The sequence below is a fragment of the Nerophis ophidion genome, linkage group LG05, assembly GCF_033978795.1.
Source record: "Nerophis ophidion isolate RoL-2023_Sa linkage group LG05, RoL_Noph_v1.0, whole genome shotgun sequence".
In the NCBI taxonomy this organism is placed as follows: domain Eukaryota; kingdom Metazoa; phylum Chordata; class Actinopteri; order Syngnathiformes; family Syngnathidae; genus Nerophis; species Nerophis ophidion.
The window spans coordinates 34,072,437-34,216,615 of record NC_084615.1 but is presented as its reverse complement, the minus strand read 5'-3'; the positions used below and the strand labels follow the sequence as shown (position 1 = coordinate 34,216,615).

General features: G+C 40.1%; 4 protein-coding genes across 5 annotated transcripts in view; all 4 read left to right on the top strand.

Moving 5' to 3' along the window:
* The window catches only part of mtmr9 (myotubularin related protein 9), a 28,677-nt gene extending 25,695 nt beyond the window's left edge, over positions 1–2,982 (top strand). The window contains exon 11 of the mRNA XM_061900635.1: positions 123–2,982. Within this exon, the coding sequence (XP_061756619.1) occupies positions 123–286 (164 nt within the window). The 3' untranslated portion in view covers positions 287–2,982. The remainder of the gene's footprint in view (positions 1–122) is intronic.
* A 4,427-nt stretch (positions 2,983–7,409) lies between these two features.
* tdh (L-threonine dehydrogenase) lies at positions 7,410–24,805 on the top strand. Of its 2 annotated transcripts, none has more exons than XM_061900636.1 (9): positions 7,410–7,568; positions 14,978–15,173; positions 15,405–15,447; positions 15,530–15,600; positions 20,104–20,253; positions 20,328–20,500; positions 20,575–20,665; positions 20,813–21,082; positions 24,009–24,805. In XM_061900636.1, the coding sequence occupies exons 1-9, from the start codon at positions 7,461–7,463 to the stop codon at positions 24,146–24,148; spliced, it is 1,242 nt and encodes a 413-aa protein (XP_061756620.1). In that variant the 5' UTR covers positions 7,410–7,460; the 3' UTR covers positions 24,149–24,805. The 2 variants fall into 2 exon arrangements, with proteins under 2 accessions (XP_061756620.1, XP_061756621.1); XM_061900637.1 differs by having other exon boundaries at positions 7,417–7,560.
* A 33,797-nt stretch (positions 24,806–58,602) lies between these two features.
* Positions 58,603–121,155, top strand: pinx1 (PIN2 (TERF1) interacting telomerase inhibitor 1). Its single transcript, XM_061900633.1, has 7 exons — positions 58,603–58,719; positions 59,313–59,422; positions 63,933–64,025; positions 64,263–64,341; positions 64,581–64,670; positions 82,359–82,441; positions 120,138–121,155. The coding sequence occupies exons 1-7, from the start codon at positions 58,701–58,703 to the stop codon at positions 120,657–120,659; spliced, it is 996 nt and encodes a 331-aa protein (XP_061756617.1). The 5' UTR covers positions 58,603–58,700; the 3' UTR covers positions 120,660–121,155.
* An 18,342-nt stretch (positions 121,156–139,497) lies between these two features.
* sox7 (SRY-box transcription factor 7) lies at positions 139,498–143,762 on the top strand. The gene is made up of 2 exons (XM_061900632.1): positions 139,498–140,211; positions 142,233–143,762. Exons 1-2 carry the CDS (start codon positions 139,782–139,784, stop codon positions 143,156–143,158), a joined length of 1,356 nt encoding a protein of 451 aa, XP_061756616.1. The 5' UTR covers positions 139,498–139,781; the 3' UTR covers positions 143,159–143,762.
* The last annotated feature ends 417 nt before the right edge of the window (positions 143,763–144,179 follow it).

Sequence of the window (144,179 nt, the reverse complement as noted above, 5' to 3'; positions counted from 1 at the left end):
CATCTTTTTATGCATTTTCTTCTATTTTTCGGTCGACCGCTCAGGACTTAGCCACAGACGCTGCTTGTGTATGACAAATGCCTCTTCTACCCTGACTTAACGAGTGTTTTCTTTAATGACAGGAGTCTTTCTCCGATGGAACCGCTCGTCCAAGTGTTTAGACGAGGCCTACGAGGAGATGGTGCACATCATCGAGTACAACAAGGAGCTGCAGAACCGAGTCAACCTCCTACGCAGGCAGCTGGCCCAGCTGGAAACCGAAGATCCTCTGCTGCAAACACCCTAGAACCAGCACAAAAGAGGTGAAAAAGGTAGAAAACCGATCTGCAGACTGGTTTGATTGATTTCAAATATGAGGGATTGAATTGTTTTTTTTATGTTTACATCACATAGTTGCACATGCCTAAATCTTTTGTCGCCAAAATACACTGTGGACACACATATTAATAGATACTTCTTAATCAACTTTTCTCCACTGTAGGTAGGTGTACAAATACTTTTGCCCATATGACATACATATCTTCTGTCCCACCGAATGTATACGCAGCTAAAGCACCGCACAGGTAACTATGGCAACAAATAAGAGCGCCGTAAGGCACGTGGCTTTCCTGCACGTTGCTGTGGCACCATGAGCGTAGGTGGAACTGACCAGTCGTACTGGTTATTAGAATATTTATCACAAGCACTACTTTGCTTTGCAGTAAATTGAAACCGGGCAGCGTTATGCACCTTGCGAGTAATATCCAGTACATGAGCTGTCATCATCTGCTCAGTTTTTGTATTACTTTTGACAAGGTGTTTATAATTGGATACAAGATATGTAGCTTTTGTATTGGATCACATTGTTTACTTTATAGTGTATAGTGAGCGTACAATACTAATGCATTAATTAATTAATTTTTGCATTAGTGCATACATTTTCAGAAAACACAAAAAACTTCACCAAAAGTGTAACATGTCACATTCATTGATTATTTCATTCAAAAAGGATGTAACAAAGTATGGCTATTGGCATAGTATTAACACTGTGTTTAAATTATGTAACTTAAGAGAAATAAATGATTTCAGCAGTTTTTTTAACATGCCTTTGTGACTTAAAGGGGAGCTGTGTTTTTTTATTTATTTTGTATAACATTAACAATCATTACGAAAGACATGAAGACGCATGTATTTTTTTTATGCACTCAAAATAGTAAATAAGTCTGCTTTTATTTACTCCATTTACATTTCGTGACTTGATATTTACCAAGTATTAGTGATATTGTTATTATAAGCCCGAACGCAGACCAACTATTTATAAAGACGCCATGATCACAAGCTTGTGTGCCAATGTTGATCGACTGATAAGCTGCTTCCCCTTTTCTCTGCTCGTCAAACTTTATTTTAGATCATTAAAACCTGGATAGTAGTAGGACAAGGACGTATTCAGACAAGTTGGTACACTTTGACAGCCAATTTAGACCTGGTAAAAGACGCTTGGTTTCACCCCCCTTTTCTCACTAGGTTTATGAGTCATTCTTTTATATCTAAATGGGAATATATGAACATCCTAGCAGTCGGCATTGTAATGACAGCAGACCTTGTAAAGGAACTGATTATTTAATATGTTTGTTCACTCCCATACAGTCTGTAGTGAGCTGTATTCAGTGATGTAGTTAAAAAAAAAAAAGTGATGGGTTTGTTAAATTAATGTGCCGCCTATGCTAAAAATAAGAATGGAGGTGCTTGAATGTTTTTAAAGGCTTTATAGGCAGAATAGCGCAGCGCCCATAGACTCCATTGTAAGCGGACTTTTGATCGCATTTATTTGCTATTTTGAATGCATTAAAAAAGAACATCCGTCGTCATGTCTTTCATAATGATTGTGAACGATGGACAAAATTCCCCCAAAAAGTGCAGATCCCCTTTTAGCAAGCTTGGGCAACACTTTATTTTGAAGGTGTCTACATAAGTCACAAAACCGGGTCATACACTATAATCATGAGCAATAATGTTCCTTCCAAAGTGGCATTATGTTAATGACACATCCCATGTCATGGCTATGACAGGCTTGTGTGACTCCTATGCAGACACCTTTAAAATTAAGTGTTACCCTACCTTAAGTTAAAAAAAATTGCTTTATTTCATATGCCATAATGTTAAAGGGGTCAAATCATGACCATGTTGGCGATTTTACTATAGGTGGCCAGCGTAATGAGGAGATATGATTTAGGCCAAAAAAAACAATACAACTGCCATGGTTACATCGCCCACCAAAAAGTCTTAATAGCATTTTAATATATTAAAACAATGCACTTTGTTTTTGTTGCAACATACTATACTGTTTCTCAATCAAAAGTAATCCGTGTGGTAAGAAACTGAAGTTATTTCACGTTATCGTGAATACAGTGCAGCTCATCTCTCGTTTTTTTGCAGAATGCGTCCAGTAACTGATCATTTGATTTAGCCTTAAATAGATTTTGGTTTCTTATGGCTGTCTGTAGCTATGCCAACAACAAAAAACACTTTTAATATTGTTGTCTCACTTATTCCAACCACTACTTAAAACTGCTTTATATTGTATATTTGAAGAGTTCCTGCTTGCACCAAATGTTTACATTATGCCAAATGTCTAGTTGAATTATATTATTATACAGTGTAATTATGCATCATGTCTTCTAATAAAACTCTGTGATGTGATCGCGACAGTGGAGAAATATTACTGTACTTTAGTGTCGAAATATATTTCCACATGTTAGTAACGGGGGTCAAAATCCACCAAGGACCACGGCCCGAAATATTGTGCTATGTGTGTTGATGATGTGTCAGTGTAATAAATAGGCGAGCATCAGCTGCCTCTAAGCACCATGTGACTGCTGCGTTTTACATTAGATCATACTTTCCTACACATGAATGAACTTGTTGCTGATACAACGAAGGACGGCTGTTTTTATTTTGTTTTGTTTTTGTTAAATAAAATGAGTGTGTCGGTTTACTGATTAACTTTGTGCTTTGACAAGGTTGTTTCCTTTCCCTGCTATGATCTAAATGGGTGTGTCGGCTCGTCCACTCATATGCTTGAGCCACAGCTTAATCCTGCCCCTTGTACTCCCTTCTGGTGACTTCTAGCAATCGCAAACAAAGCATCAATGTCAAAACTTTTTGGAATTGAAATGACTGATTATTGTTCTTTAAATCAGATCAATTACACTATTTGAAACAATGTCCGGGCTTCACGGTGGAAGAGGGGTTAGTGCGTCTGCCTCACAATACGAAGGTCCTGCAGTCCTGGGTTCAAATCCAGGCTCGGGATCTTTCTATGTGGAGTTTGCATGTTCTCCCCGTGAATGCGTGGGTTCCCTCCGGGTACTCCGGCTTCCTCCCACCTCCAAAGACATGCACCTGGGGATAGGTTGATTGGCAACACTAAATTGGCCCTAGTGTGTGAATGTGAGTGTGAATGTTGTCTGTCTATCTGTGTTGGCCCTGCGATGAGGTGGCGACTTCTCCAGGGTGTACCTCGCCTTTCGCCCGATTGTAGCTGAAATAGGCGCCAGCGCCCCCCGCGACCCCGAAAGGGAATAAGCGGTAGAAAATGGATGGATGGATGGATGGAAACAATGTCCTTCTGTTGTTCGAGATGGCATTGCCTCCCAAAAATCTAGCTATCATAATACTGTGTTGCAAAAACCAAATAAACAAAATACATATGATACAGATATAACTCTGTTCAACCATTAGATAAATGATCAACAACTTATGGATAATTAATGGGTTGCAAAGTCATTTTGCTTAAAAGTGGCCATGTTTTTCAACCGATCTCGCTCAAATTTTACACACGTGCTTGTCGAACCCTTAAAGATGTGTACCAGATTTTGTGGTGGTTTGCCTAAACTCCATAAAGTTTCAGTGGGTCCAATCAGGTGGTGTATTTGTCAGAAAAGTAATAACAAAGGTAAAACATTAAAATGTAATGGTGTTTTGACAAATGTTTAAACTTTCGCTTTCACAAACTTTTTTGAAGGCTAAAACTATTAATTTAGAAATAATTTTTACATTCGGAATCTTTTTTTTAATTGATACATTTCTTTGAATAATTTTAAAAGTTATATGGTATAGAAAGATATTTGAGGTGCTTGTAGTTTCCTTTTTTTGTAATAGAGTAATAAATATGAAAAATACATTGACATTGTAAACAAAATTATTCCATTGATTGCATTAGTATAAAACAACTGAGTACATAATTTTAATCCGTAACTAACTACAACTGTTTGGTAAATACTTGAAAGTGGATATTGGGAAATATAAGGTATATGTGTAAGGTACATTAAATAAAAATATATTTTACCAATCAGTAAAATATATTTTTTATATTATATATATATATATATATATATATATATATATATGTATATATATATATATATATATATATGTGTGTGTGTACAGTCAAGAAAATAATTATTTGAACACCCTGCTATTTTGCAAGTTCTCCCACTTAGAAATCATAAAGGGGTCCGAAATGTTCACAGTAGGTGCCTGTCCTCTGTATGACAGATGACCTTAAAAGAAAAATCCAGAAATCACAATGTATGATTTTTTTAACAATTTATTCTTGTGATACAGCTGAAAATAAGTATTTGAACACCTGTCTATCAGCTAGAATTCTGACCCTCAAAGACCTGTTAGTCCGCTTTTAAAAGTCCTCCTCCACTCTACGGTATTATCCTGAATCAGATACACCTGTGTGAGGTTGTTAGCTGCATAAAGAAACCTGTCCACCCTATACAATCAGTAAGACCCAAACATTCAGCTTGGCTAAGAGCAAAGAGCTGTCCAAAGACACCAGAGACAAATTTGTACAATTCCACAAGGATGGAAAGGGCTACAGAGAAATTGCCAAGCAGCTTGGTGAAAAAAGGTCCACTGTTGGAGCAATCATTAGAAAATGGAGGAAGCTAAACATGACGGTCAATCTCAGATATCACCTGGTGGGGTCTCAATGATGCTAAGAAAGGTGAGGAATCAGCCCAGGACTACACGGCAGGACTTGGTCAATGACCTGACAAGAGCTGGGACCACTGTTTCCATGGTCACTGTTGGTAATACACTAAGACGTCATGGTTTGAAATCATGCACGGCACGGAAGGTTCCCCTGCTTAAACCAGCACATGTTAAGGCCCGTCTTAAGTTTGCAAATGACCCTTTGGATGAATCAGAGGAGTCATGGGAGAAAGTTTTGTGGACAGATGACACCAACATTGACCTTTTAGGTCATAATTCCACTATGTGTTTGGAGGAAGAAGAATGATGCGTACCATCCCAAGAACATCATCCCTACTGTGAAGCATGGGGGTGGTAGCATCATGCTTTGGGGGTGTTTTTCTGCTCATGGGACAGGACGACTGTACTGTATTACGGAGAGGATGACTGCAGCCATGTATTGTGAGATTTTGGCCAAAAACCTTCCCTCAGTCAGATCATTGAAGATGTGTCGTAGCTGGATCTTCCAACATGACAGTGACCCAAAGCACACAGCCAGGGAAACCAAGAAGTGGCTTCGTAAGAACCATATCAAGGTTCTGGAGTGGCCTAGCCAGTCTCTAGGCCTAAATCCAATTGAAAATCTCTGGAGGGAGCTGAAAGTCTGTGTTACTCAGCGACAGCCCAGAAACCTGACTGATCTAGAGAAGATCTGTGTGGAGGAGTGGGCCAAAATCCCTCCTGCAGTCTGTGCAAATCTTGTGAAGAACTACAGGAAACGTTTGACATCTGTAATTGCGAACAAAGGCTACTCTACCAAATATTAATGTTGGTGTTCAAATACTTATTTTCAGCTTAATCACACAAATAAATTGTTAAAAATCCTGGATTGTGATTTCTGGATTTTTCTTTTTAGGTTATCTCATACAGCGGACATGCACCTACCGTGAAAATTTCAGACCCCTCCATGATTTCTAAGTGGGAAAATTTGCAAAATAGCAGGGTGTTCAAGTACTTACTTTCTTTACTGTATGTATATATATATATATATACACACATATGTATGTATGTATATATATATATATATACACATATGTATAAATACATATATGTAGATATATATATATACACTTATGTATATGCATGTGTATATATAAATATATGTGTGTGTGTGTGTGTGTGTGTGTGTGTGTGTGTGTATATATATATATATATATATATATATATATATATATATATATATATATATATATATATGCTTGTGTGTGTTTGTGTCTGTGTGTGCATATATCCATCCATCCATCCATTTCCTACCTCTTGTCCCTTTTTGGGGTCACGGGGGGTGCTGGAGCCTATCTCAGCTGCATCCGGGCAGAAGGCACCGTACACCCTGGACAAGTCGCCACCTCATCGCATGGCCAACACAGATAGACAGACAACATTCACACTCACATTCACAGGGCCAATTTAGCATACATATATATACAGCGGGCTGCGATGAGCTGGCGATTTGTCCAGGGTGTACCCCGCCTTCCGCCCGATTGTAGCTGAGATATGCGCCAGCGCCCCCCGCGACCCCGAAAGGGAATAAGCGGTAGAAAATGGAGGGATGGATATATACAGTGGGGCAAAAAAGTATTTAGTCAGCCACCAATTGTGCAAGTTCTCCCACTTAAAATGATGACAGAGGTCTGTAATTTTCATCATAGGTAGACTTCAACTGTGAGAGACAGAATGTGAAGGAAAAAAATCCAGGAATTCACATTGTAGGAATTTTAAATAATTTATTTGTAAATTATGGCGGAAAATAAGTATTTGGTCAACCATTCAAAGCTCTCACTGATGGAAGGAGGTTTTGGCTCAAAATCTCACGATACATGGCCCCATTCATTCTTTCCTTAACACAGATCAATCGTCCTGTCCTCTTAGCAGAAAAGCAGCCCCAAAGCATGATGTTTCCACCCCCATTCTTTACAGTAGGTATGGTGTTCTTGGGATGCAACTCAGTATTCTTCTTCCTCCAAACACGACGAGTTGTATTTATACCGAAAAGTTATACATATATATATATATATATATATATATATATATATATATATATATATATATATATATATATATATATATACATACATACATACATACATACATACATATGTATGTATGTATATATATATGTGTATATATATGTATATATGTTTATTTATTTTATATCATTGTTTTCTTAATTCATTCCTTATTTGGTTTCCTTGTGTCTCGTGTTGACCTACTTTAACATCCCCGTGGCCATGTGGTGTAGATTGTAAATGGTAAACAAGTGAAACCCTACTCTTGGCCTCTTCTGCGACACGGAACGCCAGTGGAACGGACATTCATGACGTCAAGCGGGCGTGGCCTGGCCAGACAGCGCCGCACCTCCGCACATCCACCAATCACAGGCCAGACCGGCTCCTCCAGCCTGCAGATGGTAGCTGATATATAGCAGCGCGAAGCAGCTGATGCAACACTGGCTGGAGAAAACGCCGCAACAAGCATCACGTCACAGAGAACCAAACAGGGAAAGTAGTAACGACTGCGCCTCGTTGAGTGGACTCGCCGGTAAGAAGGTCGCTAAATCCTCTCATTTTACTCCAACCTCAACAAATCGCTGTTTAAATTCTTCTACAGGAAGTGTGCATGCTAGCTAGCTTGCGACGCGCGGGCTTTCCCCGCTTTGTTTTTTTTAAGTTTAAATTATTTTGTCTATTCATTTCCCGTCTGTTGACATTTGACTAGTCAAACTAGAGTTGTCCTTCATGGCGGAGAGTGGTTAGAACATTAGGACAATTAGGAGTGGTGACTTTGCTATTCGCATATAGCAGCGCGTACCCTATTATCTCTATATTTATCAGCGACTACACCCACTCCCAAGCGTGATGTGAGGTCTGTGGCGCCGCCTGACTCCGTTGTTACACAACCCTTGCTGTTGGCACAACAAAGCGGACCACATGGCCCGTGAGGAGAGGCTCGGATATCCAAAGGGGTGATGGTGGCGTGTGCCTCGCGAGACCCCGCCCCCCGCCGCCTCCTAACGGTCGTGTGTGCAAACGTCACCCCTTTCATTTGTCAATGTGACTTACTTAAAGAAACGTTTGAGTTGACACGCCCCTCCTAAAAAAGAAAAAAAAAACATTTTCTCTCTGCGGAATAAATGAAATACGCCCTCCCTCGCCGATTGACTGCTCGTCAAGGCACGGTATTAATACACTCGTCCTTTTTGTGGGTAAGGTGGCTGCTAACACTGTGTTTTTCAACCTTTTTTGAGCCAAGGCACGTTTTTTTGCTTTTAAAAGATCCGGAGGCACACCACCAGCAGAAATCCTTAAAAAACAAAACTCAGTTGACAGTAAAAAGTCGTCGCAATTGTTGGATATGACTTTAAAGGCCTACTGAAATTAGATGTTCTTATTTAAACGGGGATAGCAGGTCCATTCTATGTGTCATACTTGATCATTTTGCGATATTGCCATATTTTTGCTGAAAGGATTTAGTAGAGAACATCCACGATAAAGTTTGCAACTTTCGGTGCTAAGAGAAATTCCCTGCCTCTACCGGAAGTCGCAGACGATGACGTCACATGTTTGATGGCTCCTCACATATTCACATTGTTTTTAATGGGAGCCTCCAACAAAAAGAGCTATTCGGACCGAGAAAACAACAATTTTCCCCATTAATTTGAGCGAGGATGAAAGATTCGTGTTTGAGGATATTGATAGCGACGGACTAGAAAAAAAAACGTGATTGCATTGGGACGGATTCCGATGTTTTTAGACACATTTACTAGGTTAATTCTGGGAAATCCCTTATCTTTCTATTGTGTTGCTAGTGTTTTAGTGAGTTTAATATTACCTGATAGTCGGAAGGGTGTTTCCACGGGTGTGTTGACGCGCAGTGTCTCGGGAGTCGACGGCAGCTATGGACGGCACAAGTTCAGCTTTTCTCCGGTAAAAACTGACTTTTTAACCACAATTTTCTCACCGAAATCTGCCGGTTGACATGTGGTCGGGATCCATGTTCTCTTGACCGCGCTGTGATCCATAGGAAAGTTTTACCTCCAGGAATTTTAAACAAGGAATCACCGTGTGTTTGTGTGGCTAAAGGCTAAAGCTTTCCAACTCCATCTTTCTACTGTGACTTCTCCAATATTAATTAAACAAATTACAAAAGATTCAGCAACACAGATGTCCAAAAAACTGTATAATTATGCCGTTAAAGCAGACGACATTTAGCTGTGTGTGTGCGCAGCGCTCATATTTCCTAAAAATCTGTGACGTCTTGCGTACACGTCATCATTACACGACGTTTCCAAGACAAAACTCCCGGGAAATTTAAAATTGTAATTTAGTAAACTAAAAAGGCCGTATTGGCATGTGTTGCAATGTTAATATTTCATCATTGTTGTATAAACTATCAGACTGCGTGGTGGGTAGTAGTGGGTTTCAGTAGGCCTTTAAACCAGGGTTGTCAAACTTGTTTTAGATGGGGAGCCACGTGTAGAAAAATCTACTCCCAAGTGGGCCGGACTGGTAAAATCACGGCACGATAACTTAAAAATAAAGACAACTTTCTTTGTTTTAAAATAGAATAAGCACATTCTGAAAATGTACAAATCAGAATTTTGTCGGGGTTATTTACACTTACATGTTGCGGTTAATTCTACGCTATCTTTTTTTTTTGTCGTTATTTATAGTTTCTGAATAATTTATATGATAATATTGTCTTTATGTTGCAATTGCCGTTTTGGCGTCATATGCTCTGTTATTTGTTTGGACCAGGGGTGTAAAACTCATTTTAGATGGGGGGCCACATGGAGAAAAATCTACTCGCAAGTGGGCCGGACTGGTAAAATCACAGTACGATAACTTAAAAATAAAGACAACTTCAGATTGTTTTTCCTTGTTTAAAAATAGAATAAGCACATTCTGAAAATGTAAAAATCCTAATGTTGTTGGGTTTTTTTTTTTTACACTTACATGTTTGTATTGTATTTTTATTTGTTGTTATTTATACTTTATGAATAAATAATGTGATAATGTTCATCAGTCAACTCTTTGGTGTTAATTTTCAATCCATCAAAATAAAAAAAATATTATCAAAATCTAATTACAGCAACTTATTTATGTACTTTGCTCATTTTCCACGACTTGTGCACTAACATCATGTGGTTTATTTTGTACATATGTAGCATCATCTACAAAGGTACAAATAATTGCTATTGCGACATCCAGTGGACACATTTAGAACAGCAGTTTCTATCATTCAAAAATGTCGACCAATTGTTATACTCATCCTGCGGGCCGGGTAAAACTGTTCGCGGGCCTTATCCGGCCCACGGGCCGTACGTTTGATACCCCTGCTTTAAACCATAACCAAGCATGCATCAATATAGCTCTTGACTCAAAGTAGGTGTACTGTCACCACCTGTCACATCACACCCTGACTTATTTGGACTTTTTTGCTGTTTTCCTGTGTGTAGTGTTTTAGTTCTTGTCTTGCGCTCCTATTTTGGTGGCTTTTAAAAATATAATGTGCTTATAAATACGCTTACAGGGCAGCACGGTGTGACAGGGGTTAGTACATGTGCCTCACAATACGAAGGTCCTGAGTTGTCCTGGGATCTTTCTGTATGGAGTTTGCATGTTCTCCCGTGACTGCGTGGGTTCCCTCCGGGTACTCTGGCTTCCTCCCATTTCCAAAGACATGCACCTGGGGATAGGTTGATTGGCAACACTCAATTGGCCCTAGTGTGTGAATGTTGTCTGTCTATCTGTGTTGGCCCTGCGATGAGGTGGCGACTTGTACAGGGGGTACGCCGCCTTCCGCCCAATTGTAGCTGAGATAGGCACCAGCGCCCCCCGCGACCCCAAAGGGAATAAGCGGTAGGAAATGGATGGATGAATAGGTTTTACTTATGCCAACAAAACACGGGCTCAAAACAGCCAGGTATGCCAATGAAGTTTATGTAGTGCGGCTGGAAGTGTGGCAGTGCCGGCAACGGGAGGGTTCCTGGTTCAGTTTCCCCAGCTTCTACCAACCTTTTACCATGAATTGATTAACGTGGACCCCGACTTAAACAAGTCGAAAAATGTATTCGGGTGTTAGCATTTAGTGGTTAATTGTATGGAAAATGTATTGTACTGCACAATCTATTAATAAAAGTTTCAATCAATCAAAAACCTAGTCACAACCGTTGTGTCCTTGAGCAACCTCCAATTACAAACCTTGATGCCGAGTACAAAGCAGGGAAGTAATGGGTCCCATTTTTTTATAGTCTTTGGTATGACTCGGCCTGGGTTTGAACTTCCGACCTACCCCTCTCAGGGCGGACACTCGAACCACAAGGCCACTGAGCATCACCCGGAGACATTTGTTTTGGTCTCTTTTGTCAGAGTTACACATTTTCAGAAAACGCCTTACCATGTTAAAGAAAAAATGACCACTTCAGAGGACGCTGGCTATTTAGGAGGACATGTAAACTTGAAGCCTGCTACCTTGTGTTATAATTACTTATTAGTATGGCTGGGCAATATATCGATATACGCGATATATCGCGGGTTTGTCTATGTGCGATATAGAAAATGACTATATCGTAATATTCGAGTATACGTTCTCTTGCAGTTGTTTTTAGCTGCGAGCATTACACTACAGGCTCTTCCCACTCCTTGTGTCTCCTCACAGAGTGTAAGCACAGGTTCTTACACACGTCACATACGTAAACGCCCTCAATCAGCTGAGAGGAAGCAGCATGGCTAACGTTAGCCGTGAGGCTAGTTGAGTGTTGCGAAGGTGCGAATCTAGGAACAAATAAAGGAAGAATTAATTCCCAAGAAAAACAGCACGGGCTCCATTGTATGGCGGTGGTTCGGCTTCAAGCGGGCATATGTCGAATAGACAACTTTAATTTGTCAAGTGTGGGGCACAAGCGTTGCTACCAAAAATAGCATTACTGCTCATTTGTAGCATCATTTGAAAAGTCACCTGCTAATAACTTTAATAAATACAGTTTTGGTAAATTGACTTAGTTGTGATTTCCTTCTCTGCATGAAAGTTTCAAATGATCATATATCAATGCAGTATGAACAAACATGTTTTAATGTAGACACATAGATTCATCATACTGCCGTGATTATATGTATCAAGTGTTCATTCAAGGCTAAGGCAAAATACCGAGATATATATCGTATATCGCAATATTAAAAAAAGGCCATATTGCCTAGCCGTACTTAATAGTAACTATCAACATCCACGTATTTTCTCTTTACATTGTGCTTTATTGGAGGGTCCCCACATCTGCGGTCCCTTCCAAGGTTTCTCATTGTCCCATTGAGTTGAGTTTTTCCTTGCCCTGATGTGGGATCTGAGCCGACGGTGTCGTTGTGGCTTGCGCAGCCCTTTGACACACTCGTTATTTAGGGTAATATATAAGTAAACCTTGATTGACTTATTCGGGTGTTAGCATTCAGTGTTTAATTGTACGGAATATGTACTGTATTGTGCAATCTACCAATAAAAGTTTCAATCAATGAAAAACCTAGTCACGTCCGTTGTGTCCTTGAGCAAGACACTTCACGTCTTGCTTGGCAGCTCCCGCCATCAGTGGGTGAATGTGGAAATCGTGTCAAAACGCTTTGAGGCACCTTTTGTAGGTAGAAAAGCGCTATATAAGTATAACCCATTTACCATTTCAAGCCTTCAGGCGTGGTCAAAGTCTGGCATGTGGGACTATTTTTGCTGGCAGTGAGTAAGTTTTTTTAAACAAAGAAAAAGTGAATCTCCTATTCTATTAAGACATCCATCCATCCATCCATCCATTTTCTACCGCATATTCCCTATGGGTTCGCGGGGGGGCTGCTAGAGCCTATCTCAGCTACAATTGGGCGGAAGGCGGGATACACACTAGACAAGTCGCCACCTCATCACATTCACACGCCGGGGCCAATTTAGTATTGCTAATCAACCTGAGGGGAATCAAGGTTTACTTCTATAGCCCTAAATCAAGAGTGTCTCAAAGGGCTGCACAAGCCACAACGACACCCTCGGCTCAGATCCCACATTAAGGCAAGGAAAAACTCAACCCAATGGGACAATGAGAAACCTTGGAGGGAACCGTAGATGTGGGGACCCCCCCAATAAAGCACAATGAAAAGAGAAAATATGTGAATGTTGATAGTTACTAACAAGGGGCGGTATAGCTCGGTTGGTAGAGCGGCCGTGCCAGCAACTTGAGGGTTGCAGGTTCGATTCCCGCTTCTGCCATCCTAGTCACTGCCGTTGTGTCCTTGGGCAAGACACTTTACCCACCTGCTCCCAGTGCCACCCACACTGGTTTAAATGTAAAAATTAGATATTGGGTTTCACAATGTAAAGTGCTTTGGGTCACTAGAGAAAAAGCGCTATATAAATATTATTCACTCACTCACTTCACTTAAGTAATTATAACACAAGGTAGCAGGCTTCAAATTTAAATGTCCTCCTTAATAGCCAGCGTCCTCTGAAGTGGCCATTTTTTCTTTAACAAAGGAAGGCGTTTTCTGAAAATGTGTAACCCTGACAAAACAGACCAAAACAAATATCCCCGAGTGATGCTAAGTGGCCTTGTGGTTAGAGTGTCCGCCCTGAGATCGGTAGGTCGTGAGTTCAAACCCCGGCAGAGTTATACCAAAGACTATGAAAAATGGACCCATTACTTCCCTGCTTTGTACTCGGCATCAAGGTTTGGAATTGAGGGTTAAATCACCAAAATGATTACCTAGCGTGGCCACCGCTGCTGCTCACTGCTCCCCTCACCTCCCAAAAGGTGGAACAAGGAGATGAGTAAAATGCAGAGGCTAATTTCAGCACACCGTGTGTGTGTGTGCGTGTGACAATCATTGGTACTTTAACTTTAATACTCGGTAAATACGAGGAAACGGTTTATAAGGTGCTTATGATGTGTTTAAAAAATGTGTATATTATGTGTAATGTTATGTTTACGTTTAATAGTGCGTACGTGTCTACACTGCTTCTTTGTCATTCTGTGCCTGTGTCATATTTACATGGACAAGGATTGCACTCTTGAGGCCAGGAAATATGCAGAAATAGGGAAATCAAGACGGGGGTTTTACTTATGTCAACAAAACACTGACTAAAACCAGCCCAGTGTGTCAATAAAGTTTATTTCATGCCTTCAGGTGTGTTCAAAGTGTGGCCGGTGGGGCTTTTTTTTGCTGGCAGCACAATGCAGTGTTTAAGTTTTAAACAAATAATGAACAAATCCCCCTATTCTATTAAAACATTAGAGGAATAAAGCACATCGAAAAGAGAAAATACTTGAATGTTGATAGTTACGTTAAGTAATTATAAGCCCTGTGATGAGGTGGTGACTTGTCCTGGGTGTACCCCGCCCGAATGAAGCTGAGATAGGCCCCAGCACCCCCTGTGCTGGTTACTTGACAAGCGGTTGAAAATGGATGGAATGGAACACAAAGTAGCAGGCTTCCAATTTACATGTCCTCCTAAATAGGCAGTGTCCTCTGAAGTGAGCATTTATTTGACTATAATGTGCAATAATGTTGGACTGTGCAATATATCCTAAATGGCCTCTTGATAAGTGCAATAATACTGGACTGTGAAACAGAATAATGTGCAATAACCTGTACCTCTGACAGATACATATGTATATATAAATATTTTCTTTTTTATCTTTTTTTCTATTTATATTACTGTACTATATATTCTGTATGCACCATAGGTGCTCCAATTTCGTTGAACCTGTTCACTGTAATAATGACAATAAAAACTCTATTCTATTCCATTCTACTTTAACATAACAAGGCGTTTTCTGAAAATGTGTAACTCTGACAAAACAGACCAAAACAAATGTCCCAGGATGATATTACCTTTTTAAATGCAAAATGACTTGAATAGCTTTAAAGAAAAGTGCCCCCCACCACAGTTGGAACTACTCATCTCACAAGTAATTTTGGCTTTTTTCTAGGTACCAATCATGCCCGTCATCAGAACCCTCGGCAAGGTAGCCAAGCAGGCCGTGCTCAGTAGCACAACGTGCAGCTGCCAGCCCTTGGCGGTGGCAGTGCGCAACATCAGCTTCTCGCCTCGCCAGGTGACGTCCGACGCCAGCTTCCATTCTGTGTCCTTCTCTGAGACAGACCATCCCAAGGTGCTCATCACAGGTGAGTCTTGCCGATTTTCTTTCCGTCATTTTAAAAAGGAGGTCAATGGGACTCTTTTTTTTTTTTTTACAAAATGTGCTGGGACCGCTAACAAGGTTGACAACACAGCCTAAGTAAGATGCCAGTAGGGGGGGGAAATACCTTGACCTTTCCCTTCCCAAAGTGTCCTCCTTGGTTACTTGAAGTTCCATGGAAACGTGCAGCATTATCATTGTGTTCTGTCAATTGCAGGTGGCCTTGGACAGCTTGGCGTGGGGCTGGCCAAATTGTTACGGTAAGAACCCACTTTCTTGTCCTTATTTGGCATAGTTAAATGCCAGTAAAAAATTGTGTCAAAACCACATGTTGCTTCACAGGAAACGATTTGGAAAGAACAGCGTCATTCTGTCTGATATCAGGAAGCCGTCGAGCAACGTATTCCACAGTGGTGCGTATAAGTGCATCTCACTCCCCTATCTGCTTAAACGCTATTGATGCGTCACCATGACCGTAACATACAGCATCAGCTTTGTTAATAGATTACTAGGTTAATGGGTCACTGATATATAATGTAATGACCAATAAGAACAACAAAATGGAACGGAAATAATCCAGGTGCACTTTTTTGTGTTCAGGTCCAAATGTGCAACCAGTGATAATATACCTAAAGGGGAACTGCACTTATTTTTGAAATTTTCCAGTCTTTCACAATTATGTGTGGTAACCACGTATACGGTTTTCTTTTTTATGCGTTCTATACTTGTTAAGAAACGTAAATAAAAATCAGCTAACAACAACAACACTACCAATCATGACAACAAAATAATAAAACAATCATTTACTTTGCAAAATCTGCTGTCACTACAATGCCGCCTAATGGATGTTCAAATCTTTCCGTTTAGATGAAAAATGTATCATAATCCTTAACGGCTTTATTTTTTATGCGTTCTATACTTGTTAAGAAAGATGAATGAAAGTCAGCTAACAACAACACTACCAATCATGACAACAAACATAATAAAACAATCATTTACTGTATAATGTCTGCTGTCACTAGAATGCCGACTGGTGGGATGTATAAATCTTGCCGTTTAGATGAAGAATTAATCATAATCCTTGCGAAGGGTTAACATTTTTATTTTGTATGCGTTCTATACTTAAGAAACAAATGGAAGTCAGCTAACAACAACACTACCAATCATGACAACAAACATAATAAAACAATAATTTACTGTATGTCTGCTGTCTCGTATTCCGACTGATGGTATGTTCAAATCTTGCCGTTTAGATGAAGAATTAATCATAATCCTTCCGAAGAGTTAGAATGCCGGTGCCATAAGCTTGCGTCTTTTGTGTTTTTCTCGCCATCTTTGGGTCTAAGTTGAATTTCACAGCAGACCAACTTTTCTGTTTATGTGCACAACATTTATCTATCCAGGTAGGAGGCATGATTTATGATCTACAATTAACTTTCACCAGCTAATAGACGATCATGAGCGGCAGTTCATAATCGTGTCAACACTGCAGCTGCACAACCTAGTTAGATCACAGGGTGGCTAGAAATAGTTTGTCTGCGTAAACGCTTATAATAAAAATTTTGCTAATACTTTGTTGATATTCAGGTCCCCAGATGTGAATAAAGAAGTGATGGCACTTTTTGGGTGCATTTTTAAAATGATTTGGAGGTCAAAAGGTTTACTCCCATTAGCACAACTGTTATCCACCTAAAACTAACCGATTATTACATATTAGAATTCAGAAAAAAAAACATGTTTTTGTCTTTCATAAACAGTGTTGGTCATCTTACCTTAAAAAAGTAATCTGTTATAGTTACAAATTACTTCTTTCAAAAAAAAAATTGTTAATTACTGATATTTCATTGTAAGAGTAACTCGTTACTCAGCAAAGTAACTGAAGTTATTTTTCATAATTTTTTCCAACGCTTTTACGTTTGACAAAAAATTTACTGTCGAAGATATTTATATTGACTGATTGAAGAATAAAAACACTATATACAATATTTCGGAACATTTGGCATTCTTAATAACTCAGTAGATTGCAGTGTTCCATATGTTATGTATAGCAATAAAAATGTATTTTAAAAAATCCAGAAAGTAACGTTATTAATTATTGAATTTAGGTAAGAAGACACTAAAGAGCACTTAGCCTTTGTGTAATTCAATAAAAAAACTACAAGTAAAATAAATAATATAAAGTATCATTTATCCACATTTGATCATTCATCACAACATTTATCCTAACTTGATGGTCAATCAATCAATCAATCAATGTTTACTTATATAGCCCTAAATCACTAGTGTCTCAAAGGGCTGCACAAACCACCACGACATCCTCGGTAGGCCCACATAAGGGCAAGGAAAACTCACACCCAGTGGGACATCGGTGACAATAATGACCCAGTTCTTAAAATTAAATTTCAACCTTAAGTAGGACTTTACACACTATAGTCATTTATCCACATTTGATCATTCATCACAACATTTATCCTAACTTGATGGTCTAATTCTTAAAATTAAATTTCAACCTTAAGTAGGACTTTACACACACAGTCAATATTTACAAAATTGAAAACTATTAGTCCTATGAATAATACAAAAGCATTCTTCTCAGACTAGTTTACCAAAGGTGATCATCAAGTCAGCTGCATCATGTCTCAGTTTATGTATTGTCCACTTAATTACATAATTATATGGTTTCTTTATGCTATGCCTCTGGCTAAGCAGGCATGTATGTGTGTTGTGAAAGGGAGTTACGATGCATGCCTTCATTATAATTTGTTTGAGTGTGGTAGAAGCAGCAAATGCACATAGCTCGCTTACAGTCTGTAGATTTCACAATATCTTGACCGCTGATGGAGTCAAAAATAAAAGGTGCCCTCTTTTCTGTACTGTTCACATCCACACATTTTTGTTTTGGCCCTGCTGGGGAATTTCAACTTCCTAAACAAGGATGGAAAAGTATCTGATTGGCTCTACATTGTTGCTAACCCCAGTCCCCACCCTCTTTCATTAAAAAAAACTGTGGTTTCGATATACTCCCAAGTTGTCCCACCCATCGACAAAGTAAAATTAAATATGATTGGACTTAGTGTATGTCAACATTTTCGTTGACGCTGGTTTACTGAGGGCAGGGGGGTTTGTGTGCCTCCGGGCTCACAGAACCTGACAGCGATGAAGGAAGCTGATACTAGTGTATCGTGTCCTTTTTTCAGCGTATGTATCCGCTACGGCCAATAATTTTATAATCCCCACCCTTGCTATATGCATGCAGAAAATGTGCGCTGAAACCAGACACTTTGTGCTTCATTCAATCAAACAGTAGTAACGGGCCACTTCACATTCTAAGTAACGGCAACAGTGTTGCAAAGAGGGCAAAAGCAATTCATTACATTTCTCCTTATTGAAAAAAATAACACTGGTAGTATTAGTTTGAATTCCCCCAAAAAGTGCAGTTTCCCTTTAATTGGAGTGCTCACAAAAAATAGATTTGCATCCGAATTGTGATTCTTACAAAGTCGATTCCAAATGTATGAATAATTTTCTAAAATCTGTTTCAAGAGACGTTTATTGGCCACTTTCCTGCTTTGTCGCTGTGTGTACATGTCATACTTTAGCAATCAAACGGTGGTTTTGTAATATGCAGGCATGTGAAATGGCCACAAAAAACATACATTTTTGCGTCAAAGCATCACTTCTACATTTTTTAAATTAAACAACAATAAAAATACGATGCAAACACTTTTTGTTGAATTCTCTCCTCAACCGCAGTTACTTGCAGGTCACTTTGCTGGTAATCATATTTACATGATTACAGTTCAAACACTGTCAGTTCCAAAGCAGTTGTTGTTCTAGATTATTTATTAGTAGCCAGCAAGAAGGTATATTTTTATAGCGACTGATTGTAGACAGAAGTCACAACACCAGAAGTCAATCACCTGACTGCAGAATAGAGTTGCCAAATGGGAAATGTTTTCTGAGTTCTTTGCATTCATGTTAAATCCTTTTACATTACATTTTTAATAATTATAACGTTAGTAAATTATCTACTAAATTACATGGGACTTGCAAGGCCAGCCAAAAGAGGTTGGTATAGATCGGAAAAGATCTAAAAGTAAAATATAGTGTAGAAAGGCACCCGATTGGAGGAAATGTAGTCTTGACTTTCAAAATTTTATTTTGGGGTTTGCGTCCGCACTCACTGCTGATAGAAATATAAAAATTTTTCTCAAAGGGTGCTCGCATCCCTTAATCCTGTAACCTGTTTTGAAAATGTTTTTATCATAATTGCTAAAACAATACACATCGAGAATCCTGTCGAATTGATTCCAAAATCGTATTGTCACTGCAAGAATCAGTTTGAATCGTGAGGTGCCCAAAGATTACCACCTCTAATATTTAATGTTTTAAATGATAATAATTTCAAAATAAGCATATTTACAATCAAAATATTTGTAATCTTTTTGTATACTAATTATAACATATTATTATACAAAAAATGTATACACATTTTGGAAAATGCTGTATTATTTTTATATAAAACATAAATTCAATATTTCATTGTAGCAGTCATTATACTTTATAATTTATTTTGTCAAATATTACATACTACTTTTCTACTTATTTTATTAACATTTGTGTTTATGTGTTTTGCGGCTTCCTTCCATAGACATACACCTGGGGATAGGTTGATTGGCTACACTAAATTGTCCCTAGTGTGTGAATGTGAGTGTGAAAGTTGTCTATCTGTGATGAGGTGGCGACTTGTCGAGGGTGTACGCCGCCTTCCACCCGAGTACAGCGTGGATAGGCTCCAGTGACCCCGAGAGGGACAAGCAGTAGAAAATGGATGAATAGTTACTTCGCGATTTAAGACAAAATGCTGACAAAACAGCATTAACGAATAAAAATGTGTTCTGTCCTGTCTCCATCAGGCCCGTTTATCTACTCTGACATTCTGGACTACAAGAACCTGCGTGAAATCGTGGTGAACAACCGCATCACCTGGCTGGTCCACTACAGCGCGCTCCTCAGTGCCGTCGGCGAGGCCAATGTGGCCCTAGCGAGATCCGTCAACATCACCGGTGAGTGGAATCCCGCCTAATCACGTACTGCGAAATGTTTCCCCTGACGTCTCTAGACCTCTTCTGGTCGCTAGGGCTTCACAACATCCTGGACATCGCCGCCGAGCACGGCCTTCGGCTCTTTGTCCCTAGCACCATCGGCGCCTTTGGGCCCACTTCTCCTCGTGACCCCGCGCCTGACCTTTGCGTCCAGAGGCCACGCACCATCTATGGCGTCTCCAAAGTCCATGCTGAGCTCATGGGGGAGGTAGGTCTCCATTTTGCTGCATTTGTCTCAATGCTGTCTTTGTCTTGAAATGAAAACTAATAGTTTTTACACAGTACTACCACCACCGCTACGGCCTCGACTTCCGCTGTCTTCGCTACCCAGGAATCATCTCAGCTGACTCCATGCCTGGTGGCGGTACAACAGGTCAGCGATTAACAGAGATATCAGTTTTAATAGATGTCTATTCTCGGACCCTTCCTGTCTTACGCTTCTTATGTAACCACTTTTATTTTTAGGCTTGCACACTCCATTTCTTTAAAACATTTGCCCTTTCGAACCGTTTTTCCCCAGACTACGCTGTCCAGATTTTCCACGATGCCATCAAGACGGGGAAGTTTGAATGCTTCCTAAGGCCCGACACGCGTCTGCCCATGATGTACATAGACGACTGCTTGCGTGCTACGCTGGAAGTGATGGAGGCACCAGTCGACACCCTGAGCATGAGGACGTACAACATCAATGCCATGAGCTTCTCACCCGAGGAGTTGGTGCAGGAGCTACGCAAGCACGTACCCGAGCTGGAGGTCACGTACAACGTGGACCCCGTCCGTCAAGCCATTGGTAAATTACCGCTGCGTATCTTAACATTTTGTCCATTAATGGTAATTGGTAAATGGGTTGTACTTGTATAGCGCTTTTCTACCCTTTTTAAGGAACTCAAAGCACTTTGACGCTATTTCCACATTCACCCATTCCCACACACATTCACACACTGATTGGGGAAGCTGCCATGCAAGGCGCTAACCAGGCCCCATCAGGAGCAAGGGTGAAGTGTCTTGTTGAAGGACACAACGGACGTGACTAGGATGGTAGAAGGTGGGGATTGAACCAGGAACCCTCAGGTTGCTAAGTTAATAGAATGACTATCTGGTTGAAAACTCACTTGTAGTACACTCCAGTCCTCTAGATGGCAGTAATGCTATTTTGAACTAGTTGCTATCACCTAGCCAATTAATCAAATTTTATAATGATTTTTTTTAAATGACCGTATCCACGCACAAATTCGGTGTTATTTATCACATGGCTTGTACTCCACTCTTAAGTTTTAGGTTTTGTGAAAATACGTAGAGTGGTATTTTCCTTCTTCCGCTCACAAATATCGATTGGCTAGGCAAATGAAACTTGTGAATACCTATTTCGCTAAAATTTACATTTTCGCAGCTCATTAAATTCTAGTAGAAAATACTAAAAATTAAGGAAATTATAAAAAGGACCTCTCACAATGTTAAAAATAGTTCCCGTAAAGTATTATGGACCAACTACTCGTTAGCTAAATTATCTATTTATTTATTCACACAATATAAACAATACAAAAGGTAACATTGTAAAAAAAAAAAACAGAGATGAGTAATAAGAAATAAGTGCAGGTGAGAAAAGAAACCCAAAAAGGCTTATGCAAGGTTCTCACCTAAAGCAGTAAATTAACAAACAAAATTAAACGATATTATACAAAACAAAAAATAGGATAACAAGTAGTCTACCTTGTGTGGATTGAGTCTAGGTGTGGGTGAATTACATAAAAACATTAAAACAGCTTTCTAAAAAAAATCCTAATTTGGAGTAAAACCAAAACATCATCATAGATTTAAAATTTTGGAAAAAAATCAGTAAATCATAAAAATAGTAGCAATACATATTCTTAAACTGCAGCTTTGTGTTAATACAAACTTGTTGTGTTTGTTGTAGCTCATGATGTAGCTCATGATGCAAAAAGTGTCGTGGAAATCGTTTTTATGTAGAAAATCCTGAAGTTTTCCTAAAAACGATAAATGCTGTTTGTTAGTTGGCAAGAACTACATTAAAAAAAAAATTTTTTTAATTCTGTAATCAGTATCAACTTCGCAAATTTTTGTCTCGACTCGACAAGAGTCAGACTAATTTAAAAATGCGTTTTTATTTGAATCCAAACTATTGACATGTTGTCCTCTGCACATGCCGCATCCCTTTTTATAAAGTACCGTATAAGTTGTTTTAATCATTCATTTTTAATGTAATCTTGCGAATTTAAAAATGGCAATGAAAACAGAGCAGTCGGTGGAAGAAGCTAACTTGTGCTCAGGAAAGAGTGCAGTCTAGTCTGTGTGAGCATGCGGTCTGGCAGGGCCATGAGCTAGCTACGTCTTCTACCGAAGTGACGATGCTGAAAAAATGCCAGCAAAGTGCAGTTTGAATAACATATGGCTTTTTAAGGACATATACAAATTGTGTCTTAGAAAAAACAAAGGTAAACACTAACTGCAATAAAACATTTGACATATTGAATATGCTCCCTTCTGTCTTTAATCTTTATTTGGTTAATGGCACAATGCACATTATTAGACATAAACATTTAAATGTTCACTTACACAGAGAAAATAAGCAGAACACTTAAGCCACGATTGCTAGCATCACAATACCCACAACGCTATGAAGAACGCCTGCAACAAAGCCAATTTTAGACATTTTATACATAAGTCCTCAAAACCGAGATTCAGTAGGCCCTAAAATGTGTGAATTCATACTAATCATTCAAGTCATGAGGAAACAAGCCATTTTTCACTGCCATTTTTCACAGATTAAACTGGGATAGACTCTTATTTTTCCCACAATGGGACTTGTCCAGTGTGTACCATGCCTTCCGCCCGATTGTAGCTGAGATAGGCGCCAGCGCCCCCCGCGACCCCGAAAGGGAATAAGCGGTAGAAAATGGATGGATGGATGGGAAAATTATGTGGTTGCAGTGCAGTTGAAAAAAAATCCACAAAAAATAAGGTTGAAAACAAAAGGGAAACATTAAAGAACACAAAGGGCATAAAGTAAATGAGCACAGAACTGATGCAACCAGCTGCCACTTCATACAACGAAAAACCACTAATACGCATTAAATAATAAATGTAACTGTGGCGATAGCAAGTGTGCTTAGGTCTGTGCTTTTGGGTTTGCTATGCACTCTTAAATAATCATATAAAGAACAAGAATGTGTCCCTATTAATTAGCATTAGTGTTACGATAATTAGTTTTTGGTAGTCTCAATGAGATAAAATTATTCTAAATACAGTAAAAGGTTTTGGAGAAGTCATTGATGAAATAAAATGTAGGAATGCTGTAAAAAAAAAAAAATTGACACTTACACCTTTTATCCAAAACCCACCTACTATGTGTTCTTCCTCGACCCTCCCTGGACCTCTATACTTTATTGTTGAAATAGTTTTTAACAGGGTTTTTAATATAATTTTATGTATATTTACATTAAAAGAATGTTTCTGTAAAAATCATAATTTGTAACCGCACCAAAAACCTTTCTAGAATGCAAAATTGTGTTAAATATCTCGATCAATCCTGTATACAGTATGTTGGAATTGTGTAAAATTTACAGAAAATGTTCGCTTAGTTATGTCTTTATCCGAGCTAACATAGAAAATGCAAAGAAGCAGAATATATCCGGTAGTGGGAAATATCACTAACCCACAGACAAACTTAAACTAATGTTAATGTTTCTCCTCTTTAGCCGACTCTTGGCCGATGAACTTCGATGACTTCAACGCCAGGAGGGACTGGACCTGGAAGCACGACTACGACCTGCCTGAGCTCGTCCAGACGATCCTCAACTACTTGAGCGCCGAAACGCGCATGGCACGCGCTAACTAGGGTGGCGACAATGGTGGCTCCTTGTTGTACATAATGTAAAGACTGACCAAAGAGGATGGAGAAACATGGCATGTACATAGTCGTTTTTTCTCTCTGTAAATGCAAAGGGCTCGCCTGGCCGCCCAGCCTGCTGAATGTTGAGGGGCGAGACATCCTCCCCCTCCACGCACCCCAGTTTACAGTCCTGAAGACAATGCGTTTTTTAGGTGGAGGGCTGGTTTTGAAACCAGTTTGGCGCCTTTCATGCAAGTCAGTTTTTGCTGTATCACCAAGTATTGCCTCACTTCAAGTGTTCAAAGGCTAGAAAACAAAGTTTGTACTTCTATTTACACGCATAAAGCGCGTACCCTTTGATGTACTTTAGTTAGGTTTCTATCCTAATTACTGACAAGTAAACACGTGTTGTGTGGGGGGGATTTCTGACACAGGACATTCGTAACAAGATTCTTCTGTTTATTCCATGTAACGTTATTTATTCTTTCTATTGGTGTCTAGTAATTGCTTTTTCTCAGCGCCTATTTTTCTAGTTATTTTTGGTTCATCAACACTGTGATTACAAGGATAATATTATTAAAGTGTTGGGTTAGAAAGGTAAATATATCCTGTTCTTTCGATAAGACCATTTGTGTTGACAATAAACCACTTTGTTTCCACATATTTGGAGACTTCTGTTTTTGTTGCACCCATTCATGGCCATATTTTCATTGTCTCCTAGGCCTGGGCTATGCTTTGATATATCCGAGTTTTCTATTTTAGACTATATAAAATACAAAGTGTATTATATGCTTCACTCGCTCCGGCTTTTTTTTACCCAGGAGCTTCCGTAGCTTGCGCCGTCCTTCTTACTTCCTTAGCGGGACACCTAGCAAAACATGGCTCCCGCTAACAAGAGCAAGACGTCTGTTCCAAAGAAAGGAACAGTATTATCAAGTACTTTGGTTAGGCCTGGGATATGTATCGATTCAGAGTTTTCTATTTTAGACTATTTAAAAAAAAATTCTGTGAACGACTCTCACTGTTGTGAGGGTTCCAGGGACCACCAAGGAAGGACATGGCTTTGAGCAGTTTTGACTTTCTTTTTTATCCAATAAGAAAAGTCTTTTTCGGGTTGCTTTTCAGTCGCCCGCGTCGTCTGCCTCTCACTCTCTTCCGGGTTGCATGCGCTTCGTCTCGTTCCGTCGTTGTCTCTCCGCCTCACAATGAGCTTCACGGCTGCCGCCCTTTTAAACAGTGTGAGAGGATTCATTAATCGTATACAGGTGCGCGATCCACGCAACTGATCTCGATTGTGGCCTCGCTCCCGCACGCCCCGCCGCTCGCTCGCCATCCCTGCCTCCTCGCCGCCATCTTGGGCCGGGCTCCGGCATTCCCTGCCTCTATGTCAGACTGTCTGCTACGCGTCTCCACAAATATAAAATGTATTATTTTTCGCTTGGGCATTTTTTTTTACCCCAGGAACTTCCGTAGCTTGTGCCGTCCACCTTACTTCCTTAGCGGGACACCTAGCAAAACATGACTCCCGCTAACAAGAGCAAGATGTCTGTTCCAAAGAAAGGAAAAGTGTTTTCAAGTACTTTGGTTAGGCGTGGGATATGTATCGATTAATTCGAGTTTTCTATTTCAGACTATTTAAAAAAAAATACTGTGAACGACTCTCACTGTCGTGAGGGTTCCAGGGACCACCAAGGAAGGACATGGCTTTGAGCAGTTTTGACTTTCTTTATTTTCCAATAAGAAAAGTCTTTTTCGGGTTGCTTTTCAGTCGCACGCGTCGTCTGCCTCTGGCTCTTTTTTGGGTTGCATGCACTTCGTCTCGTAGGCGTGAGATATGTATCGATTCATCCAAGTTTTCTATTTCAGACTATTTAAAAAAAAATTAAAAAAAATTTATTACTTACTTAGCTTGCGCCGTCCACCTTGGACACCTAGCAAAACATGGCTACCGCTAACAAGAGCGAGACGTTTGTTCCATATAAAGGAAAAGTGTTTTCAAGTACTTGAGTTTTGGGGTAACAGGCGTTGAACTAATGACTGCAAATGACAAAAGTGTTTAAAAAGGCAACGTCACAACAAACACATTCCTACATCTGAAACTGAAGCCTCCAGCCAAGTGCGGGAAATGCCACTACTTTACAAGGCGAACAAGACTGCGACAACAAACTCCCTCTAAAAAGCAGCTTATTGCGGTGGTATTATTTACATAAGGTATGTCAGAATCAGAAATACTTTATTAATCCCTGAGGGGAAATTAAGATTTTCAGCACAATCCCATTCAAGAGCAGACAAACATTACAGGGAGACAGAACAGGATCGTTGACGGGTCTGCCAAATTCTGGCGCCCCTTACAAAAAAGGTGAGAAACAGGGCGAGGGGGTGTGAGGAAAAAAAATTCAGTCTAAGCCTGGGCCCGTGTAGAGGGGTTCCAGACTGAGGCCAAGGGGAAAACAAACTCATAGCCATAGCACACATAAATGTGTGTAAGAGGGAAACATCAAAGAACACAAAGGCCATTAAAGAGTAGAGCTGATGCAACCAGCCACTACTACACACAATCACAAAAGTGAAACCAAAAACATATACACTGTGGCGGCCTTTGCGCTGTTCCACGCCGTCGTCTGCTGAGGTGGCGAGCGCAAGGCCAGAAACAGGAGCAGACCCAACAAAGCAACCAAGAGAGCCGACTTCACTATCGGCCAGTGTCCAGTCCACATGGATGAGCAAGGATGCGTCCAAGGAGGCCGAGGTGTCCGATACCTGCTCATTCAGCCAAGACACTGTGAAGGTGGTCCACTTCAGTGCCAGCTCCGCAGTCTTGTATGATGAACAGTGTTCTGATGGACCGTAATACTCTACTTTTGATGTGATTTTATGTTAACAGGACAGCGTCAGAAGCACAGCAAGCTCAATGCAGAAACTATCCTTTTACTCATTAAAGCAACAACCAGAACTACATAGATAGTGAAGTTGATATCATATAGAAATACACACTTGAGGGAACAAGCCAATGAATGAAGCGACAAGCTTTAGCTTGCAATTGCTTGGATTCAAAATGACGTCACGTCCAGCTCATATTAAAAATACGTGATGGTCAAGCCAGCGTCTGTTCCCAATGGGTACTAGGCGCCATTTAGCCTTTCTCGAAGAAAAATGCCCTATGTTTGCGTTGTTTTTGGCTGTACGAACCGTTCAAATCGCCAAAAGGATGAACGTTTCTACAGAGTTCCTTGAGAGGTAATCAAGACTTGAGGAAGAGTGCAAGATTTTGTGGGAAAAAAAAGACAACAAAAGTAGCATGCACTGTAGTCCAGGGGTCGGCAACCTTTACCACTCAAAGAGCCATTTTTACCCGTTTCACAAAATAAAGAAAACTATGGGAGCCACAAGACTTTTGAAATTTAAAATGAAATAACATAGCATACAAAGTTTTTTTTTGCTTCGTGCTATGTATTAACCAGGGGTCTCAGACACACAACCCACACCTTAATATGAACATCTAATGTTAGTATGAGTTTTATTTGAAAGTCGCTTGACAATATCACATTTGCCAACCTTCTCAATTTTTCCGGGAGACCACCAAGTTTCAGAGCAACCTTTCTCTCGGTTGTCTGCTGGTACTTTTCACCCCTAACAACAATAATTAGGGCGTGCTATGATGACAATGCTTTTAGTGCCATCCACAACCGTAACAAACAGCTCACTAGACCATTCGCATGTTGAATGGGGGTTCTGCAGACACGCACAAGCGACTGCAAGGCATACTTGGTCAACAGTCATACAGGTTACACTGAGGGTTGTGATATAAAGAACTTTAACACTCTCACTAATATGCGCCACACTATCAACCCACACCAAACAATAATGACAAACACATTTTGGGAGAAAATCTGCACTGTAACACAACATAAACACAACATAACAAATACTCAGAATCCTAAGGAAATCCCTACTCTTCCAGGGGCCAATATACATCTACGCTAGCACCAAACCATGCCCACCTCAACCGACGCACGGAGGGGCAGGGGGGGTAGTGGGGGGTGTATAATGGAGCCCAGAATAGTTATGGATGCATAGGATTCTGCGTATTTGTTATGTTGCGTTTATAATGTGTTACAGTGCTTATGTTCTCCCGAAATGTGTTTGTCATTCTTGTTTGGTGTGGGTTTACAGTGTGGCGGATATTAGTAAGAGTGCTAAAGTTGTTTATATCACAACCCTCAGTGTAACCTGTATGGCTGTTGAACAACTATGCCTTGCAGTCGCTTGTGCGTTGAGTCAGCGGCCACATATTAGATGTGGCCGGCCGGCACTCAGATAGCATAGTATTAAAGCGGACGCTACGACATGGTCAAGAGGACGTTTAAGGCATAGCTTTCACGGCACGACCTTAATACTATTGTCTGGGTATAAACATGAGAATGTTATTCTGGGTAGATTCCTGAGAGAGGCAATGAAATATGGAAAACCTCTCGGTAAAATGGGAGAGTCGGCAAATATGCAGCTGAGCCACATCAGAGTGATCCAAGAGCCGCATGCGGCTCCGGAGCCGCGGGTTGCCGACCCCTACTCTAGTCCAAGGAAGCAGAGCTGAATGGGTCGGTATGGCTTGGTCGGTAGAGTGGCCGTGCCAGCAACTTGAGGGTTCCAGGTCCGATCCCCGCTTGCGCCCTCCTAGTTATTGCCGTTGTGTCCTTGGGCGAGACACTTTACCCACCTGCTCCCAGTGCCACCCACATTGGTTTAAATGTAACTTAGATATTGGGTTTCACAATGTAAAAGTGCTTTGAGTCACTATAGAAAAGCGCTATATAAATATTGCCATGTTCTGTAGTCTGGATTATGTTTTGTTCTTTTTCTGCTAGTTTTGGACTCCATTAATTGCTGTTTTTTTGCACCCTTGTTTGTTTTAGTTTCCATGACGACTCCATTAGTTCCTGTTTTTGCACTCCCTTGTTTGGTCACCATGGCAACTCATTAGTTTCACCTGCCTCATTTGTTTGGACTCACGCACCTGTTTTAATCAGGAGAGACTATTTAAGCCCGTCATTTTCAGTTAGGCCGCCTGGCGACATTGATGTTCATAGTTCATGCTGCTTTGCTCATGCTACAGTAAGTCTTGTTTGTTTTATGTTCATAGTTTATGTTCAAGTATTAGCTTTGTTCCCAGCGTTAAGATTTGTGCCTCCACTGTGAGCGCCTTTTTTGTTTGTAGCTTTTGAGTTAAAATTTAAATCATGTTTTTACCTTCAAGCCATGTCTGGTTTTAGTCCGTTTGCATCACAGAAGAATAAATCTCGCGGCAAGCTGCGACCCCCCCCCCCCCCCCGTCTTGACAGATATAATTCACTTCAGGAATGCAAGACTTTGCAGTGATCACTTCGTTAAAAGGTTGTTTGATATACTTTTAATGTTTATTATTGCCCATTTAAGTGTTATCTTAATATTTGTTTTTCTTAAACACATTTTTTGCTCCGAGTGTTCCATAAAGCCCCAACTCGGTGAGTCTAGATAAAAGAAATCAAATGTGAGCGGAACCTAAAAGAGTTTACCATGAATTGATTAACGTGGACCCCGACTTAAACAAGTTGAAAAACTTATTCGGGTGTTACCATTTAGTGGTCAATTGTACAGAATATGTACTGAACTGTGCATTTTACTAATAAAAGTTTCAATCCATAAATCAATCAAGCTTTTACCAAAGACAAGAATCATCAATGACGCTTTCAGCACATAGACAATGTTGACAGCTGTAGTTATGTTTTGATAAAGACCGGGAAAACACACATGCTTAAACAGAAAAAAACTGAAAAAATAGGCAACAAACATGTCTATGGACACTGAACGGAATTAATTAACTCATATTATGTTTTGCATATAGTGAATGTTTATATTCACCTTGGAGAAAAGCAAACCACCAAGTTTAATTAAATAGTGGTATTTCAGTTTGAGCACATATTAAGATAAGGCCCCTTAGTTTGATATTCGCAGGTGGATTGGATCACTTCTCGTCGGAAAAGAGGCTCTAATTGGGACTTCGGAATGCAAACTAAAACAGAATAAAATAGAATGGAAGTGCTTTATTGATCCCTGGGGGAAATTCAGTACCACAGTTCGCTCACAATAAACAATGATAATAATAACAAATATAACGTATATAATACATGTATAATATATAACATAAATATATTCTACATATACAGTATTCTACATTTAAGTGCAGTCAAGGAACATATGCATTATACAGTCTGATGGCTGTCGGTATGAAGGACCTCCTGTGTCGTTCCGTGTTGCATTTGGGAGTCTGAGCCTTCCACTGAACGTGCTCATTCTCTCCGCAAGGTCCGAGTGTAGTGGGTGGGAGGTGTTGTGATAGTGATATACCCTATCCTTGAGAAGAGACTACATGTCCAGCCCAATGTCAAAATTTATGTTATGACTTAGAGCAGTTGCTTTTCAGACACTTACACACAAACTTCTCCTTTTACGGTCAGGATGAGCTCTCCTGACTTAGCACACACACAGAGCCAGGAAGGAGGAATACAAAAACGTAAAGGTAAGTTAAAGTTAAATTAGGTGTGATGAAATTGGTCCTCTGCATTAGACCCATCCCCTTGTTCACCAACCCTTGATGCTGAGTGCCTAACATGGAGGCAATGGGTCCCATTTTTATAGTCTTTGGTATGACTCGGCCAGGGTTCGAACTCCCGACCTATCGATCTCAGGGCGGACACTGAACAGATATAACTGATTGTTTGGTTTCTCCAAGTTGGGAGCGCCTCATTTTCTTGACCTAACCTCCTCTAGGAACTGCAGTCCTGTATAATGACACTCGCTTGTCGAAAAGCAACTTTTGGTTCAGTAAAGCGTCTCCGGCGTCTCTTTTGATCCAGCCGCACTGCCGTGTCGCCCTTCTGTCCAGACGAGGACGACAAGACCAGAAATACACATCAACCCAATGTTAAATCATGAAATGCAACCTTACCCAAAGCATATTTATCCCAGAGAGTCTTGATACCAATTTCCTTGACCCACTCACACACCAAGAAGTTGTAGACCTCCATGCTTTTCCAAGTTTTAATCTGTTTTGTCGTGTAGTTTACAATGGCGTCTGGAGCACATAATAGTTTGATATGTTTGGGATCTGCTCCGACATACTGTATAATCTTTTCTCACTCGACAAATATATATATTTTCTATAAAGTATAAGGATTTATTTCATTGCACAGTTTGATATTTTTTGCTCATATCTGCTTTTTGCAAGAAGATTTATTAAGCCTCTTGCGTACTCCGATAGTTTGTGCGCCGCTAGCTGTACAACCATACTTGCCAACCCTTCCAATTTTCAAGGGAGACTCCCGAATTTCAGTGTCCCTCCCGAAAATCAACCGGTTCAACCATTCTCCCGAATTTCTCCCGATTTCCACCCAGACAACAATATTGGGGGCGTGCCTTAAATGCACTGCCTTTAGCGTCCTCTCTCACCTGAAAAGGAGACCATTATGTATGTCTCCGTTATCCATAAGTTTATCTATAACCCATAAAGTAGGCAGACACAGAGCTATTTCTCAGCGTGTGTTTATTCCAGCCGGTACGTTAATACACTGACACACAACATCTGGATTACCATCATGCATTGCTTCAAAACTACGGCAAGTAGTAATGTCCAAAAATAAAACAGAGATGAAGCAGAAGAACGAAGAAGAGACATGGCGACGACGAGGCAGAACAAGAAGTACGCTTGTAAGTACTAAAATGATTGGAAACAAACATTTCAGTTCATCCAGGACAGCTCGAAGGGGAAGGAGTATGGTGCCTGCAAATTTTATAGATCAGACTCCTCCATTGAACACGGTGGCTGAACAGATATATTCATTCATGAACTGATTATATATATATATATATATATATATATATATATATATATATATATATATATATTAGGGCTGGGCAACGATTAAAAATTTTAATCGAAGTTAATCGCACTATTTCTCTGATTAATCGAGATTAACTGCATTGTATACGCAAAGCCCAAAAATGAATTCAAAAGTAGTGTGTAGTGCACCTTTATTGGAATATTCCCCCTCATGAACAAAAGCGCCAAAACATTTGTTGTGCAAACACAATTTAAATCAGTCCTTGTTAAACAGTAGCAGTTAAATAGCATATTTGATGAATCCATCCATCCTTTTTTCTACCGCTTATTCCCTTTCGGGGTCGCGGGGGGTGCAGGCGCCTATCTCAGCTACAATCGGGCGGAAGGCGGGGTACACCCTGGACAAGTCGCCACCTCCTCGCAGGACCAACACAGATAGACAGACAACATTCGCACTCACATTCACACACTAGGGCCAATTTAGTGTTGCCAATCAACCTATCCCCAGGTGCATGTCTTTGGAAGTGGGAGGAAGCCGGAGTACACGGAGGGAACCCACGCATTCACGGGGAGAACATGCAAACTCCACACAGAAAGATCCCGAGCCTGGATTTGAACCCAGGACTGCAGGACCTTCGTATTGTGAGGCAGACGCACTAACCCCTCTGTCACCGTGAAGCCCATATATTTATGAAAATCAACTAAAAAAATGTAAATACAAACATTTAAGCTTATTACTACCACTGCCAGGGTATTTAAGTCATCCTGTTTGTTATGGAAAATAAATATAATCTACATACAAATCTCTGAGCCACAATCATAACATCTGAACAGGCAATTTCTGAGGTAACAGCAGAAACATTTTTTTTATCAGGGATCTTATGTTTAAAAAAACTATATTATAGGTAGTGGGCTGTTTTAGGGAATTTTTGATCAAATTATCCATAGTAGCAATATTAATAATGTTGTGTTTATTCTGCGTAGTGCACTTAAAATAATTATGACCATATCTTGGAATTGATATGAGGGGAATTTTCCGATTGTTTGCTTGGTGATTTGATAAACTGAACACATATACATGGTACTATATTGTGATGTTATGAGCCAGGGAATAAAAGAACTACCCTACACAGCATGCAGCAGGAGTGACGAGCATGCGCGGTAGCCCGGTATAGGTTGTGTCACCATGACGGCATCTTGTATGTTGTGATATACAAGCTCTGAAAGCAAACGTTAAGAACTCAGCCAACACGCCTCGTCTGCATTATTCATAAATAGACGGACAACACATATACTCCGCTGCTTCACAGGCCGCTGGATGTAGACGGCAAAGTATTCCCATGCTAGCTAGCCGGTCTAGCAAGCACGCGTCATTCAGTCCAAAACGGCACTATCCATCCACATCCAGAATTGTCTGGCGGTCGTAAGTGATCCCGGAGTGACCACGCTGTAAGCCAGCCATGAAATTTGCAGAATTGTCCAGTATTTTTGCCAAATGTTCCATCTTTACCAAGAGCCCCTCGACGTCGAAGCCCGTCCGGGCGACACCATCTTGTTAAGAAAAGGCGTTTACAAAATAAAAGCATGTAAACAACATAAGCAAATGTGCGATAAAATAATTGTCGGCGTTAATAGATTGATGAGTTAACTCGTAATTAACGCATTAATTTGCCCACCCCTAATATATATATATATATATACATATATATATATATATATGTGTATATATATATATATATATATACATATATATATATACATATATATATATGTATATATGTATGTATATATGTATATGTATATACTGTACATGAATATATATATATATATATATATATATTCGAAATACTTGAAAATATATACACCCCCCTGTTCCCCCCCCACCACACCCCATCTCTCCCTAATTCGGAGGTCTCAAAGGTTTGCAAGTATGTGTACAACAGCTGTCTTAGCTTGGTTAACCATCACTGGTTTTCACATGACTTGTCGGAATACTGTACAAGTAACACCCCCTTGGTGGACCAGACAGCCATGAAAACACATTCAATCGCTTTATTAACCATACGGAACACAATCCAGGGAAAACATTCAACAGAGCTGCTGTAACTGCCAACAAGTAAGCTAACAAACACAACTGAGGTAATCCTGCTCTGTCTGGACGCTGACGCCACACGTCACTTGGCAACAAACACTGCCTTTTAAAGACACATACTAACACACCCTGCTCCCATTACTTGGATTCCGTGATGAGATTTCTTCCCGTAAGTGAACCAGTGGTGGTCAACCAAGCAGCGCGAGAACTATCGGAGTACGCAAGAGGCCTAGATCTTCTTGCAAAAAAGCAGATGCGAATAAAAAGTCAAACTACACAATGGAATAAATCCCTATACTTAATCAAAAAAAAGATTTGTCGAGTGATATCAAGGGTCGTGTTCTCGGACATGTGGAACTATCAGGTGCTCCAGACGCCATTCTACACGACAAAACAGAAGACAAGTTGGAAAAGCATGGATGTCTAGAACTTATCTGTGTGTGACTGGGTCAAGGAAATTGGTATCAAGACTCTCCCAGAGGGCTTCACCGTGGCAGAGGGGTTAGTGCGTCTGCCTCGCAATACGAAGGTCCTGAGTAGTCAGGGTTCAATCCCGGGCTCGGGATCTTTCTGTGTGGAGTTTGCATGTCCTCCCCGTGACTGCATGGGTTCCCTCCGGGTACTCCGGCTTCCTCCCACTTCCGAAGACATGCACCTGGGGATAGGTTGATTGGCAACACTAAATTGGCCCTAGTGTTTGAATGTGAGTGTGAATGTTGTCTGTCCATCTGTGTTGGCCTTGCGATGAGGGGGAGACTTGTCCGGGGTGTACCCCACCTTCCGCCCGATTGTAGCTGAGATAGGCACCAGCGCCGCCCGCGACCGCAAAAGGGAATAAGCGGTAGAAAATGGATGGATGGACTCTCCCGGGTATAAATATGCATTGTTTTTCTTACGTAAGGTAAATTTCATGATTTACCTTTGTGTCTACCGCCCTGTTTGTTGCTGTTGCAAGCGGCGTTTAGGAGTAGCTTGTTTTCCCCGTCTTTATCACAGTATAACTCCAGATGTCAACATTGTGTATGTGCTGAAAACTTCATTAATGATTTTTGTCTTTGGTAAAAGCTTAATTAACTCTTTTAGATTTTGCTCTCATTTCAGTTCTTTTATTTAGACTTGTCGAGTTGGTGCATTTTTGAAACACCTATAGCAAACGTGTTTAAAAAAAATACAAAACCCAAAACCAGTGAAGTTGGCAAATTGTGTAAATGGTAAATAAAAACCAAAAAATGATTTGCAAATGCTTTTTTCAACCTATATTCAATTCAATAGACTGCAAAGACAAGATACTTAATGTTCAAACTGGAAAACATTATTTTGTTAAACATGCCTGCAACATGTTTCAAAAAAGCTGGCACAAATGACAAAAAAGACTTAGAAAGTTGAGGAATTCTCATCAAACACTTATTTGGAACATCCCACAGATGAACAGGCTAATTAGGAACAGGTGGGTGCCATGATTGGGTATGAAAGCAGCTTCCATGAAATGCTCAGTCATTCACAAACAAGGACTAAGCGAGGGTCACCACTTTGTGAACAAATACGTGATCAAATTGTCAAACAGATTAACAACAACATTTTTCAACCAGCTATCGCAAAGAATTGAGAGATTTTACCATCTACGGTCCGTGACATCATCAAAAGGTTCAGGAATCTGGAGAAATCACTGCACGCAACATTGAATGCCCGTGACCTTCGATCCCTCAGGCCGTACTGCATCAAAAAGCGACATTGGTGTGTAAAGGATATCACCACATTGGCACAGGAACACTTCAGAAAACCACTGTCAGTAACTACAGTTTGTTGCTACATCCTGTGAAATCACTATATTCCTTGCAATAGCTCTTTGACAAATATTGTTCTTAAACTCTACTAAGCAAAGCGAAAGCTATTTATCAACAACACCCATAAACGCCACCGGCTTCGCTGGGCCCGAGCTCATCTAAAATGGACTGATGTAGAGCGGAAAAGTGTTCTGTGGTCTGAGGAATCCACATTTAAAAAACATTTTTGGAAACTGTGGACGTTGTGTCCTCCGTAACAAAGAGGTAAAGAACCATCCGGATTTATCCAGGCGCAAAGTTAAAAACCTTGCTGAAAAGTTTTGAGCAACATATGTTGCCATCCAAGCAACGTTATCATGGGTGCCCCTGCTTATTTCAGCAAGACAATGCCAAGCCATGTGTTACAACAGTGTGGCTTCATAGTAAAAGAGTGCAGGTACTAGACTGGCCTGCCTGTAGTCCAGACCTGTCTCCCATTGAAAATGGGAGACAGACACATACCTTGGACTGTTGAACAACTTAAGCTGTACATCAAGCAAGAAAGGGAAAAAATTCCACCTGAAAAGCTTCAAAAATTGGACTTCTCAGTTCCCAAACATTTATTGAGTGTTGTTAAAAGGAAAGGCCATTTAACACAGCGGTAAAAATGCCCCTGTGCCAACTTTTTTTGCAAAATGTTGCTGCCATTAAATTCGAAGTTATGATTATTTACATAAAAAATTACGTTTCTCAGTTTGAACATTAAATATGTCTTTGCAGTCTATTCATTTGAATTTAAGTTGAAAAAGATTGCAAATCATTGTATTCTGTTTTTATTTACCATTTACACAATGTGCCAACTTCCCTGGTTTTGGGTTTTGTACAAATAATATCAAGATAATATTTAAATAGGAAATAATAAACATTAAAAGTATATGAAACAAACCTATGACAAAGATATCACTGCAAACTTATGCATTCTTCGACCCTGCTCCCTTGGACTGGAATGTGAGCTTCTTTTTTTGTTGTCATTTTGTAAAATCTTGCACTCCTCTTCCCGTCTTGATTACCTCTCAAGGAACTCTGAAGGAATGTTTATCCTTTTCGGGATTTCAACGGTCCGTGCAGCCGTAAACAATGCAAGCGTAGGGCATTTTTATCCAAGAAAGGCAAAATTGCGCATAGTAGCCTTTGAGAACGGATGCTGACCATGCAATGAGCCAGACCAAGGGACGGCGTGGCGCAGTGAGAGAGTGGCCGTGCGCAACCTGAGGGTCCCTGGTTCAATCCCCACCTAGTACCAACCTCGTCACGTCCGTTGTGTCCTGAGCAAGACACTTCACCCTTGCTCCTGATGGGTGCTGGTTGGTGCCTTGCATGGCAGCTCCCTCCATCAGTGTGTGAATGTGTGTGTGAATGGGTAAATGTGGAAGTAGTGTCAAAGCGCTTTGAGTACCTTGAGGGTAGAAAAGCGCTATACAAGTACAACCCATTTATTTATTTATATGAAACGTCTCTCAACTGCATAAGCCAGATACAGTCGTGGTCAAAAGTTTAAATGCACTTGAAATAACGTCATGGCTCTCTTGAGTTTTAGAATGGCCTTCCCAAAGTCCTGACTTAAACAGGTGGACAATGCTGAAGAAACAAGTCCATGTCAGAAAACCAACACATTTAGCTGAACTGCACCAATTTTGTCAAGAGGAGTGGTCAAAAATTCAACCAGAGGCTTGTGGATGGCAACCAAAAGCGCCTTATTGCAGTGAAACTTGCCAAGGGACATGTAAGCAAATATTAACATTGCTGTATGTATACTTTTGACCCAGCACATTTGGTCACATTTTCAGTAGACCCATAATACATTCATAAAAAAAAAAAACTTTATGAATTTTTTTGTGACCAACAAATATCTGCTCCAATCACTCTATCACAAAAAAATAATAGTAGTAGTGTTACGGCAGACGCGCAGTCTACGTCTCCCTCCTCTGCGGGACCACCCGGAGGATCCGCTGACAGCGCGCTCGGACACGCTCACGCTGAGCACAGCACGCTCACTCAGCGACAAGCCTGCACTCAATTGTCAATCTGCACACTTGGTATTGATGAGGGCGAGCTGGATAAAAGATCAATGGACCCAAGGATCGGCGCGGGAACAGTAGTTTTCATGGTGTACCGTAAGCGACTGCTTTATGCTGTATTCTTGTTTTTCTCTCCTTCGCTTGACTTGTTCCCTTGTCCCTGCAGTACCCTCCGTCACCTGGTAAGTGAGCTGTGCATCTCACTTTTCCCCGTATCTCCTTCTGTCCTCTGACTGCCTCCCACGTTCCTCGACTCCTCGCTTGCCGCTGGACTCTGACGCCTCTCTCTTGCCCCGGATCCTCTCTGCCTGCCCCATGGGGTCACGATTCGATAATATATCGATTTTTTTCGATTCGATTCGATCCTCGATTCAACAACGATATTTTTCCAATTCAAAACGATTCTGTATTCATTCAATACATAGGATTTCAGCCGGATCTACCCTAGTCTGCTGAAATGCTAGCAGAGTAGTAGATTTTTTTTTTTTTTAAATGTTTTTATAATTGTAAAGGACAATGTTTTATCAACTGATTGCAATAATGTAAATTTGATTTAACTATTAAACGAACAAAAAATATTACTTATTTGTGGAAACATTGGACACAGTGTGTTGTCAAGCTTATGAGATGCGATGCAAGTGTAAGCCACCGTGACACTATTGTTCTTTTTTATTATTTTTATAATTGTATAATGATAATGTCAATGAATGATTTTTAATCACTGCTATGCTGAAATTATGACTAATATTGATACTGTTGTTGATAATATTCATTTTTGTTTCATTACTTTTGGTGTGTTCTGTGTCGTGTTTGTCTCCTCTCAATTGCTCTGTTTGTTGCAGTTCTGAGTGTTGCTGGGTCAGGTTTGGTTTTGGAATTGGATTGCATTGTTATGCTATTGCTGTGTAGTGATTTGTTGGATTGATTAAAAAAAATGATATTAGATTCTGAATCGCACAACGTAAACGATTTGATTCGTAATCGAATCGATTTTTCCCCACACCCCTAATATATATAAATATATAAGAAATTATTGAACATTACCCGTCTCTGGTGTCTGTTTGCCGTCATCTCCCCTTAGTTAAAACATCCATCCATCCATTTTATACCGCTTATTCCCTTTTGGGGTTGCAAGGGGCGCTGGTGTGTATCTTAGCTACAATAGGGCGGAAGGTGGGGTACACCCTGGACAAGTCGCCACCTCAAAAAATAACATGTAGAAACTCAAGACAGCCATGACATTATGTTCTTTACAAAAGCATGTAAACTTTTGACCACGACTGTATATGAAGTGTTGTTTTTTTTCAAGTAACGCATTAATTACTTTCCTTAGTAGTTGATAAAATTTATGAAAAAGTAATGCACTTTTTTTAAAAGTAATTTTTCGAACACTGATAATGAGACAACGTATGATGAGAAAGAAGCACAGTGGAGAAAGATCACTAAAGCAGTCGCTCCGCACACCAGCAACATTTGTGAATGAAAAAGCCTGCATTTATCCACTTGACTTGCTGAAAATATAGTATTTTACTTGATTATTTATTGACATACTACATTGTATTTACAGATATATTCTATTCAAGACAGAAGTTTTGAGTGTAATCTCAATGTTGGAGATGTACACTATATTGCCAAAAGTATTTGGACACCATTCAAATGATCAGAATCAGGTGTCCTAATCATTACCGTATTTTTCGGAGTATAAGTCGCACCTGCCGAAAATGCATAATAAAGAAGGAAAAAACATATATAAGTCGCATTTTTGGGGGAAATTTATTTGGTAAAACCCAACACCAAGAATAGGTTGAATAAGTGTATGTTATATGACGCATAAATAACCAACTGAGAAGGTGCCTGGTATGTTAACGTAACATATTATGTAAGAGTCATTCAAATAACTATAACATATAGAACATGCTATACGTTTACCAAACAATCTGTCACCCCTAATCGCTAAATCCCATGAAATCTTATACGTCTAGTCTCTTACTTGAATGAGCTAAATAATATTATTTTATATTTTACGGTAATCTGTTAATAATATCACACATAAGTCGCTCCTGAGTTTAAGTCCCACCACCGGCCAAACTATGAAAAAAACTGCAACTTTTAGTCCGAAAAATACGGTAAATAGCATAAACCAAAAACCTACCTACCTACTCCAGCCAAAGAGGGGGTCCAAAACATTCAAGGGTGGCAGCCACCACTAAGCCTGGTGTCTTTATACACAAACAAATCCTACGTGTGTAGTGTATAGAGGCCTCTGTCTAACCTTTCCCAAGAATAGACTGCAGATACTTACAAAAATTGAAAGGTAAAAAAAAATGAAGACAAAAAAAAAAAAACAGGTGGAACAAGTTTAGCAAAGAGCTTAACAAAAATGATTACAAAAAAAAGTAGCGCCATCAGTGATTTCCAGCGTAGAATTGTCATAAGATGCCACCTGTGCAACGAATCCAGTCCTTAAATTTCCTCGCTCCTAAATCTTCCAAAGTCAACTGTCGGCTTTCTTATAAGAAAATGGAAGAGTTTGGGAACAACAGCAACTCAGCCACAAAGTGGTAGCTCACGTAGAGTGACAGAGAGGGGTCAGCGGATGCTGAAGCACATAATACTAAGAGGTCGCCGACGTTCTGCACAGTCAGCTGCTACGACCACATTGTGCCGAGTGTGAAATTTGATGGAGGAGGAATTATGGTGTGGGGTTATTTTTCAGGATTTGGGCCTGGCCCCTTAGTTCCAGTGAAAGTAACTTTGAATGACAATTCCATGCTCCCAACCTTGTGGGAACAATTTGGAGCTTAGACTGAGAGCCAGGCCTTCTCGACCAACATCAGTGTGTGACCTTGTCTCGATTGGTAGAGTGGCCGTGCCAGCAGCTTGAGGATTCCTGGTTCGATCCCCGCTTCTGCCATCCTAGTCACGGCTGTTGTGTCCTTTGGGTAAGACACTTTACCCACCTTCTCCAAGTGCCACCCGCACTGATTTAAATGTAACTTAGATATTGGGTTTCACTTTGTAAAAGCGTTTTGAGTCATTATAGAAAAGCGCTATATAAATATAATTCACTTCATCTCACCAATGTGCTTTTGAAAGAATGGTCGAAAATTAATGTAAACACACTCCGCAACTTTATGGAGAGCCTTCCCAGAAGAGTTGAAGCTGTAATAGCTCTAAAAGGTGGACGGACATCATATTGAACCCTATGGGTTAGGAATGGGATAGCACTTCAAGTTCATGTGTGAGTCAACGCAGGTGGCCAAATATTTTTGGCAATATAGGGTATTTTATTCAAGACAGAAATATTGCTTCCTCAATGGAAGCTCTTAATTTAGTTCTTTAAAAATTAATTCCATAAAAAGTACATTTTATATCTGGTCTAAAAAAAACCCAACATTATTCAAATTAGAATTGTCCTATTGTGCAGTGTGTATGCAGTATCATTTCAAACTAGTAGGTTTTGATCAATTTTTTTTTTAAACTATCTCGTTCAATTGTATTCATTGGGTTCTTTTAATAGTAGGGAAAAAAATCGAATATCACATCTTTAGTGACAAATCTGAGATGCTATTTTTAGTCCTAGTTTCTCCATATCGCTTTGAAATGTTAGTACTGTGTACGTTTTAACCTTGTAGCCATTGCACACACCTTTTTTGAGGTATGACACCACAAATATGTCTTGTGTCGTAAGAATGTTCAGCCTGTTTGAACTCGCACTCCATCTTGCTTATGTGATCCCACGTCTGCAGCAATGACACCGCATGTGAAGCTGAACCCGGAAAAAGTTACATCATCCTTTTTTTTTTTGGTAGGCATGCTTTGAAAAAAAATGGAAACCGAAAAGGCTGACAACGTGGCACGACAGCAATTATCATTTCCATGTGCAATTATTGCAGGCGGAGCAGTAATGTTCCAGACTCCTTCACTTGGAGAAGCAGCCACACACAACAACATGAAGAACACTCTTCATACACATGTGGCAAAACTAGTTTAAATCATGGCAGTTTAAAAGGAAAAGAGTGACTTTTACTCTGTATCAGAATCAGAAACACTTTATTAATCCCCGAGGGGAAATTAAAATTTTCAGCACAATCCCATTCAAGAGCAGACAAGCATTACAGGGAGACAGAACAGGATCGCTGACAGGTCTGACAACCTCTGGCACCCCTTGGAAAAACGGTGAGAAACATGTAAATGCTGGGGTTTGGGGGGGGGGGGGGGGGGGGGGGGAGCGGGGCATCTAGAAAAAACAAAAAAATCAGTCTAAGTCTGGGCCCCTGGAGAGGCGGTCCAGACTGAGGCCAAGGGGGGAAAAAACTCATAGCCATTGCACACATAAACAAAGAGAGAAGAGGGAAACATCAAACATCAAAGAACTCAAAGGACATTAAAGACCTTAAAAGAGTAACCAGCCATTTCTACATACAGCTACAAAATTTTTTTATTAAAAATTAAAAAAACATATACATTGTGGTGGCCTCTGCGGTGTTCCACGCCATCGTCTGCTGGGATGGAGGAGAATGGCCAGAGACGGGAGCAGACCCAGCAAAGCAACCAAGAAAGCTGACTCCACTCTCGGCCGCCCACTAACTCTCGGCCAGTGTCCAGTCCTACAGCTAAGGCAGGGGTCAGCAGCCCGCGGCTCTCGAGCCGCAGGCAGCTCTTTAGTGCCGCCCGAGTGGCTCCCTGGAGCATTTTTTAAAAAGGATTGAAAATATAAACAGATGGGGGGAATATATTTTTTTTTTTGAGAGCAAACCCAACAAAACAACCAAGAGAGCTGACTCCACTCTCGGCCGCCCACTAACTGTCGGCCAGTGTCCAGTCCTACAGCTAAGGCGGTGGTCATCAGCCCGCGGCTCTCGAGCCGCAGGCAGCTCTTTAGTGCTGCCCGAGTGGCTCCCTGGATCATTTTTTAAAAAGGATTGAAAATATAAACAGATGGGGGGAAAATATTTATTTTTTTGTTCCATCCATCCATTTTCTACCGCTGATTCCCTTTGGGGTCGCGGGGGGGTGCTGGTGCCTATCTCAGCTACAATTGGGCGGAAGGCGGTGTACACCCTAGACAAGTCGCCACCTCATCGCAGATATTTTTTTGTTTTAGTATGTTTTTGTTTGAGGACAAAGATGACACAAACCTTCCCTATTGTTAGAAAGCCCACTGTTTAGAAATGTTTGTGTGTATGCCTCACTGATGAGACCATTTGGTGAACATCGTTTTATCCTACTAATATCGGTGGTTCTTGAACTGGCCATAATGCGGACTGTGACGCAACAGTTTCTTTACATGTTAAATCTTCCACTCTTTCTTTGTCTCATTTTGTGCACCAAAGGTTTTATACTGTGTGTGAATGCACAAAGGTGAGCTTTGTTGATGTTGTTGACTTGTTGGAGTGCTAATCCGGCTAATTAGGCTAGCTGTATGTACATATTGCATCATTTCGCCTCATTTGTAGGTATATTTGCGCTCATTTAATTTCCTTTACTTTTGTCCTCTTTGTATGTAATCTAATTTTGCATGTCTCATGATACATTATCTGTATGTAATATTGGCTGCATTTCAGATAGTTATTTGTGTGCTATGTTGTTCCAGACCACGTCGACACCTTTGGTCATTAAAAGCCGGTCATTTCCAGGAGTTATCTCACCTTCTAAACAGCATTTGATTTACTAATGGTTTCTAAATGTGTAGAATAAATATTAAATTTCAACATTTCTGTTAAAGAAGATTTGCGTCAGCCTGCGACACATAGTCATTTTGATAGTAGGCTAATATAGACACTTACATAATGTGTTGCCTTCATTATAAGACGTATGTAAGACATTTATTTTTTTTGCGGCTCCAAACAGACTTGTTTTTTGTATTTTTGGTCCAAAATGGCTCTTTCAACGCTTTGGGTTGCTGACCCCTGATCTAAGGCGACCGAGGTGTCCGATACCTGCTCATTCAGCCAAGACACTGTAAAACCCGTCCGTCCTGGCGTTCTGTGCTAGCTCCGCAGCCCTGTCTCTTCATCAGTAGAAGCATTTAAGTCTCACCTTAAAACTCATTTGTATACTCTAGCCTTTACATACACCTCCTCTTTAGACCAGTTGATCTGCCGCTTCTTTTCTTTTTCTCCTCTGTCCCCCCTTCCCTTGCGGAGGGGGTCCGATCCGATGACCATGGATGAAGTACTGGCTGTCCAGAGTCGGGACCCAGGATGGACCGCTCGTCGGGACCCAGGATGGACCCCTAGCCTGTGTATCGGTTGGGGACATCTCTACGATGCTGATTTGACTCCGCTTGGGATGGTTTCTTGTGGACGAGACTCTCGCTGCTGTCTTGGATCCGCTTTGAACTGAACTCTCGCAGCTGTGTTGGATCCACTATGGATTGAACTTTCACAGTATCATGTTAGACCCGCTCGACATCCATTGCTTTCGGTCCCCTAGGGGGGGGGGGGATGTGAATTCTCCCTGCCCACTGGGTGTGAGTTTTCCTTGCCCTTTTGTGGGTTCTTCCGAGGATGTTGTAGTCGTAATGATTTGTGCAGTCCTTTGAGACATTTGTGATTTAGGGCTATGTAAATAAACATTGATTGATTGATTGATCCGCATCTCCTCCAGTCTCTCCAAACGGACTCTGGTGTGGTGCAGAAGTCACGAAAGTGGCACCCTTGTCGCACTGTCCCAAAGCGTCCCGAACCAAAAGGCGCAAAAAAAACATGAAAACATGAAGGGAAACATCAGGAACACAAAAGGATGACACAAGGGCACAGAGCTCCTGCCAACATCTTGACAAAAATATTACCAGTATATATACATCCATCCATCCATCCATCCATCTTCTTCTGCTTATCCGAGGTCGGGTCGCGGGGGTAGCAGCCTAAGCAGGGAAGCCCAGACTCTCTTCTCCCCAGCCACTTCGTCTAGCTCTTCCCGGGGAATCCCGAGGCTTTCCCAGGCCAGCTGGGAGACATAGTCTTCCAAACGTGTCCTGGGTCTTCCCCGTGGCCTCCTACCGGTTGGACGTGCCCGAAACACCTGCCTAAGGAGGCGTTCGGGTGGCATCCTGACCAGACGCCCGAGCCACCTCATCTGGCTCCTCTCGATGAGTTTCTCTTGGACGGCAGAGCTTCTCACCATATCTCTAAGGGAGAGTCCCACCACCCGGCGAAGGAAACTAATTTCGGCCGCTTGTACCCGTGAAAACGTTCTTTCGGTCATAACCCAAAGCTCATGACCATAGGTGAGGATTGGAACGTAGATCGACCGGTAAATTGAGAGCTTTGCTTTCCGGCTCAGCTCCTTCTTCATCAAAACGGATTGATACAGCGTCCGCATTACTGAAGATCCGCCTGTCGAGCTCACGATCCACTCTTCCCTCACCCGTGAACAAGACTCTGAGGTATTTGAATTCCTCCACTTGGCGCAGGGTCTCCTCCCCAACCCGGAGATGGCACTCCACCCTTTTCCGGACGAGAACCATGGACTCAGACTTGGAGGTCCTGATTCTCATCCCAGTCGCTTCACACTCGGCTGCAAACGGATTCAGTGAGAGCTGAAGATCGAGGCCAGATGAAACCATCAAGACCACATCATCTGCAAACCTAATTCTGCAGCCACCAAACTGGATCCCCTCAACGCCTTCACTGCGCCTTGAAATTCTGTCCATATAAGTTATGAACAGAGTCGGTGACAAAGTGACTCTGAGCACGGTCAAATGCCTTCTACAAGTCCACAAAGCACATGTAGTCTGGTTGGGCAGACGCCCAGGCACCCTTAAGGACCCTGCCGAGAGTAGAGAGCTGGTCCACAGTTCCACGACCAGGACGAAAACCACACTTTTCCTCCTGAATCCGAGGTTTTATATACAGTACAGGCCAAAAGTTTGGAAACACCTTCTCCTCATTCAATGCACTTTCTTTATTTTCATGACTATTTACATTGTAGATTGTCACTGAAGGCATCAAAACCATGAATGAACACATGTGGAGTTATGTACTCAACAAAAAAATGTGAAATAACTGAAAGCATGTTTTATATTCTAGTTTATTCAAAATAGCCACCCTCCATCCATCCATTTTCTACCGCTTGTCCCTTTTGGGGTGGTGGTGTGTCGCTGGAGACTATCTCAGCCGCATTCAGGCGGTAGGCGGGGTACACCCTGGACAAGTCGCCACCTCATCACAGGGCCAACACAGATAGACAGACAACATTCACACTCACATTCACACACTAGGGCCAATTTAGTGTTGCCAATCAACCTATCCCCAGGTGCACGTTTTCGGACGTGGGAGGAAGCCGGAGTACCTGGAGGCAACCCACGCAGTCACGAGGAGTACATGGATTGAACTCAGGACTACTCAGGACCTTCGTATTGTGAGGCAGATACACAAAACCCTCCTCCACTGTGCTGTCCAAAAAAATATTGGCAAAGGGTGGCTATTTACCCTGGAACAGGGTAAATAGCCACCCTTTGCTCTGATTACTGTTTTGCACAGTCTTGGTATTCCCTTGATGAGCTTCAAGAGGTAGTCACCTGAAAGGGTTTTCACTTTACAGGTGTCATCAATTTAATGCCTTCAGCGACAATGTACAATGTAAATAGTCATGAAAATAAAGAAAACACATTGAAATGAGAAGGTGCGTCCAAACTTTTGGCCTGTACTGTACATATTTATACATATTTATTTATTTTTATATTACTTAAATGTGTACATTTTAAAACAAATTAACTTTATTATTCACTATAATATGAAAGAAAAATAACACTTAATTAAAAAAAAAGGTTTTGTTTATTCCATCCATCCATTTTCTACCGCTTATTCCCTTTCGAGGTCGCGGGGGACGCTGGCGCCTATCTCAGCTACAATCGGGCGGAAGGCGGGGTACACCCTGGACAAGTCGCCACCTCATCGCAGGTTTTGTTTAATTTAATGAAATACCATAATAGAATAATTGAAGACAAGACTAACAAACTAGCATTAAGATAATGACTTTAATAGATAAATGAAGGCTAAACAACGATAGTAGAAAAAATACAACATTCGAAAAAAAATTTAAAAAATATGGCTGGATGAATTACTAAAATCGTTCATTAAAAAAACTGTTTCCAAAGAAAATTATGACTCAATGAATGCTGAGATAGGCTCCAACACCCCAATTGGGACATGTGTTGGAAAATGAATGGATGGATGAATCTGTTCCAGGGTAAAACATTCACTTTAGTTAAACTTGTTAACTGTCCTATGAGTGTAAAGAGAGCTATAATAAAGCATAATAACCTACCTTGTGTCTCAACAGGGAACTTCACTTTTTTTGGATTTTTGCCTGTCATTCACAATCCTAAATTCAAGCAAGACAAGAACACGGTTTTCTTTTTTTATGCATTCTTAATAGTAACTGAATGTGGTTAAAAATCCGCTTGCAATGAAGCCTATTGTAGTCGCTCTATTCTGCCTATAAAGCCCTTAAAAACTTCCAAACACCTCCATTAAAATTGTATATACATGATGTAAGTATATATGTAATGTAGTGACAGGCACATTCATAATAACATCTAATATTTACGTATTTTGATCATTTTAACCATACGCGGTGCAATCATTTCAAAAACACATCAAGTTTGTTTTTTTCCCCCCAACTACATCACTGACTATTTTTCACTGCAGACTTTATAAAGGCCAACAAAAATAATAACACATCACTTACTGTTCAAGGTCTGCTGTCATCAGGATGCCGACTGATAGAATCTTGTTATATTCGTCTTTAGATGAGGCATGACTCGTAATCCCCGTGAAGAAAAGGGGGTGGGGGGGGTGGAACCAAGTCTTTTTGTGTCGTTCTCGCCATTAAATCAAATTGGCTGGCAAAGTTGACCAACTCGTCGGAATAGGTCCTCCTCCTTCTACTATCCAGGGTAGAGGCATGGTTTATGGTCTAGAATAAACTTCCACAAGCGAGGAAGCTCTAGCTCACACTCGAGGATATAAACATTGGTACGCAAGCTCGTAATCAGGGCCCCGCTATAACTAGTTGGTCTGCGTTAGCGCTAATAATAACAATATCAGTAATACTTGGTCAACATCCAAGTCACAAAATGTAAATGGGGTATAATTGGTGCTTTCTGGATGGTTATTTATTTGGTTTTATGGGCAGAATGTCATGATCAGTGGTCTGGATTATGTTTTAGTTATTTTCTATTTTGTTTTGGACTCCTTTAGTTTCTGTTTGTACACACCTCCTTAGTTTAGTCACCATGGTTACTTATGATTTTCACCTGCCTCTTGCGTTCGGGACACACCTGTTTGTAATCAAGCGACACTATTTAATCCTGCCTTTGTTGATCACTCGTCCTGGCTTCATTGTGTCAAGACTTGGACAATGGAGAGGTTTGTTTTCCCATGGTGCAAAGCGACTGGACTGGACAAGGCGTGAAGGTAAAGGCATGATTTAATTTTACTTTAAAAAAGGGACAAACGAAAGGCACGCAGAAGGCGGAGAACAAACTTGGCTATGAAAACAAAACCCCCTGTGAACTTTTTTTAAATTCAATTACCCCCTAATCAGAGCAAAGCATTTTTGGTTGAAAAAAAGGGATAAAGAAATAAAATACAACACTATGTCATCAGTTTCTGATTTATTAAATATTGCTAATTTGTAGTGGTCTTTCTTGAACTATTTGGAAAAAAAGATATAAAAATAACAAAAAACTTGTTGAAAAATAAATAAGTTATTCAATTAGAAATTAAGCTTTTTACACATAAAAGTAATCATCAACTTAAAGTGCTCTCTTTGGGGATTGTAATAGAGATCCATCTGGATTCATGAATTAATTCCAAACATTTCTTCACAGAAAAAGAAATCTTTAACATCAACATTTATGGAATATGTCAACAAAAAATCTAGCTGTCGACACTGAATATTGCATTGTTGCATTTCTTTTCACAGTTTATGAACTTACATTCATGTTTTGTTTAAGTATTATTTAATAAATATATTTAAAGAGAATTTTTGAATTGTTGCTATTTTTAGAATATTTAAAAAAAATCTCACGTACCCCTTGGCATACCTTCAAGTACCCCCAGGGGTACACGTACCCCCATTTGAGAACCACTGGCTTGAATAATAGTGACATGATTATTGACAGGTGCGTGAGTCCAAACAAATCAGGTGCGTGAGTCGTGAACACATGACAGGAGAAAACTAATGGGTCGCCATGGTGACAAAATAAGGGAGTGAAAAAACTTTTTTAATTTTTTTGGGAAAATAATAATTAACTTAAAAGTTCATGGCTGCAACACGTGCCAAAGTAATTGGGAAAGGGCATGTTCACCACTGTTACATCACCTTTTCTTTTAACAACACGCAATAAATGTTTGGGAACTGAGGAAACTAATTGTTGAAGCTTTGAAAGTGGAATTCTTTCCAATTCTTGTTTTATGTAGAGCTTCAGTCGTTCAACAGTCCGGGGTCTCCGCTTTTGTATTTTACGCTTCATAATGCACCAAACATTTTAGATGGGAGACAGGTCTGGACTGCAGGCGGGCCAGGAAAGTACCCACACTCTTTTTTTACAAAGCCCCGCTGTTGTAACACGTGCTGAATGTTGATTGGCATTCTCTTGCTGAAATAAGCAGGGGCGTCCATAAAAAAGACGCCGCTCACATGGCAGCATATGTTGTTACAAAACCTGTAAGTACCTTTCAGCATTAATGGTGCCTTCACAGATGTGTAAGTTACTCATGCCTTGGGCACTAATACACCCCCATACCATCACAGATGCTGGCTTTTGAACTTTGCGTTGATAACAGTCTGGATGGTTCGCTTTCACTTTGGTCCGGATGACACGATGTCGAATATTTCCGAAAACAATTTGAAATGTGGACTCGTCAGACCACAGAACCCTTTTCCACTTTGCATCAATCCATCTTAAATGATCTCAGGCCCAGAGAAGCCGGCGGCCTTTCCGGATGTTATTGATGAATGGCTTTTGCTTTGCATGGAAAAGCTTTAACTTGCACGTACAGATGTAGCAACTAACTGTATTTAGTGACAGTGGTTTTCTGAAGTGTTCCTGAGCCCATGTGGTGATATCCTATAGAGATTGATGTCGATTTTTTATACAGTGCCATCTGAGGGATCGAAGGTCACAGTCATTCAGTGTTGGTTTCCAGCCATGCCGCTTACATGGAGTGATTTCTCCAGATTCTCTGAATATTTTGAAGATATTATGGACCGTAGATGTTGAAATCCCTAAATTTCTTGCAATTGCACTTTGAGAAACGTTGTTCTTAAACTGTTTGACTATTTGCTCATGCAGTTGTGGACAAAGGGATGTACCTCGCCCCATCCTTTCTTATGAAAGCTGTTTTTATACCCAATCATGGCACCCACCTGTTCCCAATTCGCCTGCACACCTGTGGGATGTTCCGAATAAGTGTTTCATGAGCATTACTCAACTTTATCAGTATTGATTGCCACCTTTCCCAACTTCTCTGTCACGTGTTGCTGGCATCAAATTCTAAAGTTAATGATTATTTGCACAAAAAAATGTTTTTATCAGTTTGAACATCCAATATGTTGTCTTTCTAGCATACTCAACTGAATATGGGTTGAAAATGGTTTGCAAATCATTGTATTCCGTTTATATTTACATCTAACACAATTTCCCAACTCAAATGGAAACGGGCTTTGTATGACCAGCACCAAATGGGATCAGTTAGACTTTAACGGAACCCTGATGTGGGTCTGCTTTTTTGATGTTGTTGCAGCTGCAGGGCGACCACGCAGAGGGGGTAGGCTGCAAGACATATTGTATCCACTTTGCTCAGCAGGAATGCAAAAGACTGAATTAATCAGCATCCTGGCTTGCCCCAATATTTGTCTTATAACTTTTCCAGGAAGAGGCACAGAAGAGGAGTGTGTGGCGATGTGGCGGGCGGCCTTCTTGAACATCAACGAAAGTGTTTGTGTGTAAGTCTGGTCTCCATTCCAGGGCTGTCGGAGGGGGGGCTTCCACACCTCTTATGTAACATGCAGGCTTGCCTTCCGTCAGCCAATGGGAACGCTCCCAGTGCTCTTAGTGTTGTAATAAGATTCCCACAGTTCGGTAGACGAGGCGACACGAGGGGTAGTGTAGCTACTGTACAGTGTGCCAAGAAAGCCATAACCTAGCCTGTTACCATGACAATGGAGACCGACACCTCCCTCACTTGCAATGTGTGGAGACAATGTTTCAATACTCAAAATAATCACAGGAAATCTGTTACTGTGTCAAACGGTTGCCATTAAAAATCCTTTTTAATTCTTAACTGCCATACAAGTACAAAAAGGAAGCAAAACAATTAAAATAGAATAATAAAGCAAAAGCACTCACCCCTTGAAGATGTCAGAACCTAGTCACCTAGTGGTGTCTTATCGGTACTGTTGGAGTTATATAAGACGACACTTAATCACAAAATATATATATATATATATATATATATATATATATATATATATATATATATATATATATATATATATATATATATATACACTATATTGCCAAAAGTATTTGGCCACCTGCCTTAACTCACATATGAATTTGAAGTGCCATCCCATTGTTAACCCATAGGGTTCAATATGATGTCGGTCCACCTTTTATAGCTATTTCAGCCTCAACTCTTCTGCGTTTATAGAAATTTTCCACCATTCATCCAAAAGCGCATTGGTGAGGTCACACACTGATGTTGGTCGAGAAGACCTGGCCCTCCTTTCCATTCTAATTCATCCCAATGATGTTCTATCGGGTTCAGGTCAGGACTCTGTGCAGGCCAGTCAAGTTCATCCACAACAGACTCTGTCATCCATGTCTTTATGAACCTTGCTTTGTGCACTGGTGCACTGTCGTGTTGGAAGAGGAAGGGGCCCGCTCCAAACTGTTCCCACAAGGTTTGGAGCATGGAATTGTCCAAAATGTTTTGGTATCCTTGAGCATTTAACGTTCCGTTCACTGGAACTAAGGTGCCAAGCTCAACCCCAGAAAAACAACCCCACAACATAATTCCTCCACCACCAAATTTCACACTCGGCACAATGCAGTCCAAAAGGTACCGTTCTCCTTGTAACCACCAAACCCAGAATAATTAGGAGCGAGGAAATTTCACGACTGGATTTGTTACACAGGTGGCATCCTATGACAGTTCCACGCTGGAAATCACTGAGCTCCTGAGAGAGGCTCATTCTTTAACAAATGTTTGTAGAAACAGTCTCCATGCCTAAGTGCTTGATTTTGTACACCTGTAGCCGGGCCAAGTGATTATGACATTTGGATCTGATCATTTGGATGGGGGACCAAATACTTTTGGCAATGTATTGTATTTCTAAGCTGCTTCATTGATTAACATTTGTTGTTTGTTTGTTACCTTTGTTAATTTGTGTGTGAATGACAAGAGTCCAACGCTTAATTGCTTCTCAGTGTTATCCCATTGGGTTGAGTTTGTTGCGATCCGTTACTCGGATCTTCACGTTATTGTTTATTTTTCCATCTGTGTTTTCATTCTCCGTCCGACCCGTTTACTTCCCGTTTTGTCCATCACTATGGTTACTCTTTTGTTTGCCTTCTCTAAACACCAGTGTTTTTGTTGCTAGCCTTTTTATTATTTAATAAATACATTATATCTTACCTTTGCTGTGTTCTGCTTCTACGCATCCACGGAAAAACAACACCGGCATTACCATGCCGAAAAAGAGTCATCACAGAGTTTTTTTCTTGCCCTGATGTGCGATCTTAGCCGAGGATGTCATTGTGGCTTGTGCAGCCCTTTGAGACAATCGTGATTTAGGGCTATGTAAGTAAACTTGATTGATTGATTGATTGATTGATTGATTGATTGAGTGTAGGAATCTCTAGACCCTGACCATAAGACGACTAAGCTTTGCAAGATTTTTTTTCAAGGGAAACCTTTTTTTATTTTTGGGTCGATATAGTAAAATATTGATCAAATTGTATAAGCAGACTGAGCTGAGACCTTTTCCCCCGGCCGACCTCTTTGTCAAGTCACTGGTTTGTGTGAATGATAGGAGGAAAAGCTCTGGAGATGAGTAGTTCCCTACCACCGTTTGGTATGCCTTTTATAAATCTCTAGACCCTGACTATAGGACAACACAACCTTTGAGACATTGATCAAAGGTTCTCTCATATTCGGGTGAAAATGTAGAGTAAATTATTGATCAAATTGCACTCCGCAGACAGACCTGGGACACTTTTTCTCCAGCGGGTTATTTTTGTCGTGACCGGATCTCTCCAGATCATTTGTATATGAGAGCCACAGGAAAAAAAACACTGACTCTTTTTGGGAGATTAAAAATTAAATCTTGAAGTTCCAAATGTTCAGCCTTTTTTGTGTTTAATAATACGATAAATTAGTGCCCACGTTGTACTGTGCACCCCGACTCTTGAATTCCCTTTTATATTCTGCGATTATCCGTCATGATCCGTGGTCCAGATCATGTTTTGTTATGTTCTGTTGGTTTTGGAATCCATTAGTTCCTGTTTTTGTGCACCCTTGTTTGTTTTGGTCACCATGGTTTCTCATTATTTCCACCTGGCTCTGATTAGTGTTCGCCCGCTCACCTGCTCCCCGAGCACTAATCAGAGGCATTATTTAAGCTTACCTTCGCCAGTCAGTCGGCCTGGCGTCAATGTTTGCTTCATTCAAAATGCTATGTAAAATGTGTTTGTTTCATGGCCACAGTTAGTGAGTATTCCTTGTCCATAGTCCATGCTAAATAGTAGTATTAGCTTCGAGTTTGACTCGTTTTCAATTTTTTGTACGACTTTGATATTTTGAGGAATAAATCATGTTCCAACCTGCACGCCATGTCCGGTGTGGTCCGTCTGCATTTCGGGAGAACGAACCCCGCAGCAAGCTGCGACTCCCCCCACGCTAGTTGCATTATCATGACACTTGTCCTCATCAAATAAGAAGTTCAGAGAAAAAGTAAAAACACGCTCACTGACCTGAACTCCAGGTTTATTTATTTCCCCCCCCTGAAAATAACAGTTTGACTTTAAATATGTAGGACTTTCAAATGAAATATTGGAAAGTGTGAAATAATTTTCCCTCCTATTGGTAATATTAAAAATAGCTACTTGTTTTTGCATTAACAAGAAACACCCTGTTGAAATTTAATCATCTGCAAGATGTGGATATTTGTAAAAGTTGCAAAGTGGTGCTAATCAACACAATTATTTTAGAATTAATACTGATAATACTGTATATATAATATATAAATAATATATTTGTTATATTTCATATTGCTACTATGGTACATTTTTAGTCTGCTTTATACTTTTTGTTTTTGCCCTCTTTTTGTGCCCTTGTGTGCATTATCCTTTCCATCCTTTGTAACTGAGCTACTGTGTGGAACAATTTCTCTTGTGGATTAATAAAGTTTGTCCAAGTCTAAGTCTATCAGTAATACTTTCTCCTCGATTCTTATATGTTCTACTGATTTCTACAAAAACATCATTCCCTCCACAATAGTGTATTAAGAGAATTGTGCGTAATTATTTTTGTTGGACTTGAGGTCATCAAATACGTTTTTGCGTACTTGGTACATCTTTATAATCTTGTAGGATTATCTTGATCTCTGGTGTTAGCTATCATTTTAGCATTAGGTTTAACCTCATTTGGCCTTTCAAGTGTTTGTTACACAATGTGCTGATAATCCCATCACAGAGACGTTTTTAAACACAGATCCCAGGTCAGATTGGTGTTTCACATAATCCAGATCCAGACTGTTCTAACAACCAGGGTGTTTCTGGTGCTGTATCAGATGAAATGTAGTCTGCAGGAGTATAATCCAACTGTGTAAAGACTCAAATAGGCGTACATGCTCATTTGCAGGCTAGTATGGTAGAGTGGCCAGACAGAAGCCATTCCTTCGTAAAAGTTTGCCAAAATGCACCTGAAAGACTCTCAGACCATGAGAAACAAAATCAAAGTCTAATGAGAAAAAAACTGAACTCTTTGCCAGGCTTCATATTAGAGGAAACCAGTCACCGCTCATCACTTACAGTGAAGCATGGTGGTGGCAGCATCAAGCTGTGGAAACTGGATGGAGGGAAAGATGCATGCAGCAATGTACAGAAACACCCTGGATAAAAACCTGCTCCACAGAGCTCTTGAACTCAGACTGGGCCGACGGCTCATCTTTCAGCAAGAAAACGACCCTAAACACACAGCCAAGATATCAAAGAAATGGCTTAAGGACAACTCTGTAAATGTCATTGAGTGGCCCAGCCAGAACCCAGACTTGAATCTGATTCAACATTCTGAAAATGGCTGTGAACTGACGCTTCCATCCAAAGAAGAATGGCCAAAAATTGCCCAAAGATAGGTGTGCCAAGCGTGTGGCATCGTATTCAAAAAGACTTGAGGCTGTAACTGCTGCCAAAGGTGCATCAGTAAAGTATTGAGCAAAGGCTGTGAATACTTATGTACATGCGATTTTGTAATTTTTTTTTTTTTCGAATAAATGTCTGAAAGCTGTAAAGAAAAAGTTTTCACATTGTCAATATGAGGTGTTGTGTGTAGAATTCTAAGGAAATAAATGAACTCATTCAGTTTTGGAATAAGGCTGTAACAACAAATGTTGAATAAGTGAAGCACTGTAAGTAGCGATAACACCATCCATCCATTTCATACAGCTTATTCCTTTTTGGGGTCGCGGGGGGCGCTGGCGCCTATCTCAGCTACAATCGGGCGGAAGGCGGGGTACACCCTGGACAAGTCGCCATCTTATCGCAGGGCCAACACAGATAGACAGACAACATTCACACTCCACTTCACATACTAAGACCAATTTAGTGTTGCCAATCAACCTATCCCCAGGTGCATGTCTTTGGAAGTGGGAGGAAGCCGGAGTACCCGGAGGGAACCCACGCATTCACGGGGAGAACAAGCAAACTCCACACAGAAAGATCCCGAGCCTGGGATTGAACCCAGGACTGCAGGACCTTTGTATTGTGAGGCAGACGTGAAGCCCTGCGATAACACCAACAAATATTAATTAAATAAACCGTAATCATTTGATTGTTATACAATACAATGCAATACATTTTCAGAGCGAAACTATGGCAGACTGCAAAAACTGAAATATAAGTAAGATTAAATATCTCAAATAAGGGTGATATTTGCTTATTTTCTCTCTGATAAGATAATTCTTCTCACTAAGCAGATTTTATGTTAGAGTGTTTTACTTGTTTTAAGGGTTTTGGTCCTAAATTATCTCAGTCAGACATTTCAGCTTGTTGCTGAGATTTTATGACCTATATTGCGTAAAACATGCTTTAAACCATAATATCAACTGATGCAAAGTTGTGTCATTAACACTCACAAGTATAAAACTGCTTTTTTAAAGTAATCATTTCTTACGTCAAGCATGAAAAAAAAAATCATGATGCCAAGTGCATATCATTATGTCAAGATAATGACACTAGCATTTACTTAATTTAAGAATATTTTTCAACAAATTGAGCAAAAAGTTCTCTTTTTTCTCCTAACAAGAAACATGCACTTGTTACTTATTTTAGGGTATTTTGGGGTTCATTGAGGTTAGCTAAATTTACTTGTTTTGGAACATCTTGACAAGCCAAATTTTCTTGTTCTATTGGCAAATAATGTTGCTTAGTTGAAATAAAATACCCTTAAATTTTGTTTTGTTTTTTCTTGTTTTTGAACACCGACTTTTTGCAGTGCATGTTTTGCTCCATTAGCGCACACCTCCTTCGAAGGGCTTTTTTGGAGGGATTTCATGCCGCTTCCTGGGTTTTTGAGTTTATTTAAACTATCCATAGCCTTGAAATGTAAAAACAACTCTGCTCGTATCAGTTAGTTTGTTTTTCCCAACGTACAATCGTTTCATAACACAAGTGCACGCACATGGTCAAACAGGCAACGATTTAAATCACTTGCAATGTGTTGTTGTGATCACAATATGAAATAAAACTAAGTTATTTTGACTCCAAAGCCCGCTACACACCCCGACCACAAGCATAGGCATGCTTTGTATGAAAGTCAACCACCAACATGGTTCGACTTTAAATCATGTTCATTACTGTCATCCTCTAGCGTTGCATCTTGGTCTGTTACATAAGAAGACATAAATATTCCCAAGGAATCCAGCTGGTCCACATTTCAGCCAAGGGTGTTTACTTCTTTTTGGGCAGCATGAGATGCCTGCTTTTAAAACATGACAGTGTGTGAAACACCTTCAAGTTTAGCACTCAATTACCCTTATAAGTGAAGATAAACTGCTTCAAATATCAAAAACCGTACTGTGCAGTTTAGTTTCAGTTTACTTCGAACACGCAAACGATACATAACATATTCCCAGTTGTTTCATTAGAGCATGTCCGAAAAGGAGTAGGAAGAAGCAGAATTTATTTAATCCTTCTCCTTTTTGGATTGATTGATTGAGACTTTTATTAGTAGATTGCACAGTACAGTACATCCATCCATCCATTTTCTACCGCTTATTCCCCTTTGGGGTACATATTCCGTACAATTGACCACTAAATGTTAACACCCAAATAAGTTTTTCAACTTGTTTAAGTCGGGGTCCACGTTAATCAATTCATGGTAATATCATATCATATTAAAAATATATAGCAGTTTTATCCAATTTCTTTGTTCTCTGTTTGTAACAGAACAGTGAATAAATAAATAAGTAAGAAAATAAATATGCAATAAGTAACTAAATACGTGAAAAAATATTAGACATATACACATACTCACAATAATTAAAGTTATAATAGATAAATTGTAAAGTCATTTGGATGAATAATTGAGTTTACCTTTATCATAATTCTTCTTCTTTGCACTTTGTGAACACTTGTAGTTTGAACTGTGTCTTAAACTGGATTAGTGTGTTTTTTGATTCATTTACTTAATCCATCGAGAGGAGCCAGATGAGGTGGTTCGGGCATCTGGTCAGGATGCCAACCGAACGCCTCCCAAGGGAGGTGTTTCGTGCACGGGGAAGACCCAGGACACGTTGGGAAGACTATGTATCCCGGCTTCCTGGGAACGCCTCGGGATTCCCCGGGAAGAGCTGGACGAAGTGGCTGGGGAGAGGAAAGTCTGGGCTTCCCTGCTTAGGCTGCTGCGCCCGCGACCCGACCTCGGAAAAGCGGAAGAAGATGGATGGATGGATGGATGGATGGATGGCTTTCCAAAATGTAAATCCACATATTGATATACTAAAGGTTTTAAGTGTTGTACGTGCATACAAATGTTTTAAATAAAATGTTTCTCTGAGGTAATATTTCTCCTCTTGTTGAGAATAATTGTACTTACAATTTGTGTCTTTTTTTTATTTTTTATTTTTGAATAGAACGTTGTGTATTCTATGTAAAAGCAGCATTCATTAGTTTTTTTGTGTATAAAATGTTTATTAATATATCTTATTATATTATATTGTGTTAAATATTATTTTTTTTTATAACGAAATTGCAAACAAACCCATTAGTGCAAATGTATAGATGCTTTCTTATGATTACAGCGCTATCTGCTGGTTGTCTTTATAAAACAACAAGCATTAAATCAAATTTTAAAAAATTATGAGCACATTTAAAAAAAAAAAAGTCAGTTTATGATGCATAAAAAATAATCTTTAAATACGCAAGTAGGATTTTAAACAGGCAACCAAATGGGCGTCATGTTTTCGTCAGGCATTTTCTAAGACTCCCACTCAAGAGGACCCCAGGAGGATGTCCATGCTTGCTGAACGTAAGAAAATTAAAATAAAAAGTATTTGCATACATATGTGACATGTTCCTTTAATTTAACAACGCGTGCATGTGCGTGTCTTGTGTGTTTAAGCTCTAGAAAAGTGGTCGTTTGTGGAACTATCCGTTAAACGTTACCTAATCAAAGTTCGACTCGCTAGCATCAGTTTTAGCATTGTCTGTTAGCACATGTGTTGTCACAATAATTGTTCTGAGTTTACGAGTTGGCATCAAATAAACTTCAAACTACATTATAGTGTGACAAAAAAGTTTTTTTTTCGTGATATGGCAATTTAGCTTTAATAGTATTGTTTTTCAGTCCAGTTCACGTGAATTACGAATCGAATCATTCATTCATCCATCCATCCATTTCTTACCGCTTGTTCCTTACGGGGCGTCGGGCGGTGCTGGAGCCTATTTCAGGTTCACACGGGCGGAAGTCGGCGTACACCCTGGACAAGTCGCTCTCATCGCAGGGCCAACACAGTCAAATAATCAATTAAAAATAAAAACCCAACAAGTTAGCTTGAATTGCTGTGTCAATTTTCTTTTATCAGTAGTTAGTTTTTTATAACAATGCTTCTCTTTTTCCAGCCCGGAGGAAACAGAAGTGGTCAATTGACCCAAGGAACAGTACTTGGAGCAATGATGATTCCAGGTTTGGTCAGAAGATGTTGGAGCGAATGGGCTGGTCCAAAGGCAAGGTTTGTGTTTGAAATAATATTTCTTTATGTCGTGAGTTCTGGATTCAGTTATTTCTGGACATCTATCCATCCATTTTCTACCGTTTGTCCCGTACGGGTTTGCGGGAGGTGCTGGATTCTCAGCTTCATTCGGTACACCCATACTTGCCAACCTTCAGACCTCCGAATTCGAGAGTTGGGGGGGTGCATAGTGTTGCGTGCCGGAAGTGTTACTGCTGCAAGGACTTCTGGGAATTTTCTTCTGTTGTGTTACAGTGCGGATTTTCTCCCAAAATGTGTTTGTCATTCTTGTTTGGTGTGGGTTGACAGTGTGGCGCATATTCATATCAATGTTAAAGTTGTTTATACGGCCACCCTCAGTGTGACCTGTATGGCTGTTGATCAAGTGTGCCTTGCATTCACTTATGTGTGTGTGTGTAAAACCTGCATATGTTATGTGAATGCGCCGGCACACTGTTTATTTGTAGGAAAAGCGCATGTGACGACAGTATGTAGAGGATGTCAAAGGCATTGCTTTAAAGGCACGCCCCCATTATTGTTGTCCGGGTGGAAATGGGAAGAAAATTGGGAGATTTTCGGGAGGGGCACGGAAGTCTACCGGTAAAATCGGGAGGGTTGGCAAGTGTGGGTACACGCTGGACAAGTCACTACCTCATCACAGGGCCAAACGCAGATAGACAGAGAACATTCACGCTCACATTCACACACTAGGGCCAATTTTGTGTTGCCACAATCGACCTATCCCCAGGTGCATGTTTTTGGAGGTGGGACGGAACTAGGGCTGGGCGATATATGCGATATATCGCGGGTTTGTCTCTGTGCAATATAGAAAATGACTATAGCGTAATATTAGAGTATACTTCTCACGCAGTTGCTTTTAGCTGCGGGCATTACACTACAGGCTTCCCTAGGGAGGGGTTTCGGGCACGTTTGACCGCAAGCGCACAAACTTACATACGTCACATACTGTCACGTCATACGTATACGCCCTCGCGCAGCAGAGAGGTAGCAGCGTGGCTAACGTTAGCTGTGATGCTAAAAAGATATTATAAAGATATTATAAGCGCTAACAGCATAATTGCCAACCTTGAGACCTCCGACTTCGGGAATTGGGGGGCCGGGGTTTAGTGGTAGCGGGGGTGTATATTGTAGCGTCCCGGAAGAGTGAGTGCTGCAAGGGGTTCTGGGTATTTGTTCTGTTGTGTTACGGTACGGATGTTCTCCCAAAATGTGTTTGTCATTCTTGCCAACCTTGAGACCTCCGAATTCGGGAGTTGGGGGGGCAGGGTTTGGTGGTAGCAGGGGTGTGTATTGTAGCGCACTGGAAGAGTTAGTGCTGCAAGGGGTCCTTGGTATTTGTTCTGTTGTGTTACGGTGCAGATGTTCTCCTGAAATCTGTTTGTCATTTTTATTTGGTGTGTATATCGTAACAGTGTTAAAGTTGTTATACGGCCATACTCAGGGTGTCCTGTATGGCTGTTGATCAAATATGCCTTGCATTTACTTATGTGTGTTTAAAAGCCACATATATTATGTGACTCGGCTGGCACACTGTTTGTATGGAGGATAAGCGGACGTGACGACAGGTTGTATAGGACGCTAAAGGCAGTACCTTTAAGGTTGTGTAAGTGGAAATCGGGAGAATGATTGCCCCGGGAGATTTTCGGGAGGGGCACTGAAATACGGGAGTCTCCCGGGAAAATCGTGAGGGTTGGCAAGTATGGCTAACAGTGCTGAACAACTTTTCTCACACTGCTTCTCCAACCGCTTGTGTGTAGCCAGCCACTATTTAACTTGAGCTGCTAATAACATTGGTTGCGACCTTACATAGAAGGAGCTTCTGCTGCTGCTGCTGTATTTCCTTTACATTAGCAAAAGTTCATGCTCAATTATGAATCATATATTTTACCTGTATAGTAGAAGGTTGTGGCACCAAACGTGGTAGTTGGTCAACTATGCAAATCCACAAGTAACCAACTTGATACTAAATGGCTCTTAACACATTGCCCGCACCCTAAGACCATCGCAACGTTCTTAAAAAGCATGTTTTATCTGACGATTCTCTTAATTTAGCAGCTCATGGAGAGCACATCCGCTGAAATATACAACTATTTCATCAGTCAACATCCAGTGAGAGCTGTTCTTATTTGAAACGTGTAGCAAAAGTGCTACATGATAGTGGTCCAAAGTTTTCACAAAGTCTGCCAGCAGTATTAGCAAACACAAAGTATACGTAAGTATGAATGTGAGTGTGATTGATTGTTTGTCGATATGTGCCATGTGATTGGCTGGCGACTAGTCTAAGTTAGGGCTTAACAATATATACAGTATATCGCGGGTTTGTCTCTGCGATATAGAAAATTACTATATCGTAATATTCGAGTATACGTTCTCACGCAGTACTTTTAGCTGCGGGCGTACATTTCAGGCTCTCCCCTCTCTTTCTTGTGTCTCCTTCTCGCAGACAAGCAGGCGCACATTCTTACATACGTCACAAACTGTCGCGCCACATGTCACATACACGCCCTCGCAGAGCAGAGAGGTAGCGGCGTGGCTAACGTTAGCTGCTAACGTAGCCGTACAAGAGAAAGATTGTGCGGATCTGGTAACAAATTAAGGAAGACTTCATTTCCAATAAAAACAGCAGGGTTTCCATCGTCTGGCGGTGGTTCGGCTTCAAGTGGAAATATCGAACAGACAACCGTAATTTGTCAAGTGTGGGGGGAAAAAGCATTGCTATAAAAAGTAGCATTACTGCTAACATGTAGCACCATTTGTAAAGTCACTCGCTAGAGTATGAAGAGAATTTTATAACCTTAGTAACCTACCACATAGTGAAGGACGAATACTATTTGATTTCCTATTATGCAGCTCATTTTTATTTGACACTTAAAATGTCTCTGACAATCTTGCAATATATGTTTTGGAAATGACTTGAATGTTTGTGCCATTGCTTAATAACTTTAATAAATACACTTTTGGTCAATTGACTTAGTTGTGATTTCCCTCTCTGCATGAAAGTTTAAAAGTATCATATATTAATGCACTATGAAGAAGTATGTTTTAATGTAGACACATAGAATCATCATACTGCTGTGATTATATGCATCAAGTGTTCATTCAAGGCTGAGGCAAAATATCGTAATATATATCGTATATCGCGATATGGCCTAAAAATATCGTGATAGTAAAAAAAAAGCAATATCGCCCAGCCCTGTTCTAAGGTATATGCCGCTTTTAATTAACCTGTCAATGACCTGGTCCATTTCTTTTTAACTTTATACCAAACTGCTTTAATAATTTAATATATGTGCACATCATGTGTATATTGAGCCTTTGGGTATCGAATACTATATTTTATGTGCTTAGTTTTACTGTGACTTCTTCTTGGGGAATATCAATAAACCACTTCAAGTTTTTCATTTCTAATCAAAAGAACGGCAAACAAAATTTCAACATTCAGGGAGGGCTAAACATAGGGCAACCTGTGTTACCTTGTACAATGAGCAAAAATTTAAAAAATAGAGCAACATTAAGTAAGAAATATATATGTTATACCTAATAACAGATTAGATTTCAAATAAATAAATATATATATATATATATATATATATATATATATATAGTTAAAACATATTTTTTTTGCCCATTTTAAAGACAATCTATGGAATATCGCTGATTATGCAAATTATACGATGACTCTCCCACCGCCAAAATGATATTGGCAATCTGGGGGAAACCTTGGTGATGATGAAGATATTTGCTAGGAGTCTTGGAACGTAACCCTCAAGGAATATGTGACGCACCCATAAAAATGCCTAGTTTGACTATATGGCCTGATGATGTACTTACTCAATACTAATGAATGAAATTGAAAAGGTGATAGCAGATTGGATGGAATTGGAGCCACAGCCTTTAGCCGAGTCATCAGGCTACCATGACAACGACGCTCCCGTGTCCTGTGACGCCATTTCTTTCTGAAGCGCCAGCTAGGGCCACTGGGTCCTCCCTATTTATAAATAAATAAATAAATGGGTTGTACTTGTATAGCGCTTTTCTACCTTCAAGGTACTCAAAGCGCTTTGACACTACTTCCACATTTACCCATTCACACACACATTCACACACTGATGGAGGGAGCTGCCATGCTAGGCGCCAACCAGCACCCATGAGGAGCAAGGGTGAAGTGTCTTGCTCAGGACACAACGGACGTGACGAGGTTGGTACTAGGTGGGATTTTGAACCAGGGACCCCCGGGTTGCGCACGGCCACTCTCCCACTGCGCCACGCCGTCCCCTATCATGTTGCTATGTACATGATTGCTGTATGTTGCACATTTTATGCATTATTATTAAACAAAATGCAAATATTATGGACTTAAAAAGAATGAAACTTTTTTACGGAACTATTTTCTGGTAGGAAAGAAGAATGAATCGGCGAGTTTTTCCCCACATAATTAAAGACATACACACAATGAGTAATACATATATGGCTGTACTACTCTTTGCAGGGCCTTGGCTTAAATGAACAAGGAGCCACTGACCACATCAAGGTGAAACCTAAAAACGACCACAATGGTGTTGGAGGCAAAGAAAGCCATGAGGTGAGCTTATCAATAAGTATTTAGGACATTTGTTGAGGTTACGGCTGGTATATTTTTGCATGCAAATTTGTAAAGTATGTCAACTCTGCATTTTCCGTACATTTCTGTACATGTATGTATACTTTTTTCTTTTGTAATCCACATATTTATTTTGTAATCCACGTATGTCCCAGTTAATTGTACCATATTAATTCCATGCCTACATTTACAAGTGATTCCTTTCTGCTGTGTGCTTAGGATAACTGGATCGCCCACCAAGATGATTTTAATGACCTTCTTGCTCAGCTAAACAACTGCCATGGCCAAAAAAACACTGGTAATGATAAAAATATATACTTTGAACTTCTTCCAAGTTGTTTTTGTGCTCGTTTTATATCATTTAACTTTTTTTGTGTTGACGCTACTTTTGAGGGACTGTAGAGGGTGCTGCAGGGCGGGAGATGCACATTGTTATAAGGGAGTAGAGAACGGACACAGTACTGTGTGTTACTGATGTAACTTTGATTGTCTGTGTGTATATTTTACATATATGTTTATATATTTTGCAAATTGCAGAACCTCTGCCGAAAGAACAGAACAGCTTTAGCTTGGAAGAAAAGTCGAAGACCTCCAAGAAACGAGTTCATTATATGAAATTTGCAAAAGGTGAGTGTCACAACCAAGTATCCTTTATTGATATCTCCAATCGACAAATGCCTTTTTTTTTTTTTTTTTTACACATGTCAACTTATTCCTCATTAGCAGTAATTGCCTTGAACATATTTACTACTTGCATTCCAAAACTGTATCATGTCTTCTACTTAAGTGATTTGTTAAAATAAGAAAGGAAAAAAAAAAAAAGGATTTTGGCTACACGTCACTATTTTCTTTATTGACTTTGATGCCATCCAACTCAGACGCCCTCCCTTACCCCTCAGTGAGCCCACTTCGCATGGCTCACAGCTCTAGACGCTGATCAGAGCTCTGTCAACCTCCCTAAGGTCATTTGGCCCTGGTCAATGCTAGGGGAGGTTATTCATGATGATGTAACCTTTAATTTTCATTACTCCTTTACATATCAGGAAGTCTTGCTGGGTGATAGGCACAAGGAGGAACTTGGTGTTTAAGGATGACTGGAGAGCAAAATGAGTAAGCACTAGGTCATACTTTAAGGGTGAGACGCTTCTATTTGGGAGATTAAAGGGCTAACAGACAGTTTTGTAGCTGTAACAGCTTGGACAGGAAGCATTCATTTGTTACTTCATAACATTTTTCAAATAACCTGCCAATGGTAGGTCTTTGCGTTTGTGTTGATGGGCTTATTTTGCTCATTCAGTTTGAAGCCGAAAAATTCCCAAAAATAGACATTTAGATTCGAAAACTTTTTTTTTCCTTCTGATTTTTTTATTGCTCTGCAAAGCTTCTCACTAGCAAGTCGTGACTAGTGAGGCTCAGTCGGTAACAGTCCCGCCTCCACTCACATAACAAAGATTGTGAATGACTCACAGGGGGGTTTACACTGTTCAACCAATTCTGCTATTGAACCCGCTTAGGTGCTGAGAACAATGCACAGAGTGAAACCTCTTGAATAATGAAATTTAGACTGCATTTACACTGCAGGCCAAAATGGCCCAATTCCGATTCTTTTTGAGATCTGACATTTTCCAGCTGACTGTTTATACTTCAAGTAAAATGGGATTTTTTTTATCAGACTCCAGTTTAAACGCGCACAGGCCCCGATGTGGCCTCAACGCCCTTTGCATGCGCACTTCCATAGTGAAAACAAAGGAAGCTATCCAAGAGGAAGTCGCTGCTACTACAAAATAAAATCAGTCACAACACCATAATGAATAGTGGGGTTTTTTCACGTGAAAATAAATTATAGTAATATAATGTATGAATGGATTTATAAAGTGTAATATATTTGGGAGTGTTGTAATTTTTTTTATGGCTGTTAACTTGTGGAGACACCGATATCAGCATGGATCGACGGGAGATTTATTTTTCAACTCACATGTAAGAAAATGCGCCGTAGTGTCAATTCCGGTATTTCAACAATCACTATTTCTTCGGAATCAAAATATATATTCATATATTACAAGGTAGTGGGTTCGATCCCGAGGCTTTTTGGTGTTTCTGTGTGGAGTTTGCATGTTCTCCCCCTGACTGCGTGGTTTCCCTCCAAGTACTCCAGCTTATTCCCACCTCCAAAGACATGCACCTGGGGATAGGTTGATTGGCAACACTAAATTGGCCCTAGTGTGTGAATGTGAGTGTGAATATTTTCTGTCTATGTTGGCCCTGCGATGAGGTGGAGACTTGTCCGTGGTCTACCTCACTTTCCACCTGAGTGCAGCTGGGATAGGTTCCAGCACCCCGTGACTCTGAGGGACAAGCGGTAGAAAATGGATGGATGGACATATAGCCTATTAATTGCGCGGAACTGTCAAGTGATGCACTGAAAATTTGGGTCGTCTTAAATAAAAACCAAAACCGGATGTTGTAATGAAATATCCATTTCCGCTGGCGACTGCATCTTTCCGTTGCACACGAATGATGTAGCTCGCTCAAAGCTGACAAAAAAGTCACATTGAGGTTGCGTTGCATTGAAGTCAAATGTGAAAAGATCAGATTCCAATCGGATTTTGGACTATCTCTTGATGTGGCCTGAATCTGATGCCAAAAGATCAGATTTGAAGCACTTTCGGGCGTTTAGACTGGCAAAGTTCAAAAGCCAGCATAGCATCTGTGATGGTATGGGGGTGTATTAGTGCCCAAGGCATGGGTAACTTACACATCTGTGAAGGCACCATTAATGCTGAAAGGTCCATACAGGTTTTGTAACAACATATGTTGTCATCCAAGCAACGTTATCATGGAGGCCCTTGCTTATTTCAGCAAGACAAGACAACAGCGTGGCTTCGTAAAAAAAGAGTGCGGGTACTTTCCTGGCCCGCCTGCCGTCCAGACCTGTCTCCCATCGAAAAATGTGTGGCGCATTATGAAGCGTAAAATTTGACAGCGGAGATATCGGACTGCTGAACGACTGAAGCTCTACATAAAACAAGAATGGAAAATAATTCCACTTTCAAAGCTTCAACAATAAGTTTCCTCAGTTCCCAAACGTTTATTGAGTGTTGTTTAAAGAAAAGATGATGTAACACAGTGTTGAAGATGCCCTTTCCCAACTACTTTGGCACGTGTTGCAGCCATGAAATTTTTAAGTTAATTATTATTTGCAAAAAAAAAAACGTTTATGAGTTTGAACATCGAATATCTTGTCTTTGTAGTGCATTCAATTGAATACGGGTTGAAAATGATTTGAAATCATTGTATTCCGTTTATATTTACATCTAACACAATTTCCCAACTCATATGGAAACGGGGTTTGTACTTACAGATGTAGCAACAAACTGTAGTCAATGACAGTGTTTTTTTTAAGTGTTCCTGAGCCTATGTAGTGATATCCTTTACACACTGATGTTGTTTTTTTATGCAGTACCACCTGAGCGATCGAAGGTCACGGGCATTGCCCCTTACGTGCAGTGATTTCTCCAGATTATCTGAAACTTTTGATGATATTACGGACGGTAGATGGTGAAATCCGTAAGTTCCTTGCAATAGCTCTTTGAAAAATGTTGTTCTTAAACTGTTTGACAATTTGCTCACGCATTTTGTTCACAAAGTTGTGACCCTTGCCCCATGTTTGTGAATGACTGTTCCAAATGTGTTTGATGAGCATTCCTCACTTTCTCAGTCTTTTTTGCCACTTTTGCCAGCTTTTTTCGAAACATGTTGCAGGCATCGAATCCCAAATGACCTAGTATTTGCAAAAAATAACAAAGTTTGCCAGTTTGAATGTTAAGTATCTTGTTTTTGCAGTGTATTCAATTGAATATAGTTTGAAAAGGATCTGAAAATTAATGTATTCAGATTTTATTTATGATTTACACAACGTGCCAACTTCACTGGTTTGTTTTTTTTAATTTATAATTTTTTTTTTTTGGTAAATGACAAGTTTTGAACACAGTGGCCATTCTCTCCCTGAGCTTGGAGATTTACGCCAGAGTAGAGGGTGAGAGGGAAACAATATCTCGATTATTCCCTATGTTTTGCACGTATGAAAAAAGAAAGAAAAAGCAAAAAAAACGTTTTAAATGCTTGCTTAACTCCGCTCCCATTATGTATGCTGACGACTCACATGCTGTGATTAATGACAACAGTCTCATTTTTATTAAAAGTTGCAATAAACCTAAGAAAAAAATATTTTTAGATAAATGTTGCTAGTTATTTTTGTTGGCAGAAAAATTAAGGGATCCTTCTGCCTATTGACCTTTTGTTAAAGTAATTAATCAGCGATCACTTAGTTCGATAAACATCTGGAAGATCTTTACGTCATTCAGCAGCTACTTCCTGCTTCCTGTTTGGGGCATCTGGCTTGTCCATTTATGTGGACTTAGCAGATGACCCCATCAGATTAAAGTTTATCAGGATGTTTGCTACCTGTGCTGGGTCAACTCCAGACAGTGAAGTATGGCTGTCAGACTAACTAGGTAAAATGTTATTCCAGCTCAGTTTTCAACACTGCATACAATTTTGAAGCCCTTAAAAAGCCCCTTGATAAGTGACCCTAACAGTACTTTCCTCATGCGTTTTGACCAGTGATTAATGTGTATGTTCCGTCGGACATTTGTGTTGACTGTTTGTCTTTGCCCCGGGACATACTTGTACCCCAGCCTATCATCAGCCAATAATCTGCGATGGTCCCCTGTGACTATTTCGGTGAAATGCATTCTACTTCTCTTCACCTGCTGTTTGGGCCCTCCAAAAAAGAAGGAAGCACCTGACTTTTTGGCACCTGTCAAAGATTTCGGTCTACTTTGGAAGAGGAAAGGAAAGACGGCTAATGGGAAATTTAGGATGGGTGTGTTCACAAGAAGACCAGCCTCCAGACCTATCTTTGCAGAAGAAGCTTTTTACGCAACCAAAGTTACGCTAGCTTCTCTTGTTTATCTTAATAATTGATTTGGGCGTTTGACTGCTTAATGGCAGGTGGCTGATAGGTGTCTCTCGTACAAATTGATTACTTTCTAACTGCCGGAATATATCTGATTTCCCTGCAGAGCACATAACATTTAGTATAATTTAAAAAAATTATATTTTTAACCTGTCCAGTCTAGCTACATGGGCAAATGATATTGTCGAGTTATATACCCGTATCTGCTCTACAGATTTACTTTATAAAAGAGAAGTGTGGGATACTTCTCTCGTTGCATTATTTACATTTAAGTTTATTAAGTGTTTGGATATATTTAGTGTTTGACACAACTAGACCAGAGCAGGAGAGAATAGAAAAAATTAAGACAGAGGGGACAATTGTGGGGACGAGAAACAAGACAGATGGCAACAACAAAAAATAAACTACATCAGTAAATACACTAAATATGAATATAATACCAGTATTAATTAAATAAAAAGAGATTAGTAACACAGTATCACATGCCCTTTAAGAGGAGACTGCTCTTATTGGTGAATATTGTCTATTATTCACAATCCGATGTAAGACGAGGACACACACATATTTCTTTTTTTTTTTTTAAATAATTCTAACTATTTTGGTCGTTTTAAGCATTGATTTCAAAATCGCATCAACACATTTGCTATTTACGACAACTACTACTACCTCTAATCATGGTAGTTTTAATGAGAGCAATGACTACTTTGGGACAAATGATAATCAGAATATTGTATTTTTGAGCCTGCATATGAGGAGGATGAGCTACAAGTGTTAGAAGCTGAGTGAGAAGCAGATCCATCCAGTAGCACTATTGCAAAGTGCTAAACAAGAAATACAAACTATGAACATAATAAAACAATCACTTAACATTATCAATCAATCAATCAATGTTTACTTATATAGCCCTAAATCACTAGTGTCTCAAAGGGCTGCACAAACCACTACGACATCCTCGGTAGGCCCACATAAGGGCAAGGAAAACTCACACCCAGTGGGACATCGGTGACAATGATGACTATGAGAACCTTGGAGAGGAGGAAAGCCATGGATGTCGAGCGGGTCTAACATGATACTGTGAAAGTTCAATCCATAATGGATCCAACACAGTCGCAAGAGTCCAGTCCAAAGCGGATCCAACACAGCAGCGGGAGTCCCGTTCACAGCGGAGCCAGCAGGAAAACATCCCAAGCGGAGGCGGATCAGCAGCGCAGAGATGTCCCCAGCCGATAGACAGGCGAGCAGTACATGGCCACCGGATCGGACCGGACCCCCTCCACAAGGGAGAGTGGGACATAGGAGAAAAAGAAAAGAAACGGCAGATCAACTGGTCTAAAAAGGAGTCTATTTAAAGGCTAGAGTATACAAATGAGTTTTAAGGTGAGACTTAAATGCTTCTACTGAGGTGGCATCTCAAACTTTTACCGGGAGGGCATTCCAGAGTACTGGAGCCCGAAATGAAAACGCTCTATAGCCCACAGACTTTTTTTGGGCTTTGGGAATCACTATTAAACCGGAGTCCTTTGAACGCAGATTTCTTGCCGGGACATATGGTACAATACAATCGGCAAGATAGGATGGAGCTAGACCGTGTAGTATTTTATACGTAAGTAGTAAAACCTTAAAGTCACATATTAAGTGCACAGGAAGCCAGTGCAGGTGAGCCAGTACAGGCGTAATGTGATCAAACTTTCTTGTTCTTGTCAAAAGTCTAGCAGCCGCATTTTGTACCAACTGTAATCTTTTAATGCTAGACATGGGGAGACCCGAAAATAATACGTTACAGTAATCGAGACGAGACGTAACAAACGCATGGATAATGATCTCAGCGTCTTTAGTGGACAAAATGGAGCGAATTTTAGCGATATTACGGAGATGAAAGAAGGCCGTTTTAGTAACGCTTTTAATGTGTGACTCAAAGGAGAGAGTTGGGTCAAAGATAACACCCAAATTCTTTACCGTGTCGCCTTGTTTAATTGTTTGGTTGTATCATTAAATAGAGGTCTGTGTCTAGCAGGACCGATAATCAGCATTTTGGTTTTTTTGGCGTTAAGTTGCAAAAAGTTAGCGGACATCCATTGTTTGATTTCATTAAGACACGCCTCCAGCTGACTACAATCCGGCGTGTTGGTCAGCTTTAGGGGCATGTAGAGTTGGGTGTCATCAGCATAACAGTGAAAGCTAATACCGTATTTGCGTATGATGTCACCTAGCGGCAGCATGTAGATGCTGAAGAGTGCAGGGCCAAGGACCGAACCCTGGGGAACTCCACACGTTACCTTAACGTAGTCCGAGGTCACATTGTTATGGGAGACGCACTGCATCCTATCAGTAAGATAAGAGTTAAACCAAGACAGGGCTAAGTCTGACATACCAATTCGTGTTTTGATACGTTCTAATAAAATATTATGATCGACGGTATCGAAAGCAGCGCTAAGATCGAGGAGCAGCAACATAGATGACGCATCAGAATCCATCGTTAGCAATAGATCATTAGTCATTCTTGCGAGGGCTGTCTCCGTGGAGTGATTTGCCCTGAAACCGGATTGAAAGGTTTCACATGGATTGTTAGATGCTAAGTGTTCATTTAACTGCTCCGCAACAATTTCTTCGAGGATTTTTGAAATAAAGGGAAGGTGAGACACCGGTCGGTAGTTTACCATGAGGTCAGGATCGAGGTTAGGTCTTTTAAGAAGAGGATGAATAACCGCTTTTTTGAATGCTAGGGGAACAGTGCCCGAGGAAAGTGATAAGTTTATAATATTTAGCACTGATGGACCTAATAATACAAAGAGCTCCTTGATCAGTTTCCCAGGAAGTGGGTCAAGTAAACATGTTTGTTTTATTCCATTTACACGTTGTAACAATTCCTCTAATGTTATTTCCTCAAAACAAGAGAAACTATTTTGGAGGGCAGTATCCGCCGTATATACAATCGTGTCAGTGTTAATAGAACCCAGTTGTAGCTGGGACGCATTGTCTTTAATCTCCTTTCAATTTTCTTACTAAAGAATCGCATAAAGTCATCAGCTGAGTGGGTGGAGCTACTGGAAGGAGTCCCTTGTTGGGTTAGCGATGCTACCGTACTAAACAAAAATTTAGGATCGTTTTTATTACGGTGGATGAGATTTGAGTAATATTTAGCTTTAGCTAAGGTAAGCATGCGTTTATAAGGTATTAAACCATCACTCCATGCTTGATGGTGCACCTCAAGTTTAGTCGTGCGCCATTTGCGTTCCAGCTTTCTACATAATAATTTCTGAGCTCTAGTTTCTTCTGTAAACCACGGGGTACACTTTTTTGGAGCCTTTTTTAACTTTAGCGGTGCTATGTTATCAATGGTTTCGCGCAGGGCGTCGTTAAAGTTGTTAGTGAGGTTATCAATAGAGCCCACATACTTTGGGAATGGTGCCATTACCGAGGGCAGTAGGTCAGCAAGAGTTGTCTTTGTGGCCGTATTAATGTTGCGGCTGCTATAGCAGTTATTATTATTAGTTTGCCGAACATGCGTCTGAACCTCGAATTTTATAAGGTAATGATCGGACAATACTTTAGTATACGGGAGTATCGTAACTTTGGAAACGGTGATACCCCTGACAAGCACTAGGTCTATCGTATTACCGTTGCGATGCGTGGGTTCATTTATTATTTGTGTGAGACCACAGCTATCAATTATAGTCTGGAGCGCTACGCACGGTGGGTCCGATGGGGTATTCATATGGATATTAAAGTCCCCCATAATGATTATATTATCGGCGTGTGTCACTAGATCAGCAACAAACTCTGAGAATTCATTGATAAAGTCCGAATAGGGCCCTGGGGGGCGGTAGATAACAGCCAGGTGTAGAGGCAGCGGTGTGACAGACCTCATAGTAAGCACCTCAAACGATTTATATTTATTATTTATGTTAGGACTAATGTTAAAGTTTTCGTTGTATATTAGTGCGACCCCCCCACCCCTTTTAAGAGGACGGGCAGTATGCGCATGTGTAAAGTTAGGAGGACATGCCTCGTTTAGCGCAAAAATTGTCGTTTGGTTGAAGCCAGGTTTCGCTGAGACCAATGACGTTAAGATTGTTGTCTCTGATGATATCATTAACTAACAACGTTTTGGGAGACAATGATCTTATGTTTAAAAAACCTATATTATAGGTAGTGGGCTGTTTTAGGGAATTTTTGATCAAATTACCCGTAGTAGCAATATTAATAATGTGGTGTTTATTATGCCCAGTGCATTTAGTATAATTACGACCATATCTAGGAATTGATATGACGGGAATTTTCCGATTTTTTGTTTGTTGCTTTGATAAACTGCACGCATCATAGTTAGCCACCTCAATAAAACACATCTCTAACTCTGAAACACTCAAAGCAGAAAAAACTTGTTCTAATTTAACTGACTCCTTACCCAGACCAGTAGTCTCGCATCTTCCATATAAATCCGGCTTCAGGATGGAGAGAAGTGGTGTTCTGTGGGGATTAGCCTTCTGCTTTGTTTTTAGCCCCGCTCGGCATCCGCGTTTCCGATCACACCGCTGGCGTCTGCTCCGTAGACGGCCCCCGCTGCTACTATACTCCCCTGCTTCACAGGCCGCTGGATGTAGCCGTCAGAGTATTCCCGTGCTAGTTAGCACGTCTAGCAAGCACGCGTCTATCAGTCCAAAACGGCCCGATATGTCCACATCCAGAAGTGTCTGGCGGTCGTACGGGTGTAACGGTACACAAAAATTTTGGTTCGGTACGTACCTCGGTTCAGAGGTCACGGTTCGGTTCATTTTCGGTACAGTAAGAAAACAACAAAATATACATTTTCTGGTTATTTATTTACCAAATTTGTAAACAATGGCCTTTTAACATTGGGAACACTATAAAAATGCTGCCCAAAAATAGACATAGCTCTGTAGGCTGATCAGTGCAACAGCAGGCAGTCATGAATGCTAAGCATAACAATGACATACATATACACACAGGGTCCAATGCCAGGGTTCATGTGGTCAACATATATAAAATTAAAACAAAATAAAACTTAATAAGATAAGGTAAATAATTGGCTTCTTAACAAAAACTTTCTACATATAAAGTGCAACATTTCTAAATACAAAGTGCAACATTAAACTGCTTCAAGTTGTTGCTCAAGTTAAATAAAATGAATCAGATTTTAAAAAAGTTTTTTCTACATAGAAAAAGTACAACATTAAACAGTTTCAAGTCAACTCAGCTTCAGATCAACTTTTGTTTTTATTCCCGCCCCCAGCCTTTAACCCTGATGACTTTCACTCAATCTTCATATTTTTTGCCAGAAAAATCAGTTTATCCACATTTTCTGCAGAAAGAGCAGACCTGCTTGCAGTTACAATGTCTCCAGCTGTGGAAAATACCCTTTCGCTGGGCACGGAGGTAGCAGGTATGGCGAGGTAGTGCCTGGCTAACTTGGCAGTAAGAGGATATATGGGCTCGTTGTTCTTTCACCATAGAAGTGGGTCTGAATCTAGTTTAATGCCTGAGACTGCATTGTATGAGGCAACGTCTTCTTTCACCAGCTGCAAAGTAGGCTTGTCTCCCACCTAAGTCGTGAAAAGCTCACCAAACAGTTCAGTCATTGCAGACTTCTTGACAGGTGGAGATGATTTAGATTCCCCTGAGAGTTCTGATCCTGAGGATGAACTGGCTGCTGATGTGCCTGTGGCCTCCTTACTCTGCAAATAAAATGACAAAAATATGCTTAATGAGTATTATTAACACAAGTTTATTTGTTTAAATTAAAAAAGTCATTTTCTACAAATAAAAAACATAATACCTTTTCTTCCATTGTCACTAGCTCAGTGATGAGGCTGGTGTAGATTTTGTCACGATAGGCATCATCCACATGAGGTAAGGTCTTGAACCTGCGGTCAAGGGCTGTGCATTTGTGTAGGAAATCTTCACAGTCAGAGTATCGGCCCTCGAGGTTGTCTCTGATGGCAGCCTTGATTTGACGAACAGTTGGACTGTCTTCTTCACTGGGTACCATAGAGTTCAGTACTGTGGTTTTGAGGGGCAGGATCATGGATGCCAAAGGTGCGGCTTCAGTACTAATCAGTGTGATGATTTTCTTAAGCGGTTTAAGGACCTAAACTACCTCTTCTGCCATCCTCACATCCTGGTCAGACATTATGGTTATATCTTTGTTTTTCTTGAGGGCCTTTTCTGTTAGTGCCGAATACACTGGTGCTTGCTGCTCTAGGTACAATGCCAGCATGTCGTGACTGGAATTCCATCGGGTGACGACGTCCTGAATGAGTGTGTGCTGTGGTACACCAAGCATCTCCTGTTTGGTTTTGAGTATGTGTGTAGCTGTTGAGCTACAGTGAAAGAAAGAGACGATCCTTCTCACTCTCCCTAGCAGTCTGGACACTTGGTTGAGACCTGTTGCTTTCTGTGCAGCTAAATTTATTGTGTGAGCAAAACATCCAATTTGGGGGCCCAGACCAGCTTCTTTCACTGCCTTTACAATATTTCTGGCATTGTCTGTTGTGACAGTAATTGTTCTTCCTGGCCTCTAGCTTCCACTCCAAGACAGTCTCCTTAAGTCCCTCTGCTAGAGTTGCGCTGGTGTGTTGTTCATAAATGGCCCTAGTTTGCAGAACATGGCTTGCAAAAGTCCAGGCAGGGGCCATGTGATGGGCAGTCACAGTTATGTAGCTTCTCTGTAGCTCTGGATGTCCATATATCTGTTGTGAGTGCAAAGCCTGATGCAGATGACAGATCCTGTATAACAGCAGATTTAGTTTTGTCATACATGATTTTACATGATTTTCTGGCTGAAATGTGGGCGAGAAGGTACTTTATATCGTGGCTCAATTACCTTCATCACGTGTTTAAAGCCAGTGTTTTCCACCACTGAATATGGTCCTAAATCGGCTGCTATAAAAACACCAATGGCATTTGTTATAGCTTAGGCCTTTTCTGACTCGTCGAGGAGAGGCTGTTTGATTGCGGTTGTAGCTGGGTTTGCACCAGGTTCGTCTTTCTCTTAGCTGAAACGATGTTTACTTGGGGGTGGTGCTGCTTTAAATGTGTTAGCATGTTTGATGTGTTGCCAGAAGCGTACCCTACCGCTGTTGAACAATGTCGGCAAACTGCTTTCGATTTGTCAACCTCTCGTCCTCCATTGCTATAGCGCACCGCGAAGCCAAAGTGTTCCCAAACGGGAGATCTTAAAGAGGCAGGAGGGTTTTCCAGCTCTAGCTTTTGCATGATGTCGTCGTTTTCTAGCATGCCATGTGTTTTGTCTCAGTGTGCATCGTTTACACAACGTGCAGTACGCTACTTAAAATGTCCGTGTGGAAACTCGCTCGGTATACATCCAGACCGGACCGAAGACCCCGTACCGAAACGGTTCAATACAAATACACGTACCGTTACACCCCTGCTGCAGACTAATGGGATGTTTGTATCTTCTCGTTTTAAATGAAAAATGAACCATAATCCTCACGCAGATCAAAAGAAAAAAGTTGGGCACAAAGTGTCTTTTAGTGTCTTTTTCTACTTCTCTTGATCCAAATTAATTGTCAGAGTTCAACAACTTTTTGACTTATGGCCTCGCACTTTCTACTATACAAGTGAGAGGCATTTTTCATCATCTAGAATTTACTTTTATTTTATAATGTAGTTTTGCAATGGATCTGGCTGTCTTTTTAGTAATACCTATATTTATTAGACCCATTATGTACTACAGCCATAAACTACACAAATATTGAAATTGGCCACGACAAATTTTGTTTTGAAAAAAAAAACTTGCACAAATATTTCTAAATAACAAACCAAAGTTATACTTGTTGTTTTTACTACATCATCCTACCTAAAGGCCTGTATGTAAATGCTTGCACGCATGTGCATTCAAACACGCACACAAGACATTTTGCTGCCAAAAGACATGTTTCTTGCTGGTGTAAATGCTCGGCTTGTTTTCTGAGTGATTTGTAATGACTAGCTTAGCTCGCGATTATTATGTTAACTTTGGGGAAATATCTTAATTTGTGTCCTTAAATTTGTGTTGTATGTCGACAGGAACTTTTTTTGTGGGTGCACAATAAACATCGAAACGTGTAATTACTAGGTGAGGTCTCGATGGCTGGAATGAACTTGATTAGGTATGGCCATGGTGATTTACATGATAGAGACACCTCTGCCATCTCCTCTGCCATTGTCTCCAACTTTGCGCTGCCAACTTCCATCCTAACAGCACTAGAACATTCACAGGCATTTTTTTGGACACTTTCACTGATGGAAAAGATAGGTCAGTGACATTATATGGCAGAAATGCATTTAAGGTTTAGAAATGCCTGCGAAAAAGTTGTCGGTAGACTCTTAACATGCTACTTAGCCACAAAGTAGTTTCAGCACTAAAAATGTATTTGATGTAGAAAACAGCGACATAAGACCACGCTACTTAGCTTGCTTCCTTTGTAAGTATGCAGGGTGCTTTCTTCTAATGCACTGCATCATCAATGTAGTACTACAGTACTACAGTATAGTGACATAGCAGCTTTGTTTGACCGTGCAAACATTTTCCAGCTTGAAATCATTATAAAACTTTCGACAGCTTCTCTCGTTTAATTTGGGTCCTTTTCTCTCTTTCTTGTCTTTTTTGAGCCATCTCTATCTTTTTGCAAGTTTTCTGCTACACACTCACACCACCACTCTCATGTGGGGTTTATCGGAGCAGTCTTACGGGAACAATGTATGTATTTTCAGTTTCGTGCATTTCATTAATCCATCCATTTTCTACCGCTTGTCCCTCTTGGGGTGGCGGGGGTGGTTGGAGCCTATCCCAGCTGCATTCGGACGGAAGGCGGCGTACGCCCTGGACAAGTCGCCGCCTCATCGCAGGGCCAACACAGATGGGACTACATTCACATTCGAAGGCCAATTTAGTGTTACCAATCACAGGGTCTGAATTTTTTACATTTTTTATAGCATTTGTTTTTTGGATTTAGACACAAATAGTTGACAGGAATAGTCAAACATGCAATCAATGTTGTGTATGTGTGTGTGTCCAGCCCCCTCCAACAAGTAAACAAATTTAATAAAATAAAAAAACCGAATAAATAAAAAAGAAACCACAGATATCAACATAAAACCACAGACAGTTAAATTCCTGAATGGTCATGGAGACATACAAAGACCAGCAAGCACACAAAAGGCTGATCAACCACCCACATTTAATTTATTTTTGAGTCAGGGTTAATTTGGAGATCAGTCTTTCCTACATACTTAGAAAGGAACCCAGGTCTTTGCAAACATTGTTCACGTAATTTGTGAATCTTCTTATTCCAAATGAAGTCTGGAATCTGACTATCTAATTTACAAAAGAAGGACTGAGGGACAAAAGTGGTATGCATTGGAACAGAAAGGTGAATCGCGGAAGTACATTCTTTTGAATAGAGTTGACATGGGCCACCGTTAATGAATTAAGTATTTATCAGTGTTCAAAGTCTCCCTGGACTTGTGGCTCAGTAAAACAAAGTTGGCTTTATAAAGCTCTGCAAGCAAAACCTGTACACCCAAGCATTAGCATATTTGCTAGGCAATTTTAAAAGGAAAATTGTGCTGAGAATATTTCTTAGCAGCTGAGTTTACAGGAAATATTTAACTTTTACCCATGTTCAAATTTGTAACCAGACACATGGCCAAAAGCTTGAGGAGGTCCGAGACATATAGAAGGTCCTTTGCATGGAGAGAGACTGCACACTGTGCCTACATATACCCATAATAAGTGAAGCGCTATTGACAGCGACTCAATGGCAAGAGCAAAAAGCAATGGGCTGACAGGACAAAAACGATAGAGTTGAAAGTATTGGGATTGAATATAATTTGTCCTGACCGAGGCCACTGGGGATGAATAGATAAGCTTAACCCACAAGATAAAGCTATTACTGAAGCCGAATCTGTCTAAGACATAATATAGATAGTTCCACTCCACCTTGTCAAAAGCCTTTTCCACATCCAGTGGTATCACTGCCTCTTGGATAACAGAAGCAGAAACATTGTACAATATATTGAAAATACATCAAAGATTAGAAAAGGAGTGCCTATTTCGGATGAACCCAATGTGATCTGCATTCGTAATAGATGGAAGAATCGTGTCAAGACTTAAAGCTAGCAGTTTAGACAATAATTTAAAATCTACATTCAACTCAAAATTCACACTCTCTCTGCAGAGACGTACACTCTCTGCAAAGAGTGGTGAGGACGTCGGAAAAGATCATCAGGACTCCTCTTCCTCAAATCGCAAAAAGCCGCTGCCTGACCAGGGCTCAGAAAATCTGCAGAGACTCCTCCCACCCCCACCAAGGACTGTTTTCACTGCTGGACTCTAGAAAGATGTTCCGCAGCCTCCGTAGCAGAACCTCCAGGTTCTGTAACAGCTTTTTCATTAAGGCCATAAGACTCTTAAAACGCATCATAAGCTCCAGCCCGAGAGAGAGATAAGCAGTGGAAATGGATGGATGGATTGAGGATTCATTCAGAGGTTTTTTAGTTTACTCGTATTTCTACGATTTCCAGTTCCTTTAGTGATTTCTGTCCGTGCACTGCGACGTAACTGGCTGGCTGTGTCGCCTTGGAAACAATTGCGAGATGAAATTGGCACGCTTTGCTTTGCAGAATAGACTTTCTCACCTCCGCCAAGGTTTGTTTGTTAGTTAGCAACATAACTTGAAAATTTCTTGACAGATTTTGATGAAATGTCCGAAAACAAGAATTCTTCTCATCTACTACAAACACACTTTACTTCCTTCTTACGGTGTTCTTTGCCCCCATCTTGCTGGTCCCGCGCTGCTCAGAGTATTCTGGGAAATGTAGTTTATTTCAGACCGTCCCAATGTTGAAATGCCAGAAAAAAACTACACACCAAGTTTTTAGTTTTTTTTAATACTGTCACGATTCCTGGCATTATTGTAAAGACGTTGAATTTGAAATACCACGTTATCTGGAAGACCGTTACACCCTTAATAATCGTAATTTCAATATTGATGTGAATAATCGTGACTATTATTTAGCCATTTTAAAGCAGCTCTACTTCCAAATATTGCTCTCCCACTTACTGGGAGCTGCTTTTAATTGACGTCCTGTTCATGCTAGCTCTCTCACTACCATTGCTGAGGATTGATGGCCTGTTTGAGTGTGTGTGCGTGCGTGCGTGCGTGCGTGCGTGTGTGTGTGTGGGGGGTGGGGGGGGGGTGTTGCGGGGGAGCATCAAAATCTCTGCTGTTTATTTGGAGCAGGCTCAAAGCAAAAAACAGTAACCCAGTTTTAATTGCAAGCTCCATCTTTCACCTGTCATGGCTGCAGGGGAGCTTGATGAACAACTCATCACTCTTTCCTTGTGTTTTTGTCACAACCTGTGTGTGTGGAGGGATCATATTGGATTACGTGTATATTCAAAGCTAAAAGTGTTTCTTTTTTTAACCTTTCACTTTGATAATAGTGTTGCTATACTGGAAACTGGCAGTGATCTTTTGGTCCGGTTGAACTACTACTGAACTATACGTTGTTGCCATTTGGGCCACCTTTTAAACGCTAAAAAGAAAAGTGGGATTTTGTAATCACATTATTTGCACTTTAACCTGAAAGCCTGCAATTTTTTGACATGTTCTTCCTCTTCTAAAAATCCAAAAGGTCACACTGGACGTTTTGACCTATGTTGCCCCCCCTTCCTATTTATTTTAAGTTGCTTTCTTGGTTCAGCTTCTCAGACCTATATGTGCAGTGACTTCCAAAAGCCAAGAGTGGGCAGGGAGATAGAGGTTGTAGAGCAATAAATAACCAAATGTTATCAGAGGCGCGCTGAAGGAAGAGGATGCAGCTGTACGAACAGGAGTCAGGGCCCGAGACGGACCAGTGTGTGCTCTAAGAGTCTTTGAGGCCCTGCCTGAAAATGGTAGACTGGAGGCGTGGTGCAGTCCAACTTGTCGCAAGTTTATTTTCCTTTGCCGTTTTATCCCCAAGAGAGAGACTCAAGCTCCCCTTTCTTCAGTTTGGAACTACGCCGCCATTAACACACTTAAGATCTTTGCATTTTTATAATTCCATCCTGGCGACAGCCCCAGCAGTTGACTGTGTCCTTCCGCCCTTCCCATGCTCATAAACTGGACATGTAACACATGAAAGCCACATGGGATGCATTACTTATTTTTTTCACCTTTATCTGCTTTGTTATGGCCATAATACATTGAATTTTTTCTATTACATATCATTACAGATCATATAAGTCACTGCTAACCATACTTGCCAATCTTGAGACCTTCGATTTCTGGAGGGGGGGTTTGGGGGTGGGGCGTGGTTAAGAGGGGAGGAGTATATTTACAGCTACAATTCACCAAGTCAAATATTTCATATATAAGAAATACTTGACTTTCAGTGAATTTTAGCTATATATATATATATATATATATATATATATATATATATATATATATATATATTTATTTATTTATTTATTTTATTATATATATATGCGTACATGTAAATAAAAGACATACTTGAATTTCAGTGTTCATTTATTTACAGATATACACACACATAACACTCTTAAGGGTTGAATTGTCCATCCTTGTTCTATTCTCTGGCACTATTTTCTAACCATATGCATGTACAGTAGATGGCAGTATTGTCCTGTTTAAGAGTGTCACAACATTGCTGTTTGCGGCAGACAAACTGCTTTACGGTAGACAAAAACGTGACTGCTGTTGTTGTGTGTTGTTACCGCGCTGGGAGGACGTTAATGAAATTGCCTAACAATAAATCCACATAAGAAACCATGAACTCGCCCTCGATCATTCTGCAGTTATTACGTCATTGGGCAGACACGTTGTTTATATTGTGGGAAAAAAGCGGACGTGAAAACAGGCTGTCCTCACTCAGGTCCGCGGCTTCCAGCTCCGCCTGAATTTCGGAAGATTTTCGAGAGAAAATTTGTCTTGGGAGGTTTTGGAGAGGTGTTAAATTTCGGGAGTCTCCAGAAAAATCCGGGAGAGTTGGCAAGTTTGCTGCTAACTCAAAATCGCACATTTTACAAGCTCGTAAATGAAAATGTATTCAGAAAGAGAGATACAGTTAAAACCAAAATGAATAATGTTTTTTTTCTAAATAGTTTTTATGGTTTTTATAATTCATTAATAACACAATGTTGCATAAAGACTAAAAGGTTATTTTGAAAAGGTTTGACTTGTTTGAATATTCACAAAACTTTGGCAAGTTTGTAACTCATTTTAGCCTAAACTAGCTGTTCAGTTCCATATTGCGGGTTAAGAATGTATAAATACATGTAACTTGAATGCACAATCATATTCTTTCAGGGAAAGACCTTTCCTCCCGAAGTACAACCGACCTCAACTGTATCTTTGGGAAGAGAGCAAAAAATGACACAAGTACTGAGCAGGTAAGACACACACACTCCCCATTACTAAAAGTGTAAGTGTAACACTTCATTAGGAGTTTTTAAAAGTTTAGGTAAACCTTTAAGTAAGATTGCACAGCATAAGAAAATGTTCAAATTCTCGTATTGGATGCAACATTTATATATATTTTAGATTTGGAATCCAGTTGACTTTACATTGTGTCTCCATGTGAGGCTTAGATTTCCATATTTTGTTGACCCAGTGTGTCATTTTGGTGGTAATTACCTGGGACAACCTTTGATGCTGATGCTACACTAAAGTGTTTTGCTCATGAGCCAGCCCCTCGGCCCAAGATTAGCCTCGTCACAGCGTGCGGCTTTTTAACTTTGCCAGCCAGGCCGCTGATGGTGGCAAGAGCAGCGAAATCCAGTTAAAGGATTTGCACTCTGTACCATCCCCTGTGTCACGTTTGCCTCCAACGCCGTGCTCTTCAGGTGCGCCAAAGGACTTTATTAAAGTCTGAGGAGAAATTGTGGCTAGTTCTGCAAGAAATAGAAAATATTTCCATGATGACACTTACAAAGTAGTTTTGTGTCTGCTCTTTGATCTTTCAAACTGTAGTTGCTATGATTAAAAACAAATGCGCAGTTTTGGTATCTGTTTGTATGAGTCAGATAAAATGTTTTTAAACGCATATCTTGACCTATTCTGACTGGGGATGGGGAGATTTACTGTTTACCTCTGACATGAGATTTACCTTGGACATGTGCATGCGAGATACGTATGCATTATTATATCCATCCATCCATTTCCTACCGCTTATTCCCTTTTGGGGTCGCTGGCGCCTATCTCAGCTACAATCGGGCGGAAGGCGGTTTACACCCTGGACAAGTCGCCACCTCATCGCAGGGCCAACACAGATAGACAGACAACATTCACACTCACATTCACACACTAGGTCCAATTTAGTGTTGCCAATCAACCTATCTCCAGGTGCATGTCTTTGGAAGGGACTTCACGGTGGAAGAGGGGTTAGTGCGTCTGCCTCACAATATGAAGGTCCTGCAGTCCTGGGTTCAATCCCAGGCTCGAGATCTTTCTGTGTGGAATTTGCATGTTCTCCCCGGGTACTCCGGCTTCCTCCCACTTCCAAAGACATGCATTAATATAGAAGCTTAAAATTGCCCCGGTTTTTAGGGAAAATTTGAGGTTCATCAAATATTACCTAGCATTGATTAAATTTGATTTTTATGTATTTTGAATAGAAACTAATTTTTTACAACTTTTAATCTATGAATTGTGGGTCATTGGCCTGTGTATGTAACAACAACAAAGGAAGCATGGCTGAGCCGATTTGCATTCACCTCCACACTTGGCAACACAATAGGTTATGGGAGAAAAGATCACCTTAATAAAGCTAATCGTATTTTCAAAATGTGCCACGCTGCTGTCAAATACACTGGAAGAAAGATTCCCTTATCACTAATTTGAAACTGCAACATGGAGTCAGCATCGAAATGTATTAGATTGTGTCCTGTGAATCTAGATGTATATCGTACCTGTTAAAGACCAAACATGCCTATCCCTCAACCCTGATTTCCACAAGATGCGGAACGCCAACGAAGTGTAACTGCCATAACACGGCACTGCCATCTACCCTCCGGCAATCCATGTAGCAGATTGGCCGTGCAGCAAAATATCTCGGACTTTAACTATATCTCGGGAGTATGCGCATAATCATCAATCAATGTTTATTTATATAGCCCCAAATCACAAATGTCTCAAAGGACTGCACAAATCATTACGACTACAACATCCTCGGAAGAACCCACAAAAGGGCAAGGAAAACTCACACCCAGTGGGCAGGGAGAATTCACATCCAGTGGGACGCCAGTGACAATGCTGACTATGAGAAACCTTGGAGAGGACCTCAGATGTGGGCAACCCCCCCACCCCTCTAGGGGACCGAAAGCAATGGATGTCGAGCGGGTCTAACATGATACTGTGAAAGTTCAATCCATAGTGGCTCCAACACAGCCGCGAGAGTTCAGTTCAAGCGGATCCAAGACAGCAGCGAGAGTCCCGTCCACAGGAAACCATCTCAAGCGGAGGCGGATCAGCAGCGTAGAGATGTCCCCAACCGATACACAGGCAAGCGGTCCATCCTGAGTCCCGACAAGCGGTCCATCCTGGGTCTCGACTCTGGACAGCCAGTACTTCATCCATGGTCATCGGACCGGACCCCCTCCACAGGGGAGGGGGAGACATAGGAGAAAAAAGAAAAGAAGCGGCAGATCAACTGGTCTAAAAAGGAGGTCTATTTAAAGGCTAGAGTATACAGATGAGTTTTAAGATGAGACTTAAATGCTTCTACTGAGGTAGCATCTCGAACTGTTACCGGGAGGGCATTCCAGAGTACTGGAGCCCGAACGGAAAACGCTCTATAGCCCGCAGACTTTTTTTGGGCTCTAGGAATCACTAATAAGCCGGAGTCTTTTGAACGCAGATTTTTTGCCGGGACATATGGTACAATACAATCGGCAAGATAGGCTGGAGCTAGACCGTGTAGTATTTTATACGTAAGTAGTAAAACCTTAAAGTTTTACTACTTAAGTGCACAGGAAGCCAGCGCAGGTGAGCCAGTACAGGCGTAATATGATCAAACTTTCTTGTTCTTGTCAAAAGTCTAGCAGCCGCATTTTGTACCAACTGTAATCTTTTAATGCTAGACATGGGGAGACCCGAAAATAATACGTTACAGTAATCGAGACGAGACGTAACAAACGCGTGGATAATGATCTCGGCGTCTTCAGTGGACAAAATGGAGCGAATTTTAGCGATATTACGGGGATGAAAGAAGGCCGTTTTAGTAACGCTTTTGATGTGTGACTCAAAGGAGAGAGTTGGGTCGAAGATATTACCCAGATTTTTTACCGAGTCACCTTGTTTTATTATTTGGTTGTCAAATGTTAAAGTTGTATTATTAAATAGAGGTCGGTGTCTAGCAGGACCGATAATCAGCATTTCCGTTTTTTTGGCGTTAAGTTGCAAAAAATTAGCGGACATCCATTGTTTAATTTCATTAAGACACGCTTCCAACTGACTACAGTCCGGCGTGTTTGTCAGCTTTAGGGGCATGTAGAGTTGGGTGTCATCAGCATAGCAGTGAAAGCTAATACCGTATTTGCGTATGACGTCACCTAGCGGCAGCATGTAGATGCTGAAGAGTGCAGGGCCAAGGACCGAACCCTGGGGAACTCCACACGTTACCTTAACATAGTCCGAGGTCATACTGTTATGGGAGACGCACTGCACCCTGTCAGTAAGATAAGAGTTAAACCAAGACAGGGCTGAGTCCGACATACCAATTCGTGTATCGATACGCTCTAATAAAATATTATGATCGACGGTATCGAAAGCAGCGCTAAGATCGAGGAGCAGCAACATAGATGACGCATCAGAATCCATCGTTAGCAATAGATCATTAGTCAAATTTGCGAGGGCTGTCTCCGTAGAGTGATTTGCCCTGAAATCGGATTGAAAGGTTTCACATAGATTGTTAAACGCTAAGTGTTCATTTAGCTGCTCTGCAACAATTTTTTTGAGGATTTTCGAGGTTAGGTCTTTTAAGGAGAGGATGAATAACTGCTTTTTTGAATGCTAGGGGAACAGTGCCCGAGGAAAGTGATAAGTTTATAATATTTAGCACTGATGGACCTAATAATACAAAAAGCTCCTTGATAAGTTTACCAGGAAGTGGGTCAAGTAAACATGTTTGTTTTATTCCATTTACACGTTGTAACAATTCTTCTAATGTTATTTCATCAAAACGGGAGAAACTATTTTGGATATTTGCATATTTCATGTAATAAAGTTAACACCACGGAACGTCTTGAGCTTGGCCGTTCATCAATACCCAGAGCAGTGCTGTACGTTTAACTTTTTCACTAGAAGCACCGGTGCTACTAAATGAAAAATAGTAACGCAGAATTTTTTTTTGTAGCACAGGAAATTTTTTGTATTATGAAATGTCTTAAATATAACAAATTAATTATTAACCCTCAAACAAGGTACACGTGCATTCATACATATAAACACAATTCCGTCATAAGGCTTACTGTAACACTCAAGTACACATAGGGAACATCCCAAAACTGTGCTGGCACTATCGCTAACACGAGTGTAGGGCAGGGATAAAAACTTACATCCTGATATATAGTTTGGCTCATAAACTAACCCATAAATGGAAATATCAGTTGACGTAACTAAATATCTCCATCCTGCATTGTTTTCAAATTTTCGGGACTAATGGGGGTCCCAAATGCAAAAAAACAAGTACCAACATGTAAGAAAAGTATGTTGTGTATAATAGGATCCCAATTTAAAAAGTGTTTTGAGATATTAAAAAAAAAAAAAAAATTAAACACATTTTAAAACATTTAGTGATGCTCAATTATTTAGCTAACGAAAACAAAAAGTAACAAAATGTCAAATAAAGCGCCCTGGTTTAAGAGCACTTGTTTAAATGGTAAATGGGTTGTATTTGTATAGCGCTTTTCTACCCCTTTTTAAGGAGCCCAAAGCGCTGACAGTATTTCCACATTCGCCCATTCACACACACATTCACACGCTGATGGTGGGAGCTGCCATGCAAGGCGCTCACCAGGACGCATCAGGAGCAAGGGTGAAGTGTCTTGCCCAAGGACTCAATGGACGTGACTAGGATGGTAGAAGGTGGGGATTGAACCAGTAACCCTCAGATTGCTGGCACAGCCACTCTACCAACTTCGCAACGCCATCCCCAATGTCAGCAGCAACGTAAAAGTAATAGACTTTTAACAATGGTGTTTTTATAGGCAAATATATGACATACACACAAAAATGTTAGCCAGGAACACCAACATGCCAACTGCTTCATGATGCTGTGTGACAGGCTGTGTTCTAAAAATGTATTTAAAAAAGTCATTAATCATAGTTACTCTTTACTTTACCAAAAATACTAACAAAATTACTTTTTAATTAATGTTAGTTACTTGAAAAATTAATGTTACTAAAAAAATGTACCCCAAATATCTGACATAATGCAGTTACGATAACTTGCCTAGTGACGTGTGACGTCAGTTAGTCCACTCAGTAGTCTGACTTCGAGCTGTTTTTTGCTTAGCAGGCTAGTAGCGGTAGTTTGTCTGCAATCTTTCACCGGTTTGTGTTACCTCTGCTTAATAAATAGATTGAATGTGCTTCAATAGCTGTATGTTATAATCAACAAACTAAGTATTATTTGAATGGCGAGTTTGTCACTTCTATCATTGATTTGTTGTTCAATATTCCCTCTGACTTTCATAGTTACAAGCTAACAGTACAGTTTGTATCAAGTAGTGGTGAAAAAAACATTTTTTTCTGATCAGTTCCTTTAACGTAAGATCTAGTTTCATCCATCTTGTAACACAGTGTGTGAGCTAGGAAGAGTAGCCCCGCTCCCCTCTTTGCATGGCGCAGATGGGGTGGGTCGGGGGGATACACACAGTGATCAATCAAACATGCTATACAGATGGGCTAAAATTTGGATGGATATTTTAGGAGTAAATGCGATAAAAGGGTTGAAATCCCTTTTATGCACATGTGCGACAGTTTTATTTTTTATTTTTTGATGTTGCAGGGTGTATTTTTAGGCTTATTTGCAAGTAAATTAGTCGCACCATACAGCACTGCAGAGGATGGCACATCTGTAACAGAATTGACTTGACTCATAAAAAAGACAACAGTTTTGCCTTGCAGAATGACAGCTTTATTTTTTTTTAGCAAGCAACAACACAGCAGTAACATCATCTCTGGCGAGCTTTGTAGACACCCACAACTCCCAAAAACCACGCCCCATCTTCCCCAGCCCCGGTATCAGCTGGCATTTGACACAGGAGCAGATATTTACACAGAGCTGCCTGGGATATCCATCCTTCCATCCATCCTCTTCCGCTTATCCAAAGTCGGGTTGCAGGGCAGCAGCCTAAGCAGGGAAGCCCAGACTTTCCTTTCCCCAGCCACTTCATCCAGCTCTTCCCGGGGGATCCCCAGGCGTTCCCAGGCCAGCCGGGAGACATAGTCTACCCAACGTGTCGTTGGTCTTCCCCACGGCCTCTTACTGGTGGGACGTGCCCTAAACACCTCTCTAGGGAGGCGTTCGAGTGGCATCCTGACCAGATGCCCGAACCACCTCATCTGGCTTCTCTGGGTGTGGAGGAGCAGCGGCTTTACTTTGAGCTCCTCTCGGATGGCAGAGCTTCTCACCCTATCTCTAAGGGAGAGCCCTGCCGCTCGGTGGAGGAAACTCATTTCGGCCACTTGTACCTGTGATCTTGTCCTTCCAAGTACAACCCAAAGCTCATGACCATAGGTGAGGATTGGAACGTAGATAGATGGGTAAATTGAGAGATTTTCCTTCCGGCTCAGCTCCTTCTTCACCACAACGGATCGATACAGCGTCCACATTACTGAAGACGCCGCACTGATCCGCCTGTTGATCTCACAATCCACTCTTCCCTCACCTGTGAACAAGACTCTGGGGTACTTGAACTCCTCCACTTGGGGCAAGGTCTTCTCCTCAACCTGGAGATGGCAATCCACCCTTTTACGGGTGAGAATCATGGATTCAGACTTAAAATGTGCTGATTCTCATCCCAGTCGCTTCAGACTGATGCGAACCGATCTAGTGAGAGCTGAAGATTGTGGCCAGATAAAGCCATTAGGACAACATCATCTGCAAAAAGCAGAGACCTAAACCTGCAGCCACCAAACCAGATCCCCTCAACACCCTTACTGCGCCTAGAAATTCTGTCCATAAAAGTTAGTAACTGAATCGGTGACAAAGGGCAGCCCTGGCAAAGTCCAACCCTCACTGGAAATGTGTCCGATTTATTGCCAGCAATGCGGACCAAGGTCTGACACTGATCGTACAGGGAGCGGACCGCCACAATCAGACAGTCTAATACCCCATACTCTCTGAGCACTCCCCACAGGACTTCCCGAGGGATAAGGTTGAATGCCTTCTCCAAGTCCACAAAGCACATATAGACTGGTTGGGCAAACTCCCATGCACCCTTAAGGACTCTGCTGAGAATATAGAGCTGGTCCACAGTTCCACGACCAGGACAAAAACCACACTGTTCCTCCTGAATCCAAGGTTCGACTATCTGGCGTAGCCTTTTTTCCAGTACACCTGAATAGACCTTACCGGGAAGGCTGAGAAGTGTGATCCCACAAAAGTGGGAACACAACCTCCGGTTCCCCTTCTTAAAGAGAAGAACCACTACCCCAGGCTGCCAATCCATAGGTACTACTCCTGATGTCCACGCGTGGGTTTTGTCATTCTTTAAATTTCTTTGTTTGATTTTGGCCCTGCTGAATCAGGCAAAATTACTTCTCAAAACTTTTGAGAAGTTGACTTCATGTCTGTCCCCTCCAATTAGCACGTTCAAAACTGTAAAAAACAATCTATCTCGAAGACAGACTATTTTATTTTGAAAGCAAACCGGATATTTTATTTTGTGTTTGTGTTTATTTCTGCAAATTACTGCAAACTGACAAATAAGCTTATTTTGTCTGCATATTGCTATAATTTAAGGTGATCATTGCACATTTTGGGTCAAAATATGCTAAATAAATCCCAGTAGTTAAATTAACCTGCCTTCACTAGCATGGTGACCCTGTTTTCTGCTGATTTTTGTATATTATGAGCCAAACTCAAGACATACTTTTTTAAAATAAGCCAAATGGGGCTTATTTAGAATGCTGTCACAAAAATAAACTAAATCACTACTCAGACCTTCTCCAAGGTCACTTGCATTTACACACACTTCCAGCACATGCATTGTCATGAGGATTGAAGTTTTGTCACATAGAAATTCATAAAAATATTAGGAAACATAGCTACTACTGAAATCTAACAGCTTCTATGGAACCATGACACAGACAAAATTATTTTTTATTCTTCTTTGTCTGTTTTTTCCAACATGTGGCTTGAAAAAATTGGCATCGAAAGATCCATAAATTATGAAGATGGCAAAAAACACCCATCTCTACTCCTGTGCAGGTCTCGAGCAGCCTCTTCACAATGGCGGCTTTTTCCCGGCTGATTAACATTGGAAACAGAAGCAAAAAACACACGCGTGCTCTCTACCTAATCGTTTGGTTAAGCCTTGTTATTTTTCAGCCAGGAGGGACTCCATTGACCATATCGAAAACATTCAACACAATTACAATGGTCTCCCACAAGGTCTTGTGTCGTAGCCCAGCACTATCTAAGGTTTGCTGGACAGAGCTAATGTGGGGGATGGCCCGAAGAAGGTGTAGCTATTGTGCATTTGTCCTGTGCACCCCTGGCCAATGTGCTGTTTCACATACTTTTAACACTTTGTCTATGGACATCCATGAGCTTCGATGTTATTGCCTATCTGCACCCAGACAAGGTGATACCAAGAGACCCAATCTGGGCTGACTTTATTGCGTCCCCCTCATGAATCTTCAAGCACTTGACCCAGCCGCCCACTGCTGTGTCTCCTCAGCCTCCTTTCCACTTGCTCACCGCTGGGGTTTTCCTTCCTCTGCCATGATGTGCTTCCTGTTCGCCTCTTATCGCTGCTCGCAATGCTCACCAAAAAACACATACACACACAAACACGCACAGGCCACCTCGCATGCCTCTGTTCACCAAAGGCTATAGTCTAACATGGCAACAAGCATTTGCTTGGCAATTCATTAGGAACAGCTGCAGAATCTAATGAGATTTCATGTAAATAGCTATGTATAAAAAACAACTGGAAGATTTCAAATAAGTCTGTTTATAGAGAGGACTAGGGTTGAAGCTAACGATTATTTTGATAGTCGATTAGTCAAAGATTATCGCAACGATTAGTCCACTAATTAGATAAAAAAGCGTACACTTAATGGCTCTAATTTTTCCATCGACTTCTAAATGCAGCTTAAGTTATTTTAGGCATGTGCCTGCGAACAACAAAGATGACTAATTCCTTCAGAAATATTTATTCATACTGTAACTGTGCTGCTCATTCAGCTTCTACAAAAAATTAAATGACTAATAAAATGTCCATTTCAAAGAAAGGAAAGGTAAAGTGTGTGTTTATGTATTAAAAAAAACAGTTAAAATAGCAGCAATGAAAACAAACAACAAAATCTAACTCCTCTAAAAGAAAAGCATTTTGTGGTGTTAAAAAAGCTGCACACCTGTTATATTGACTATTGATTAACTCTTGGCAATTTTAGCACTCTTCTAGACTTAATGTTTAGAATTCTATATTTGATCAATTCTTAAAATGTATGTTTAATCCAGGGGTCGGCAACCCGCGGCTCTGTAGCTGCATGCAGCTCTTTTGTCACTCTGATGTGGCTCAGCCGCATAAACAACGACCTCCCGATTATTTCGGGAGGTTTCCGGAGTTTGGTGCCTCGCCCGGGAATCACTCGGGGGCAACATTCTCCGATCTTCACCCGGTCTACAATATTGAGTACGTGCTGTGATGGATATACTTTTAACTTCCTCTTTAACATGTCGTCGCGCCCGCTTTTACATAATGTTATCTGTTTGTCGGCCGGTCGCATGCTTTACGCCGCTCTTTTCAACTCACGCACACACTTGCAAGGCTACTTGTTCAACAGCCATATAGGTTACACTGAGGGTTGTAATATGAACAACTTTAACACTCTTACTAATATGCGCCACACTGTGAACCCACACCATACAAGAATGACAAACACATTTCGGGAGAACACCCGCACTGTAAGACAACATAAACACAACAGTACAAATACCCACAATCCCATGCATCCCTGACTCTTCCTGGCTATGTTATACACACGTTAGCACCAAACCCCTCCCCCCCAACCCTGCCCACCTCAACCGACGCACATCAAATATATTGTCTTTGTAGCATATTCAACTGAATATGGGTTGAAAATTATGAATTAGGGTTAGAACTAACAACTAATTTGATAATGGATTATTAATCGATTATTAATTTGATTAATCGATTAATAATCGGATAAAATAGACAAACTACATTTCTATCCTTTCCAGTATTTTATTAAAAAAAACAGCATAATGGCACCATGTACTTTCAACTTGCCAAATAAAACAAGGCAAATGTTACAAAAATTTGTTTTTTTTTTTACAAAGTGCACCACTGTTATGCACAATAGCAATTTTGAACCTGGCTACTACCTATTCCAACCATTCTGCAATGTTGGATGCTGAATGTCATTCCTCTCGTGGCATGGTTGTAAGGCAGATTGACTTCATGTTCCATTCGTCTCCAATGTAATGGCATGTATTGCCAAGGTAGGCTTCCGTGGCTACACTTGTCCACACATCTGTAGTGAGAGCAATTTTGCTCTGGGTGGCTTTTATGTCAGTCTACACTGCTTGGAATGTCTGCTCGTACTTCCTTTCCATCAGTTTGGTAAAATGGGTCCTCGAGGGAAGAGTGTAACCAGGGTTGAAGACGTGAATCATTTGTGTAAAACCTTCATCCTCCACCATTGACAGTGGCCTCATGTCAGTTAGCTACATATTCAGGATACCATCATTCAATGCAGCCGCTTGCTGTGGTTTACAGACCTTCCTTCGTACCAAGTAGCTAATGCTGGCTTGTTTCTTTCTGAAATGAGAGAAACCATATAATGAATGTACATAGTAGCATCAATTACATGTAATTTAATACATGCCTACCTGATTTAATTAATAATTTCTGACATAAAAGGCAAATAAGCCACCACATAAAAAAAACAACTAAATTAGATAAATTGACATTGGGGATGCAGCATACACCAATAATAACACAGAAATGTAACTCATCAGAACTGAATCAGATATTGTACACGTTTCTGTTGTGTCAAATAAAGGATTAATTTTAGGATGCCTCTGAATGATGGCATGAAATATTCCAGCACCTTTTAACGTTTAATTGGACTAAAGCGTCACTCAAATTTAAATAAATGTATATAGCTTTATTGGGTCCGGCTACATTGATCCATTATGAAACGAATCTGAGATATTTCTGTCCGTTACGCTTATTTCGAAATTGGTAACCGTGCGTTTTCTCTCTCAAAACGGAGTCAAATGTGCCAGCGACACATTATCAGCCCCGCGTTGCGACAAAGGGATAACGTTAACGTTACTCACAAAAAAGAGCTGGCGTGCTAGACTCATGAATGCCTGTTGCGACTCAAAACAACACAGAAAATGAAGTCGCCGCACTCTCCAAAAAGTTCCTAACACTCTGAAAGTTAATACACAACGGTTTCTTCTGCGCTTCCTTAAAAATATCTCCTCGTTAACAAAAGATTAAAAAACACACAAAGACAGACACAACGGATCAATGTACCCGGACTATGGACTTAAAAAGTTACGTACTGTGAGTTCCCTTCATCCATGGCTCCAAAATGTTTTCTCTTCAATTGCTTCAGAAGCAATGTTGTACTTCCGTGCCATGCGAGGTCCATGCTGCACATTTTGCAGGAAACGGTTTTCTTTGAAGTCTTTCACACTTTTGTCGACTTAGGTCGTACACTTTTCTCCATTGAAGCAATAACCTCAAGATGTTTCTCCACTGACCTACCCGTACTGTTCTCATCCGCCATTTTTCGAATGTTTCCAGGCAAAGGAGATTGCGGCATCACATGAGCTGCACTTGACACATCATTGGCTGGCTTACTGCCACCTCATGAAACAGTTGCAGCGCATGTGCATAGCATAGATCCAAAGAATCAATGATTAAATTAATCGCCAACTATTTCTATAATCGATTAGTTGTTGCAGCCCTAATATACACATACACACATTATATATATATATATATATATATATATATATATATATATATATATATATATATATATATATATGTGTATATGTGTGTGTGTATATATATATATATATATATATATATATATATATATATATATATATATATATATATATATATATATATATATATATATGTGTATATGTGTATGTATGTACACACACACAAGTGGATGTGCCGTATAATACCAAGTAAACGCCCTTGGGCAAATAACCGCCCATGTCCTAATAGCCGCCCGTGGTCTGAGCCCATTTTGTAAAATAAACGCCTCTTCCTAATAATAGCCCATGTATAGCGGTACTCCACAACTGATGGACTGGAAAATTTTAATAGGGAAAAAGAACAGAAAGTTTGACTTAAAGTTCAAGCTTGCGGTTGTGAAGTATGCAGAGCAGAATTCTGGTTTGGCAGCGGCCAGGCTGTTTAACATTGACTCAAAACGTGTACGCGAATGGAAACAAAAAAAGGGAGAACTACTATCTCAGTCAGCAATCGATGGAAAACGGGCTCGCTTATCTGGTGGAGGTAGGAAGAAAGTGAGCAACGAGCTTGATGCTAATTTGTGTCAGTGGATACATCACCTTTGTGGACTGAACCACCGTGTGTCCCGCAAAATGATCCGCATTATGCCCAAGGAGTTGTATGCCACCGCGAGTGACACGAGATACAATGGGGTGGTGTTTGGTGCAACGAGTGGCTGGTTTAATCGATTGCTGTGTCGGAACAACTTATCCATCAGGAGGAGAACAACTGTTGTACAGAAGGACGCTCCCGTCGAGAAGATTGTCAACTTCCTCGTTTTCTCTACTAAACAGGCAGAGGCCAAAAAAATCCACCCCAAGAATATCATCGCCATTGATGAAACAGCCGCCTGGTTTGACATGGTTGGTTTTAGTACGGTCAATGAGAGGGGCGCCCGCTCCATCTGCCTCAAAACCACCGGCCACGAGAAGGCATGCTCTTGCAGCCAAAGGAGGCGGGACAAAGCGGAAGCCTTACATTGTGTTTAAAGGTGCTGTCCGTGATGTAAAGGCTATGCAGAGCATAGCTTCCTCCATGAATGGTTGGTTTAATGATGACCTGACAAAGGATTGGCTCCAGAGGGTAGTGGGGAAATTTCACTTCGGACCGAGGCTACCTGCATGGGACTCGTACCGATGCCATATCAGCGAGGCCACGAAGGCAGAGCTCAAAAGGGGCTATAACCTTACAATGGCTGTTATATCTGGAGGTTGCACAAAGTACCTGCAGGCCCCCGATGTTGTGTGGAATGGCCCTTTCAAAGCGCAGCTCCGTGACTACTATGATAACTGGATGGCTGGTGATAAAGACAAGACCTACACCAAGTCAGGTAACCTGAGAGCCCCTTCCCGCCGCCTTCTGGTCGACTGGGTCTTGGGAGCCTGGGATGCTCTGGATCGGGACACTCTGATCAATTCATTCAAGGTAGGCTGGCTAGCTGTGAGGCCCCCGATGTTGTGTGGAATGGCCCTTTCAAAGCGCAGCTCCGTGACTACTATGATAACTGGATGGCTGGTGATAAAGACAAGACCTACACCAAGTCAGGGAACCTGAGAGCCCCTTCTCGCCGCCTCCTGATCGACTGGGTCTTGGGTGCCTGGGATGCTCTGGATCTGGACACTCTGATCAATTCATTCAAGGTAGGCTGGCTAGCTGTGTGTATGTGTGTGTGTGGGTGTGTTGCAAACAGTAGCCATAGCTGATTGTTGCTTTTTGGTATCCTACAAGATGTGTGGGCTGACTGTGGCATCTGATGGGAGTGAGGACCAGCTCATTTACTGCCTCAAGGAGGGACAGCCATGTCAGGCAGGCAGAGAGATGCTGTTGAGGGCTAGACAGCAGGGTGCTGCTGTGGTTCAGGAAGAGGAGGAGAGTAATGAGAAACAGCAGTTCCTCAATGCACTTGTGATTGAAGAGGAGGATGATGATTAGGGGGGGAGGAAGAGGAGGAGGAAGAAGGGGAGGAGGAGGAGGATGATGAGTGGATTTGAGTTGCATTTGGGGTTGCATTTGCTGCAGTATTATTGTTTTGATGGTTTTATAGAGTATTTGGTACCATAATTTTATTTGTCCTGTATGCTGCTTTATTTAAAACTTGGAATACTGTAGCCTTTATTTTATTTAAGTGACACTATTATTGTTCTGTTTTGATGGTAGGTTTTATACTTGAGTACTTGGTACCATAATTTTATTTTTCCCGGTAGGCTGCTTTATTTAAAACTTGGAATACTTTAGCCTTTATTTTATTTAAGTGACACTATTATTGTTCTGTTTTGATGGTAGGTTTTATACTTGAGTACTTGGTACCATAATTTTATTCTTCCCGGTAGGCTGCTTTATTTAAAAACTTTATTTATTTTCAATATTGGTATTCTATTTGACAATTGTTGCACTACTGCCACGTTGAGGCCTGTTTGATCTCTTGTCTTTTGATAGTCTTGTTTTTTTGTTTGTATGTTTACAATAGCTTTTACATTTAAAGTTGTTTTATACGAAAAAAAAATACTGGACAGTAACCATTGTAACCAAATAATGTCCTGGTGCAGGCTGGTGCAAAAACAAATAAAAGCCTTGTGCAAATAACCGCCTGCTTCTTTTAAACGCCCGTCTCCAAAAATGAGTTTGTGAAATAAACGCCCGGGCTACTATTTGGTAATATACGGTATATACATATACACGTGTGTATATATGTATACATATACACGTGTATATACAGTCGTGGTCAAAAGTTTACATACACTTGTGAAGGACATAATGTATATAGTTTCCAATAATTTCTACAACTCTTATTATTTTGTGATAGAGTGATTGGAGCACATACTTGTTTGTCACAAAAAACATTCATGAAGTTTGGCTCTTTTATGAGTTTATTATGGGTTACTGAAAATGTGACCAAATCTGCTGGGTCAAAAGTATACATACAGCAACATACATTATCAATTTTGGTGATGTAGAAAAGTTACAATCAAATCATATTAGCTTCATGGCATGGCCTCTTAACTTCATGTGACTAATTACGATTGACGACACCTATTGACTTCTCTGAGTCCATTTAAATAAGGCTCATGTGATACAGTCATTAGTCTCGTTTAGAAATGCGACAATGGGAAAGTCAAAGGAACTCAGCACAGATCTGAAAAAAATTAATCATTGACTTGAACATGTCAGGAAAGTCACTTTGGAGCCATTTCAAAGCAGCTTAAGGTCCCAAGAGCAACTGTGCAGACAATTGTTCATGCATGGCACAGTTTTGTCATTACCACGATCAGGAAGAAAATGCGAGGAATCACCTGCTGCTGAGAGAGAAGTGGTCAGGATAATCAAGAGTCAATCGGGAACCACCAAAAAGCAGGTCTGCAATGCATTGGATGCTGCTGAAACACAGGTGTGTCCACAGCCAAGCGTGTTTTGCATTGCCATGGACTGAGAGGCTACCATGCAAGAAGAAAGCCCTTGCTCCAGAAACGACACCTTAAGGCTCATCTAAAGTGTGCTGCTAATCACATGGATAAAGATAAGACCTTCTGGAGGGAAGTTCTGTGGTCAGATGAAAAAACAATTGAGCTGTTAGGCCACAATACCAAGCAATATGTTTGGAGGAGAAAAGGTGAGGCCTCCAATCCCAGGAACACAAATCCTACCGTTAACCATGGTTGTGGTAGAATTATGCTCTGGGCCTGTTTTGCTGCCTGTGGAACTGGTGCTTTACAGAGGGTAAATGAGTCAATGAAAAAGGAGGATTTCCTCCAAATTCTTCGGGAAAAACTAAAATCATCAGCCCGGAGGTTGGGTCTTGGGCGCAGTTGGGACAATGACCCCAAACACACATCAATAGTGGTAAAGGAATGATTAAATCAGGCTAGAATTAAGGTTTTAGAATGGCCTTGCCAAATTCCTGAGTTAAATCCCATTGTGAACTTGTGGACAATGCTGAGGGAACAGGTCCATGTCAGAAAACCCACAAATTTAGCTGAACTGCACGAATTTTGTCAAGAGTTGTGGTCAAAAATTCAACTAGAAGCTTGCCAATTGCTTGTGGATGGCTACCAAAAGCGCCTTCCATCCATCCATTTTCTGCCGCTTATTCCCTTTGGGGTCGCTGGTGCCTATCTCAGCTACAATCGGGCGAAAGGCGGTGTACACCCTGGACAAGTCGCCACCTCATCGCAGCAAAAGCGCCTTATTGCAGTAAAAGTTGCCAAGGGACATGTAACCAAATATTAACATTGTTGTACAGTATGTGTACGTTTGACCCAGCAGATTTGGTCACATTTGTAGTAGACCCATAATAAATTCATGAAAGAAGCCAACTATATGAATTTTTTTTGTGACAAACAAGCATGTGCTTCAGTCACTCTATCACAAAAAATAAGTTGTAGAAATTATTGGAAGCTCAAGACAGCCTTGACATTGTTCTTTACAAGTATATATATATATATATATGTGTGTATATATATATATATATATATATATATATATATATATATATATATATATATATATATATATATATATATACATATATATATATATATATATATATATATATATATATATATATATATATATATCAGTGACATGCGGTGAACTTCACACCAGGTGAGGCATACATACTTTTTTTTATTTTTTTTTTATATTATTTTTTTTTTTTACTTAAATTCATATGTGCAGCTTTAGTCATTGTTGATTTAGGTTGCACATTAGAGTAACAGGGAAAAAAAAGGGAGTGATTCGCTTTCATAAAAATGTTATCATAATGACATGATATGATAAATGGGTCCAAAAAGTATTTGATAAAGTTACTAATTACTTTTTGGTCCCATTTGCTTTTAACAAAATAAATCAAGTATTGTGAGTGTATATTACCTTTCTGTATTTGTATCTGAAGCAGCAATAGCTATCCTCCATTAAAACGTACTTTGTATGACCGCATTCATTTTGTGTTAAAGTCCAGTTTAGAGAAGTATTTCATCTTGGATACAGTATATAATCCTCCATATTGGCAGACACATTCACTTAATTTAATTTCATTCCAAAAATTAAACAATATTTTTTGCATCTGACAAAAAACATCCAAAAACGCTGGCTTACTCTAATAAAGATGCCATATTTTTTTATAAATACAGTTTAAAAAAAAAAAAAAAGGCTGGCTTCTGCTGGAGAGACCTCTGTTTGCCAGCTTAAGCGCCCCCACTTTTCCCAGTGTGGCAGAGTCAGAGTACTCCTGAGGGATTGAACTGCAAGTTGACAATATGTCGCCCCCTACCTTGAGGCAGAGGTACTTGCTGCCTCAAGACCTGCCTTTTCCACGTGGCAACAAGTATGCCCGCCTCGCACGCACACGCCCAACACACTGTGTGTAGCCGTGAAGGCACCGCCTGTGTCTGCCTCACTTTTTGTCTGCTGCATTGTTTTGATCAGGAAACATGGAATTCCCGCGATTTTGACCATGAAAATTATCAAAATATACAGGAACCCCACCAAAATCACATAGAAAGCATAAACCAAAAGAGAAAAATTAAAACGTATTTTATTTTATTACTTAGTTTTGGAACATCTTATTGTTAAGCCACCTGGTGGCAGGTGAGGCACTGCGTCACTTGTCTCCCCTGACAGCACGTCACTGATATACAAACCCCGTTTCCATATGAGTTGGGAAATTGTGTTAGATGTAAATATAAACGGAATACAATGATTTGCAAATCCTTTTCAACCCATATTCAGTTGAATATGCTACAAAGACAACATATTTAATGTTCAAACTGATGAACATTTTTTTTTTTTGCACATAATCATTAACTTTGGAATTTGATGCCAGCAACACGTGACAAAGAAGTTGGGAAAGGTGGCAATAATTACTGATAAAGTTGAGAAATTCTCATCAAACACTTATTTGGAACATTCCACAGGTGAACAGGCTAATTGGGAACAGGTGGGTGCCATGATTAGGTATAAAAACAGCTTCCATGAAATGCTAAGTAATTCATAAGGATGGGGCGAGGGTCACCAATTTGTAAGCAAATTGCCGAACAATTTCAGAACAACATTTCTCAACGAGCTGTTGCAAGGAAATTAGGGATTTTACCATCTACGGTTCGTAAAATCATCAAAAGGTTCAGAGAATCCGGAGAAATCATTACACGGAAGCAATGATATTATGGACCGTTGATCCCTCAGGCGGTACTGCATCAAAAACAGACATCAGTGTGTAAAGGATATCACCACATGAGCTCAGGAACACTTCATAAAACCACTGTCAGTAACTACAGTTGGTTGCTACATCTGTAAGTGCAAGTTAAAACTCTGCAATGCAAAGCAAAACCCATTTATCAACAACTCCAGGAACGCCGCTGGCTTCGCTATGCCCGAGCTCATCTAAGATGGACTGATGCATAGTGGAAAGATGTTCTGTGGTCTGACGAGTCCACATTTCAAATTATATTTGGAAACTGTGGACGTGGTGTCCTCAGGAACAAAGAGGAAAATAACCATCCGGATTGATATAGTCACGACGTTCAAAAGCCTGCATCTGTGATGGTATGGGGGTGTATTAGTGCCCAAGGCATGGGTAACTTACACATCTGTGAAGGCACCATTAAAGCTGAATGGTCCATACAGGTTTTGGAGCAACAAATGTTGTCATCCAAGCAACATTATCATGGATGACTCTGCTTATTTCAGCAAAACAATGCCAAGCCACGTGTTACAACAGCGTTGTTTCGTAGTAAACGAGTGCGGGTACTTTCTTGGCCCGCCTGCAGTCCAGACCTGTCTCCCATCGAAAATGTGTGGCGCATTATAAAGCGTAAAATACGACACCGGAGAACCCGGACTGTTGGACGACTGAGGCTCTACATAAAACAAGAATGGGAAAAAATTCCACTTTCAAAGCTTCAACAATTAGTTTCCTCAGTTCCCAAACGTTTATTGAGTGTTGTTAAAAGAAAAGGTGATGTAACACAGTGGTTAACATGCCCTTTCCCAACTACTTTGGCACGTGTTGCAGCCATGAAATTCTAAGGTAAATATTTGCAAAAAAAGAAAATAAAGTTTGAGTTTGAACATCAAATATGTTGTCTTTGTAGTGCATTCAACTGAATATGGGTTGAAAAGGATTGTCAAATCATTGTATTCCGTTTATATTTACATCAAACACAATTCCCCAACTCATATGGAAACAGGGTTTGTATATACATTTTATATATATATATATCAATATATATATATATATATATGTATGCGTGTGTGTGCATTTATATATCTGTATTTGTGTGCATATAAACAGGGTTTGTATATACATTTTATATATATATATCAATATACATATATATACTGTGTATATATATATATATATATGCATGCGTGTGTGTGTGTGCATTTATATATGTGTAATTATATCTATATATACACACATAGTGACTGTGAAGTGTGCGGGTTTTTTTTCTACGTTTACATTGATTGTTTTGGGGAACTCTGTTTCACTGTATGATTTATGGGTTAGTGAACCATGTTGAAGAACTAATTTAGTTTGTAAATCGAGGTTCTACTGTACTCTCAATTTGTTTTTAACACAATTTAATACTGGCAACACTAAATTGGCCCTAGTGTGTGAATGTGAGTGTGAATGTTGTCTGTCTATCTGTGTTGGCGACTTGTCCAGGGTGTACCCTGCCTTCCGCCCGATTGTAGCTGAGATAGGCGCCAGCGCCCCCCGCAACCCCGAAAGGGAATAAGCGGTAGAAAATGGATGGATGGACACAATTTAATACGACAGACTTTTGACTCATTTTCTTTGATTAATTTTGCGGAAGGATTAAAATTTAATCAACTGTCTTCTACACTACAGGTATGCTAGTTGTAGTCAAGTAGCGCTACTCTATTTTGCTTGATGAATCAATAATTAATTCCACACAGTTGACATAATTCCTAATCATGTATATTCACCCTTAATGAGCAGCATTCACAAGTGTTATTGTGTCATTTAAAGATGTGATACGTGAATGGCTTCCACTTTCCCTCATGTAGTCAATGGGAAATGTACGCGTCATAACAGCATCTGTCCATCCACGCTACTCCGCTATCCATCACCCGTCCCACGCTTGCCTGCCTCCCCTTCGTCTCCTGCCTCCTTAACACAATTACTCAACACATGACAAACGACAGGCAGCCAAGGTATCAGAAAGAGGCGGCCACTCTTTAAATGAAGGCACTCTGGCTGTCTCCCTGTGCTTATCGGCGGGCGAGCAGTACCTCTGGCCGTCATACGTCCCTCCCCTAGCCGCTCACCTCCAGCTCCACTGGCCCTCTTGCCCTCCTCGAGGGGTTTAGTTAGAGAAGCTGCGAAGAGGCTGCAGCCCAGCTTGATTTATCTCCCTGGCCCCCTCTGCTTGGTCCACTCAGGCCAGACGAAAAAGCAGACGAGGCTGCAGCGGGCCCTCTGCTCCAAAGCCCAGCATTAGCTGAAATAAACCATTCTGCCGCCCAGTGAAAAATGTCCTCTGATTGGCTAATTAATCAGTCAAAGGGGAGCAAGGCGGCTTGTGACTTGAGGGACCCAGGCGGGCGAGCGCAGGGGCCCCACTGATAAATAGACTCCCTGCCGATTCATACATCAACCAAAGTTAGTCATTTTTTAAAAGCCCCAGCTCAGTTGAAAGGTGGAAACGAGCGACAGTTTTATTTGCCCAACCACCAATGTTTATATGTTTATTTGATAGAGAATATTAGCTGCAAAACGCTGAACAACATCATGACTTAAAATAAAATTATCTCAAATCTTTATTATCTGGTAATTGTAATTCATAATTGACTTAAATTGTAACTACAGCATCTGTACACAATGTATTTTTATATCTGAGAGAATTACAACATATACCTTACCATGTTTTCTTGTGAGTGTTTTTAGTTTTTGTTTTTTTTACATTTAATCCTCTGGTTTTGGAATCGTTTCATAATAAGTGTGATATGTTTTACAATTGTCACATTTTTGTTGTCTTTTTTTCAATCAGGAGGGGATCAACATTGATTATATTTTAGTTTATTTTTAAAGTGAGTAAAAGAAGAAACATTTCTGAGCACGGTTTGAAACCCTCCCTGTTTGGATCTCTTTGAGTCAGACACTCTGTGCGCTTCTCTACTTCCTCGGGTCAACGTGACCCCCATGGCCTCTCCCACTCCCACGTCTGCTGGCCACAAAGGGCTGAGAGTCAACCCTTGTCGGTAGGCACCTGTTGCGTGTGTCTGCTGCCCACGCGTCGGCCACATGAAGGATTGCACGTCAACGGGGGGGTCCCCTCTTTACTATATACTTTTTGGTAATTGTCTCATAGCATGTAATACAAATATATTGTTTTAAACTGAACATAATAGAAAAACATTTCAACTTGGACACAAATTAGAAATTTGGTTACGCTCAGACAAAAATGTACCATTTATAATATGACATATCAACTTAGTATACATAATTCCTAGTGGTTTTGTCACCTACAATATTTTTGACCCGCTATAACACATATTAAACCACAGATGATAATTTTATGACGCCCACAAAAGCCTAGAAATAATGTATTTATATATAATTTCCTAATAAATGTCTTTATTATTTCCATTTTGACAGAGAAAATACATGTACTGCATGCAATTGCATGTCTTAACCTTTTAATATTATCTAATAATGCTACGAATATATTATCATACGTTCCAAACATTTAGAAAAAAATATAAATATCTGCTTTACTTGAAGTTATCCATCAAATTGTACATTTAAAAAATTACTCCCTCGCCAAAATTTTACTGTAAAAAAACAGTGGTACTGTTTTTCCACTTAGAATATGTTGTAAACACCAAAACAGGTTTTGTGGTAAAATCCTAGCTGCTGAGCTGCCCAATTTTTACTGTAAAATCTACAGATGTTTCTTACACTGTACCTATATATTTAGTACTTAAATGCATAGGCAACAATATCATGAAATAAATTATTTATTTGTATTAACTGTTAACAAGTACCCAAGCAGCCATAACTGCGATGTAGCGCTCTCTGAAATTAGGTTTGGCACCTCTGTATTAAACCATTTAATCGTTCAGTGCAACAAAATTAGCTTTGCAGTTTGATGTATAGAAAATATTCAAATTAAGTCAAAGTAGTTTTTATTGTTATTCTTTCTTTTTGTAATGTTTTTTGACACAAAGGTTTTCTGTGTAAATATAGCCAACATTAATGTGTGTAATTTAATGTTAAACAATATTTACAGTTACTCAGAATTAATGAAATCTCATTGCCAATAATAGTTATATTAAAATATATTATTGCCAATTAAGCAATAATTCTTGTAAGATTTACAGGCTAGATTGCAATAAAAAAAAAAAAATAAACTATTTAAATAGCTTTTAATGCAGTTATAGCTGTGTACACCGTATGCATTTGCCTATTATTATTACAATAATAATAATAATGTGTCATATATATTGTTTATGTGAAAGAATTTGTGGAAATAGTTGTGTTGCCAGGCTAAATAAAGAAGCACCATGGTGGTTGCACGGTTCAGTGCACTCGAGCAGGGCGTCATGCTTAAAGTGAAATGGAGGCGCTCTAATTCACTCTCAGATAACATCTAATTGAAGGCTTAACCTTTTGTTGAGCATTTTTTCCCATTTTCTTGAGAGGCCCTTTTCACTTGCAACGCAAAAAAATATCAAGGCCCCACCAAATGACTCACAGTGCACGTTTACCACTTAGCTTCCTGGCAGCTCCCTCCAGGCTATACCATCTCGTTGACACTTATAGATTAGCACTGGTGGGGTAAAAAAGGAACACGGTTTCTCTGTATAGTTAAGCTATAAAGTGAAGCTAACTGCCCTCTTTGCTTTAATCACCCACTTGAATAAATCATAGCCGAGAAAAGTAATCTTCATGTCATCCCTTCGCAGATTTGGGGTGAGCGTCATCAGCAATACATTGCCGAGCAAAAAGAAGGCAATCATGTCGCATGCATGCACAATGCTATTTTCAATTGTTTATGATAAACACTCTTGCCGTGCACAAAGTGCTATCCTTATTTCCCATTTATTTAATCCTAACAGGGTTGTAGAAGTTCCCGTGTGCGTTTAATTCAGTCATCTCTTTGTTGCTTGGTGTTAATAATGTCTAAGTGAATCGAAGTATTTGTGGCACTTGGGGGCAGCGACATTTCCGCCAAGTTATTGATGACGACGCAAAGCCGTGTGGCTTATTTACCAGAGAGTAAGGTATCCACCTGTTTTTCTGTCCGCCCACATCAGGTCCATGAAGGATGGGCTCCTGGACCTGTGCTCTCATCAGGGAGAGACAGCTGGCTAATCAGGGTCTGATCCATAGACCTCGAGTATCGCCAAATTTATTATTGTGGCAGGACAATGAGAGCACCTTTGCGCAATTACGGACCAAACCAATATTGGCTAGAAATTATTGCAAACAAGCATTTTTGCTAACCACGTAAATGCGTGAGGAACAGCAACTTCATCAGGGTCTAACAAGGATGGAAACAAGAACGAGAAAGTGATTTGATTGATCAGATTTATTGAAATTCATACATACAAATGTTTCCCCATTCATGCAACGTTTGTCCAGTTTGACAACAATAGAAAAATAAAAGACACAGTGCATTTAGTTTTGTTTTGAGATAGAGTGAAACTTCTAAATTCAAATGCCATTGATTGTGTGTAATTATGCAGTTTCAAGCAAAAATAGTGTATGAATCAATGTTATGTGTGAAGTCAGCATACTTAAGTAAAAGTATTCTTCTCTGCCTATTCTTTCTGGTCTTTTTATATCACCATAACATATAATATTTGGATGAGAACCTTCTGGCGTAAGCCTGTCCACTGGGAATGGGTCTTGCATAACAATGAACTAAAACATAGAGCTTGAAAAAAATGTGTGAGTCCACTAAGTTTTAAAAACATATAACACGACTGTAAAAAAAAAAAAAAGAAAAAACCCTGCAGAACACTTCTCTTGTAACTTAACTTCGAACTAAACCTTAGCATGTTCCTGAAGACATTTCTCTTCTGTTGTGCATTTTGTTTGGTAAGATTGACATGGAGTGCAGTAGACCAATTCCAGCACAATCCAAAGCATCATTCTCCTGGCTGGTGCCTGTCTCCTCCTTGAATGCGGTGTCTGGCCTCGGAGTCTTGGCACGTGCCCGCTGGCTTTCTAAAGGCTTCATTAGCAGTGGGAGAAAAAACTGGAGTGTCTTAAAGGAGGCAGCCTGTTGAAGGTCTTCCCACCCTCAATTTGTATGTATTTATTCATTTATTTATTTTAATTTTTTACACTGGGACCCTTCGGCGGGCCCTCCCCCTGTTCCTTCCACCCCCACCTGAAGAGAGTGCGGCTCAGGAAGGGCCCGATAGCGAGCTAGGCCGCTCCTCTGCCGAAGGAGCCTTATCTCAGATGTGCACACAGCTCACTGAACGCATCCTTTTCCTGGGGTTTTGGGGAGGGGAGAAGGAGATGCTGTGACATAGGTGCTTTTTCCCTCCCCAACCTTTCCACTACTCTCTCTCTCTGCTACAACCTGGCTTTGATGCACAGTACATTCCAGTTTAGGGTATGCACAGGAGAAGAAACATTTAAAGTCGCTTACAGATTTGAAAGTAAACATTTTGAAATAAGTAGTGTTAAAAGGGATTGCCAAAAAAATTACATTTAATGGTAAATGGATTTTACTTTTGTAACGCTTTTCCACCTTTTAAGGTACTCAAAGCACTTTAACACTATTAGCACATGTGTCTACTGATGACGCAGCATCAGGAACAACTGGGGGTTCACAATCATGCTCAAGGATACTTTGACATGGTCACAGCGGGACTGAGGATCAAATCCGCAACCTTCAGGTTGGGAGACAACCTCTCTACCACCTGAGCCATGCTGCCAAAAATTATGAGAACTAATACACTGTTTTTATGTTTCTAGTTGGGCTGTCAAATGATTATTTTTTTCGTCAGATTAATCGCATTTTGGAATTTGGATTAATCATGATTAATCACAGGTGATTACTCGCTTGCATAATTGAAATTAGCTCAGGAAAAGACCCCGATATTTGTACAAACCCCGTTTCCATATGAGTTGGGAAATTGTTTTAGATGTAAATATAAACGGAATACAATGATTTGTAAATGATTCTCAACCCATATTCAGTTTAATATGCTACAAAGACAACATATTTGATGTTCAAACTGATAAACATTTTTTTTTGCAACTAATCATTAACTTTAGAATTTGATGCCAGCAACACGTGAAAAAGGAGTTGGGAAAGGTGGCAAATAATACTGATAAAGTTGAGGAATGCTCATCAAACACTTATTTGGAACATCCCACAGGTGTGCAGGCTAATTGGGAACAGGTGGGTGCTCTGACTGGGTATAAAAACAGCTTCCCAAAAAATGCTCAGTCTTTCACAAGAAAGGATGGGGCGACGTACTCCCCTTTGTCCACAACTGCGTGAGCAAATAGTCAAAACAGTTTAAGAACAATGTTTCTCAAAGTGCAATTGCAAGAAATTTAGGGATTTCAACATCTACGGTCCATAGTATCATCTAAAGGTTGAGAGAATCTGTAGAAATCACTCCACGTAAGCCGCATGGCCGGAAAACCACATTGAATGACCGTGACCGTGACCTTCGATCCCTCAGACGGCACTGTATTAAAAACCGACATCAATCTCTAAAGGATATCACCACATGGGTTCAGGAACACTTCAGAAAACCACTGTCACTAAATACAGTTGGTCGCTACATCTGTAAGTGCAAGTTAAAGCTCTACTATGCAAAGCGAAAGACATTTATCAACAACATCCAGAAACGCCGGCGGCCTCTCTGGGCCCGAGATTATCTAAGATGGACTGATGCAAAGTGGAAAAGTGTTCTGTGGTCTGACGAGTCCACATTTCAAATTGTTTTTGGAAATATTCGACATCGTGTCATCCGGACCAAAGGGGAAGCGAACCATCCAGACTGTTATCGACGCAAAGTTTAAAAAAAAAAAAAATAGAGTTTATGAGTTTGAACATCAAATATCTTTTTTTTTTAGTGCATTCAATTGAATATGGCTTGAAAAGGATTTGCAAATCATTGTAGGGCCTAGTGGTTAGAGTGTCCGCCCTAAGATCGGTGGGTTGGGAGTTCAAACCCCAGCCGAGTCATACCAAAGACTATAAAAATGAAACCCATTACCTCCCTGCTTGGCACTCAGCATCAAGGGTTGGAATGAGGGGTTAAATCACCACAAATGATTCCTGGGCGTGGCACTGCTGCTGCTGCCCACTGCTCCCCTCACCTCCCAAGGGGTGAATAAGGGGATGGGTCAAATGCAGAGGACAAATTTCGCCACACCTAGTGTGTGTGTGACAATCATTGGTACTTTAACTTAACTATAATTCCGTTTATATTTACATCTAACACCATTTCCCAACTCATATAGAAACGGGGTTTGTAAATAAATACTATTTTATTGTCAGACTTTCATCTTGGAACGTTTTTAAACGTTTTACTTGAATGCATGTCATTTATATGCACAAAATGTGGTTACTGTTTTATCTAAAGTTCTTTCAAGCTCCTATTTTGGATTGGAATTTGCCAGCCAGCACACCAGTCTTCACTGTTTTTTGTACTGACGTATGCATTGATCTGATTACTGACCGTATTGCAGTTAAGGTCAAATAACTTGTGCAGTAAAAGGCCTACTGAAATGAGATGTTCTTATTTAAACAGGGATAACAGGTCCAATCTATGTGTCATACTTGATCATTTTGCGATATAGCCATATTTTTGCTGAAAGGATTTAGTAGAGAACATCGAAAATAAAGTCTGCAACTTTTGGTCGCTAATAAAAAAAACTTTGCCTGTACCGGAAGTAGCAGACGATGTGCGCGTGACATCACGGGTTGTAGGGCTCCTCACATCCTCACATTGTTTATAAGGGGCGTAGTGGGTAGAGCGGCCGGCCAGAAACCTGAGGGTTGCAGGTTCGCTTCCCCCCTATTGACATCCCAAAAATTGCTGCCGTTGTGTCCTTGGGCAGGACGCTTCACCCTTTGCTCCCGGTGCCGCTCACACTGGTGAATGAATGATGAAAGTGATTGAGGGGCCGCAGGCGCAAACAGGCAGCCACGCTTCCGTCAGTCTACCCTAGGGCAGCCGTGGCTATTGATGTAGCTTACCACCACCAGGTGGGAATGAATGTTGAGTCCCACTTCTCTGTGAGCGCTTTGAGTGTCTAGAAAAGAGCGATATAAATCTAAGTGTTTTATTGTTTTGTTTTTTAATCATAGCCACCAGCAGCAAGAGCAATTCGGACCGAGAAAGCGACGATATCCCCATTAATTTGAGCGAGGATGAAAGATTTGTGGATGAGGAAAGTTAGAGTGAAGCACTAAAAAAAGAAAAGGCGACGGCAGTGGGAGCGATTCAGATATTAGACACATTTACTAGGTTAATTCTGGAAAATCCCTTATCTGCTTATTGTGTTAATAGTGTTTTAGTGAGATTATAAAGTCATACCTGAAAGTCGGAGGGTTTCGGTGAATGCCAGTGTCTCTGAGAGAAGCCAATGGAGGAGCCAAGATCACAGCTGCCTTTTTGACAGCTGCAGTAGGAGGTCGCATAATCCGCTCAAGTCTCTGATAAGAGCCGACTTAATATCACAATTTTCCCATCCAAAAACTTGCTGGTTGATATGTGGTAGAGAAACATGTTCGCTTGACCGCTCTGTGTTAAAGCTTCACAACAAACAAAGACACACCGGCTGTGTTTCGGTTGCTAAAGGCAGCTACAATCCACCGCTTTGCACCAACAGCATTCTTCTTTATAGTCTCCATTATCAATTGAACAAATTGCAAAAGATTCAGAAACACAGATGTCCAAAGTACTGTGTAATTATGCGATGAAAAGAGACGACTTTTAGCCGTGAGTGGTGCTGGGCTGAAATGTCCGCTCCAACCACTGGGGTGACAAGCACGCGTCAACATAAGCGTCATCATTCCGCAACGTTTTCAACAGAATACCTCGCGGGGGTCTTGTTCCACAGCCATACAGATCACACCAATGGTTGTGATATAAAACAACTTCAACACTTAATAATATGCGCCACACTCCGTGAACCCTAACCAAACACATTTCTGGAGAACATACGCCCTGCAACACACTACAAACGCAACACAACACCTACCCACAATGCAATGCATCCACGACTCCTGGCTACACCGTCCATACACCTGCTGGCACCAAACCCCCCCCCACCCCCCCTCTCCGTGCGTTGGTTGAGGTGGGCGGGGTTGGGGGCGCGTGTATAATATATCCATGAGACATGGATATACGGCATTATGGGTAATCCCCTTTGCTGCGTTTAGAATGTGCCACAGAGCCAATGCTCTCCAGAAATATGCTTGGTGAGGGTTTACAGAGTGTGGCGCATATTAGTAAGAGTTTTAAAGTTGTTTATATCACAAACATCAGTCTAAAAGGTATGGCTGTTGACCAAGTAAGTATGCATTGTAATCTCAAATAAAAAGCAGTGAAATGCATGCGTCCTACCGGCACGCAGACAGCATGGTGTAAAAGTGGGCGCGATGACATGCTGTAGAGCAGTGGTCCCCAACCACCGGGCCGTGGACGCAGAATAATTTATTATTATTTTCAATTTTACATCACACTCAATTTTTTACTGCATGCCATTGGTAAGCGCAGGGGTGAGAAGAAGTTTTAAAATTATTAGCGCCTGCTTACTTTTACCGCATGCTTTGAATAGGCGCAGGAGTGTGAAGAGGTTTTAAATTAATTAGCGCCCCGGCGCCTATTCAAGGAAATACGGTAATCTGTGTGACAATGACTAATGCAATATTTTTAGCGATTAATCACATGAGTTACCTCGTTAATTTTGACAGCCTTTATTTTTAAGAATACAGAGATATTTGTATAACATTTTGGCGCAGTGTTGTAATGATTAAACATTTTATTTACCCTTGCAGTTTTTAAGCACTCTATCTGTGGCTTGCAAAAAAGAAGACTCATTTTGTTGGAGCCTGTAGAAATATTTACACTGCAAACACTATATGCAGACAGGATTTATGTGATGTGGTTCTGGGCTACTGTTAAAAAAGCATGGAAGAGAAGAAAATAGCACATTAAACAGTTCAAAAGAAAATAAATCCGTCAAAACAAAAATAAAAGCATGAAAATAAAAACTGTACATTCACTAAAGGATGAAACAGTTGGCCTCTTTCATAATAATTTGGAGAGCACTCAATTTATTTTCTTTCCTCTCAAGTTGCATTGTTTGCGTGTTGCTAACAGTTTTACAAGAAACTGGGGTAATAATTACATGTTAGAAAAACCAGTAGACCTGGTAAAGGGAGGAAACACGATCCCTAAACTGAGTTTCCTGGTAACATGTTGCCATCAACACCTGCCAAGCGGCTCTATGGTGCTGGCAACACTGCTGACTACATGTTTTATGATGTATCGCCATGGCCAGCGCTGCACTTTCACTTGTGTGTCGCATCTCCAGCCTTTAATGGATCTCCCCCAGGCAGTCGACAAAGACTGCATACTGAGAGTTCCAGCCACTTTTCCCCACTGATGGAGAGGTTTCTCAGCCACTCACATTTTCCTTTTTTGCCGCTCGGCTCCTTAGCCCCTACGGTTTACTCCCTCTCTCTCTCAAGAGAGTAATTTCACAGGCAGTTGTAAAGTGGCCCCAAGCCATTTCCCCCCAAATCCCAGTTAACACGCTGTTTGGCACTTTCAGCTTGCTCTAAAGCCACCGTCTCCACCCTGCTCGGCCATTGTGTGAACTAACGGCCAGTATAGATTTTCACTGAAGTTTGTAAAGTTAGTTCAATGGTGTCGGGCCATAGAAGTACCACTGTAAGTTCTGAGGTGGCTCAAAGTTATTTTAGCCTCAATCATTTTTCAACAAAATGTTTGATTTTCTTTTTGTCCCTAGTGTTGTTCACAGTTCAATACCTCAACTGTTCTTGTATCAGGTTTTAGTGTTATTTATAGTACGTTATTTTTCCCATCTTGATAAATATAGCATTTCATCAAACAATGCTTTAGTCCCTTTTGGAAATGTATTGACAACCAGGAGCGGTTTTATTACCCCAGCCTATATAGGCTCCAGCACCCCCCGCGACCACAAAAGGGACACGCGGTAGAAATGGATGGACGGATAATTAAAACCCTCTGTGGCCATTTAAACCCAAGCAAAGAAACAAAATATTGTGAGAATTTATATTTTAACCTGCTGTTTTTGTGTCAGACAATTTAAATGCCTTTTTACACAGAACCTACCGAAGACATATATGCAATGACAATTAATTTTGACACAACAGATGAAGAAATGTTAGTGTTGGTTGTAATATATAACATGTTGTGGACTACCCACACAAGCGCTGTGTTGCCTTTATTTAGGCTCTGAAACTCCCTCTGAAGGCAGAAAATGTTTTGATTAAAACTTTGTCCTGCCAGTTCCATGTCCATCCTTCCATCCATTTTCTACCGTTTATTCTCTTTGGAGTCAGTGCACTTTTTATACAATGGTGGCACTAGTTAAGAAAGTGGAAGTAATCAGACTTTTCCACGCATTTTTAAATGGCCTTAGGAGTATTACGCAAAAACGTATGTAATGATAAGATACTATTTTCGTAGTCGTACTTCTGTTCGAGGTCTAGCATTTCTTCCTGTCACTCAAAGAATGTCACTCAGTTGGATTGATGGGGCTGCCTCGATAGGAGTTACAGTACTAATTCCAAGATAACGGAGATCAATGTCAAAGAAGTAGCTAGAAAATGTGCCCCTTCTATTATAATCTACAGGTTATTAAGCTGATATTGGAATGATCATGTATAATATTTTTTCTCCAAAAATGAGTCTTAGAAAATAAGTCTTCTAATACTTGGGTCAGTACAGTTGTATACAACTTAGTCCTTGGACATTCATATAAAACAGTTTTTACAGCTGTCCCTAAGTCAATATGCAGACCACAATCTTTTCACCTTGGGGGAAGTCTTTTAGTTATAACAAATGTATATAAAGACAAGGAGGGATTTGAAGTCCCTGAGGGCCTTCTGTACATTTTGTGTTAGCAGACCATCCTTTACCTTGTCGATTCTAATTCAGTGCTTGGAGTCAAAGCAGTATAATCCCCGTGTAAGTGTAAAGGCCACGCAGCGAGGTGACTCGACACAACACAACATTTTTCAATTTATCTTTTTTAAGCCATTTCCCTCTGCCATCTCTGTGGTAATAGCCTTGGTCGGACTGCATTGTTTAGAGTGATTCTCAGGAGAAAGAAGCGTATTCTTCTTCCGGACCAATCATTATGCATTGAGTAGGCCATTAGGAAAATGGAGACATATGGGTCTAAGGTGTGGGGTGACAAATAGACGATGTTGGTCATGTTTAATGTACATTAGAAGCCCAAAGGTCTTGATTTTATTTCGGTGACCACACTTAAACCTACAACTTCATTTTGGCAAATGAGGGACATTGGCAGACCGGGGTGGTGGTTCCTCTATTTAAGAAGGGGAACCGGAGGATGTGTTCCAACTATCTTGAGATCACACTCCTCAGCCTTCCCAGTAAGGTCTATTCAGGTGTACTGGAGAGGAGGCTACGCCGGAAAGTCGAACCTCGGATTCAGGAGGAACAGTGTGGTTTTGGTCTTGGTCGTGGAACTGTGGACCAGTTCTATACTCTCGGCAGGCTCCTTGAGGGTGCACGGGAGTTTGCCCAACCAGTGGACTTGGAGAAGGCATTCGACCGTGGGGAGTGCTCAGAGAGTGTGGGGTAACGGACTGTCTGATTGTGGCGGTTCACTCCCTGTATGATCAGTGTCAGAGTTTGGTCCGACTCTTTTCATAACTTTTATGGACAGAATTTCTAGGCGCAGTCAGGCCGCTGAGAGGATCCGGTTTGGTGGCTGCAGGATTAGCAGATGATGTGGTCTTGATGGCTTCATCTGGCCAAGAACTTCAGCTCTCACTGTATCGGTTTGCAGCCGAGTGTGAAGCGACTGGGATGAGAATCAGCCCCTCCAAGTCCGAGTCCATGGTTCTCCCCCGGAAAATGGTGGAGTGCCATCTCCGGGTTGGGGAGGAGATATATTGCCCCAAATGGAGGAGTTCATGTACCTCGGAGGTTTGTTCACGAATTGAGGGAAAAGTGGATCGTGAGGTCGACAGGCGGATCGTTGCGGCGTCTTCAGTAATGCAGACGCTGTATCGATCCGTTGTAGTGAAGAAGGAGCTGAGCCGGAAGGCAAAGCTCTCAATTCAACGGTCGATCTATGTTCCCATCCTCACCTATGGTCATGAGCTTTGGGTTATGACCGAAAGAACAAGATCACGGGTACAAGCGGCCGAAATGAGTTTCCTTCACTGTGTGGCGGGGCTCTCCCTTAGAGATAGGGTGAGAAGCTCTGTCATCCGGGAGGATCTCAAAGTAAAGCCGTTGCCCCTCCACATCGAGAGGAGCCAGATGAGATGCTTCGAGCATCTGGTCAGGATGCCACCCGAACACCTCCCTAGGGAGGTGTTTCGGGTACGTCCGACCGGTAGGAGGCCACGGGGAAGACCCAGGACACGTTGGGAAGACTATGTTTCCCGGCTGGCCTGGGAACGCCTCGGGATCCTCCGGGAGGAGCGAAAGAAAATGGATGGCACTTATACCTACATCATTTTGACAAATGAGTGGCATTGTCATGGTCTTTTTTTCACAGGGTAAGACTAGTGTCAAAATTCCTAGTATGCCTTTATTCTGTTGGACTTAAAAGACCAAGCTGAGCGGAAGGATCAAATTACTTACAAGGTGAAATGTTAAAACAATAAAATGTGTCCCTAGAGACAGTTTTTGAGCACCAAACATGAGAACAATCTTTCACCTCTCTCACTTGTTTGCTCCATTATTTTTTATAAACAAAACTCTACTTCCTCACGTACATAATCATGCCATTTGGGAAGGGAATCGAAAACCGGTTATTAGAACTGGTTCCCAGTGTTTCAGTTTCTGAGAATCATTTGACAGGTTTGTTAGCGTTTTGCATATCCATTTGTAAAGGCACAATGACATCACCACACATACTGCCAATTGGCAGCACAAACGCTAGTTATTCAAGAGAAAGCATAAAAACAGTGCAACTTGTAAGGTTAATATTTAGGGAGAAACCACTATCAGAAATATTAACACACACAACATGTGATAACATTGAATGAATGGCGCGATTTCGATAGTTATGTTGTTGTATGATAGACTATACATTCATTCATTAACATTGGTAACTAAACTTAGCCAAATCGCTATAATTAGCTTACTACACACAAAGTTAAAATGCGTGCATGTGTGTAACTTGCAGGCAATCTTTATGTCATTACGTGCTAAACGCCAAAAGATTGCGGTATAAAGCACACAACACTCTGGAAAGTTGGCTCCTTCTAGGCATCTGTGCAAAGGTTGCAAATAGTCCCTTTTAGTGTTACGTTGTGGTGTGTCATATACTGGTACCAACAAAGTACTGCAGTACTAATTGATTAAAAAATGTACTATACTGTCTTTGAAAAATACTGGTACTTTTTTTTTGTACCCGCATGCTGCCGTTGTCAAGCCGAGGCGCGTGTTGAGTGCGTCAGCATATGTACACTAGCATAAACAAAGTGGAACGGAAGATGGCAAAAACAATACAATTTTACTTGTTGGTAAAGAATGCGTGAAGCGCAAAATGTAGGTATTTTAAACTAACGAGGTAAGAATATAGAACTAGCTCCCCTGCTGCGCACATTTAGATACGAAGACGCGCACACTGCTGGTTGGCTTAATGCCAATTGTTAGCCCATGTAGCATAAACAAATGCAAGTGAAGATTGAAATGACTGAGTTTTGTAACAAATTCCCACAATTTCACCTGTTTTATCTTTTAACAATGTGTGTTTTACCTGCGACATGTCTTGTGTAGTTTAGTTGCATTGATTTTAGTATTTACTAATTATTGTATTTGTCTTAAAGCCAGACCAAGTGCGACAACCATAAATCATGCAGCATTTAATAAATTGTCAAAAAAGCTTTCTGTTCTATTCTAATCCTAGATTATGTCAGGCTATATTTAATAAATACAACTGTAAATTGTTCTTTGAGTGCAATACAAAAAGGCCAATGTGTTTGATGCCTTTTAATTTTAGTTTAAATCTTCTACAATTGTTCTTTGAGTGCAATAAGAATCATAAGATTTTTTAAGTAAAATGAAGCAAATAATGAAATTTTTTGTGGTCCCCTTTATTTTGAAAAGTATCTGTATGCATTTTGGTACCGGTACCAACATATTTCAAATCGGGACAACCAAAATAGTATATGGCAGTGGTTCTCAAGCTTTTTTCAGTGATGTACCCACTGTGAACATTTTTTTAATTCAAGTACCACCAAAGCGTCCAGTTTTTTTTTTTTTTGTTTTTTTTTTCTTCCTTTGTCATCAAAAAGGGACGTTTTTGTCATGAAAAAGGGAGGTTTTTGTGGTTGGTGCACTAATTGTAAGTGTATATTGTGTTTTTTATGTTGATTTAATAAAAAAAAATATATATATATATATTTTTTTTTTTTTTTAAATAAAATTTAATAAAAAATTCTTCTGCGGCCCGGTACTAATGGGACCACGGCCCGGTGGTTGGGGACCACTGCAGTACAGTACATATTCCGTACAATTGACCACTAAATGGTAACACTCGAATAAGTTTTTCAACTTGTTTAAGTCGGGGTCCACGTTAATCAATTCATGGTAAGTGTTGACTAGATATTTACCTAATTGTCTAATAGTGATCAATGACAACCACAATTTCAAAATTGTTGTTGGCACTTGAATTAATCATTCAGAAACTTCATCTTACTTTTACGATACATTTTGCTTATAAATTGTTAGTGAAGTATAAATGTGCAACTCCTTAAAGAATTGCGGCACAAGACGGGCTATTTTGCAACGCTATATAAAGCCATCCAGGATGTGGCACACCAGAGTTGTGTGCTGTAATTGTAAATAATCAATATTGTTAACCCTTGTGTGGTGTTGGGGTCTTTGGGACGCGTTTTCATTTTTTATTAAAAGAAAAATGATACAATTAATTAATCTTTCTAACTGAGATTCACTGACTTAGACTCATTTCCTGTGAATAACATACATCAGAGTACATATTTAATGACCACACACCATACACCCCCTTACACATTTTTATTACATATAGGATGGTTGTAGAAGTGTGGAAATTGATTATCTTTGTACCACACACACACACACAGACACACACACACACACAAATACACACAGCAGGCCTACACAGGAGGAGGACAAAGTGTAGGTACACAGAACATCAGAGGGTCAAATGTGCGAGAAAATGAGAGCAGATAGTGTTGACAAAACAATGTTGCAACCTTGTGTGGGAACCGCAGGTGCAGAAACACAAAAGAAGAATCCATGTGGGATGCAGAAACTGACAGAGAAATTTTCCGTGCAACGTTCATATTGTTGTTACTCAGCCAGCGTTTGTGCGTCTGTGCATTTTGTGGCTTTTAATGCACTTTTTATGTTAAAATACTGAACAGATGTTTACCTTATCCCAATAAACATCTGTTCAATATTTTACCGTAAAAGTGTTTGATTGTGAGGCATTAAAAGCCACAAAATGCAAGGGGTCAATCAGACCCACAAACGCTGGCTGAGTAACAACAATTTGAACATTACACAAGGGTTAAAGAACAATTTCAACTGATATTTAAATCAAGCATCTTTTACATGACACACTCAGTGATTATTTTTAGAGTGCACTGAGATATTATGTACACAATAAATGGAGCCAAAAGTTTGAATAAAACTTGTTCAATCGAATTTGATTCGTTGTCAAAGATCTTTATGACTTGTGCATTTACACATGTGACAAGAATGCATATTTGTGCAAAATAGCGGTGATTGGCCGCCTGATGGCCATGCACCTTATTTGGAGCAAACTGCAATTTTTACAAAGTTTAACTTGTAATTGTGACAAATATAGACATGTATTTGTTAAGTATTTTTTCTTGAGCCACTTTTAGGAACATATGTTAGCCTTTGGTGATTCTTATATACAAACCCCGTTTCCATATGAGTTGGGAAATTGTGTTAGATGTAAATTCAAACGGAATACAATGATTTGCAAATCCTTTTCAACCCTTATTCAATTGAATGCACTATAAAGACAATATATTTGATGTTCAAACTCATAAACTTTGTTTTTTCTTTTGCAAATAATAATTAACTTAAAGGAAAGGGTATATCCACCACTCTGTTACATCACTTTTTCTTTTAACAACACTCAATAAACGTTTGGGAACTGGGGGAAACTAATTGTTGAAGCTTTGAAAGTGGAATTCTTTCCCATTCTTGTTTTATGTAGAGCGTCAGTCGTTCATCAGTCCGGGGTCTCCGCTGTCGTTTTTTACGCTTCATAATGCACCACGTATTTTCGATGGGAGACAGGTCTGGACTGCAGGCGGGCCAGGAAAGTACCTGCACTCTTTTACTATGAAGCAACGCTGTTGTAACACGTGGCTTAGCGTTGTCTTGCTGAAATAAACAGGGGCGTCCATGATAACGTGGCTTGGATGACAACATATGTTGCTCCAAAACCTGGATGGACCTTTCAGCATTCATGGTGCCTTCACAGATGGGCACTATCACACCCCCATACCATCACAGATGCTGGCTTTTGAACTTTGCGCCTATAACAATCCGGATGGTTATTTTCCTGTCTGTTCCGGAGGACACCACGTCCACAGTTTCCAAATATAATTTGAAATGTGGATTCGTCAGACCACAGAACACTTTTCCACTTTGCATCAGTCCATCTTAGATGAGCTCGGGCCCAGCGAAGCCGGCGGCGTTTCTGGGTGCTGTTGATAAATGTGTTTTGCTTTGCATAGTAGAGTTTTAACTTGCACTTACAGATGTAGCGACCAACTTTAGTTACTGACAGTGGTTTTATGAAGTGTTTCTGAGCCCATGTGGTGGTATCCTTTACACACTGATGTTGGTTTTTGATACAGTGCCGCACATAATCGTCGCTTATGTGCAGTGATTTCTCCAGATTCTCTGAACCTTTTGAGGATTTTACGGACCGTAGAAGGTAAAATCCCTAAATTACTTGCAATAGCTTGATGAGAAATGTTGTTCTAAAACTGTTCGACAATTTGCTTACAAAGTGGTGACCCTCAGGCTGTTTTTATACCCAATCATGGCACCCACCTGTTCCCAATTAGCCTGTTCACCTGTGAGATGTTCCAAATACGTGTTTGATGAGCATTCCTCAAATTTATCAGTATTTATTGCCACCTTTCCCAACTTTTTTGTCACGTGTTGCTGGCATCAAATTCTAAAGTTAATGATTATTTGCAGAAAATAAAAATGTATATCAGTTTGAAAATTGAATATGTTGTGTTCGTAGCATATTCAACTGAATATGGGTTGAAAATGATTTGCAAATCATTGTATCCCTTTTATATCTACATCTAACACAATTTTCCAACTCATATGGAAACGCGGTTTATATTTTTATAAAAAAAAGAAAATATTTTGAGCCAGTGGGCTTCTGCGCCTTTAAATCCTGTAGCAAATGAACAAACCAAAAACACCCAGTTGCATTGATATTGTCTTCAAAGTAACCATTTAACACTGATTGTTGCATCAACGTGATCTTGTCTGCTTTTAATCTTTCTGGGTAATATTTGCAGTATGATGGACGTTCACCTAAAAGCTACTGTGTGTCATTAACTAAACCTACCGCATTATCTTCTAGAGCAACAACGCCGAAAGTGTGACCCCAGCTTCTTCTTGTGAACTTAACACCACCACCAGCACCCTGACCATGAAGGAGTACTTTGCGAAGAGAATGGCCCAGTTGAAATTGGCCCGTAACCAGGCCTCTGCCTCCTCTTCAGTAGAGGACCAAACATTGGAGGCTTCTTCTGCATCCAGCAAAAAGCCCAAAAAGAAGAAAAAGGTTGCAGAGGAGGTGGAAGTAAGTCGCAGTGCACCCGTTGCAGAAGAAGCTAGTGAGGACAAGCAGCCTTCGAAGCATAAGAAGAGAAAGAGGAAAAATGAGGAGCTGGAAGGGGTTTTGAATAAAAACTCAAGCTCTGCTGTAGAGCAGGACTGTGAGGAGGAGGAGAGACCTTCACCCGAGAAGAGGCATAAAAAAAACAAAAAGTTAGGCGCCATGCTGGATGGACTTGCCCAGAATGTGTCGAAATGCAGCGAAGTGGTGGAAGTAATGGGGAAGAAATCGAAAAAGCCCAAAGAAAAGAAGCAAGATTTCTGAGAAGTCGATCCCATTTTGGACAAGGAGATGAGCATCAATGTGAGGAGCTCATCAGATTTTTACAAGGTATCTTTAATTGTCCTCTAGAATCACCATGACAGGTTAAGCCACAGTTTTTGAGGCAACATTTTTGACAAAATATTGTGGGCGAAAAAACATACTAGCATTTCACAACAGCTCATTCAGCAACATTCCTTGCTGTCACATTAACCATCATACTTGGCCTCAGATGATTTTTGATAGATCCATGCCAATGAATTGAACAAAATATTATAGTCCAAATTTTTTTATCATTTTGACTATATATATGTATAAAGGATTTTTCTTGCATTACACTATGAATAGAAATTCCAATGTTTTTCAAAACAGTATTTCTTTATGAATCTACATTATGACTGGGGTGTTTGTTGAAAGGATGTCATGGTATTGGCAAAACATGACATGCATGAGCTGTACAAAATGAACCCAACTCAAAATAAATTCAAATAACAGCTGATTTGTATTTCATTTTTCTTACATTTTATACAGGAAACACCCCCAGCAGGTGTATCAGTCACAGCTTCCTTGTGTTATGGCTAATGTTGCATATAGATTACTGCATGCTTGATGTTGCACTTTTTGGAGGTCTGTTGCGTACACTGGAGTGTTTCCATTGTAAATTTAACTATCAACATGTCCATTGATGAGTGGACGTGATGACTCATTCTATCCAAAGAAAGAACTTGATAAGCGTATCTTTTATGGTATCAAGGAACCACCAACCAAGACAATTTTCCATTCCTTATCTTGAGTAGCTAAGCGTTTGAAATGCAGGAAGAAAACAGTTGTTTAAAATTTCCTACAAATTTGCCATCAAGAAATTTGCAGGCTTCAACTTCAACTAATTTGTTCTTTGAAAAATGTCTTGCGTCGATGTTTGTGTCCATTTTGTGTTGAGCTATTAAAAAGCATAAATTAAACAATCTGTCCAGTCCCATATTGGGTGTACATTTTAATAAGGTTCCCTTATTAGAAATAAGATAGTTTGTCTTGGTTAAATATAAGTAAACTATGGACAAAATATGATTAATCATGATTCAATATTTTAATGGTCTAACCAAAAACACAAAATGTAGCACAAATGACTGAAGTAATTTTAAGTAATGTAATATAATTGTGCAACATTTACCTTGCAGAGTGGGCTCCTACTGTATTTCCTGTGCAAGCTGCTTCTCAGTCTAACACAATCTGCAGCTTCTCAATATTTTCATGGATAATGGTCTGCTGTTTGAAAAATGGTTTCAACATTCTTGAGAAAAAATATAGCTATAGTTTGTTTCATTTTCAACTGTCATGAGAAAATTACACATTGTGCTTAAATATATTCCACTGACTTATGACAGGTCTTAACGTATGTTCTCCAATATTTTTCATGGGACGAAAAAAAGTTTTCATTTTCAACAATTTTTTGTTTTGTCCCGTTTCCAACAAATACTTCATGGCAACTTCTCATAGCACAAACCTTGCGCTCAAGTTGTCATTTTCCAGTAATTTCCTAGCTTGAAACACAAACAACTTTGTCTTTATGTTCTGCCTTTTTTCACGACCGAACCAAACTTACTTTTTACTGATTTTTCATGACAAAAACAAACGTTTTTCCCTTTTCCCAGAAGAAATACACGGTCCAGTTTCTTCTCATTTTCAACCAGTTTATTTTTCGTCCAACACTTTGTCTTATAATTTCTCATTTCCCAACATGAAACATAAACACACTTATAAACTTTGTCTTACTTTCTGCCTAAAACAAACTCACTCTTAATTGATTTCTTTTGAGAAAAAAATTATAAGGCTTAAATTTTGGTCTCAATTTTTTAAGATTTTCTCATGAAAAGAAATACGTGCACGGTCCAGCTTTGTCTATTTCAACATATTTATTGTAAGAAAACAACTTTTTTATATATATATATATTTGTATAGACAAACATCTATTTACAAATTATAGACCTGTTTCTTTACTTCCACAATTTTCTAAAATCATTGAAAAACTGTTCAATAACAGATTAGAGAGTTTCATAAATAAAAATAGAATACTCGACGAGAACCAATATGGATACAGAGCTAATATTTCAACTTCAATGGCTTTAATTGAAATTACAGAATGCAATAGATAGTAAAAAATGTGAGGCAGCAGTGTTTATGGATCTAACTAAAGCATTTGACACTATCACAATATTTTAATCAAAAACCTAGAAAGATATGGCATCAGAGGGTTAGTCTTAAACTGGATGAAAAGTTATCTAACGAACAGGAAACAATACGTAAAGCTGGGCCAAAACACTTCTACAACGCTAAATATAACCTGTGGTGTACCTCAGAGATCAATACTAGGACCTAAAATATTCAATCTCTATATAAATGACATTTGTAAAGTTATAAGAGATTTAAAGTTAGTATTATTTGCGGATGATACAACAGCATTTTGTTCAGGAGAGAACACACAGAAGATAACACAAATAACAGAAGAAATGAACAAATAAAAAAAATGGTTTGACAAAAGCAGACTATCATTGAATCTCAGTAAAACTAAAATAATGCTATTTGGTAACAGTAGAAGAGAAAGTCAAACACAAATACAAATAAACAGAATAGAAATTGAAAGATTAAATGAAACCACATTTTTAGGTATAATTATTGATGATAAATTGAACTGGAAATCTCATGTAAAAAATATACAACATAAAGTGGCAAGAAACACGTCAATAATGAATAAAGCCAAATATGTTCTAGACCAAAAATCACTTTATATTCTCTACTGCTCACTAGTGTTACCATATCTGGGTTACTGTGTAGAAATATGGGGAAATAATTACAAAAGTAGACTTAATTCACTAGCAGTGTTACAAAAAAGATAAGTTAGAATAATACATAATGTTGGATATAGAGAACATACAAACCCTTTATTTAATGAATCAAAGATACTGAAATTCCAAGACATAGTGAAATTGCAAACAACCAAAATTATACACAAAGCAAACTATAACCTGATTTCCAAGAATATACAACAATTCTTCTCAACAAAAGAGGAGAAATATAATCTTAGAGAAAAACGTAATTTAAAACATTTGTACGCACCTACAACACTTAAGACCTTCAGTAAATCTGTATGTGGAATTAAACTATGGAATGGATTAAGCAAAGCAATCAAACAATGTACTGATATGATCCACTTCAAGAAAGTTTTCAAACTTGAAGTGTTTACAAAATTTATTCACCCATTCATTCTTTCATTCTGAAAATAATCTTACTTATCGTATGGAATAAAACTAACTTCACCAATTATTTATTTTTATTGTGATTACTTATGGAGTATATTGTGATTACATTGAGAACAGGAAGTGAACAAAAGTTTTAGCAAATGTTATGTCAAAGAAAAGGGATGGATGGATGCTTCTTCCTACTCCTTTTTGAACATGTTGAAAAGAGAAACTGGAAATTGTGATGTATCATGTTGTATGCTTGCATGTTCCAAATAAACTTAAACTCAAACTCAATTTTTTTAATGACAAAATTAAAATATGCTGCTTATCTTTGACACTAATTTCTCATGATAAATATAAAATATTCTGCTTTTTTTCACAGGAAAAATGTTAATGACTTTAACCTTGGACTACACTTCCCTTCTACAAGTTTCTCAATAATTACCATGTCCTTAACCCTGGGCAACATTATGGTACGACCAGAAAAGGAGGAATTTCATTCAGTTGTTTAATTTTGTAGAAAAAAGCAGACAACAAACATGACACAAAACTATAAGTCATTTCAAATGGTAACTTTCTGGCTTTAAGAAACACTAAACAATATCAAGATAATAAATAATGGTAGTCAGTCAACGGTGACAAAAATAAGCAATAACTCAAGGACAAATGATGGAACAATGGAAAAAAACACTACTCGTGCTTTGTGGCACCACCTCTGGCTTTTATAGCAGCTTGCAGTCCGTGATGCTGGTGACAAACTGTACTCTTCATCAATGTTGCTCACATTTCTATGATTGCTGTTATCTTCTCATGGGCCATTTTCTTCAATCTCCACCACAGATTTTCAATTGTATTGAGATTCAGACTATTTGCAGGCCATGACATTGACCTTATGTGTCTTTGTTCAAGCAAAGTATTTAGTTTTTTTTCCTATGGCAGGATGCATTATCTTGAAAAAAACATCCTTTTCATTTATGGAATAAGAACAGTGTCCGAAATGTCAATTTGTGCATACAGTATATTGAAGATGTGATGACAGCCATCTTCCCAGTGCCATTAGCTCTCCCTTCCAAAGTCAAAACCTAGTAACTCACTTCCAGCTGATTTTGAGAAAACAAAGGAAAAACAATCTATCTTGATGCTGTCTTACAAAGATTTACAAAGTCATCAAACGTACAGATGTTTTCTTGAGCTTTCATTTTCTTGCCGATTGAGCCATGGATGGAATCTGCTCTCATGAACGTGTGCCCTTTCTCCAGATATTGTATCACAGTCTCGGGTGGGCCCCATTCTGCGTTTGCACATTGGGCAAGAGCCGTGTAAAGCATCCAGTTTTTATTTTGACCTCCACAGTTATCTGCCCAAAAGAGTATGCAAGGGGAAGAATCAAGAACAATACATGTAATGAAAGTGCTTGCAACGTCCTGGGCCAATCTTCCAAATATCCCCTCGTGCCATAATATCACATAATCAGGTTGACCGTCGGCCCCCATACTTGCAAAATGTCTCATTAAAGACAATAAGGCGACTGACAAAGAAGCTCCGATTGGTCCCTTGAGATAGTAGGTTTTTCTGTTGTATCTATGCGGTTATGTGGTAGTTGCTAGGTCCTGCCATGCGTGTAACAGCTTACTTACGGAACAAATTACAATATCGCATACACTAATGTAAAGCATATCACCTAGGAACTCCAAAATTATTATCAGCTTAGTTTTCACCAAAATTGAGTTACTGGGTTTTGCTTTTGGACGGGAGAGCTGACATGCAGCTCCATTTCATCGATGACTGTGGAAATTTGCGTGTTTTCTTAAGGCAATCGTCTTCATAAATTTAATTTGAATGGCACCACTGATGGGCTTCATGGTGGCCGTGGGGTTAGTGCGTCTGCCTCACAATACGAAGGTCCTGCAGTCCTGGGTTCAAATCCAGTCTCGGGATCTTTCTGTGTGGAGTTTGCATGTTCTCCCCGTGAATGCGTGGGTTCCCTCCGGGTACTCCGGCTTCCTCCCACCTCCAAAGACATGTACCTGGGGATAGGTTGATTGGCAACATTAAATTGGCCCTAGTGTGTGAATGTGAGTGTGAATGTTGTCTGTCTATCTGTGTTGGCCCTGCGATGAGGTGGCGACTTGTCCAGGGTGTACCCCGCCTTCCGCCCGATTGTAGCAGAGATAGGTGCCAGCGCCCCCCGCGACCCCAAAAAGGGAATAAGCGGTAGAAAATGGATGGATGGCACCACTGATTTAGATGTTAATGGCAGCTACTGTTTAGCCGTCATTTGCTGTGCCGTGCATGTTCTGTTTTCAAGACATAATGCTTGAAGTTTTCTGTCTTGATGCTTTGATATTTTTCCTTGGTCTATGAGTATTTGTGTCTTTTACAATCCTCCCTTGTTGTTTGTCCTTGGTCCAGATTTTAGACACAGCTGACTTTGAACAATCAACATCTTTTGCAACATTGCATCAGGATTTACCTTCTTGAAGAAGTTTAATAATACTCTTAGTTGTTTCAAAATACATCTCTTGAATTGGAGCCATGATTCATGTCTGTGTCCGCCTGGTGCAACAGCACTCTAAGGCGTGAACACTTGTTTTAACTGCAGAGTAATGAACATACAGTCGTGGTCAAAAGTTTATTTACACTTGTGAAGTACATAATGTCACGGCTGTCTTGAGTTTCCAATAATATCTGTTCCAATAATTCCACAGAACTTTCCTCCAGAACAGGGGTGTCAAACTCATTTTAGCTCAGGGGCCGCATGGAGGAAAATCTATTCCCAAATGGGCCGGAATGGTAAAATCATGGCATGATTATTTAAACATAAAGACAACTTCAGGTTGTTTTCTTTGTTGGTTAAAAATAGAATAAGCACATTCTGAAAATATGCAAATCCCAAATAACCCTCTGGAGAAAACACTTCAAATTTGTTGAAAATTCTGAGGATATTGGTGCAGCTTCAAAAACACAATGAGCTTAGACTTTGTCTCAGTCTATCTACAAAGCCAGGATTAAACTTTAAATCAGTCTTTCTGGGATTGAAAAAAACATGTAAACTCTTGGATGTGTCAAATACCTACTTTGTCATGTCCACGTATCAATCACGTGCTAACTCAACAAACCGTAAGAAACGGAGGTAAAAACTCTTCAAAAGGGTTAAGTTCACTTTTCTGTTTGAAAAAGTCATTTTGGGGCAACAATCGTGCCAAAAAACGTTGTGTTCGAAGCAGAAAGACATAAAATGTCAGGTTTTAAGTTTTTCGTGGGTCGAGGAAGAGCCACAGTCCCCCTTTACTGTGTACCTCTTGCTGGGCCCCGACTGCAGTGGACACATTTAGAACAGCAGTTTCTTTCCTTCAAAAAAAAAATCAGCTCTATTTTATACTTTGCAAACTCATCATGCGGGCCTGATCCGGCCCGCGGGCCATGTGTTTGACATCTCTGCTCCAGAAGGTCTTATCTTTGTGCATGTGATGTCAGATGAAACAAAAATTGAGCTGTTTGGCCGCAATACCCAGCAATATGTTTGGAGGGGAAAAGGTGAGGCCTGGTGGTGGTAGTATTATGCTCTGGGCCTGTTTTGCTGCCAATGGAACTGGTGCTTTACATAGAGTAAATGGGACAATGAAAAAGGAGGATTACTTCCAGATTCTTCAGGACAACCTAAAATCATCAGCCCGGAGGTTGGGTCTTGGGCGCAGTTCCGGCTTCCTCCCACTTCCAAAGACATGCACCTGGGGATAGGTTGATTGGAAACACTAAATTGGCCCTAGTGTGTGAATGTTGTTTATATATCTGTGTTGGCCCTGTGATGAGGTGGCGACTTGTCTAGGGTGTAAACCTGCCTACCGCCCGAATGCAGCTGAGAACGGCTCTAGCATCCCCCGTGACCCCAAACGGGACAAGCGGTAGAAAATGGATGGATGGGTTTTCCAACAGGACAATGACCCCAAACACACATCAAAAGTGGTAAAGGAATGGCTAAATCAGGCTAGAATGAAGGTTTTAGAATGGCCTTCCCAAAGTCCTGACTTAAACATGTGGACAATGCTGAGGAAACAAGTCCATGTCAGAAAACCAACACATTTAGCTGAACTGCACCAATTTTGTCAAAAGGAGTTGTCAAAAATTCCACCAGAAGCTTGTGGATGGCTACCAAAAGCGCCTTATTGCAGTGAAACTTTCCAAGGGACATGTAACCAAATATTAACATTGCTGTATGTATACTTTTGACCCAGCACATTTGGTCACATTTCCAGTAGACCCATAATAAATTTATAAAAGAATCAAACTTCATGAATGTTTTTTTGACCAACAAGTATGTGCTTCACGGTGGCAGAGGGGTTAGTGCGTCTGCCTCACAATACGAAGGTCCTGCAGTCCTGGGTTCAAATCCAGGCTCGGGATCTTTCTGTGTGGAGTTTGCATGTTCTCCCCGTGACTGCGTGGGTTCCCTCCGGGTACTCCGGCTTCCTCCCACTTCCAAAGACATGCACCTGGGGATAGGTTGATTGGCAACACTAAATTGGCCCTAGTGTGTGAATGTGAGTGTGAATGTTGTCTGTCTATCTGTGTTGGCCCTGCGATGAGGTGGCGACTTGTCCAGGGTGTACCCCGCCTTCCGCCCGATTGTAGCTGAGATAGGCGCCAGCGCCCCCCGTGACCCCAAAAGGGAATAAGCGGTAGAAAATGGATGGATGGAAGTATGTGCTCCAATCACTCTATCACAAAAAAAATAAGAGTTGTGAAATGATTGGAAACTCAAGACAGCCATGACATGATGTATTTTACAAGTGTATGTAAACTTTTGCCCACGACTGTATTTAACCTATTGCAAGTGATTCAATTTTTTTCCTCAGATTTGAGTGTTTCCATAACTTTTTTCTTAACTCTGCTTGATCAAAAGATTAAACTGTTATACTGACTACCACAATTTATTATCTTGATTTCGTTTTGGTGAAAGTGAAGTTACACATTATACAATTTTCCTCCAAAATAAGACAATTAAATGAACATCCTCCAAGTCTGGTCATTCCATCATTTTGGCCAGGGGTTCCAATTTCTCAGGACGTCTCATTTTCCAGTCATTTCCCAACATGAAACAATCAAACCCACTCAACTTTTTTTTTTTTTTTATCGAATCCTCTGCCTTTTTCTCACAACCAGACCAAACTCACTTTCTACCAAATTGATGATTGTTGAGTAACTTCCTGTCTGGATAATGGTAGGATCTTGTCCATTCAAGCTGCTCAAGTAGTTTTTGTGTTTAGCTGACGTCCCCACAATGCCGGTAAATAAATGACCAGCAAACCCATGTTTTTATTGTCGTTTGCCACAACATGCCAATTAATTATTGCACTGCATTGTAGTTCAAGGGGCTTTACAAAGGGGTCTCCGCATGCTCCGAGTTGCATAATCAAATGGGTTTAAATAGGGATTTAAGATAGCTTCAAACCTCTATTGTAAGTGTAGTAAGTACTGTTTATGTCGTCCTTCATACTGACCACATGTCGTAACAGCTGGTTGGTGGAGCATCAACCACCAGCACACACACACATTCTAGTTATCATTTGGAATGGGGACCAAGTTTTTGATCATGACTTGTGGGGACCACCCTTTCTACAGGTTTTGGAGGTATAACATTTTTTTGGGTAAAATGGCCACTGTCCATTTAGCTCATACACGTCTTTAAATCTCTGGATTGATGAAGTAATGTGCTGATCATTCTTACTGGGGACCCTGGGGAAAAGGAGTTAATATGGTTCATGGGGACCAAATTTAAATAATTTTGCATAATTCACACAAATTTGTATTTGACTACTGAGGACTATTTAAAAAAAAAAAGAAAAAAAAAGTTCCCATTATAAATGACATGATCCTCAGAATACAGCACTACAGCTGTCCTCTTATAGGAAGTTTCACCACTTAAATCAGGGGTCTCAGGCCGGCGAGACGTTATTTTGCGGCACCCAACTTAATATGAAAGTTTAATGTTAGTGCAGCCCGCAAGTTTTATGTGAATGGCGCTTGACAGCGTTGTGTTATTTGGCTCCAAAATGGCTGTTTCAACATTCTGGGTTGCCTACCCCTGCATTAGTGGAAAAGCGGCAAATGAGTGAAAGCGACAGAGGCGTTGCCATGGAGACGAGGGTTTTCTTATGTGCCGGGCTGCAGTCACATTGCCACACCTGCAGGTCAGTAATAACACCTTGATGTTGCAGAAAAAAGACCATATGTTTTTTTAACCGATTTCCGAACTCTAAAAGGGTGAATTTAGCGATCTAAATACCTTTCGATTGTTCGCTGTTGGAGCGATGACCTTTCACCCGTGACGTCCCAATGGGATGCAATCCACCATTTTTTTCTCAAACACATTACACACACGAGTCAAATTAGCTCTGTTATTTTCCATTTTTTCGACTGTTTTCCGTACCTTGGAGACATCATGCCTCGTCGGTGTGTTGTCGGAGGGTGTAACAACACGATCAAGTTGATTTACATGGAGTGTGCATCGATTAACACGGCATGCTAATCGATGCTAACATGCTAATTAGGCTAGCTGTATGTACATATTGCATCGTTATGCCTCATTTGTAGCTATATTTGCATCCAGCCTTTCCCTCCACCCACATTTAATGCGAAACAAACACATACCAATCGACGGATTTAAGTTGCACCAGTGTCAATAGATGCAAAAGTCCCTCGTTTGGTCTGCACATTTTACCGACGATGCTACGACAGAGATGTGTGGATATCCTGCGACACTCAAAGCAGATGCATTTTCAACGATAAAGTCAACAAAATCACAAAGGTGAGTTTTGTTGATCTTATTGATTTATGTGCTAATCAGACATATTTGGTCACGGCATGACTGCCAGCTAATCGATGCTAACATGCTATTTAGGCTAGCTGTATGTACATTTGTAGCTGTAGTTGCATCCATCCTTTCCCTCCACCCACACAAACACTTACCAATCAACGGATTTAAGTTGCTCCAGTGTTCAAAAGATGCAATCGTTGGTTAGAAGGCGATCGCCGAATAGCTTCAATAGCTATTCGCTAAATAGCTTCAGTTTCTTCTTCAATTTCGTTTTCGCTATCTGCCTCCACACTCCAACCATCCCTTTCAATACATGCGTAATCTGTTGAATCGCTTACGCCGCTGAAATCCGAGTCTGAATCCGAGATAATATCGCTATATCTTACTGTGCTATCCGCCATGTTTGTTTGTATTGGCATCACTATGTGACGTCACAGGGAAATGGACGGTGGATTTACAGATAGCGAAAATCAGGCACTTTAAAGCCTTTTTTCGGGATATTCCATGATGGGTAAAATTTTGAAAAAAACTTAGAAAAATTAAATAAGCCACTGGGAACTGATTTTTATTGGTTTTAACCCTTCTGAAATTGTGATAATGTTCCCATTTAAAGCAAATCCGGCATCTTCTGTGACATTACAGAAAACTGCTTTTTAGCAGTAATGAAGTTGTCTGCAACTCCAACTACCATATATGGAAGGATTGGAAATTTTTAATGTGAATCATACTTTAAGGTAATATAATGTTTTATAATCATGCTGTATGAAAATGTCATCCTAAAGAACACTAAACCAGATTTTGTTTGTGGGAAAATATATTTGTTTTAACTAAGGATGGATACCATACAGAATCACAGTACTATTAATGCCAGGATAACAAATGTTTCACTTTTCCCTTAAAACTCACTTAGGCATCTTCAGAATGGATCGGACTATTATTTAAAAAGGTTTCTGTTTTTTTTGTCCACATACCATCAGAGGCCCCCTAAAGCAGTGGTCCCCAACCGATTGGTACCGGGCCGCACAAGAAATAAAAATAAATAAATAAATAAAATAAAATAATATTTTTATTTTTTTTAATTATTAAATCAACATAAAAAACACAATATGTACATTATATATCAATATAGATCAATATACCCCAAACCCCCACCCCCCCGATCCGTGGGACAAATTTTCAAGCGTTGACTGGTCCGCAGCTACAAAAAGGTTGGGGACCACTGCTCTAAAGGTGACTGTGTAAACAGAGCGATGTCCCCATTAAAGTCCTACTGAAACCCACTACTACCGACCACGCAGTCTGATAGTTTATACATCAATGATGAAATATTAACATTGCAACACATGCCAATACAGCCGGTTTAGTTTACTAAATTGCAATTTTAAATTTCCCGCAGACTTTCTTGTTGAAAACGTCGCAGAATGATGACGCGTGCGCGTGACGTCACGGACTGTCAGGAAATATTAGCTCAGCACCAGTTACGGCTAAAAGTCGTCTCTTTTCATCGCATAATTACACAATAATTTGGACATCTGTGTTGCTGAATCTTTTGCAATTTGTTCATTTAATAATGGAGACTATTAAGAACAATGCTGTTGGTGGAAAGCGGTGGATTGCAGCTGTGTTTAGCACCAGGACACAGCCGGTGTTTCTTTTGTTTTTAACACAGAGCGGTCAATCGAACATGTTTCTCTACATCAACCACCATGTTTTTGGATGGGAAAATTGTGATATATATCTTACCGGAGACCTCATTGGATTATTCGTCCTCCTGTAGTGGCTGTTTAAAAGGCAGCTGTGAGCTTGGCTTCTCTATGAGACACTGCTTGTTCACCGCAGCCATCCGACCTCGAGGTATGTCTTTACAATCTCACTAAAACACTATTAAAACAATAAGCAGATAAGGGATCTTCCAGAATTATCCTAGTAAATGTGTCTAATTACATCTGAAACGCTCAAACTGTCGCCGCCCGGAGCCGTCGTTTTTTATTTTTTTTATTTTTTTATTTTTTCTAGTCCTTCGCTATCAATATCATCATCCACAAATCTTTCATCCTCGCTCAAATTAATGGGGAAATTGTCGTTTTCTCGGTCCGAATAGCTCTTGCTGCTGGAGGCTCCCATTATAAACAATGTGAGGACGTGAGGACCCCTCACCCTTGTGATGTCATCGCCTGCCTGTGACTTCCGATACAGGCAAGGCTTTTTTATCAGCACCAAAAGTTGCAAACTTTATCGTGGATGTTCTCTACTTAATCCTTTCAGCAAAAATATGGCATTATCACGAAATGATCAAGTATGACACATAGAATGGACCTGCTATCCCCGTTTTAATAAGAAAATCTCATTTCAGTAGGCCTTTAAGTAAGCATTAAGCATAGCAAGGTGCTGGGTAAGCAACATTATTATCACAACTATTATTATTATTATAATACTACAATATTATATTGGAAACAATTATCTCTAAGCCTCACATACACTTCCAGTGCAAATCAGTGTGTTAAGAGGATAGTATTGCTGATGCACAATCTGTGTCTTCAGGTGTCGCATCCTCTTCCTGTGTGTGTGTGTGTGTGTGTGTGTGTGTGTGTGTGTGTGTGTGTGTGTGTGTACATAGTGCAAGATTGTAGAAGTGTGTGTGTGTGAGGGGGAGTTTTCTGCACAATTGTAAGGGCAGAGGTCACTGATGTTAAATGATAGACACCAAAGTCTTCATGCATGCCCTTTATGCACCCTGTTTTGTCCCCAAAAAATGCCTTATTAACATGACAAATTGGGATAATTTGTATACAAGCCTCACCCCTACTTGGTGTATCTCAAATCTTTGTGTTCTTGTAGTGTAGTTTTAAACCCAACAAACAGAATGAATCAGGAAAGTGTGCGGGTGCGTGTGAGCGAGAGCGACTCCACGGCTTCAGCGCAAGAGTATCCTGTCAACAGGAACTCCCAGATTTGATAAGCACTGACTTGTGGCCACAGAAGGAAACTGATTGGTTGCTATAGCGGGAGCATTTGTGTGCATGCCAGCGTGTCAATTAACATGCTTGCCACCATCTTTATAACTTAACTGTATGTGTTTTAAGTCGTGGTCATGCAGGTGTACAAATGAGTTAACCACAATTTATATTATTTGGTGTGAAACAAGTGTTAACAAGCCTGCTCAGTGGCCTTGTGGTTCGAGTGTCTGTAGGTCGTGAGTTCTAACCCCGGCCGGGTCATACCAGACTATAAAATGGGAGCCATTACCTCCCTGCTTGGCACTCAGCATCAAGAGTTCGAATTGGGGGTTAAATCACCAAAAATGATTCCTGGGCGTGACCACCGCTGCTGCTCACTGCTCCCCTCACCTCGCAGGGGGTGGAACAAGAGGATGGGTCAAATGTAGAGGTTGATTTCACCACACCTGGTGTGTGTGACTGTCAGTGGTACTTTAACTTGAACCCTAACAAAAATAATTTAACCATTAATTCCAGATTATTCAGGTTAAATTAGGAATGATCTGAAAGAGTTCAATATTTGCGCCTTCAAAGGTGTACAAATGTCCATTAAAACAGTACACGAGAAACATTCCAAATAACATCATATACATTTCCTGGTAGTGTAGGACAAAAATAATCTTCAAGACGCTATTTGATCTGCTAGAAAAAAGAAAAAAAAATCCAAACATTTTCATAAAATTTGCTGGAAAAATAAAACATTTACAGAAATAAAACACTAAAATTCCTATAAAAAAATGTTTCCCCATAAAATCCTAGAGACAAAGGATTGTTTAGTAGAGTAAACGTTGAACTAATTCCTGAAATGTTCATTATGATTAACCTAGAAAATAATGATTACAATAATAATCCAATAATTTGTGTAACAGAAATAGAAAAAAAGAAAGTCCTATCATTTTTATGAAATCATCCAAAACATTTTTAAAATTAAGACAATATTAACAGTTTTTAAAATGTTCTGCAACTTGAAAAAGTATATATATATATATATATATATATATATATATATATATATATATATATATATATATATATATATATATATATATATATATATACACATATATATATATATACACATATATATATATATATATATATATATATATATATACATATACATACATACATATAACAATCTCAAATATTGATTGGTTTAAAGAGTAAAAAATTAAATAATTCCTGGACTGGTCATTATATGGCCTAGAATATAATTATATGGCCTAGACTATAATCTTTGTTTAAAAAAAAAAAAATCAATTAAAACTGATTAAAATGTAATTTAAAACATTGTTCAATAGAGTTAGGAAATTAACTCATTCCTGCAATGTTGAGTGTTATTGTCTTACAAAATAACCACTACAATAATCATCAAATAATATCCATCCATTCATTTTCTACCGCTTGTCCCTTTTGGGGTTGTGGGGGGTCTCATCTGCATTCGGGCGGAAGGTGGGATACACCCTAGACAAGTCGCCCCCTCATCGCAGGGCCATCAAATAATTTGTTTAACTGAATAAAATACATATCACATTTTCATAAAATTAGCGAAGAAACTAAAAGCAAAAATGTATGCAAAAGATAACCATCTCTAAAATAATAAATCTGTGAAAAGTAAAGAAATATATAGAAACATGTTTTTAGTACAATAAACAATGAACTAATTCCTAGAATGTTCAAATAATTGGGCTGAAAAAATAAATAATTATTGGTCTGGTCCGGTTGCACCAAACACTAAATATATCAACACATTTAATTATGTTAACTACGAATAAAGAAGTACACCACACTCTTCTTTTGTAAAGTACAAATCTGTACAGGGGGTGCCCAAACTTTCTGCCGCCAAGGTTCAAAGTGAAAATCTGCCAGCGGACCGTGGGCCAAACTCAGCAATTTTTAGCGTAGAGCAGCACCTTGTTGTCCCACACTGTCATACATACCTAACTTAGTCATATGTGATAGTCAGCCTTACAGTCATGACCTCACATGACAGTTAGTAGTAGTTTCTTGTATTTTTTGTTATTTCCTGTCCAGCCTTCTATTTTTTGTTTCCACTTCCTGTTTGGCTCCAGTTGCAACAACTTCTTGTCTTTGATTGGCAATCAGGACACACCTGTCCCTGGTTGCCATTCAGGAAGCCTCCCAAGCCAGCCGTGCCAGATTGTGATTGGTCATTTTTGCTTTCTTTCTAAACGTGCCTATATGTTCCCTGCATGAGAAGTATATCCTTTTTTTTTTAAATAAATCTAAATTTACCTGCTGGACTTCTGACGTCTCTGCATCTTGGGCTCCAGATAGACACACACTTGTAACAGCTGACTCGATGGTTGTGTGCTTGAAAGATGTCAATAGGAGGATGTTATACATCTTGGGAGTCACCCTTTGTCTGGTCAAATGTGGCACCCCTGATCTAGATCAACGATTTAGGACAGGTTAAAATAAAAAATAAAGAAAAAAAGAATTCCCGACATTTTCATAAAATGAACCAAGAAACAAATGTTGTTGTTTTTTTCATATTTGCACACACTTTAAACGTTGTACTTGAATGCATGTCATTTACACACAACTTGGTAAGATTTATTAAAAAAACATATTTCAGTGAAATTTGCCAGCAAGCACACTAGTCAGAGTCCACATATGTGTATATATATGTACAGTATATGTGTGTAAGTATACATATATATGTATAGGTATGTATGTGTATATACTATATATATATATATATATATATATGTATTTGGTATATGGATGGGTATGTATGTATATATATGTATAGGTATATATGTAAATAGGTATGTATGTATGTATGTATGTATATGTATATATATATATGTATATGTATATATATAGGTATGTATGTATAGATCAGTGACGTGCGGTGATGTTCATGGCTGGTGAGGCACTGACTTCATCACAGTCAGATTTATAAACATATGAACCCTATAGAGTATCTTATTCACTATCTGATCGGCAGCAGTTAACAGGTTATGTTTAAAAGCTCATACCAGCATTCTTTCCTGCTTGGCCTTCAGCATCAATGGTTGGAATTGGGGGTTAAATCACCAAAAATGATTCCCGGCCGCTACTGCTCACTGCTCCCCTCACCTCCCAGGGGGTGAACAAGGGGATGGGTCAAATGCAGAGGACAAATTTCACCACACCTAATGTGTGTGTGACAATCATTGGTACTTTAACCTAATGTAGCAGGTACATTAGCTAGTATAGTATAGTATTAATAAATTACACTTATTATTATCATTATTAGCGATAATACTGCTAACATTAACAATATTGAATAATCACATGTATGTAGAAAATAACAAACACGACAGTACACAGTGTTGTCACTAGGTCTAACCGCGCTCCAGCGGCAGTGTTCATTCATTTGTCTTTACTGTAGCATAAAAAAATGCAGATGGCCTTAAAACACCACAATACTCAGTCACCATATTTAAGTACCCAAAATAAAGACTCTACATAAATATAAATTAAATCAGATCAGAAACATTGGAGGAAACAGGATTAAAACCCGATGCTAACTGCCCATTGAAAATACATGGGTGCGGCTAGTAGCTAATATTAGCAAACAAATTCACTTACCAACTCGGCTTAATATCTCAACATCGACACACTCTTTCGTTGCAACTTGGCCCTGATGGTCGGCACCTATAAGTTTACAATTAGTTTTAAAATGTTGGACGGTTGTTCTTACGATATGCAGGCATACGATAACTTTAAAACATAACGGCTTCAGATGTCCCCAGGCCTAGCCGAGTAGTGCAAGAATAATCTCTGGGCTCACTATCGCCCTTTACCACCAGGAGGCCGGAGAACAGGTGCCTCACATTTTTGGTCTTCACAGGGGTTTTATGATTACCCAGCACAAGAAATACGTTACACACTCAATCAATCAATCAATGTTTATTTATATAGCCCCAAATCACAAATGTCTCAAAGGACTGCACAAATCATTACGACTACAACATCCTCGGAAGAACCCACAAAAGGGCAAGGAAAACTCACACATACTGTTGTTGACAAAATACACTGTACATTATATACCTCAGCTAACTAAACTATGGAAATGTATAATATAATTCATATAGCAATACGGTCTCACTGCACAGCAGCCAGCAGTTAGCCGAGAAATCCATGGTGACGGGGAAGCTCAGCTGGCTGTGACTCACCGCAAGTAATTCTCAGTATTTGAACAGCAAATGTGAAAATTAAGCGATTTTGAATAAAAAATGATTGAAAACTGGTGAAGTTAAATGGAAAATAACTTTATAGTATAATCACTGGATACATATAACAATATAATATTTTTTTTTTCTTTTTACATTTTTTTCTTTCCATGAGGCCCCTGCCTCACCTGCCTCCCCTGACTGCATGTCACTGGTATATATATATATATATATATATATATATATATATATATATATATATATATATATATATATATATATATATATATATATATATATACACATATATAAATGTACTTACATATATATAAATGTATGTATATATGTATATGTATATATATAAATGTATGTATATATGTATATGTATATAAATGTATGTATATATGTAAATATATGTGTGTATGTATGTATATATATATGTGTGTATGTATATATATATATATATATATATATATATAAATGTATGTATATGTATATAAATGTATGTATGTATGTATATATATAAATGTATGTATATATGTAAATGTATGTATGTATATATATGTGTGTGTGCATGTATATATATTGGTACATGAATGTATGTATGTATGTATATATATATATATATATATATATGTATTTATGTATATATATATATATACATAAATACATATATATATATATATATATATATATATATATATATATATATATATATATATATGGGTTATACTTGTATAGCCCTTTTCTACCTTTAAGGTACTCAAAGTGCTTTGACACTATTTCTACATTGACACGCCGTGGAGCTGCCATGCTAGGATCCAACCAACAATCCATCAGGAGCAAGGGTGAAATGTCTTGCCTAAGGACACAACAGGTGGTGCTAGGATGGATGAAGCTGGGTATTGAACCAGAAACCCTCAGGTTATATATATATATATATATATATATATATATATATATATATATATATATATATATATATATATATATATGGGTTATACTTGTATAGCCCTTTTCTACCTTTAAGGTACTCAAAGTGCTTTGACACTATTTCTACATTGACACACCGTGGAGCTGCCATGCTAGGATCCAACCAACAATCCATCAGGAGCAAGGGTGAAATGTCTTGCCTAAGGACACAACAGGTGGTGCTAGGATGGATGAAGCTGGGTATTGAACCAGAAACCCTCAGGTATATATATATATATATATATATATATATATATATATATATATATATATATATATATATATATATATATATATATACATATATATATAGGTGTATGTGTGTGTGTGTATATATATACATGTATATACAGTATATATATTGTATATACAGTATGTGTCTATATATATATACACACTATGTATATAGATGCATATATTTATGTCTGTATGTGTGTAATATATATATATATATATATATATATATATATATATATATATATATAAATATATAATGTTTCAAAGAATAAACAATGAACTAATTGCACTATAATTATCAAATAATTAGTTTAATAGAAAAACTGTTTAGTTTTTTTAAAAATTGGAAATATCTGACAATGTTTTGGTCAACATATGTCTGCTCTTGATTGACTTTAAGCAACTTGACTTGACTTGATATGGTTTGAATAAGCTGACCTCACCTGGCTGAGACACACACCTGAACAGGTCTGATAAGTTTGTCGTCACGTCACGTCACGGAGAAGGAGTGTCACGCCAAACAGATTCCTTTCAACACTTCAAAGAAGACATGAGGGAGGATTTAGATTCGGGGTCGGGCTGGATCACACCTCCACTGGACTCGCAGGCATCGAGGAGGAGCCGAGATTCCCGCAGGGTTCGTGCCGGACTCCCCCCCTCCTCAAATATAAAGCCCCCTCATGCTGGAGGAGATCCTGGAACTCAGTCCGCAAACCTCAGCTCCAAATCTCCTTCTTGCACATCCTCAGAGCATCTCTTTGAAAACTCATTTTAAAGTGATTTTTTTTCTCCTCAATTCGACATCACTCCGAGTGAAAGAGTACAAAAAGTTGTGCGAACAAGTCAGTCCGCAACTTTGGCGGGCGAGGAGCGCGCACATGGCTGCCCTCATCAGCGCGTACTCGTCTTGGCCCGAGTCCTTCGAGTGTCCCCTGACGGACGGCGACGTCGCGGACGCGCACGGCCCGCACAGAGCAGCCGGGGACAAGGCGCCGGAGCCCCGCATCAGGCGGCCCATGAACGCCTTCATGGTGTGGGCCAAGGACGAGAGGAAACGGCTGGCCGTCCAGAACCCAGACCTGCACAACGCCGAACTTAGCAAGATGCTGGGTAAGCAATCATGTTATCACAACTATTATTATTATTATTATTATTATTAAACTACAATATTATATTGTTTTTATTATTGTATTGGAAACAATTATCTCTACAAATCCAAGCCTATTTAAAGTAACATGACATCTTTCTTTTGTGTTAGAAATTGACTTTTTTTTCCTTCTAATGTGCAGTCGTAGCAAAATGCTGGGTAAGCATCAATATTATCACAACTATTATTATCATTAGTATTATCAAACTACAATATTTTATTGTTTTGATCATTATATTGAAAACAATTCTCTACAAATCCAGGCCTATTTAAAGTAACAGGACATATTTTTTATGAGTCATAAATTGACTTTCTTTCCTTCTAATGTCCAGTCTTAGTAAGATGCTGGGTAAGCAACAATATTATCACAACTATTATTATTATCATTAGTATTATTAAACTACAATATTATATAACAATGATCTCTACAAATCCTGCACAGGCAGGCCTATTTAAAGTAATAGGACATCTTTTTTTATGAGTATATATAAATTGACTTTTTTTTTTCTTCTAATGTGCAGTCTGGAATAAAATAATTTATTATAATGTAATTAAATATCAAACTTGTGCTCTCGGGTTTCATTTTACAACAAACTGGCAAATCAAAGATTAATGTTGTCAACTTCCATCGATCCATCCATCCGTTGTATACCGCTTGTCCCTTTCGGGTTGGCAATTAAATAAAAAAATATTTGTAATTTGTTGTTCACATGAATGTTGTCTGTCTGTCTGTGTTGGCCCTGCGATGAGGTGGCGACTTGTTCAGGGTGTACGCCGCCTTCCGCCCGATTGTAGCTGAGATAGGCGCCAGTGCCCCCCACGACCCCAAAAGGGAATACGCGGTAGAAAGTGGATGGATGGATGTTCACATGAATTCATTCTTTAATATTAAGCTCTAAACATGAACCCAATTCCATTGTTATTTTGCAGCGCTTTAATACTTTTATGGATAACATGTGTTGGTTGCACTTAAAAAGCTTAACATAATGCAGTTTTGAATGCCAATGCTAGAAAAAAAAATTCAACTTTGAAACAATATGTCACTTTTAAAATAAAGAATGTGTCAAAATTGTGCTCTCGGGCTTCATTTTACAACAAACTTGCAAATCAAAGCTTAAAGTTGTCAACTTCCAACTTGCACAAATTTTCGGAATTTGTTGTTCACATGAATTCCTTCTTTAATTTTATGCTCTAAACATGAACCCAATTCCAATTTTATATTGCAGCGCTATAATACGTTTATGGATAACATGTATTGGTTACACTTAAAATGCTTAACATAATGCCGTTTTAAATGCGAACGCTCGAAAAAATGTTCAACTTTGTAACAATATGTCACTTTTTAAAATAAAGAATGTTTCAAAATTGTGCTCTAGGGCTTTATTTTACAACAAACTTGCAAATAAAAGCTTAAAGTAGTCAACTTCCAACATGCACACATTTTTGGAATTTGTTGTTCACATGAATTCATTCTTTAATTTTAAGCTCGAAACATGAACCCAATTCCATTGCGATATTGCAGCGCTTTAATACTTTTATGGATAACATGTCTTGGTTACACTTAAAAAAACTTAACATAATGCAGTTTTGAATGCGAATGCTCGAAAAAATGTTCAACTTTGAAACAATATGTTACTTTTTAAAATAAAGAATGTTTCAAAATTGTGCTCTCGGGCTTCATTTTACAACAAACTTGCAAATAAAAGCTTAAAGTAGTCAACTTCCAACTTGCACAAATATTTGGAATTTGTTGTTCACATGAATTCATTCTTTAATTTTATGCTCTAAACATGAACCCAATTCCATTGCGATATTGCAGCGCTTTAATACTTTTATGGATAACATGTCTTGTCTTGCACTTAGAAGGCTTCACATAATGCAGTTCTGAATGCGAATGTTAGAAAAAGCATGTTCAACTTTGAAACAATATGTCACTTTTTAAAACAAAGAATGTGTTTTTTTTCTTGATTGTGGTGATGTCCAGGCAAGTCATGGAAGGCCCTAACCCCTCCCCAAAAGCGTCCCTACGTGGAGGAAGCGGAGCGTCTGCGGGTGCAGCACATGCAGGACTATCCCAACTACAAGTACCGCCCTCGCCGCAAGAAGCAGCTCAAGCGCATCTGCAAGCGCGTGGACCCCGGGTTCCTCCTGAGCGGCCTGGCGGGACCCGACCAGAACTCCCTTCCCGAGCAGCGTGCCCTCTGCCGCCCCCTGGAGAAGGGCGGGGGAAGCCCCGTGGGCGTCCGCAGCGGCTTCTCCAGCCCGAGCCCCGCTCTGCCTGGCGTGCGAAGCTTTCGAGACTCCGCCGCGTCTAACAGTTTCGACACCTACCCCTACGGTCTGCCCACCCCGCCGGAGATGTCCCCCTTGGATGCTGTGGACCACGAGCACGTACCCCCTTCCTATTATCAACATCCTGAGGAGCCGCACCAAAGTCACATGAACAGCCCGCCGCCATACCACATGGACTACACCCAGACCCAAATCCATTGTGGTGGCGCACACATGCCCCACATGGTCCCGACAGGTGGCGGCGGCGGTCAAGGACTGATAACTCCTTTCTCTTACTACAGTCCCTCCCACTTCCCACAAATTCACCTCCACCATCAAGGCCACCTAGGGCAGCTGTCCCCGCCCCCGGAGACACAGGCTCACCTGGAGACGCTGGACCAGCTGAGTCAGGCCGAACTCCTTGGCGAGGTGGACCGCGACGAGTTTGACCAGTACCTGAACTCCACCGGGAACGGCTTCCATGCCGAGCAGGTCACGGTCACGGGCCACGTCCAGGTGTCCTCCGCCTCCTCCCCCGTCTCCACCTTGACGTGTCCTAGTAGCACCACGGAGACCAGTCTCATCTCGGTGCTGGCCGACGCCACCGCCGCCTACTACAACAACTACGGCATCTCATGAGGCGGTCCCGGCGGTCAGAGACGCTTTCAAGAAGTCCGATCGAGAGGGTGCCGCCAGACTAGGAGCAGAACCTGAGAGGAACACTCAAACAAGACACCTCAGGGGACCACCTGTACATTTCAAAACAGTACTTGTAAATGTAGAACCACTAAAGACGCTAATTTAATTCAATCCCGGCGCTCCACTGTGGGAGTCATTGTAATTGTTTTTGTCAATGCTTCCTATGAAATAATATAAACTATATTATAATCACAACCTCTATAAAGACACAATAATTTAGCTGGCAGTATTAATGTATGTTGGTTTTGAAAAGTGTGGGTAATGGAAAGTAGCATTTTTTTTCTTTCTTTGAAATTTCACATTTTCTGTGTCCTGTACAAAGCGAAAGAGTCCTGAGTAAATAAAGGCAAATAAGTAAAAGGTAGATATGTTGTCGTGCTGCACGCCCACACCTTAATATCATCATCCTGCTCTTTGAAGAGGATTAGACCGCCTCCATCCCACCACCCTGCTTTTGTGCCGTTCTTCATGTACGCGTCTATCTTGCTGATGCAGACCTTTCATAATCTCAGTGTACATAAATAAATAAAATACGGGAAAAACAGGCAGGCCCTCCTTTTATACACATTTTTTCCTCCTTTTTTTTTTTCTTACAGAAGGAATTCGGGGGGCTTTTTTTTGACAAATCCTGGCTGGTCTTCCTGCGTTTTTTGGGAAGGCTTGAGTCGTGCTTCTTGTAAAGAGGATGTGGCGGAGAAGCAGTGTTTCCTGCCTGATAAGGTGTGTAAGGGCTTGTGTGTGTGTGTGTGTAGGGGGGAAGCTATCCATGTCAGGATGTTTTGGCCTGGCTGGACCCGCCATTAAAGAACCACAGCGATGTGGTCATGCTGCTATTCCGAGGAAAGTGTACCGCTGTGTCGAGCTTTGAAAGCACGCTAATATTTATTTTAAACATGAGTGATGTGACAACATTCATCATGTGTGCAGCGCCAACCTTCAGGGTGACATCATTACCTTTCCT

Bases quoted from the DNA above. Each gene is read 5' to 3' on its own strand.
- tdh (XM_061900636.1), top strand. From the start codon at position 7,461: ATGCAACACTGGCTGGAGAAAACGCCGCAACAAGCATCACGTCACAGA. The intron at 7,569-14,977 runs GTCGCTAAATCC...GCTTTTTTCTAG, and splicing joins GTGGACTCGCCGGTAAGAAG to GTACCAATCATGCCCGTCAT. The intron at 15,601-20,103 runs GTGCGTATAAGT...TGTCTCCATCAG, and splicing joins GAGCAACGTATTCCACAGTG to GCCCGTTTATCTACTCTGAC.
- pinx1 (XM_061900633.1), top strand. The intron at 59,423-63,932 runs GTTTGTGTTTGA...TACTCTTTGCAG, and splicing joins TGGGCTGGTCCAAAGGCAAG to GGCCTTGGCTTAAATGAACA. The intron at 64,342-64,580 runs GTAATGATAAAA...TGCAAATTGCAG, and splicing joins CCATGGCCAAAAAAACACTG to AACCTCTGCCGAAAGAACAG.
- sox7 (XM_061900632.1), top strand. From the start codon at position 139,782: ATGCTGGAGGAGATCCTGGAACTCAGTCCGCAAACCTCAGCTCCAAAT. The intron at 140,212-142,232 runs GTAAGCAATCAT...GGTGATGTCCAG, and splicing joins CGAACTTAGCAAGATGCTGG to GCAAGTCATGGAAGGCCCTA.